General features: G+C 49.1%; 2 protein-coding genes across 10 annotated transcripts in view; one reads left to right on the top strand and one right to left on the bottom strand.

Moving 5' to 3' along the window:
• The window catches only part of SLC29A4 (solute carrier family 29 member 4), a 30,968-nt gene extending 18,374 nt beyond the window's left edge, over positions 1-12,594 (top strand). Inside the window, exons 9-12 of one of the 2 annotated variants that reach the window (XM_034784359.1) lie at positions 415-602; positions 1,138-1,378; positions 2,691-2,768; positions 12,426-12,594. In XM_034784359.1, the coding sequence (XP_034640250.1) occupies positions 415-602; positions 1,138-1,378; positions 2,691-2,768; positions 12,426-12,433 (515 nt within the window). In that variant the 3' untranslated portion in view covers positions 12,434-12,594. Of the gene's footprint in view, positions 1-414; positions 603-1,137; positions 1,379-2,690; positions 5,527-12,425 lie in introns of those variants that run through there. The other variant, XM_034784358.1, reaches the window with a different exon arrangement.
• A 6,707-nt stretch (positions 12,595-19,301) lies between these two features.
• Positions 19,302-110,469, bottom strand: TNRC18 (trinucleotide repeat containing 18). Of its 8 annotated transcripts, XM_034783677.1 has the most exons (31): positions 110,263-110,469; positions 106,553-106,747; positions 104,150-104,481; positions 76,810-76,965; positions 72,241-72,366; positions 69,063-70,856; positions 61,095-61,197; positions 60,129-60,334; positions 59,651-59,797; positions 58,438-58,622; positions 57,265-57,688; positions 55,764-56,714; positions 54,911-55,086; positions 53,401-53,537; positions 52,909-53,037; positions 50,629-50,803; positions 49,206-49,569; positions 45,200-45,472; positions 36,822-37,055; positions 33,165-33,607; positions 31,988-32,152; positions 30,753-30,894; positions 29,722-29,839; positions 29,120-29,195; positions 28,484-28,592; positions 27,269-27,385; positions 26,629-26,793; positions 24,199-25,466; positions 23,136-23,372; positions 22,454-22,528; positions 21,595-21,801 (listed from the first exon to the last, which is right to left on the bottom strand). In XM_034783677.1, exons 3-31 carry the CDS (start codon positions 104,352-104,354, stop codon positions 21,595-21,597), a joined length of 8,907 nt encoding a protein of 2,968 aa, XP_034639568.1. In that variant the 5' UTR covers positions 104,355-104,481; positions 106,553-106,747; positions 110,263-110,469. The 8 variants fall into 8 exon arrangements, with proteins under 8 accessions (XP_034639569.1, XP_034639571.1, XP_034639570.1 ...); XM_034783678.1 differs by lacking the exon at positions 110,263-110,469 and having other exon boundaries at positions 19,302-21,801; positions 106,553-106,946; XM_034783680.1 differs by lacking the exon at positions 110,263-110,469 and having other exon boundaries at positions 19,302-21,801; positions 31,988-32,149; positions 106,553-106,946.
• Between the last annotated feature and the right edge of the window lie 12,658 nt (positions 110,470-123,127).

The following is a 123,127-nucleotide window of genomic DNA, read 5'->3' as shown; positions in this document are numbered from 1 at the left end:
CGGGGGGGGAGTTGGGGCGTGGGCGGGGCTGAGGGCAGGGCCGGGGCCCCGTGGAGTGTCCTCCATTTGGAGGCACAAAATATGGTAACCCTACATTTGAACAGCACCTGTTTACACCAGTCCTGAACCTGGGCCACAGTTCAAGGAATGGAGTCTGGCAAGGGCAAATGGGTTTCCAATGTGGGAGATGGGGTCAGAGTTCTGAGGGCAGAAGCCAGTGTGGTCTTCTGGATTGATACGTCTCTGCCACATGCTGGGAAAGCATCCGTTCATGTGCAGAACTAATCAGTGCCTTTGTGAGCGCCTCTAGACCCGGGCGAAGGCTGGTGGAGGTGAACCTCTCACTGCCGTGCTCTGCAGGGGCCAGAGCGTGGGTTTAGTAATAAGCTGACGAGTTGCTTTGGTGTCCTCCAGACATGATGCTCCATCGCTACGTTGTCTCCAGGGTGATCTGGGCCTACATGCTTTCCATAGCCATGACCTACTTCATCACACTGTGCCTCTTTCCTGGGCTGGAGTCGGAGATCCGCAACTGCACTCTTGGGGAGTGGCTCCCCATCTTAATCATGGCTGTCTTCAACCTCTCGGACTTTGTAGGCAAGGTAGGAGGGGTCCTGGCTAGACTTCCTGTGCAGGCTTCCTTGGGGAGGTGGGTAGCCGTTAAGGTGCCAGATGGGCAGTAGATTATTAAGGAACAGGTCTCGTCTGATGGCCGGTCTACCCTGCTGTGGAAGAGAACTGGGAGACAGTTGCCCAGGTTCAGGCCATGGGCTTGGAGTGGCTCGTGACTTCCTGCAGTGCATATTTTTACACACTTTGTCTTCCCTCTTCTCCCATTAGAAAACCAATCCGATAAAACCGGGTTGTCTGCTGATCTGGTGTGTTATTAAGGATGTGGTTGATGTGTGTTTGGGCTGAGGGTCTGGTCTAAATGGATTGTTACTGAGGATGGGCTAAATTTGGATTTCTTCAGATCCCACATTAGAGACCAGTTTGTTTCCAGTGGCTTTTTTGCTCTGAAACTACCACTGAGTCTAGGCCGGCCTCCTGAACAGCCTCGCGTTTTATTGATCTAGATTCTTACTCCAAAAATCGCTTTACTTTGCAACACAATGTGACTTTCCCTCTGTGTTTTAGATCCTGGCTGCCTTGCCTTATGACTGGAGAGGGACCCACCTTCTCATCTACTCCTGTCTGCGAGTGATTTTCATTCCCCTCTTTATAATGTGCGTGTACCCCAGTGGGAAACCCACCTTCAACCACCCCGCTTGGCCTTGCATCTTCTCCCTCCTCATGGGGATCACCAATGGGTACTTTGGCAGCGTACCCATGATCCTGGCTGCTGGCAAAGTGAGCCCGGAGCAGCGGGAACTGGCAGGTAGGAGGAATAACGTGTTGACACATGCCAGCCGCTCACAGGAGCCGTATAGGGAGGGCAGGGACAGTGCTGGCTGGACCCACAGCGTCACAAGTTCCATTTGTGTTTCCCACGGTTAGAAGGGGACCAGGCTGTACTGCACACCCTTGTCACTGCTCCTGCCTTCGGGCCCATCTGCACTACAGGTGCTGCTGAGTTCTTAGCTGGCTTAACACATGGCCACACACCCCATGGCTCCTAACCAGATAATGTGCTGTGGTTTGCCATTGCTCATGACCCTATAACATGATTGGCACCTGCACCTGCGTTTCAACTTCCCACGTGCACCTGGAAGCAGCAGTTGAGCAGGTGGGAGATTGCCCAGATGTACCCAGAATGCATTGCGGCAGACATTGCTGTGGGATGTGGTAGGTGTGGGCAGGCCAGTGGGGGAAAAGATGCCATGTGCATGGAACCAGGTCCCATTCCGGTTACATGTTCCACAGCTCTCTGTAGTGTGGAGAGACCAGTTGTGCCTGGGTGGGGAGAGAGGAAGAGGTTGGATCACTCCCAAATATTAAACGGGTGCTGGTGGGAAGCAGACCTCGATGGGTGGTCGAGTCCCTCTCCTGTTCCTTGTTATCCCTGCAATAGCCCCCAGGCTCAGAGGGCTGCAGGCCAGAGAGTGCTGCCTCCGCACGAAGCCTGGCTATGCACCGACGTGCCGGCTGCCCTGCATGTCGTTTTGCAAGCCGCGCTGGTGCCGAGCGTGACTTACCCAGTGGTGCCAGCCCAGTATGGGAGTCCTTCCCCAGAAGCCCGATTTCTAAGAGCACCTATGCTTGGGGCTCCCTCTCGGGCTGAACTGGGTCCAGCGGAGGGGCAGGAGGTCAACACGGGGGTGAGGATCCTGCTGTCCCTTTGGGGAGGGTGGCACCATTTTGGCCCCAGTAGAGCTGCCCTCCTGGTGGCTGCCTCCTCACCATGTTGATCCAATTCCTGCTCTAAGGCTCCCCACGCCAGCTCACAGCACTGTGGAGCCAGAGTGCTGCGCCCCTATCCACTGCAGGGCACAAACCAGTGACCGGACGCACCCTCACTCTCCCTTGGCCTGGTAGCATCGCCACTGGCGCTGGGTTGCCAGCAATGTGCTCTGGGGGGTATGTTATGGATTAGAGCTAGAGCGGGGAACCTCTGTCCCAAATCCGGCGGGGCCCAGGAGCATGAGTGGAGACACCTTCTGGCACCCTGTTAGGGTCTGAGCCGTCAGCGCATGTCTGGCAGATGAGGGTTAACCTCCTGGCTTCTCTTCCCCGTTCCCCTTCTCCTACAGGTAACACCATGACTGTGTCCTATATGACCGGATTGACGCTGGGCTCCGCCGTGGCCTACTTTGCCTATAGCCTCACCAGTACGTCTCACAGTACCTGTTTCCACACTGAAACCTACAACAGCTCTTTCACGGCGGGGTACTGAGTGGGCGATGCGGCTGAGGCTGCAGAAGCTCTGTGCCGGGACGGGGTGCAGGAGAAGGGGGCAGGTGGGTTGGGCTGGGGAGGCAAGGAGAATGGGAATGATCTGTCCTGTATTTATTAATCAGTTCCCACCCTCGCCAAAATCTGATCCCTGAAATATTAATCCCCCTTCCAGGCCCCTGGCCTGATGGACTGTAAGGATGGAGCCGATCCTCAGGCCTGCGAGCTGGCTACAGGCAGGGCCAAGAGGTGTTTGCAGTGAGTCGTCACTGGCTTCAGCAATGGCACAGAAGTTTGGGGATGACAGTGGGTGTCGCCCTGAAATGGCCACCCCCGACTTAGCCTTCTCTCTGCTTGCTCTTGTGGGCGAGCTCAGTGCTTCTAGGCTGGCCTCATCTCTCCCCCCACGCCCCACCCCTGCCAGGTCCTCGTGGGGGCTGGATTAGTGGAGCAGAACTTTACAGACACCGGATACCCATTAGGGGATATAGTGGGTCTAGCGCATGCCTGGTGTAACGCCACTGAAGTCCAGGGTGTTAAACCAGGGATAAGCTTGGCTCAGGGATTTCCCAGCCAGCTATGGGTCTAGGCTGAGGTGTTATCCCCTATCGACACTTGGCTGTTCCCAGGTGACAAATTAAAAACAAATGTGAGGGGGCGGGTGAATCGTGGAAGTCCAGCTGATATGTGCCACCGCCATGGAGCCGTTTCTTATGACTAGAGGGGCTCCAGCTCCTTGGGGGATAGAGCAGTGGGGCTTGCCCATCCGCTGCACCCCTTGCCTTAGCATTTCACCCCGCAGGGGAGAGCGGGGAGGAGACTCCTGAGGTGTAGTTTCCCGATTTTGTACAAGGGCGTGGGGTGTCCCCACCCACCCTGACCCAGAGAGCGTGTGCACACAAAGGACAGGGTGCTGAGACTGGTGGGAATGTGATGGCGTTTGTGTCAGACGTTTGTGGTGGTCTTTGGCTCTGAGATAAAATGGACCCCTTGGCTATACCACCTCTGCATATTCCCACCACCATCCTACCGTCCAGCCTCTTGGTCGTCAGACCCGCACGCAGCCGCTTTGCAGCACACTTCACCGCCCAGCACCATCCTGCTGTGTCACGACCATCACAGCTCCCCAGAGCGCTCCTGACACGTGGCAGGTGTAAACCCAAGACTGAGTGTGCGTGCCAGGGAGATGCAAAGAGGAGATGATGGGAAAGTGGGGAGACATTGCAAGGTGAGGGGGCAGTGATAGAGGGGCAGGAGAGAGAGAGAGAGAGCCTGACAGAGGGCAGGAGGAGGGGAAAAGACCTGCAGCAACAGAAAGATGCTGCGTTAGAATGAGACACTGTATTGTAATCACTGGCCAAACCCCCACTGGCCTCGATGGGGTAGGAGTGGGGAAGGAGTGATCAATAGCAGGCACCACAACTGAGCTGCCCGGTGTTTGTTACTGTGGCCCTGGGAGTGTAACGCTGTAGGGGGTGTGCCCCTTCCCAAGAGAATGGGTCCTGAGCGGAGCTGAAAGGAACCTAGGAGCAGCTGCTCTGCTGTCCTCGGGGATTTGTCTACACTAGCAAATGCTGAAGTAGGGGTGGGTGACAAGCAGGCAAAAGCCCCAGTGTCCTCTCCACACTCCAGCTTCCACCACTGCCATCACCTCTGGGGAGGGATTGATGGTTATGCAGTTTGCTAGTGCAGACTGAGCCTTCTCGAAAGTTCAGTTCTTCCTTTTCCAGCCTCCCCAGTGTGATGCTGTACTAGGAATTCCTGCCCGTGGAGACACAGCAGCTCCACCAGTCACCCACCCTGAAAGACCCAAGGGCTTAGCTCTGCCATTCCCCTCTTCGGTCCACCCCCAGAGCAGGGCACGTGCTCAGTGACCATTCCACTCTGGTCCCCGGGACAGTGGCAGGCGTTAAGGAGGGTTGGGTGGAGAATAGAACAATCACTGGAGAGTAGGATGGAGCGGCTTCTTCAGCTCAGCTAGCACAGAGCTCATGTGGGGCCCACATGCCCAAGTCCCACTATTGACACCTCCCCATAAAAGAACATCCCAGTAACTAGAACTGCCTCTCTATTGAATGTGCAGGGCCCTAGAGAGAGGCCCAGAGGTTGTGCCACAATCAAGGCTTGCTTCAGTCCTGCATAAGCCACTAAGGTGACTTGAAATGGGGGTAGGGTTTTTTCCCCTTGTAAATTGCAGCTCCACGTTGCATACTCTTGCAAGTCTCCTGGTCGTTGGCGTTTTCCATAAGCCCCAGCGCCTGGAGTTAGAAATCTCAGCTTTAATTCAAACAATGTACGTTTCCAGCCCTCCTGGTTCTAGAGACAAACCTGAACCCCCAAGTCCCTGAAGGCAAATAAAAAGCACCCAAGTCTTACTATATTTTTAAAAATCTCATGATTTGTAAACCTTTCTCATGAGTTTCAGGAGCCTGAGCCGTGAGTTTTAAACGCTGAGTGGTGCTGCAGATGTGCCCCGTCTCCTCTTTCAGTGACGTATCACTGCGTCCAGGGGGAGCATACTATGTGCCACTGGTTTCTTTTATCTGCGTGATGAGCATGTATTGCACAGAGCCGCAAAGTACAGGCATGACTGTATCAAGTAGAGAGACACTGGCCAGTTTTATGATCTTTGGACTAGATCGTAAAGTACATGATAACAAATACTGAGATGAGCTGCTTGCTCCATAAATTTTATATGTGCACGTAGCTCATTTTGTATTTTAACTATATTTTAGAGGACGTCATATTCTTTTTTTTCCTTTTTTTTTTTGTAATACAGAGCAGCTGTCTAAGCTATTTATGGGGAAATCAATAGATTTTTCCTCAGGGGAATCAAACCAAGCACAGGTGTGTCTGCTTGCACCTGGGTCATCCTGCCAGTTGACTAGAAATACCTGATCAGTTGTCACTGGCAGTGAAACTAACAATTAAACAAAGTCATCCAGGCATGGTGCTGAGCTTTGGCCATCCCCTGCAGTTACAGTGCAAGGGTGGTCACGGGCTGCATTTGCGTCGGTCTGCACCAGGGACCTGCAACCTATGGCACGCAGCTCGCCAGGGTAAGCACCGCGGCAGGCCAGGCCGGTTTGTTTACCTGCTGTGTCCGCAGGTTCGGCCGATCGCGGCTCCCACTGCCCGCGGTTCACTGCTCCAGGCCAATGGGGGCTGCGGGAAGCGACGCGGGCCAAGAGATGTGCTGGCCGCCCTTCCCACAGCCCCCATTGGCCTGAAGCGGCGAACCGTGGCCAGTGGGAGCCGCGATCGGCCGAACCTGCAGACGCGGCAGGTAAACAAATCGGCCTGGCCCGCCAGTGTGCTTACCCTGGCGAGCCGCGTGCCAAAGGTTGCTGATCCCTGGTGTACACTGCGGTTAGACATACCCTGAAGCTGGCCCCTGCCAGCTGACATGGGCTCACGGGCTTGGGCTGTGGGCAGGAGCGGCGCCAGGCACCAGCGCAGCAAGCGCGTGCCTGGGGCGACAAGCCGCGGGAGGCGGCAGTCAGGTAGCCTTCGGCGGCATACCTGCAGGAGGTCCGCCAGCCCGCAGCTTCGGCGGCGGGTACGCCGAAGGCACGGGACTGGCAGATCACCTGCAGAAACGCCACCGAATCCGCGTTACCAGCCTGACTGCCGTGCTTGGGGCGGCAAAAAACATAGAGCCGCCCCTGGCTGTGGGGCTGGTTACTTGCAGTGTAGAGGTTCCAGCTCAGGCTGCACCCCAAGCTCTGGGACCCTGCCACTTTGTAGGTCCCTAGAGACTGGGCTCCAGGCCAAACGTGGATGTCTACACTCCAATTAAACAGCCCCACAGCCCGAGCCCTGCGAGCCCAAATCAGCTGGCATGGGGCAGCTGCAGGATTGCAGTTGCAGTGTAGACATACCCTAAGTGGCCAGGGCCTGCAGTCTCAAAGCCATGTGACTTTAGTCATGGCACAAAGTCTTTTCCTTTGCAGCACAACGCTCCCTGCACCACTTCCGCTATTGGTTCCTTGCCATCCTTCCCTGCTTTCTATGCAGAGTCCCAGAGTGTAAGGCCGGAGGGGATTAACATCATGTTCTTGGGCAGGCGACCTGCTGCATAGCACAGGCCAGAGAATTTCGCCTGCAGTGGAGGGGCCTAGTCCTCCCTTCCGTGTAACCTAGCAACACTTGTCTGCCAGCATCGTGTGCTCACACAGAATCTAGCACTACATTGAAAACATGTCCTCAGCGCTGAGTTGGCTGATGGACGGAAAACGAGCCGTGTCAACCACTCCTACTGCAGTGACGACACTGCCTCCCAGCCAACCGCTCGATGCCTTGTTGGGGTGAGCTGGCGGGGGCATGGTCAGGAGCCAGGCTGCCTTATAATAATATAATATATGGAGATATACCTATCTCATAGAACTGGAAGGGACCTTGAAAGGTCATGAAGTCCAGTTCCCTGCCTTCACTAGGCAGGACCAATTTTTTTTGGCCCAGATCCCTAAATGGTCCCCTCAAGGATTGAACTCACAATCCTGGGTTTAGCAGGCCAATGCTCAAACCACTGAGCTATAGCTGGTGGCAGCCAGGCACTTTAGGCCAACTATCCCTGAGCCAATGAGGGAGGAGGACTGGTTTTTAAAAAGAGCGCTAGTGGCAAAACAGCCACAGACTGTGCTTGCCTTGTTTTAAGAGAGTTTGCTCTGAAGAGTGGATTGATGAGGCCTAGTTTGTCTTCAGAGAGCCTCCCAAACCAAGCCACCTTCCCCACACACTGAGGGAGTTTGGCTCTGGAGCCAGACTTCACAGCTGGGTCTGGAGTGGTTGCTACATAAGGTCACTTTGTAGGCTAGCTCCCGAAAACGGTACAGGAAAGGCCGAGCTGTCAAATGTACTGCCCCAAATAGCTCTAGAGTTGTGTGTCAGCCATTCCAGACTCATTTGCTGTCCTATGTGCTGCGAAGGAAATCAATCCATTTTAAAGAAATAATAAAGTATTTGGCAGAGCTAGTTCAGCTAGTGTAAATTGTCTAGAGGCAGCGACACGGGAAGCGATGCGGCCAAAAAGTACGTGGCTTTGTAGGGAATACGAGCACATGGCTCCATCTCCCTCCTCACCCGCCAACACCCGCCTCTCCGCTGGGCCTGGGCAGGAGAGTGGTGTGCTGTAAAAGAATGTTTGCTCATAGCAGCCTGTGCGCTAGAGCAGGGCAGACAAGTTGAGTGGAGGGACAGGGCACCAAACACACTCCCTCGCACTCCCAATGGCCCAGCTTTGTTGCAGGGACAGCTGGTGAATCAGAGGAGCTGAGAGTTGGAGTCAGGCTAAGTAAGTAGGGAAATGAATTCGCCGGGGCTGGTTTTAAACCGTTCTTCCCAGGAAGGGGCTGATGGAGAGGGAGAGCAGTCTAGCCATCAGAGGATGGTCAGCTCAGAGGCCTTCCCAGCTCTGCCACTGGTCCCCTGGGCAAAACGGAGCTGATGATAGTACGTTCACTGGGGATGGGGTGGGTCATTCACAGAAGTACTTATAAAGCACATTGAGAGCATCAGCTAGATGCTGCTGTAGGGACCCAGAGCACGATTAGCACAGCTTCCCAAGCCAGGGCTGACCAGCCTCGAGCTAGAACAGGGCTAGGCCTCGTCTGCCAGGGCCAGGCAGTTGTTTGGAGCCATTTCTGGGAGATGAACTCAAGTGGGCCGGCATGTGGATGTGCCCCTCTGGTTTCAGATCTCTGTGCAGATGGCTGAGGAAGGGCAGGGCAGGAGAGGAGGCGACACTGCCCCACCCATGGTACTGGCCCCATCATCTGCCCTGAGCCAATACTTGCTGCTGGGGTTCCATGTTGATAGCACGTCAGCGAGAGCGGTGGCCTCCAGCATCCACAGCTCCCCCAGACTCTTGCACCGGCCAAGGCAAGCTCAGTGAGGGCCACGGCCTGCTGGTTGGTGCGTGGGAAGACGTGATGGGACCAGTGTTTGGGAAGGGTTCAGGGTCACGTGGTTGCTTGCCTCAGTGACGAAGCCCTCACCACCAGATTTTATTCAGGATCGGGGGGGGGGGCACCCCAACTACTTAATTCTGCCCCATCCATCCCACCCCTCCTGATTAGGAGCACTTACATGTGCTACCTAATCCTTTCAGAAAGTGCCTAGCTCCCTCCAGTGTGTCCTTGCCCCATGCAGTGGGACCAGGTTTATATCAATGGAGAGAGCGATTTAATATTGTAGCACATCCATGACCACGGCAACACATCTTGGTTGCTGGTCCTGGCCAATCAGCCCTTCGCAGCAACAACAGGGAGCGGAGCCAGATCTCCCTTCTTCCAACCACTGGAGTCAAAGCCGATGCTCCATCAGTCAGCAGCAAGAGCGGGGGCTGTGACACCAAGGCTATAGCTTCATTACAGGGGTGGCCAACCTGTCACTCCGGAGCCACATGCGGCTCGTCAGAAGTTAATATATGGCTCCTTGTATAGGCACTGACTCCGGGGCTGGAGCTACAGGCTCAACCCCAGTGCTCAACCCCTGGCTCTGCCACAGGTCCTGCCCCTCACTCCACCCCTTCCCGCCCCCAAGCCTGCCATGCTCTCACTCCTCCCCCCCCGACCCAGAGCCTCCTGCATGCCACGAAACAGCTGATCAGGAGGTGTGGGGAGGGAGAAGGAGATGCTGATCGGTGGGGCTGCCGGTGGGCAGGAGGTGCTGGAAGGGGCGGGGGGGGGAGCTGATAGGGGGCTGCTGACGTATTACTGTGGCTCTTTGGCAATGTACATTGGTTAAATTCTGGCTCCTGCTCAGTTGGGCCACCTCTGGTTTAAAAGCTCATCCACAGGGCTGTTCAGGGTCACTGGCTGAGACGATTGTGAACGCTGGTGGCAGAGGGAGGCTAGTACTGGCCAATCATGACTTAGTGCTTAGCGGGAACGGGTGCAGAAATATGGCCACACACTCACCCTTTCCCTTCTCATAGTTCTGTTTGCGCCTCTTCTGGTGCACAACTGTGTGGAAGGTCCGATGGGGAGGAGCCCAACTGGCTGGGTTGATGTACACTGATCAGGGAACCTGCAAGCACCGGCTTGGATTGACCTGTGTGGGTAGTTGCTAAGCATAGGTTCAACTGTGATGTATAGGGACCCGAAGGTCTGCACCCCACCGTACACAGAGGCCACAGTTATAGCAGGGTTAATGCCCATCATGGTGCTTTTTTGCAATGCAGAGAAGCCCAGTCCGCATTTTAACTGGGCTCACTGCTAAGAGTGTTACTTAAAGACCTGGACAGAGGACGTATTTGCCGAACATATTTTGCCAAACCCCAGGACCGGTGCTGTGTAAGCTTGAGTGCCAGCTACTGGGCTCTGAGCCGTTAACGTCCACTGTACAGATCTGCTGCCAGCCAGCCCATGCGGCACAACTCCAGGCCATGCCGATGCCAAAGCTGGTTGCCCCCTGTGCTTTCCCAGCTGCCTTTCCCGACCTACCTGGGATTTAATTATGGTGTGACCACAGCACACAAGAGCGCCAGCACAGCGTAGCTGACGCCTATAGCGCACCAAAGAAGAAATCTAGTTATGGGCCTGGCGTGGGCTTTAATGGGTGGCAGGAGGTGACGCACACCTGTGGCGCTGTACCAACAGGCTGGCGCACAGCCTAAACTGCCATGGCAACATGGGCTGCTGATTTGGTGGCCAGGGTGAATGGGGCCAAACTGTGGTGGAGCCACCATACTCTACCCCGGGCCGGGAACGGAGCTAGACCACAGTTTTGAAGACGCACTTGGCCAGGCCTCATGTATTAGAGCCTTATTTGCACACAGCAGGTTCAAGCCTGTGTCAAACTACTTGCGCACACCCCACATTTGGAGACCAATGGCTTGCTGGTTTCCCTTGCCTCTTCCTGGGAAAGGCCATACCCGATGAGCACAGGCGTCCAGCCTCAGCTCTTTGCGTCACTCCAAATGGCGGGACACACACACACATGGCTTGTTGGACATGCGTCCGGGCAGGCTTTGTTCCCGCCTACACTGCAGGTACCGTCACGGCAGCGGAGCGCTTACAACACCATAGCTGTCAGTGGGCCTCGCGCTCACCCTGGCCAGTGCTGGGTCGTTACAGAATGCGATCATGGGTCTAACTAGAGCTGAGTGGGTAGGAGCTAATCGGGCCATCCACCCTCGCCGCCTGCTGCCATTTTCTCAAGCCGATTCACTATTGTAAATTAGTCACTCTGTCCTGTAGCTTGTCCAGCAGCCATTGCTGGTGTGTATATGACATTGAGGGGGGAGGGGTGGTAATCTTGGTTCATTCTGATTGGCCAACCTAGGGAGACGCTATTGTTTGTGGTGTTCCTCCCCCCCACCACCGGGATGAGAATGACTTGGGTCCAGTCCTCACATTTCCCATTCAAAAAGCCACTGCCTTTGACTAGCCTCCAACATTTGATTTAAAGTGGCTGGCCACACAAATGTGCCTGCCAACAAACTCCTTGGCTAGGGTGGCATGGAAAGCAGCTGGAAAACACAGCCTGAGCATGGGCAAAGCCAATGTCAGTTTTGTTTTGTTCTTTTTTAATTGGGGTGACTGGTCACGTCTGGAGAGATTTGCTCAGCGCTTGGCCCATCGATGGAAGGGAGCCTAAACTGTGGTAGAACCTGTCTGGGTCTCTCATGTGATCTTTTCAGTGATGATGGGCTAGGGTGCCCAGATGTCCCGATTTTATAGGGACAGGCCCGATTTTGGGTTCTTTTTCTTATATAGGTTCCTATTACCCCGCACTCCCTGTCCTGATTTTTCACATTTGCTGTCTGGTCACCCTATGATGGGCCCTGGTCAGCTAAAAGAGTCCTCCAGGAAAATCCTAGCGTGCAATTTATGCCTGTCCTCCACACCAACACCCATTATAAAAAAATGCTTTACGACTGGGCTCAGCGGTGCATTTAAAGTCCACGATGCTGCCTGCAAGAGCAGGCTGAAAATTGCAGTCAGCGAGGGGAACTGGACACTCCATTTCCATAGCCGCTCCCCCCAGAAGCGTTGAACATCTCAGTTGGGATAGGTGCTGTTGGGAATTGCAGAAAAGACAAATCAAGTGGCATTGTGTGAAGGAGCCAGTCGTGTGACAAATACAAGCTGATTTACTAGCATGCGGTTTGCGACTAAGCAAACATCGTATGGGCCGGCTGAGCAGGGCCGTTTTATAGCCTGTACCAGCTTATCAAAGCCAAATCACGTGTGTTTGACCGGCAGGGTTTACAGGTACAATATGACTGTTTAGTGGCACGTGCAGCCTCCCATCTAAGCTTGTCCAGTGTGTGTGTGTCCATAAACTTAGGGCTACATTAACTGCAAGCCACACTTGGAGGTTGGCACCTTTCAGTACGTTCTTTTCTGCCCCTGAAAATACCCCCAGGCCAAGCTAGACGGACAATTAAGGGGCTACTCACTGCATAGCAGGATGGAAGCAGCATCATGTCTCAGCCCAGTTGCTGTCAGGTTCCCTTGAACACACAGGGTGGTTTGTGAGGGAGCCTGGCTCGCTCTGGAGTCGGCTCCCCCCTGGGCGTGCGGGTGCGTATGTGCCGGCGTCCTCATCCCAGAGTGCTGCTGAAACATCTTTGTTTGCATCCACAGGGCAGTAGCGCCGTGGGCTGCGGGCCGGGCTAAGCTAAAGACTCTAATGCGCATCTCTCTCAGGAGGGGTTTCAGGCCTCGTCCCGTCTCTGTGTCGCTGTCTTAGTTGTCACTTTGCTGTTGTGTGTTTGCTGATGAATAAACTCTGTTTTTTGTAAAAGGCACCAGAGAGCAGGCCCCGGCTCGCTTCCTTTCTCTGCTGGGGGAGGTCTGGCCAGATGGGACAGTCAGCAGCCAGCCAGCAGCCATTTGCTAGTCACTGGGCCTCAGCGGTATTTAGGTGCCCACCCCCTATTGATTTTAGTGGGAGTTAGGCACCTGAATAGTTTTGCCCCTCTGGGACTAGAGGGCAAAAGCAGGGTGCCGCCCTCGCCCCACCATCCCTTCCAGCACAGTCTGTACAGCCCTTTGGTAGCCCCACAGCCCCAGTCCCAGTCAGTGGACCTGGGGCAGCCGCGGGTCTGTTATTACAGTCCCTCAGTTTCCCACCTGTAAAATGGGGATAATAGCACTGCCCTACCTCACGGGGCTGGGGGGGGTGAGTCAGGGAAGAGATGGGCCTAGACCGCAAGAGTTTCTGCCTCCTGGCCCTGCGTGCATAGCCCTAACTCACACTGCCCTACCCAGGCTTTTAAAGCCCAGTTTAGGAATACATTTTATGCAGCTTAGATCACAAAGTAAAACCGTAACTCACACCCCGCCATTAGACAATTAAACCTGTGAGCCTTTGCTCCCAAAAGAACAGGAGCATTGGATTGTGGGGTCAGGCCCGTCAGTGGGGCAAAGGGAGCAGTCCTTGTCACGACTTGGGAAAAAACCTCCTCACCCATCCGGTGGGATGTCAGGCAAAGGCCCCCTCTGCATGCGCCCACCATGAGGTCTTTCCAAACAATCTGCACAGGGGCAGGAGCTGAGCTGATCGCGCCCTTCCGCCTTGCAGCGTATTCCTGTCAAGAAAGAGGTGGGCTCTGGGCAGAAGCCTCCTGCTTCTTTGCTACATCATAGCTGGGGCCAGCCAGACTTTGCCACCTTGAGGGCTGTTAGCAGCTTGCTAGGAGCCTAAATATGCCTCTAAAAGAGCCTTCCACGGCTAGTGCCACCACAAATGCAGAGCATTCTCCTTGGGCTGGGCTCAGCCTCGAGAGAGGCGGGAAATTGCTTTCCTTTGGCGTTCACCAACAACAAAAGCCATCCACGACGCAGCAGCAGCCCCGCCCTGCCATTCCAGGCACGCGCCTCGGGGACGCCCCAGGTTGTGCTGGCCCATTGAGTCCACGGGATGCCTGGAAGCTGGAGAAAAAGGTAGAGGATGCCCCTAGGAAGTCTCCATCTGAAAATTAGCACCTCAGCTGGCATTCAGCACCAGTGCCGTGGGGCAGCTGCACACCCGCCGCACAACCAGGCCTGGGCAGGAGGTAAATGGTTATTAGGCCGTCTCCTGTCAAAGCCAAGTGCCAAGACACACCCAAACACTAAATAACCAAGTCTCCTTCTGCAGTGCCCAGGCCTGAAGGGGGGAGGTGGGGTCGTGGCGCAAGGAAAATGGGAGCCTTGACCTCACTCTGCTGAGTTCTAACTCAGCACCTTTGTGTAAGCCTGGCCGTGTTGGCTAAGCTCTCGGAGAAAAATGCAACAGGGTGAATTTAAACTGGTCTAGTTAGACCTGCAGGAACCTCATTGCGCTCTAAGAGCAGTCTAGCGTGGTTGAGTTTATACCTCTTCCCCATTTAGTTAAAATAAACCAGATTAGGAGTGTCCACACACGGGCTTTGCACCAGTGTAACTAAATCAATTTAATGGTGCAGTTTTCTCATTGGCTCAAAGCTCAGGCTGCTCACGTGTGGGAAGGCGGCCAGGCAGGGAATAAGATGCAGCGTAGTGCACCGTAGACCCACAGATGGTCTATTGCCTTCGCTAGTTGCTACAATCCAAAGTCGAAATCAATGGGCACTGTGGGTGCATGGCCGTCCTGAAAGGCAGGTGTCTAGCATCGGTCATTCAACATCCAAGGCAGCCCTAATTAGAGGCCCTTTTTAAGTTGTCTCCAGCAGGACCTCGGAGGCCAGTGATGGATTTGTTTGGAAGCTTACATGACCCGAGAGAAAAACCTAGTGCTGTGAGACAAGGGCTTGAGGTTAAACTCCAGGTGGACAGGTTCCTGGCTCAGCTGGGTTAGCTTGTTTGAATCCCGAATCCCCTGAAACGGGAACAGGCGTCTTCGCCAAGCTGCTGGGAATTCCCTGGGACATGGGAGACTGCAAGTGAAACGCCATGGCTTAGCTGAGCTGGCCAGAGCAGCTGGGGTGGGAATCAGGCCTGCTTACATGCTGCAGGCAGCCAACCTTGGAAAGCCACTGCCTCCCTTCTGGCCAGTCTCATTTTACGAGACGTCTCCTGTCCTTGGCTCTGTCCCCCTCTCCAGCCACGCCCTGTCTTGTCTCATTCTAGGCTGCGTGCTCCCAATGGGAGACTCGCCCTATCCATGGGCTGGCTGTTACTTGCAGCTTCTGAGAGACGGCTACATCTGGCTCCTGTTAGGAAGTTACTGTGCTAGTGGTTCTTTTCCAGTGCTGAACTGGGAAAGCCAGGAGACAGTGAGGTGCAGCCACCCTGTGTCATCACAGGTACTGAAAATACATGTGCCTTGGCCAGGAGGTAGTTGGGCTCAGCAGGGGTGCGTGGCTCTCCATCAGCACCGCTGCTTTCCCCAGCTTTCTGGTAGACGAGCATCCAGCACAATCCAACCTTGCAGTTTCTGCAGGAACAGCCCAGGCAGCAGACACCCCAACCCAGAGTGGGGGCAGTGCAGGACTGATGCACATTTTCCCCAATACCCCTTTCACCTTGTTCCCCCTGCCCAGTGCAGAGGCTCCAAGCAAGCCAAATATTAGCTTGGGGGCTCAACGTGTCCAGCTAACTCACTCCTTTCCCCACCTGGGGTCAAGGCAGCCAAGCCTGAAGGTCACTCTCGTTCCCTTTGCTCCAGCCACCATCTCCTTGGCTACAGAGGTGCCCTGGATTACTCCTTTGGCTGAGAACAACCAAGGAAGATGGTTCCATAGAATCATAGGGTTGGAAAGGACCTCAGAAGGTCATCTAGTCCAACCCCCCGCTCAAAGCCAATCCCAAGACAGATTTTTGCCCCAGCTCCGTAAATGGCCCCTTCAAGGATTGAACTCACAACCCTGGGTTTAGCAGGCCAATGCTCAAACCACTGAGCTATCCCTCCCCCCCCCACCAGGAGCCTGGCACTGATGCTCCTGCAGTGGCCCAAACCCCATTCATTGCACTGCTCCTTCGGCTGCATTGCAGGCATCTACCTGCCGCCCCCAAAACCTGCACGTGCTTCCTTTCTGCTCCCCACTCTGGGAGCGATGAGTGCTCCAGACGCAGGGCAGAGCATTCATCAGACTTGTGCTCGGAGCCAGGTTTGTTGGGTGCTGTGTAATTAGACCATTGCACCCCTATGGATGCCCTAGGGAGGGCCACTCAGAGAGGGTGTCAAACTCAATCGCCTAAATCTGGCTGTCACAAATCCACAACGGATCTGTTTGGCTGCTCTCAGCTAACCCAGCGTAAGGGTGTGCCAAAGCTTGACGGCACACTTAATAGACAGCGTGGACTGAACCCAGGACCATGAGCACTAAGACTGCATCTCTCCTAGACACCTGAGCCATTGGCAACTGAAGCAGTAGGATAGCAGCATATGGAGTAACAGCACCGTGTGGGATAGTATCCTAACCATGTCATAGTAGGGGCGGTTCTGCCCTGTGTCCACCCTTGGGCTATGCTGCACCCTTGAAGGTACATTGCCCTCTGGGTATCTCACTTCCTAGTGCAGCTCCTTGATAGGGTGGCTTCTGGGAGCCCAGGGGAACGGGAGGAGGTCAGTGTGGTGTGTCTTACTGCTTCTAGAAAACATTCATTCCAAGTCCCAGAAGCCACTGTCCATTGGCCTATCCTCACTGTTGGAAAGAGCAGAATAGCAGAACACCGCCCCTGTTCTATTGGGACTCACCGGCTGCTGAACAAGGGCTGTGGTGGAAACAGGGCTAGTTCATTAAACTTCCATGTACCACCTTTCACCTCTAGCAATGGTGACAGAACCCAAGAGGCTACCTCGAGGTGCTGCAGGTGGGACCTGATGAACAGTGGCAGGACGACGGGGGGGAGGAACTTGCATTAGGACCATAAGATATTGAAGAAGGATCATTGGTGGAGGTCTGCAACAGAAGGACAACTTTCACTTCATCCCCCAAGCCCCAACAGAGTTGGACACCCTGGTCTGTGCTGAGACACAGGGAGATGACAGGGAAAATCCAGCCCTCCTCTCCAACAAGCTAGTGCTGCAGAACAGTTGCCAAGAGCAACTTCTCATCTTTGAGAATGCTGGGGGTGAAGTAATGGGGGGGGGAAATCCATAGTGTTCTCTCCCCTCCCCCATAAATTACACACACAACACATTGGCAAAGCTGGTTTTCCATGTACAGAAAAAAATATCCAATTTGGCAAGTTGCTACAGATTTCCATGTGCCACTGCTCATGGCAAGGGGGAGAAGCCTGGTAGCTTGCCCAGTAGCATTTGGAGATGCAGAGGAGAGAGGAAGCCAATCGAGAGCCTGGCCTCACCGGTTCTCTATGGTCCTATTTTCACCCAGAGGTGTTTGAGATGGCTGAGTCCAGCGAGAGGGGCCTGATGGTGATGACCCAGCTGGTGGCAGCTGCCTACGGCAAGCAGCCAACACTTGGCATGGGGAGTAAGGGATGGGGATGGAATGCCAACGGCAGAGCAAAAATCCTCCATAGGAGGAGCTAATGGCAAAGGGTCCTGGACAACTATTCCCGTTTACCAGGCAGTAGCTGCCAGAACATGGCCCTGTCCAAGTACATGGGGCCCAGGTTGGGAGCAGCCCAAAGTCCATTGTCTGTTAGAGTGCAGACAGCATGGGTGCCTTCGGGCGCAGCTCAGAAGCTGCGTTAGGAGAGGTGCATACGAGTCTCGAGCTGGCCCAATACAGGTATACACACCAGTCTTTAGGAACCACTTGGTCTATCGGCTGCTCCTTGGTAAATCTCATTGCGTAAGCAAATCCATGGACATGGAGACACTCTGTGTCGAGCCCACACCCCCATCTCCCCAAAGACAATGAGCACAATGTTAGCCATCTTTATGAGAATGCCGTCTCCATCAAGCAAAGCAACCTGTGTTGGTCCCTCAGTAGCTGTTAAAAGCACAGTTCTACGCGGACAAGTGACTCAGTAAAAACGGCACCTTCTCACTCAGCAGACCTGCCCTCCTGCGTGCATTAGAGTCAGCACATAGGACTGACGCCTCAGTTAAGACACATGCTTTACTGATTCAGAGTGTAAACTAACTTCTCGCTGCCTCTTATCTCTGCCGAGCCAACACCGCTCGGAGCCAGCTGTGGATTCTATTCCATATTGAGATGTAGGGAACAGTCAGACTGATGCAGAGTCATTCACACCTGTGCAGAGGAGTGGGCTGGCTGTAACTCTTGGCATGATTTGGCCTGCAGGACCTTTATGAATGGTGTTTATAGGAGAAGGAAAGAGTGCAGCTTGGCTGAGATCCGAGGCTGAGGTTGCAGTTGGAAGAGACCCTCTCTCTGTTCACAAAGACTCAGGAAAGCACTTAAGCATGCGCTTCGTTTTCATTGAAGCCCATGAGACTTAAGCACATATATAAAGGATTTTCCTAAACAGGGATGGATTCAAATATATGTGTGCGCTTCCCTGGAGTGGCACCAAACGGAGCACATGGGACCAAGAAGTCAGAGACAAGCACTCAGGCCGAGGCAATTTTACAGTGACTGTTTGGAGCAGGAGGGCTTTCACTGCATTGCAGAGAGTAGACAACTCCTGTCTCCCCACATGGGGGTGGGGGGGCATAGAGGGGGCACAATCTAATGGGGAGGACACATGACCGCCCCATGTATCTCCCCTGCTCAGTGACACCCCCTCCCCCCGTGCCCAGCCCGGGGCTGCTGCGTTCTGCCCACCCCATGTTACCTGTGAGGGGAGAGGGGCTCTGTCCTTCTCCTGCTGCACCTGCCCCCCCACTCCTGCCGCATGTTCGGCAGCTCTCCCAGGCTCAAGCCGTCTGCTCAGGGTCGCTGCTCTGCGCAGCACAGCAGCTGCCTGAGAGAGCCTGGCTGGGGAGGTGACAGCAGCAACCCGCTCCCTGCCTCGGCTCAGCTGCCGGGAACAGGGGCCAAGCATGCGGGGAAGCGGGGGGCGCTCTTGCTCGCTCTGCCCCTGTCCCGCGCAGCCAGGCGGGGATCATAGAACTGGAAGGGACCTAGAGAGGTCCTCTAGTCCAGTCCCCTGCACTCAAGGCAGGACTAGGTATTATCTAGACCAGCCCTGACAGGTGTTTGTCCAACCTGCTCTTAAAAAATCCCCAATGATGGAGATTCCACCACCTCCCTAATTTATTCCAGTGCTTAGCCACCTTGACAGTCAGGAAGTTTTTCCTAATGTCCAACCTAAACCTCCCTTGCTGCAATTTAAGCCCATTGCTTCTTGTCCTGTCCTCAGAGGTTAGGAAGAACAATTTTTCTCCCTCCTCCTTGTAACAATCTTTTATGTACTTGGTGGCCCGCTGTTGCGACCTCCCCAGCCAGGAGGGGAGGTCTCTCAGGTACCTGCTGCAACAGAGCAGCGACCCTTTGGCCAGTCCCACCCCTTCCACTCACCGCCTGGCCTGGCTGTCATTTGGGGCGGGGGAGAGGGAGGCAGGCACTTGACCTCGCATGCCCCCCCGTACGCGTCGTTGATCCACAGACGATAGGTGACCACGACGACAAAAAAAAACAAACCACACACAACTCTAAAAAACAGGACAAAGAAAGATGCTTCGTTTTTTCCAATAGACTTTTTTCTTTTTTATGAAAAACGGTCACACGGAATTCTCCAACAAACATAATGCCAAAAAAAAAAAAATTAAAAACAAAAACAGAAAACAAACGACAAAAACCTGGCTCTCCTTTCCTCTCGATTGTCTGAAAAATCCTTGTGTTCCATAGAAGGCATTGGGCAGTAAGTGCTTTCTATTTAACATTAGCATAAAATCTCTCTCTCTCTCTCGCTCTCTCTTTAAAATTTGCTCACACAATTTGCTTCTATAAGTACAGTACACTTTGTGTGTGGCTGTTTGTGTGTGCCTGTTCCCAGATCATTTACATTCACAATCCAACTGGAAATAAAAAATAATATTCTAAACGTCAGACTGTGTTCTTCTTTATAATTTCATAATTTTTTCACAGTTTTAAAAAGTTTATATTTTTATATATATATATTTATATTTATAATTAAAAAGTCGAATCCATTTAAAGACTTATAATACAGAAGGGTTTAAAGAGTCTTTTGGTACATTAAAACTGTACAGTTTAGAAACATTAATATCCACCAAGTCTTGGTGAGCCGCGGGCTGGAGCAGAGGTGGCCAGGGTTCAGCACCATTGTGGTTCTTTTAAAGTATGAGGGATCATCTTTTAGGGGGTGCCCCTCTGCTCTTCCCATAGAGGCTGCAAGTCTCTAGTACTCGGATAGTACCATGGCAGATAGCTAAAAATCTGTCCTTGTAAGTATCTCTCCCCTGGAGCTCTGGGTGGGTCACTCTGCTCCCATCCACGCTGGAACAATCTCGGTGCCCTAGAAATATGTAGTGCGAATCGGTTAGCTGCAAAGATCAGTGCATCTCGTGAGATTTCAGTTAAGTGCAAGGACATTGCGCCGTGGCCTTGTTCTGCTCCACTCCCCACGCTCCCTGCATGCTGCCCAGAGAGTGTACTGGTGTTCCGGGTTGCAAATCTGGTTTCCTGAAGCAGCTGCTTGAAGGCAAGTGGCCAAAGCTGAAGGCTCAGGCCTGTGAGAGATCAACGAGATGGGTGGGCCGGCTGCTTGGAGGAGGGAGACTGACTGCTCTCAATGAGCCCCGGGGTGACTGTCCACATGGACCCATTAAGCTGAATGGCCGCTCCCGATGACAGCTTGGTTCTGGCTCCCATGGTGGATATGCAGCATGCGTCTCCTGCACGAACACTCCTGGGGGCAGTTCTCATCTCAGGGAGCTTGAACTGCAGGAGCCTCACACCCAGGGCGAGCGCAGCCCCCCTCAGCTCCATGGGAAAGCTGAGGTGCGGCGCCTGTGTGAAAAAGCAGTGATGGGCTATGGCCTCCTTCGAGCCGCAAGAAGGGGCTTCCTTGTTTGTGAGAAGGTTGCAGCAACTTCCCCATTCATTTCACCTCCTGAAGGGAGATTTTTGTTCGTTACCCTCCTCCCCTGTGCCCTCCCTCATGGATTACAGCCCTCCCCTTTCCCTTCCTCCCTACCCCCCCCATCGCAGACATTTTTTCTTTTTTTGGATGAATCTACTGAGTTAATCAATTTGTTCAATAAGAGATGCTGTTCTCTCCTTCTACCCAACTCCTCGTAACCCAGAAGGGACATTAGTCAACGTCTCTGTGTCCAAGTGACTCCATTCCTCCTTGGCTGTCCACTCGCATTAGCTCTCCATTAGGTCCCAGACAGCAGACTTGGAGGAAGGGAAGCTGATTAAAGGTGCACCTGCTGTTTGAGCTGAGGCGCTTAGAGAGACACTGCTCCTTTCTCTTCCACCTCATACTTTCCAGAAAGTCATGTGCAGTTAACAAGGAAGGAGCTATAAGGAAGGAGGTACAGATACCCTGAAGGCTAGTAGGTGTTCTTCCAGACAAGGTCATCCTCTGAATTTTTCAGGGGGTCAAGCAACACAAAAGAAGCCTCCTCTGTTTTGATGTTATTCTGCTGGTGCAGGGATCTGAGAATCATCGACACTCCAAGAGCAGAAGGGGGAAGGAAGAAGCTGGTTAATTTTGTCTAAATTAAAACCACCCTGTTCATCCAGAAAACGATGGGGTCCAATCTCCAATGCTATCCCAAAGGCATCTTCAGAAAGTCCTATGGTTGCTTCCTCCCCACCCTAACTTTCTCTCTTCTCCTTTTGAAGACCTGTCCATAGTGCGACACAGAAGTCACGAGCAGGAAAGAAATAAATCATGTTGTCCGAACAGCATGTCCTCAGATTCGCCACGCTCCTCTTCCGAAGGGAAATCGGAACTCTCCAGGCAGATGGCACATGTCCCTGAATTCCCTCTTCCTAGACAGTCAGCAGATGACTGGGACACCATCTGTATTGAAAATCATGCCTGTCGTGGGCTCGTATGTCCCTGCTAGATAGTACAGATCCTCACTGTCCTGGTATTTCTTAGTCTTTAGCATCTGCTCGTACTGGTCCAGACCAACCACCAGACACTTATGAGAAATGGTCTGGACATCATTTTCATCCACATGGGAGGACTGGTACAGTGCTCGCTGCATTAGAGGAATGGGTGGGGTGGGGGGGGGGAGATAGAGAGGAAACGAGTTATTAGCGGACACTTCACACCACTTAGAACACACCCCTTCCCTACAGATTAGGTGCCCCAGGTCAGAGAAGGATCTGAGAGCTACACACAGGGACTGAAAATGGTGGGATGCAGAAGGTGACACCTTGAGGTTTATTTGCTACATCCCCATAGTGAGACAGGCCATCAAATGGAACTTTGTGAAGGCTTTTACAGTTTGATATTTTCCCCAGTTTCAATCAAATCTGGTGACTCAGTTGCCATCTTGCATGTTTCTCAGCCTCTCTGTGAACCTCAGGATCAGTCTGGCGACACTTTGCCAGAATTTAAATGAAGTAAAAACAAAGATGAGCCTGAACGACAGGGCTGGTGCCAAACACTACCGAAATCCGGGGATGTTCACATATGGATCTTTGCAGGCTACCTTCCCTCCCTGTAAGATGCTCTGCCAAAACCATAGACTTGGGGCTGACTCTCATCTCAGCATAGAATTGAACCAGATCAGATGGCCTTTACCTCATTAACATTTGTTGCTCCGCTTATAAAATCAGAGCAGTCAGCAACACATCACAAAACCTTCTCCAAGGCCTGACCTTCTGCCATCCGCACCCTCATCTTACCTCCATGAAGTCCTTCCTCTGGTTGGATGCTTGCAGAGTGGTAGATAGGCTCCTCCCAGATTTCTGATCCCAACGCTATGCCGAGAACAGTCAGCCAGGAAAAATGGAGAGGGAGAAAAGTCAAAGCAGGCAAGTTAGTACCTTTCAAAGGCGCCTCCCTCACCAAATAAAGAGGTGCATTCCCACAGCCTACATCTTGACCTTGAGTCATCAGCTTAAACAGAACCCGATCTTTAGAGCGACCAAGCAGCTGCAGCTCCCAGTGATGTCAAGGGGAGCTGTGGGTGCTCGGCACCTCTGAACATCAGGCCCACACAGCCTGCCCGTACACCAAGGGCTTCCTCTCACCCTTCACACACCAGACGGCAGGAATAAATAACTTTGCTCTGTGCACCCTGGGGACAAACAGAAGTTTGATGGACTCATGCGAAAGGCTGCTCGTTGTGTTTCCAAGTTGTGTCTTAGAAGTATAAAAACCACCTCTCCCTCTCAAGTGGCTTTAGAAACCCCAGGCATGTCAACCCACTATTGACTTTCCTTTACTGGTCACAAATGGAACCAAATTATATTTTGCACTTAGTCAAAAACTATGAAAGTCACCCCTCCCCTGCCAGGATGAAGGTGTGAGGGAAGCTTTGCAGCGTGGCCATTAAACAGGGCGGGCAGCGTTTGGTCGACATACCTTGCCTTCGTTGAGCTTTTTTCCAGGGTTGGTTTCTTCTGGGTGGTAAAACCACTTGACCCTGACTACCATGTTGTTCCCCCAGGACTCCCACATACTCTGGATCCGGCCAATGTAGGGTAGGTTGGGCCGGCCAGCTGATAAGAAGACTGCGCAGTCTCCAATCCGGATGATCTCCTTGCCACGGACAATGGCCTTGTAGAACAACTTCCTGGCCTTCCCTTTCATTCCTCGTCTCTGTGAAATTAGGAATGCAGAGCTGAGTGAACAGAATATTAGGTACAAACCCAGTCTCACTCATCCCCCCACTCTGGGATAGCTTGTGCTCCCTGCCTGCATCCCACTATGGATAACTAGAGCACCAACAGTTATGCTCTCTTGTTGGGTCAGCCCAATGGTATGGCAAAGCAACCTGAGGACATCTCGACAGTGAGTGGGTCCAGATAAAACATGTTACCTTGGAAGATATGGTGAGTTGCCCCTTCTAAGCACCCCCTGCTGGCTAACAAAGAGAACAGCACTGATGGGAGGCATTTATCCCTTCCTGTCCAGAGGGCCAGTGACACAGCCGCAAATGTCACAAAAGAAATCGAACGGTTAAAGGGTGAACGGAGACCCCATTAGTGAGAAGGGAGTGGGGAGTATAGAGTGACCAGATTTCAGTGGGGTGTCCGCTCCTCCAGAAACAAACCAACAACGCTAAACCTAAAAGCCTCAACGCACCTAAAGATAGTGTCTCTGTTTATGGTTTCAGTACAGGACAGAGGGGCCAGGCAGTTCCAACAGATGGACTGCAGCTGCTCCGGGAGGGTCTTTCCGGATGTCTGCTGTAAATCTGCCTGAAACGTTTTTGATCTTCTTCCTTTCTGCCTGGAGTAACCCCGGTAACAAACCAGGTTGGGAACGCACCAAACCTCACCACCGGGAGATGCCTTCGCCAGCCAGGAAGAGGGTGGGGATGAAACTGCTGGTTTGGCAGGGGAGGAGGCAGAATAGAAAGGTGACAGGGATTATGAAAACAAAGCCCAAGAGCCAAAAGAACTAACCGGAGTGCTATGCTCACCTGGGTGGGTTTGCCAAACCACTTCCAAAGCTGCCGTGCAGGGAGGAAGGCAGCGATCTTGGGTCTGTTTTCTACCGAAGGCAGCCTCTGCCGTTTGGCAAGCTCCTTGGTGGTGGGCAGATGGATCCCCTCCCGCTTTTTGGGCCTGCTCTTGTTGCTGCTCTGCGGTTGCTTCTGCTGCGGCTGCTGTTGCTGCGGCGGCTGCGGCTTCTGGCCTTGAGGGTGAGAAGACATGCGGGATTTTCCTGCCTGCTTGGTCTGCTTCGGCGTGAGAGCCTGCTGGACTGAGGAGCTCGGCTGGGCATCCGCCGCCTCCTCATCTGAGCTACAAGACGAGTCTTCATCCGTGGTGGAAGAGGAGGAGGAACTGGAGCTTGATGAAGATGAGGTGGATGATGCTGATGACGAGGACGAGGAAGAGGAGGAAGAAGAGCTGCTACTGCTGGAAGAGGAGGAGGAGGAGGAATTAGATGAAGACAGAGGGGTCGAAGCTCTGGAGCTGGTTGAGCTGCTGTCCTGAGCTTCACCTCCGTTCTTCTCGGCTTCCTCTTCGCCCTCGGACTCCGAGCTGCTGCCGCTGCTGTTGCTCTCAGTCTCCTCCGCGGCCGTCGCTGGGGTGGTTTTGACTTCTTGATCCTTGCCTCCAAAAGTCGAAGTCGAAGATTCCCCCTCCGCTGCTTTAGCCCTTGACGATTTCTGCTTGGCTTCACTGCCCAACGCAGCGGGGTAGCCCAGCCCCAGGACACTCTTGCCGTCCCTCCTGCTGGTCAGGTTTGACCCCTCCAGCATCCTCATGGCCTCCTTTGTTTTCTTGGTCTTTGGAGACATCACCCCTTCATGGTCCAACTTGATGAGGATTTCATTGTCCAATTGCTTTCTCTGAGCCTTGGCTGCCAAACCAAACTCCTGCGACTCCTCGGCAGGCCTTCCCTTCTTGGCCTTGGTTTTCCCGGAGGGGTTGTCGTTGGAGCTGAAGGACCCCAGCGCCCCCGGGAGCTCACTGTAGGGTTCCGTTCCAAGCACATTGCTGAATGCAGGAGGCTGAAAAGAAGGCGGAGGTGGGCTATGGAGTTTAGCAGAGATCTTCATTTTGCCGGCTTTATTCCGTTTTTCCTCTGCAGGTGGGGGAGATCCTCCTGCTGGATTCTGCTGGCTTTTCCTTGACCCCTTCACACTTTGCTTGCCGAGGCAGACTGTCTTCTCTGGAGCAGAAGGGAGGTTTGCTGAAGAATCTCCCTGGTCTGTCTCTTCCGGTAGGACTGCTTCTTCTAGAAAGGAACAGAAAGCAGATAGACTGAGAGATGCAAATATCACCCATATGACATTTCCAGTAAGCCAGGATGGACTCCCTCAAGTCACAATAGTTGCTGAATATTCCCTGCACGTAACTCAGGAGCTGAGACCCTGGGTGGGGAGGAGGATTTAAAAATTTCTGCTCTTCCTTCATGGCTTGCTTTTTTACCATATTGTTCACTCCAACCAGCGACCATCTTAGCAAGGCCCTTTTTGAGGACTTAATAAATAATACAAGCCGGTAGGTCTGAGGCTAACACCGATGAACTGCTGACCACTATAAAGAGGGCGCGCTATGAGTTTCCTCTATCACAAAACCAAGCTGAGAAAGCACAATCTAGACCTCTCCGCTCTATGCGATACTTACCGCTGCCCAGATACCGTGCCTTGAAATACAAGGTGAGATGGTGGCTCATTCAGTAGCATAATCGACTTAGCATGAGCCAACCTCGTGACCCTTCTCATGCTAGCCATGTCCTGGGAGCAGTGCTGAGAGGGCAGCCTTAGCCTCTGGAGGCCTCACCTCAGCCACTAGTTGCAGACTGCTCGCTTTCCTAGCTGCAGGCAGACCGCTGCATCCATAGGGTGGTGGAGCAGCTGCAATGTCGAAGCTCCTTTCCCTCCCTCTGCAAGCTCAGCCATTGGAACGGTTCCACCTCCCTACAGGTGCAGCGCTCTCCCTGCAGCTGGGAAAGGGAGCAGCCTCCCAGCGTGTCTGCAATTCATGGCCAAGGCTCATGCCCACAGATGCGCTGCTGAGAAAACGGAGTGGCGTTTCCAAATCTTGTTTGCAGCACTGAATTCAAGAACCCCAGCTGGTAAATAACTAGCTCTCTAACCAACCAAATCCCATGAACAAACTCCTGCAAGAAGGAGAGAAACGCAGTAGCTGCTCAAGACTTTTCCTGAACTTTGGGTCACAGTGCTGGATGGAAGCCGTCTTCTAGGGAAGGATGAGGATTAGGAAGTTTAGCAGCAAAGACCAGATGCAGACCTGCACTAGTGCAGGTTGGGTGTTGGCAGAACCACATAGGCAAAGGGATGCTACTCTAGGAAAAGAAATGCTACATTACCAGATGAAACAGTTGGCACAAGGACTCACTGAATTGCACGTTAAAACAGGGTGAATCAACATACCAGCTTTCAGCTTGATGCTTGGCTTTCTCCCACGACCTTTGCCCTTGGCCACTGGCTCCTCTGACCCGAGCGTGCTGCCCTCTTTTCCTTCCCCAGCATCCTTGCTGGACTTCCGGCTGCGGCGCTTGGTGCTGGGCACCAAGAGGGCAGGGGAGGGCTCCGCACCTGTAACATCAAGTCACACGGATGAGCAATCCTGGTGTATGCCTGCCCGCCAATAAAGCCAAACCGCGCCAAAACGGCAAGTCTGAATTTTCAGCAGCAGCCATTAAAAGGGAGCTTGTTGCTGTCCCCAGATTTTCACTGGCATCACACAATGCCTATGAGGGATGCACATGAAGTGCTATTGGGAAATTGCCACCTACTAACGCCAGGCAGACAGGGATTCACCCCATCACCCCAAAATGGGTTCTCCTTCCAACACCCCAGCCCTAGAAAACTCAGTCCTGATCCGCATAGCTTAGGACACAATCCTGGAACAAAAACAGTCGCGAATTATCCCTGGAATCTTACGGGATAGTTCCCTAGCATGGGAAATCTCCCTTTTGAGCAGGTTTAAAAGGGGGCTGCTCATGGGCAAAAAGACCAGGGCTCTGGGGGAAACCTCATGCAAGAACCCAGTTCAGGAGTCCAGACTTACACTGGATCTTGTAGTCCGGTGGTAGAAGCCGAATATGAGACAGGGGGATCCGGCCAGTGTCCCCATCATCAAATTCCACCGTTATCAGATCCCCATCCTCCTCCAGGTCAAGAGCCCCTGTGGTTTGAGGGGAAAGAGATTAGAAAGAGAGGACTGGGAACACACTCGGCTAGAGAGGAAATGGGCCAGACTCTGGCACTTGGAAGTTATGACGGATGGAGGCAGGGCCAGTTTCAGAACCTGCTACTAAGCCAGACCCATTTGGGGCGAACAACCTGTGATCCAATTACACACCCCACCCTCAAGCGCAAAACTACTCTTTCAACACAGTCATCCCAAGAGCTTAACCACATGATTCCACCCCACAATTCCATTCCATCTCTTCTCACGCCTATTCACTCTTCGTTTGCATTGATGTCCCTTCGTTATGACCTGTCTAATAGCCTCAGATCCATCTCTGACTGGATTTTATCACCACCCTTGGCTATCGTAGGCCACCTCTTATTCATCTTCCTTCCCAGATAAAGAATCACTGTTTCATCCCTCTCTCCTTGTATCAGTCTCCCCAGTCTGTTAGTCATGTGCAATCCCCTCTTATGCTCTCTTCGGCTAGTGCACCTTGCACTCCAAGGGCCACTTTGTCATTTGTGGCCACTTTCCAGGCCAGTCAATATTAAACCACATGACCAGGGCATTGTGGGGAAGCAGGAAGTGCTTTGCAGTCAGCTCACAGCCCTTCCTACTGCTTTCTTTACAGACACTTTTTACGTCTAAGATTTCCGAGGCCGAATGGAGTCAGGCACTCAGAGTACAATTTTCAAAAGTGCCTATGTGACTTAGGCGCCTATGCCCCATTGAAAGTCAGCTGGACTTAGGCTCCTATCTCACTTATGGGCTTTTGAAATTTTTTATCCCCCCTCCTAGGCTTCTGTTGAATTTCAATGTTATTTAAGCACCTAACTCCCTTAGGCCTCTGTGAAAATCCCAGCATAAGTGAACAGTAATATTGGCCCACAAGGCAGCTGTGATGATTACATACCACAATGGGGCTCTTTGCAGAGTCAGGCACTACTCCAAGTAAGGAATCTGGCCTGGCAGGGCTTTCACGACAGGCTTTGGGGCTGCACTGTACTAGTCCACTGATTCTCCTGAAGTTTTGTGCTAAAATACTCCTGGCTTGTGAGTGCAAGAGGGACAGCCATGATATGCTCTTACCTCTGACCACGGTCCCTGGATAGAGGCAGCGATACTGCTGGCTCCAGTAGGCAGCAATTCTCGTTCCTTCAGGCAGGAACCTCACAGAGGTCGGCTTCACGTCAATAATCTGTTTGGGGTGGGACAGCAAGTTACTAACCCGCCTCAGGCCTCCATGATCTTTTGTCCTCCACACTAGTGTTTCAGGAGACTGGCTGTCAATGGACACTGCCAAGACCTCCCCAGGGAGGACTTCCTTCTCCACCAGGATTCAAAGGTGCCTCTGCTGAAGGCTGCAGAGTAGGAGAAGGGCGGCCTCTATAGGAAAGGGTCCCATTCCTCCACGTGATATGCAGGACAGCGCGGAAGACTCAAAGTCCTACAGTCCCTGGCAGGACAGGCCCTGGTGTGTGTTCACCCAATGCCAGCGATGGGAAGCTGAGTCCACAATGCCGGGAAGGGAATTACATTTGCCGAGGCACACAAAGCGATCTGCCTGGCACCTGCTGCATGCTGATGGGGCACCCGGGGCAGGATTGGGGGCACCGTTGCAAGCCGCAACTACCCACCAGCCAAGGAGGGTTTTTCCTTTTGCCTCCCCCATCCCCGATATGAAAATCACATTGCACATGTGGCGAGTAAAATGGCCCAACTTACTGCTTCCTGCAGAAGCTGCTCCAGACAGTAGATGTGGGGACGATTTCCCCTCTCCCCTTCCACCACGACTCGGTATCTGAAAGCACAAGACCCCATGGCATCACAAGGTATCAGAGCTTAACAAGAAGGACCCACTGTGCCCCAATAACCCTTCCCTGGGCTTAGTTCCTTCCCCAATGTCCTGCCTTCTCCAAGCCCTATCATTTTCCACCTCAAAATCCCCAGTTTAGCCAAGGCTGTTTAACAGGAGGCTTGAGGAATTCATTGGTAAACTAGGGTAGCTCATCATGGTAAATTCCTCCTTCCAGCCAAACACAGCTACTGACCCCAGCTTTGCAGCTCTCAAGAAACATCTGCGACTCGTCAGTATCCAGCTTGCTTGGCGCAGAATCAGCTGTGTTGGATCACACCCCAGGTGCTAGAAAGCACTGAGCAGACCCCCCCGCCGGGTCTCTGGTGGAGCTAGGGCTGAAACCCCACTGTGCACGAAGGACAGGGCAGCAATACTGTGTGTACATCTAGCCCAGGGGAGCCCCCAAAGCAGGCACTATCCCCCACTGCCATAGCAGGGTTCATCAGGGAGAGGCTGCCATTTTACTCACATGTCAGGTGAGTGCACGGTCTTCACGTGTCCAGCATAGAGCAGCTTGTCATCCATGGGAATGAGGACACGCAGCCCGTCCTTCAGTTCATCTTTGTCAATGATACAGGAGCGGGGGGCTGCAGGACCACGGAGCAAGACATGGAGTGAGCGGCTCCATTCAACACAACAGAAAGGGGCAGATCCCATGGGACAAGGGTCTGGTAAGAACCAAAATAGGCCATTCCACAGCTTTCAACAACACCCGCCACTCCCACTGGCCTCAGTTAGACTGTCAGCTGTTTGGGGCAAGGGCTGTCTTTCTTTGTACAGCTCCTAGCACAATGGGCCCCTAGGCACTTCGGTGATACAGTAATAATACCAATGGGCCAGCCAAAACCCAGCACCTCGTAGAGATTGGTCTTTACCTAGAAACCTGTAGGGGTGCTTTAAAGGAGTAAGTGGGTGGCTCTTTACTGGCTTATGGTTCCTAACTAGGGGCTAATGCACAGAACAAAACCAGTCATCGCTGGGCTCTAGTCGGGGGAAGGGTAAAGGCAGATAATGCAAACCCCTTTCTTTGAGTTATGATCATATCATTCCCAGGTGAATGCAGCGCAGAGACCCTGCCTGATTCTCCAGGCAGCCCTGCTATTGGGCCGACTTTGCAGCTGCACTGACTGAGGCACAAGGAAGGTCAAGGGACTTGGTTGGGGGCCAAAATACTGGTCAGTGGTTCAAACGGGGATTAGAACTCATAGCCCTCCTGGGACCCAGTCCTTTGTTCCAACTGCTTGTAAGCACAGCCCGCCACAATGACTGATGGCGCGCTCCTGCGACTGCTGGGCAAGGCGGGTCTGGCCTGTGGAGGATTCAGGGCACACAGAATGAGAGCTGTGCTCCTCATCAGAGTGGAGCAGCATCCCCTGTATAACACTGCTCTTTACCCAGCTGGGAAAAGCTCATCCAACTCCCCCATCCATTGCTGCCGAAACACCAGACGTGTTTAGAAAAGCTTCCCCTCTCCCGACAGCGACAGCCTCCGGCTCTCACCTGGGGTAGGCGCCCGCTCTACAAGCATGCTCAGGGGGAGATTCTCGTCCTCCGAGAAGCTACTGTCTTGATTGGGCTCAAAGTCCTCTTCGGCTGCCATGCTTTCCATCAGCTTGCTGACTGCACCGCCCTTCCCTCGGTTCTGGAGGAGGAAACAAAAGAGCACATCAGAAACCTCGGCCACATCTGGTATCGAGCCTCAGGAGCCATTTTAAAAACCCTCCTTCCCCAGCTCTGCAGTTTCCTTTCTAAGTGACCCCCGTTAGACGTGGAAGGGTCCATGCCGAAGGCCAAGATGCAACATCCCTGCCCCAGCCCCGACTCTACGCCCGCCATTCTCCCTCCCGGGGTAAGTAACCTGGCCATTCAGGACACAATGTAATTAGGACGCAGACCGCCTCAGCGTGAACCACTTCAGTCAGCGGGCCCTGCCAATGCCGTACCCAAAGTGACAGTTGCCTTTTGGTAGCTCACGGAGTTCTTTGCTTTGTTTATTTGCCGTGTTTATCCCCCACTGCTGTCGTCAGCTGAATGAGGGCTCCGAGAGCCCTTTCATACATTCTAGCTGCATTTCTTGACCTGCCTGGACATTAAAAGAAATGTTGACGTGCCGGGTCCGTCAGAACACAACCAGGCAGCCGCAGGACTGGCCTGAGATACTTGTGATGAGAAACGGAAAGAAGGGTGTTTCGGCTGCTGTGGCAGAGTTCGACGGGGTCCCTTATAACCTGGAACTGATGAGGAGGGACTCCCTGGGGAAGGTGGCAGTTCAGTCACCACTCCCATTCAGTCTTGAACTCTTGCCCACTGGTCCAGCAACACCCCTCAATGCTGCCCTAACGCGGCCACGTTCTTCCGGGGCACAAGTGGAATTTGGTTGGCGAGCCCACTCAGTCCTGAGCTCCCTGAGCTGTCACCTGGATGTACCTTCCCTCGGGCCCGAGAAAAGTCACTAGATGGTGGTGTTCTACATTCATCTGAGTCTTTAGGCTTCCTGGCAAGAGGAGAACTTGAAAGAAATAAAGTCTGTCTTGTCTGTCGGGGTGTTTCCGTACAACCCTTCCTGCCCCAGTCTCGTTAGCGAGAACACTTTATAGTGCTACCAACGTCCCAGCTCCCAAAAGGGTGTGTCTGTCTGTCTGTCTTCCCCCCTCACAATGCAATATGGCAGGAAGGAAGCAAAGACCCAGCTGTCTTGCTACAACCTGACTTCAATCTGTGGAGTCAACCCTCACCTCTTTCTTCACCTCCTTTGCTTTCACCTTGGCTTTACTCTTCTTGTTGGCGCTCAGGGAGTTGGCCAGGCTGACCCGGGCATCGGAGGGGGAGCTGGAGATGCCAGGGGGAGACATGGAAGAGGAGGAGGAGCAGCAAGGGGCCTCTTTACCCTTCTTCCTCTGCTAAAAGCAAATACAAAACAACCCCCGCCCATAAAAAGGCTTGATCAGTAACGCTCACTAGGCAGTTACAGGGGACAGATGGAGCAAAGGGGAGAGCAGCAGTTCGTATTCAAACAGAGACTCCAGCCACGACGGGGCAGAGCTCAAGTGGGCAGCTTGCCAGACTCTTGAACTGTATTGAGGCTCTCACTGCCTCTCTGGCACTCTGCGTTCAGCATCGACATTCCAGCGAGAGCTTTTCATTACCCCAGCCTGCACCCCCCGCTGACCAATTCTTCCTCCAGAACTGCTGGAAAAGGACCCCACCTGATGTCGTGTCACAACTTGTCTAATTCTTCCAATAAGCCAATCTCCCCAGTAAGCGGTAAATAGGCCAAATTGGAGCCAAAGGAACCTAATGGTTCAGCAAACTGGTTAGCACGTGATTGGGAAGGGAGCACAGCTATTCCCCGAGAACGTGAGGATCTAGGACGTCACTGGGCTAAAGGCAAAGTGCCTCGAAGGCCATGTGATGGGCGAGGGAGGCAGAGGGGACCAGACTGGGGGAGACTTGGGGGCGAGACAGGAGTTTTCCCTCTGACTGCAGTACATGGTTTCCGTGGTGGAGACAGAGCAAATTTTCCAGTCCCCAGTTTTACAATGGGGCAGAAAAAGGATAGCACGGCTAGCCTGGGGGTTACATCCTGCCCCACTGAAGTCAATGGGAGTTTAACCACCACTTCAGCAGGGACAGAACCTCCCCCAGAATCCCTAAACCAAGGTCCGGTATAGTCAGGCAAGAGCAGCTAGCCTGCTCCAACGTTAAACTGTGCAGTAGTGGATAAAGGAAGCTCCTTTAGGGGCAGTGGGGAGGGTATTTCCATGCAGCAGCGACCAGCTGCTGAGATGAGATGGCCATTAAACTCACCTCCTCCAGGTGCCAGGATCAACAGAATTAACCTCCCAGCCCCACTCCCCTGCAAGTCAGTCATGCCCCCGGCTGTGTGCCTCACCCCAGCAAAGCAGCTCCTACCTTGCTCAGCTCTTTTCTTTCCTTCCCTTTGCTCCCCTCCTTTTTGGGACTCAACGGCGCCCCCTTCCCGCAGCGGCTGGGCTTGGAAACAGGGGTGGAGCTCGTTGGTGTGCTGGGCGTTGGCACGGATGAGGAAGCGTTGGCGTCGTGGAGGAAGATGCGCTCACTCCGGCGCCGGTTCCACAGGTCGTCGTCACTCGCCTCCAGCCCGAACTCGAAGCTCAGGTCCTTGGTGGACTTGAATTTTTTCAGCTTCCGGCCTTTCTCTGCCCCCATTTTGGCTTTGTCAGTGCTCCCGGGGCTGGGGTCCATGCTGCTGGGTGCCTGGACGGGGGTGGCACTGCCTTGTTCCATCAGCCCCTTTTTCCCACGCAGTAGCCCAGAGGGAGATTTCTTCCGGATCTTTATCTCACTCTCCGAGTCGGTGTATTCAAACTCCGTTCCTAAATACAAGGAGGTTGAACCATCAATGCACAACTTTGATAAGGGTGGGCTGGGTCTGACCCAGTGTCCTCTGGCTTTGATGCCAGACTTTACACTTGCTCCACAGAGCATGGCCAAAAATCCCCAAGAAAATCCACCCTAGTTCATTGCACAGAGCCACACCAGGAAATAGAAGTGAACTCCCCAGAGGGGACAGGGGGGAAGAGGAGATCTCTCCTTCTCGTCGTTCCCCCGAGAGCGCTGTGAGCAGCGAAGAGTAAGGAACAACCCCCACCGCACCCACCAACGCAGCATCGCTCAGAATTAATGACCATTCCCATCACTTCCCCCTTCCTTACCTCCCAAGAGCCACATCAATCCATGTTTCCCAGCCTGCTGCCTGTGGGGTATGCCTCGCCACCCCTAACTTCTCCCCGCAGTCACAGAAAAGCCTGCACTCATTTTAACAAGTTACAGACAGGGCTCGGTATGAAAGGGTTTGGTGGGCTGACAGAAAACAGAAACTCCTCCTGCGGGGCAAAGGCTGACTCCTTTAATGGCCGGGCTCCTCACACAGACCCACTTGGCTATGTTGGGTTAGGATGAAATGTTTTATTAATTAAAAAAACCCAGCTTCAAGCGATGCTTTCCGATTGGCCAGTGAGAGCAGAGGGGCCCTTCTATTGGCTCCAGTAGTCACTGTAACGTTCAGAAGAGGTAAATGATCTCTTGCACTTAGCAAGTGGAAATCCCCTCCCGCTGTCCTCTTCCCTGTACCACAGCAGAGACCTGAGACAATATCTGGCTGAGGTCCTTTCTGGCCCCCATTACGGCAGTATCCGAGCAGCTCATGCTCTTTGAGGCATTCATCCTCCTGTGACGTAAGGCAGTGCTATTATCCCCATTGTACAGATGGGGAACTGAGGCATGGAGACACTATGGTGACTGGCTCAAGGTCACACAGGAAGGCTGTGGCAGAGCAGGGAATTGACCCCAGGTTTCCTGAGTCCTGAGATAACATCCTAACCTTGAGACTACCGTTTCTCCCCTTCCTGACATTAACAGTTCAACCCTACCTCTAGTCCCCAGTGAAGTGTCATCAATTCCTCCAGTTCTTCTTCTCTGACAAACACACAAACAATGAATGAAGATGCTCCAAGGCATGAAATTGGGATCAAAGTTACCCCATGTTTGTGTGAGTGAGAGAATGTCACATGCACACACTCTCTCTCTCTCCTTCACTAGCTAAAAACCAATGTTTTGCCTCCCCCTCTCCCTCAATGAGACATTCCAAACATGCTTAGGAAGAGGGCAAGGCAAAGTCAGTCAAAGCAGGCACTGGTTGAAACGAAGCATCCATTCATAGTTATGATATTAACCCTCCTTTTTATGAACACAGATTAGACAAGTTCTAGATGCTCTGGGTTTTAAGAGGGACAGGTTACGAGAAGCATCTGTGATAAATTCTTCACGGAGGCTCCTGGAACAAGTTGGCAAAAGCCTAATCTAGCATGGAAATGATGCTAAAATAAGCGGGGCTCCCAGGGAAGACATCATTTTCCATTCTGAAGCATGCCATAAATTCCATTATCATTTAATAAATATTAATAAAGAGTTTATAAATGGAACCTTTATAGATCTGGTTGCCTGAGAAAGATGTCACCCTGGGGTACCTTTGGCAGCACGGTGCATGGGGAGGAAAAGACGAACGTGGAAGACAGAGACTGCAGCAGACAGACAGAGAGACACATGTCCACCAATCTGAGTGCACAACACAGTGTAAGGAGCTTCCGAGTTCCAGTCTGATAACGACTCCCTCTATGGCCTTGGACAAATCACATAACTTCTCTGCCTCGGTTTCCTCATCTATAAAATGGCCTTGTTTCATTTTTCTCTTTTTAGTCCCCCCCCCCTTTCTTGTTTTGTGGCTCTCCCCCCACTACATCCCAGGACAGGAAAGTGACAGGAGAGAGCTCAGGGAGACGGGCAACACACGTTCTCAAGCTAAGCTGGGTGCCGAAAAGCAAAAGAGGAGAGAGGCTTTGGGTGGTGGGACGCAGTCCTATTATTCGTGAGCTGCTCCCATGCTGAGTGCATTCAGAGCTTCCCCGGGAACAGGGAGGAGGTGAATTGGGGCTCAGCACTTTTCCTTGTTCCAATGTCCCCTCTGCCCTGCACCAGCCTTGCACACTCCCTGCGCCCTGAAGGACCCACTATCCAGGCAGCGAAACGCTACCTAGAAGGCCTGCTGCCACCATGGGGCTTCCTTCAGCTGCCTTTGCTGCTTGCCCAGGGAGGTGGCACTTTGGACTCAAAAGTTAGTGGAGTAGCATGTGTGCATCTGAATCCCAGTGATCCCACAGCCACGCTGGAGGCCTTGTCTCTGCGGACCTGCTCTCCGCAACCCCTGGAAGTCAAGAGGCGCCTTTCCATTGACTTCAGTAGACTGAAGATCAGGTGCAGACTGCAGCACACGGCAAAGGTACCATGGCCTGTCCAGCAGGCACAAACTCAGCTCCTTGCCACGCGCACCCTGCAGGAAACCTCACCGACCCATCCTTAATTACAGCCACACGGGCTTCCCCTCCTCTGCCCCCTCGCACTGTCCTACAAAGGGGCAAGGGGCTGTCAGAATGGAACACCATTTCACTCATGTGTTCAGCACAGAGATGGGGGGTAAAGAGGGGGAAGAGGATGACAATCCAACACACCCTGGGGCCCCAACAAAGAGAAGCCAGGCAGTGTCAGTTTAGAAGCCCCAAGGAAAGCCACTGATGCAGGCAACCAGCAGCAAACAACTGGATGCACTTTGCCAGGCAATGTGAGGTTTACTCTTGACCACAGTGGGTTGCTATCCCTCTGTGCTGGTGCTCCCCCTGCAGAGCCATGACGTCTGGGCACACTGGCCCAGCAGCCACCACCAGATGGACTGGAGCCCACCCACCTCTCTAGGGGCCGTGGCCCTGTAAGACAACCCCAGTATCCTCAACATGGGTGCTTCACTATGGGCCTAAAATAGGGGGAGAGAAGCAGGAGTGGGGAGTTGTGTGTGTGTGGGGGGGGGGGGTTCTGCTCCCTCTCTTTAGAAGCCATCACTGAATGAAAACCTTGAACCAATATTTCCATCCATGCTCCTCAGGTCCCCCCACCCGCCCCTTCAGCACAGGTGGGACCCTCCACTCCCATGAGTTCTCTTCATCTTGTACCCAACAGCCCCCTCCCCATGGGACTTACCCATCAGACTCTGCCGCTCTTCTTTCTTCTTCGCTTTTTGCTTGGCCTCCAGCTGGACGATGGAAAGAGGAGGGGGGACAATGGGGCTCGGCATAGCACTAGCAGCAAACCTCGCTAGCAGTCCCAAACCGCTCTCATCCAGAGCCGGGGACGAAAGCCTGTCGTTGCTGTCCATCCCATAGTCCTCGGCTTCCTCCTCTTCCTCTTCCTCCTCTTCTTCCTCGGAGCTAGAATCTAGCACGCAGAAAAAAGGAAGCCCATTACAAATCTAATCAGGTTTCCACTGTCCATCCTTCAGCCCTGGTGCATCAGCTTCCCAGCAAACAGAGCGCCAGGGTTTCTATCACTTGTAAGCCTCTGGCGTCCTCTCTTACGCTGCAGAGCCACCCAAACTGGTCTAGACACCTTAGACCACGGAAAACAAGAAAGTGCTCATAGTCACAGAGCGTATAACTCCTCACCTACTACGACTTGCCTGGTAATACCAGCCTTGTTCAAACAGGTGCACACGGTAGCATGCGGTCAAAAAAAACAAACAGAAAAAAAACCCCACAACTGAACCCATATGGGGCAAAGGAGGGAAAGAGAGACTTAGGCGAAGATTTTCAGATTTTATTACTACTTTTTGCCTCTCCCTCTTCATAATGAAATCCTTTGCTTTGTGACTGCACTGGAATGGCTCTGTAACGGCAACAGAGCTCTCCTTCACTGAAGGGGAATACAAGAAATCAGCACGTGCCCTGGCAGGGAGGGAAGAGACACACAGAGCAAGACAGAGACAAAGACAGAGATGGCAAGACGGAGGCAGGGATGGGGGGGGGGTATCAAGAGCAATGAAAATTGAATGCTTAAGACAAATAATTGCGGATGGAGAGAGGCATAAGGGAAGAGAATGGCAGTTCCTAAGGGGTAATATTTTCAGCAGATTGCTTCGGAGCTGGGGCATGAGCCGTGTTCCACTAACACGTGGCATAAAACTTTCAACATATGCCCCTTCAGGCCCAGCCCAGTAATGCAGGATCAGTTGCAAGTGGGCATGAGTCCAGCTTTAACAGGACAAATCCTTATGCAAACAGATCACCTGGCCTGATACAAGTGGAGGGCATTTTGCTTTGATATTTTACTCGATGGGGGGGGGGAATTAGGGGAGGATTGCACACTCAGAAGCGTGCATCACTCTCTTCCCTGTAGCACATTCTTGCTAGTTAGTCTGTAAAGCAGCTTGAGGGTGATTAGTTACTGAATGTGTGATTCAGCAGGTACTGGTTAGAAAGGAACCTCTCTGTATAGTTAATTGCAACAAAATGGATCTGGTAAACCTATTTAAGAGCTCTAGTTTAAAAGGAGAAATGAACTGGGATCCTCAAGAATGCCCAATTTCCTTCAGTAGTAGGAATGTTATCTGCACCATCAATGTCTAGCTCTCAGTTCCCTATAGGCTAAGGTCTTTGCATTCTGAAAGACTACCAGCCTAGAAATCAAACCAAAATCCCCTTTCAAAGATGAACTGAACAGGAAAACATTTTTCCTTCCACTTGTGCCCTCTAGGATATAAACAAAAATGGTCTCAATGTCCCCCTCCTCCCCAAACTCCCCCCCCCAAAAAAACCAAAAGGTTATTTTCCCCTCCCCCTTGACTTGCCTTTTAACCTTAGAAACAACAAGAATCCAGAAAACAGTTTTGCCTTCCCTGTTTTTACTGGAATCCTGTCACTCACCAGTTGAATGTGCCCGATGAATTTTTCGTAGAGAGCGCATGTGTTAGGAGTTAGAGTTAAATAGCTACTAACAAATCAAAGAATTTTTAGATCACTAAAAATTCCTTCCCCCTTTCAGTTGCTCAGTCTTGTTTCTTGGGGTGTCAAAATCCCACTAGTTCTACAGTCCTCCAGCAAAAACAGGGAAATCCGGACCTGGTATTTCTGACATTAACACCATGCAAGGTAAAGACCAAAAACAATTGGGGGGAGGAGGGGTGAAATAAGAACACTTCCTAGTTTTATTTCTCACTCAGAAACAAGCAGAAAGGGGCACTACTTCTAGTCCTCTGCAGTTCAACTTTTAAATTAAAATGCATCCAGATCAGTGAGACAAAAGTTACCCGCATAAAGAGAGCCAGCAAGTTGACTTGCATTAGAGACACTCCCATTAATATGGTGCAGAAGGACAGTCATAAACCCTGACACTGACCAGCAATCTCAACTCTTCTTCATCAACTGAGACCTGCCCTCCTTGCAAAAGTTCCCACAGACTAAATGCCAGCCTGCAGGTCCCATGATATTTTCATGGGCAATAAAAGAAAAGCAGAGATCACCAAAGATATGTCAACTAGAGATACCCCTTCCCCCCCTCCACACTACACACTGTTTAGTACATTGGCCAATGGCCCATCTACCACAGAAACTCCCATAGTGGAACTTTGCCCTCGCTGTTGTATAGTCACATCACCAACCGTCTAGTACTGTAGGCCCATGCGATGGGGAGATTTCTGTTAAAATGGCTGTAATGCTGATCCCCCCCGTGTCTGTTGGATTTCCTTAAATCAGGGAGACTGGTGTTTGTCCCTGCTTCGTTTCCTAGCCTGCCTACCTTCCTTTTCCCTCTTACACAACCCCTGGGAAGGACAAAGATATAGGATTTCCCTCAAGGGTTTAACATGTTAGATAATTCACAAGCAGAAACTGATGAAAAGTAGTCTCCTGACCCATCTCTAAATCTATAGCACTGAACCAGTGAAGAGGTACTAGCCCAAGAGGTTGGGGAAAAAAATGGAGAAATCTTTCAATATATTCCCAAGAGTCTGTCCTGTCTGATTCATAGCCCATTTCCAGGTGGACTGCACAGTAGCTTGGTTATTGGGGCTGCACCTGTTCTGTTCACACACTTATTTGCCAAGTGGTTATGATGGAGTCAGTCATTCGCGCTATCAGTTTCAGAGTCTTGGCTCTAACAACTCTTCCTGGCGGGAGTGGAGGAGAATATTTCAGCACTGGACATGAAACGCCCACCAATAGCTATCCACTGGTAAGCGTGCCTCACAGGTGCCCGCTATGCCTGATCTGTGGTGGATATGAATCTGGTACACCTTATGAATCTGGAACACAGCTTGAGAGCTCTCGCTCACGCTGTAGCAGCTCATTCTTTTAAGTCTGCACATCCCCACTTCAATCTCCAGTGAGTTGGCTTGGCCGAGATGGCAGCCATCAGACTAGCGTTCTAGCGAAGCCTCCACGTTTAAAACAGGAAGTCAACCAGCTGCACCCAAACTAACAGAATTTAGCAGGATGAATAGCTAGGATGACTCCACCATGTTCTGCTGTACAGATCTGGTTGATGAGGAGGGGAGGGAGAATGCCCACCGCCAGCATGAAATCAAAAAGAAACTAGTCGTTCTGCTGGGCTAGGGGAACACCTTTCATTTAATGCTTAAGCTCCTCTTTCAGCAAGCCCAACAATTCATTTAGCATATGCTAGTCCATAAAATGTCTCAAACAGCTACAGTATTTCAAATGCACTAAAGTAAAACAGATTTAAAAGCCATGACGAAACTGATCATTATCCCTGCTACTGAAAATACAGGATATAACAATAGACCTGGCAATTATTTTAATCTCCTTCAAATATATTTTGTCATACAGTGGAAAGACTATGGCAGATATGTACTCAAAGCATTTTCAAAGATCACCCATATTTTACCCCCAGAGACTCAAGCTTCAGAACAGAAAATACGTTTTAAAATGTTCACAGCCTTCACCAACATCACTTTCCCCTACTCCCACCACTCATACAATTTATTTCTTCGCTACATATCCATCCCTCTCTCACAACCTGCACATTCTCTCACCTCTCACTTTTTCCGTGGACAAGAAAAAATTAAAACTATTTTTAACTACTCTGAGAACTCAAACACTTCAAAGCTAAAAAACAAAGGTTACTTTACGATTAAATACTGAGCATGTCGTCTGGGTATACATGCTGCTATGGTGGCCCACAGCAGCCAAATTAATGTAGCTTGCACATTTAGGCTGTGTTGCTCGCACGCATGAAGTGTGTAAGTGTTCCCATTGAACTTAATAGGTCTACTTAAAGTAAAGCAAGTACATAAGTTGTTGCAGGATCAGGGCCTTAAAACATTTTGGAAAGAAGTGATCTCTGGTCAAAGATAGAAAAAACCATTTTCAAAACATTATACTTTTTCTCAAACATCATTAACCAACCAATACTTTGCAAAGGAAAGAAAAGCATGTACCCAAGACCAAAAAACTCTTTACCTACAATTTTTAAGTATACATACACACACACACACAGATGCATATATATATGCACACATACACACACACAAATTTATGTTTAAATGTTATCAATGGCAAATAAACTAGAGCCACCAAATACTTTATCAACAAAATTTAAACTTTTGTCCCCACAATTTTTTTTTTAAAGAGAATAATTGAAAACTCTCTTTGTTCTTTAGTCTTTCAAAATGACTGAGCTAGCGTGGGGTTTTGTTACTATTTATTTATTATTTATATTAGCCTGGCTTCTTGTTGTTAGGAGAGCAGTAAGTGAATAGGTTTTGTTAATGATGGACAGAAATTGGTTATGTTATTTAGTTTGCAGAGATTGATGTGACAGGATAGATTTGGAAGAGGGTAGAGAGGATGGGCAGAGGAGAAAGGGGAGTAAAACTACACAAAAATTCATTTCACACTGAAAAAAATAGCATGGTTTTGTCATAACGCCGAGCAGGCCTACAGCGTACAAAGCAGGCTAAGTACAGGCAGACTTTAGACAGCTGTTGGGTCCTTCACATTCAGATTGGATTCAACTGTCCTGTTCTGGACATTATTTTTAAAATTTTCCCTCATAAGATTGCACATAGTTTGTCAAACACAATCTCCCATTCTTTTAAGATTTCCACCCCCCCAAGTGTTCTGCTGCTGACTCCAGAAATAATTTGAATCACCAGAAAAATTATCCAATTCCTTAGGGTCAAGTTCAGAGGTAGGTGATTAAATCCCACTAGTTTATTATGGGTTAAAACTTCTCCAGAAGAATAGGAAAAAAGAGAAATGAACTTTTTATAAGGAAAACAAAAATCATAAAGAATGGTGAAATGTGGGTCTTTGGTTCTGGAAAGTTCACCGTGTTACCACCTTGACAGTTTGCAAAGTTCTTACATGGTTACCGAATGATGATTTTCTCACAATGTCAGATTTGCTCACATCAGAATATAGTGACACTGTTTACTCTCCAAGAAAAAAGAATGCCCCCAGGAAAAAAAAACAAAGCTAAAGAAAAACGATGGCTTTCTGTGGTCAACTTTCTACAACCAGGTAAAAACCTTGCAAGCCATCAAGATGGTAATACTGTGAACTTTCCAGAACCAAAGACCCACATTTCACCATTCTTTATGATTTTTGTTTTCCTATTCTTCCCTCTCAGCTGGAGAAGTTTTACCCCATAATAAACCAGTGGGATTTAATCACCTACCTCTGAAGTTGATCCTAAGGAATTGGTATAATTTGTTTTGGTAATGCATTAGTGGGTTCTAGATCATGGCCCCAGGAATTCCTTTAAGACAAGGCCAGTACCATTACAGGAAGTGGTATAGCTTCCTATATTGGGTACACCCTGCCTACTTAGTCCTTCCCTTTGCTTGGGAGAAGGAGATTTCCCATAAGGAAGTTTTACAACTATAAGGCTTTTCTGGAGTCCTCAGCACACATACACACTCAAGCAAAGCTTCCTTGCAAGATTCTTCATAACCGAGAAATCAAAGTGGACATTGATCATCGTCAAATTAAAATAACCCAGAAAATGCAAACATCTAAGTGTTATTAGTAATGGGGTTAACAGCGAAATGTCTCAGGTTTACAGATGACATAAAGAAAAGGTATTTTGCCTACCTACATAACAATGGTCAAGGTTCAGGTTCATGGTTAGTGACCCCTCGCTGAGCAGTGTCTGCCCTACTCCCAGCCAATCACTTTGCTTCTTAGTGCAGCGTGAGAGCAAATGCAAGAGACCGATACAGACATTCAAAGCATCATGGATAGGGGTCAGGGGTGAAGGGATTGGCCAAGCAGCTGCAAGAAGAAAGCGAGCACTTCCAGAAAAGCTGAGGTTATTAATCGTTTTAGTATCAGGGAAAGCCATTAGAAACCCTATTACCCAAATATCCCTTAAAGAAATGCTTCAGAGAAAAGATTCATTTGCAGGAAACCCAGAATCAATAACCCCTCCTCCCTGCCCCACCAAACTTCCCTTCCCCTCCCCATTGTTTTGCATTTTGTCTCCCCACCACTAAATGACACCAGAGAATGGGTTTTTTTGGTTATTAAATGCATTTCCTCCCCACCCTTATTCCAGATTTCCCTGCCCTCTCTGAAATCGGGAGCTTAAACATCTTAAACAGATAAGTTGCTTGAAATATTCCCACGGCCAGTTTGGGTTCTTAAGTCTCTGGACAAGTTATCTATCTATTTTTTTCTGGAACAAGTTGGGTAGATAAACCTCAAGAACTTGGTGTCTAAAAGGGATTGATATCCTCAAAATTTCCAACAGCAGCAGCAGCAGCAGCAAAAAAATAATAATAATAATAAAAAAAAGAAGCGGGTGGGGGAAGGAAAGGACGTAAAACTGAATGGAAGCTAAATCCGATTCTTCATAGAAAACACAGAGCCCGTGCCCTTAAAGGCAATCCACCAACACTGGATCATTTCAGGTTCTCTAAGGAATCAAACGTCTCTTCTCTGAAACATTCGTTCTTTCTTATGGCTTTTCTTTTTGTTAAATGCATCAGCAAGCTCATTTCAGAACCGAATTAATGTTCTCTAGCTTTTACGTTGTGTTCTGATTCTTAAAAATGGGTAACTTGTTTTTGTTGGGAAGGTGGGTCTAGGGGAGAGAAGAGAGGAGAGGTTAGGATAATCAGATCAAAAGCTTAAAAAACCCAAACAAAACCCTAACAATCAGCAGCTCTCTGACACAAACTAACGGCTACAAGGATTTTGCTACACTATGTTCAAATTTACAACAACATTTCCCTTACTTAACAGTACAGATGTGCTATCTTCTTTTGGGAATTGAGCTTCAAAATTCCAGGGCTCATTAAAATGACTTTGCCCCCCGTGATTATTATTTAATGAGTGTGTTCTAAAAGAAAAACCACCTTGTGTCTCTTGAGGAAAAGTTTCGTGGGACCTCTTTTCCCACTTAAGAGCTAATGGTGGGCAGACAATAAGCCAAATATTTTGGAGTTGGGGTGGGGAATCAAAGGAGGAATCAAATTCAGTGCACTAATTTCCACATACTTGAGCATTTGTGGGTTAAAGTACAGGATCTGAAAAATTTATAACCCAGAAAGATTTTTTTTTCCCTAAAAATGTGTTCTGTGTGTGTGTGTGTGTGTGTGTGTGTGCGTGCATGTATATATATATATAAATAAAAGAAAAGAATCTTTGAGTTTTAAATATTGTAGACCATGCACTAAGCCACCCTTTTGAAGCAGAAAGATAAATAATATCAATAAATAAATTAATATTTTAGGATCTGCCTCAAAAGATTCTATTAGGAAAAAAATAGCATGAACAACCTATGCAAAATATAAATGAAATTAAAAGCGGGGCAGTGGTGGGGGAGAGAACAACTTATGTTTGTTTCATCCTGGAAAATGTAGCAAGTGCCAATGCAATCAGGGATATTTGAATAATAGAGAGCGCCCAAGACTATGTTAATTCCAGTTCTACTTGGTGGGAGTGGGGGAAGGGGTAGGCAGAGCGGGATGAAGTGGAAGCGGCATTCTAAATCGCCTAATAAGAGACACAGCAAGAGAGACAAGGTACACAGGTTTAGTTAAAAATGAACTCGATATGTTTAATAAAGCTTGGTATACCAAATCGCAGTACAAACATCACGTCACACACCCACACAACAGAATCCCATTATAAACCAAACCAAACTGCTCCTTCCAAACCTCTACAAGGCCCAGGCCAATAAAAATAATATAAAATTTTTTAAAAAATAATATGGTGGTGGCAGCGGCAGCAAGGAAAAGAGGGAGGGGGGAACGGAAGGGAGGAAGGGAAAGGTGGAGCCTAAAATCCAGTCGATATAAAAGCTCTAAAAGAGCCAGCCAATAATAATATCACAATGATACAAGTATAAAAAAAAAAATAAAAAAAAAATGATAGTGATAAAGCAGCCTACGCTGCCAAGGACAAAGATGGCCGCCCCTACTTTGACCATCAAAGATGGCGGACCTCAGTGTTGCCATCTCTCTCTCTCTCTCACACATACACTCTCTCGCTCTCTCTCTCACTCTGCAAACATGGAAGATAAGTGTTGTTTTTGTTTTGGGTTTGTTATAATCTAGTAACCTTGATCGAATGAGTCCTCCGAAGAGTCACTGAATGAAGATCCAGTCTCCCGAAGCAGCAAGCAAAACTGCTGCTTGCTGCTTGCGGCCTGTTTAGATTTCAGAGTTCTAGTGGTGGGCATGCCCCTCTTGGCTGGCTTGAGACCTCCACCTTGCTTGCTGCTCTGTTTGGCCCCTATGCTGTAGAGACTAGTTGGCCTCGCTTTGGAGCTGGATGGAGACTGCAAAGGCCACTCGTCCTTCAGGGATTCATCATCTTCTTCTGAGTCCGTATCTGCAGTCAAAGTAGTTTTTAAATAACATTAAGTCAATTAACTTTCTTGTGGCTTTTTTTTAATGGTCTTAAATTGTGACAGTTCAGTGCCCATGAAAACGAGAGACTGAAAACGCTTGCCAGAGTGGATCAGATGCTGTGTGGAGCCAATGCAGTGCAAGCTTCCCCTCAATGGCTCGGATGATGCACCTCAATTCTAGCTGCCTATTACAGTCCTAAGCCATCATTACTTTGTGATTTGGTATGCAGGAACCAACATAAAATAATAATAATAATTTTACAAGGCCTCTACACAGACCTTTCAGAAGTCAGCACTCTCTGTCCAGGACAAACTTTATAGGTCTTTCCTTATTTTAAGCTACAAGTCTTGAGCTGTTTTAGATTTAATCTACGAATGGAAAAAACTCATTACATTTGTGAGAACTAGCCTTTGCTCAAAATTTCGTCCAGTTAAGAGTATGCTGTGTGCTGGGCAAAGGGGGTTCTGAAAAGCTCCAACCTTCTTATAGCATTCGGCTTTGATAAATGCCAACGCCCAACTGCACAATGTTGGAAGTTGGGGGAGGGGAATCTTCTTAAATCACAAAGGGATTCGTTAGTGGTATTCTGCTGCTGACACTCTTACTATGGCATCCCTATTCCTTAGCAAAGAAATCTGCAAGAGAAGCACAGATATTCGTCCCCCAAATTGCTCCTGGAACTCCCCACCAATGTAAAAATCCACAACAAAAAAATCTCCAGTGCATACATCCATTCAAAACTGACTGGTGCCAAGAGTCAGACGGGATGCATTAGTCTGTACTACAGGGTGATGAATATACCTAGCCCCGATCCTTATTTGTACATGAATCCAGACCCCATGAAGATATTTTGACATAGCGAACCAGGAAACAATAGGGATGGCACACACCACATCTGCTGATTGGTGGATTGATTGATCAATCATGGTTCAAACTGCATGGTGCAATACTTGGAGCGAGGCCTCCATTGTGAGCTATGTTGGAGTGACACCAAAGGGGGCGGCACTTTTGGAGTTCTTCCTCAGTCTCCCTGATAAACTCTGCTTTGGCTGGATTACTATGTTTTACACAGCTGCCATTTTCCCATGGGCACATAACGCCGAGATGTTGTCCAATATTTCCACACAGTATCTGATGAGTGGAGCAACAAAGTATTTGGTACCCAACGGAGCCAATAAAAGTGGATTTGAACCATTACATCCCTACTCATGAATGCACCATTAATTCCAAAGTGTAATGAACGCTATAGTGGGGACAGTTCCAACTGGTTAGACTCAGCAGCTGTTTTCCAGTCGCAGTCCTGCTCATGCATCATTCTTCATTTTAGGGTGTGGGGAATGTCTAGGGGTCTTGAGTCTTTTTAAGACTCTAGGTAAAAATCAGGAGGTTGGAGCAGGATATGGAAGGGTCTGGCACCATTACCACTTATCCGTCTCTGAGATAAGAAACCTACCCACCTCCCTGGTTATAGGCAGGTCTCTGACACACAGCAAAAGACACTTATGTACACTCATCCTGCCCTCAAATCTGTGTCACACCGAAGTGCAAAAATCTGGTGTGCAGTCCCTTGTTAAGGGGGGGGGGGGGGGGGGCCAAAAAAAAAAAAAATCACACACTTTCCCTGAACATGGGGCTTCTGTGTCACTGCAGCAGAAGAATTCTACGCTCTGAATATAGCCACTGAATGTGGAGCCATTTCACTCAGTGGGTGCTTAATTAATCACCATGTTCCCCACACCAATTTAGAAAGGACACAAATTGACATGCACTGTCATGTGATTCTGTGTGCAATGAAAGTTTAGCAGACAGGAGGAGATACAGGGAAATGCTTCCCTGGAGCGCTGGTTTATAATTCCATGGGAAGGAATTTAGGTACCCAGCACTGGTGCAACTAGATCAGAATATCTGCCTCACCTCTCCAGGCCAAGAGCCAAATTCCCCAGACATAACAATGCCATCTGCCCAAGCTCCTACTTCCATCAACTCATTATGCCTAATTCGGGGGAGCCACTGGGACATTCCTGGCTCAGTAACATATTCCAGGGAAAACAAGCTGCTCAGTGGACAATAGGAGGCTGTAAGAGGCATTGCCTTCTAGAGGCTATAGGAGCTACCCCTTCAAATAAAATGGCCAATTTTATTTAACATGCTTATTTCATTAGAGAACTGTTAGAATCTCCTTCTCCATTAGTGGGATCTCTAGATACTGGTGAACAGGGATATACCTTTGTCATGCACATTCAACCCTACAGGACTTTGGTAGCTGCATAACAGTAAAATAAATTTACTTTCAACCCTTAACAAAAAATGAAGCACACATGATTTTGACCAGCTCCCTAAGAAGTCCCCCAAACCTAGGAGGCCTCTGCCTCCCATCCCACCCAGACTTCTGTCTGAGCCATTAGAGACAGTGTCCTGCCCTAGCTTTCCTTATTTTTGGTGGCATCTTTTCCCCTCTTCCAATGGCACCAGATAGCAAGCAAAGGAAATTGAGATCCTGTTGCTTTCTCAGACACCCTCCCCATGTCCCCTTTTCTCTTGCCCCGTGATGACTATTTTTGCTTCTTATCCAACATAAAAGTGGACAGCAGTCAGACAATTAAGACCAGCAGCAAGACAGTGAAGTCCTTGCCAGGGAATGACCTGAAAGGGGAGGATTTATGAGAGTCTGATGGCTAGGCTGGTTCCACTCTCATAGCTGAGAGCACCCTGTCCCCTTCGGGCAGTAACGTTTGGCATGAGCGTAGAACGTTGTTCACATATGCACAGGGCTAGCCGTAGGTGTATTTATTCCCTAGGCAATTAACAAGTGCTGCCCGCCTCCTCCGAGCAGTTTTCTCACTCATTGTTCCCTTTCTCCCACCAACCCAACCCCATCTTCAGTCTGTGGCCTTTTCTCTTCCAAAGGTGTCCCTAGCTCCTCTTAGTTGTATGCATGAGGAAACTTCCTTCCCAAAGCCAGAATCTTTTGCATCAGCTGCAGCACTACTTCAAAAAGGGGGAGCTGCAGACAACATAATAGATTCTGGGGTACAAATGAGACCTGATGATGCCTGGGGCAGACAGCTAGGCAGGAACACAGAAATGTGTTTAGAGGAGACCAGGGACCAAGTGGCCAGAAGGGACAAGCTTGTTAATGACCACAGAATTCTCAGTGCTATCCCAGCACCATCTTATATATGTTGCCTTTGACAGCTGCCCTACATAACCCCCTAAAAACAAGGTGATAAGTCAACTACTAGTCAACCCCTGGAGCAGAAACCCTGAAGACCGGTCTTGCAGATGAACAGAGAGCACATAACAGCAAAGAAAGCAGGGATACATGGCAGGTGTAGCCCAAAGGGAGAGGAACATTCAGGACATAGACAGTCCATAGCTCCAGAGGCAAATGGTGTATTTCCCTGCTTTATAAAGTCAGCAGAACCCATTATAGGCAGAACAGCCAGCATGAGACGTGCAATATGCTCTCAGTATTCACTGCCTTTGGAACGAACAACACCCTGCCCTCCCCACCACGATGCAAACTCACTCCAAAACAAGCACCAAGAGTCTGCCCGGTCAGCTATACAATCAGCTAAGGAGGAGGTGACTTTTTCACAGGAAAGCAAAATTAGATCCATCTTCAATCGACCTGAGATGCTGTCACTTAAAGGCTAAAAGCTCCCACAAACCCAAGAACCATTCACAATAGAGAGAAACCAGAGGTTACTTACTATAGGAGTAGCTGCTAACTTCCGATATTGCTGGTGAATGGGAAACCTTCAGCTGACCTTTGACCTTTAACCCCACCTCCATCTTCTTCATTTTGGTGGCCATTTTGTTTTTACCTTCCTTGACACTTTTCAGTGCCAGGCTCAGGCTCTTGGCCAGGTTTCTCTTCTCATCCTTGCCCGGCAGGTGCTCGTGGGGAGACAGATATCTGCTGCCGCCTCCACCCGTTTTCTGTTTCCCTCCAGAACAGTCTGCAAACTTGAAGGGGGATTTGAGCTTGTCCTGTTTGGTGAGAGACAGGGCCTTGTCGAGCTTGCTTGCCAGCTGCTCCTGATCTGACGCCACCTTCTTCTTCTTGATCTTCAGCTGCAGAGGAGGGAGAGAGCATGGCCCCATATGAATACCCCCTAGCCTTGACTCTCCCGATGAACCTGATTTCGGTTCATTGGACACTCCAAAACAACAAGGCCTAGTAAGGGACGACTTAACCCCTTTGTTGTCGCAGCCGGCTGTGGCCTCTGCTGTTTCCTTCTCCCTCCGCACAGTCTCCTCACGGTTGACGTTCCAAGGGCATTTCCATGCGGATGTGCCACACACAGGGGGGTATAGAAAGTATGCTTTGCCTTGTGGTACCTAGTACCAGGCATACCAAAATCATGAGGTTTTTAAAAAAATTAAGACAACATTTTGGATTCTTTTTATTTGCCTTCTGAATTTTGAACCGTCAGTGTACACTCAGGGCATGTATCCAAGCTTTATTCGACAGGCACGAGGGCCAAAAACTTACTTATTTTTAAAAATGACAGTTGAGAGTCTTGGGTAATCACTTGACTCCAGGATCGGGGGCTTTAAGAAAAACACCAAATATCATGAGACTCGTGATGCAATCGTGAGAGCTGGCAATGCTGTTCTATTTTAACCATGTCAGTATTGCCTTGCTGCTTCAAAAGATTTTTAATTTAGTCAGTTAAGAGCAGTACTAATTAAAGTAACTGTGCAGGCAGCGATATTATACTGACTAGGTGTAATGGACTTTGCATTCGGCCTTGAGGAAAACATCGCTCCAACAGGAACACAAAGAACCTCTTGACAGTGGTGCATACTCATATTATTTATACAGGAGCACCTACAAGCTTCAGCTGAGATTGGGGACGCCTTTTGCTAGGTCCACATACACGTAGTCTGAGACGGTCTGTGCCACAAAGAGCATTCAATCTACACAGGCAAGACAGGCCAAGGGTGGGAGGGGAAATGGTGGCTCAGGGAGGTGAAGTGATATCCCCAATATCACACAACAAGGCAGTAGCAGAGCTAGGAACAGACCCCCACAAGTCTCCAGAATTCCAAGCCAATGCCCCATCCATGAGATCGTGCTGCCTCTTCCTTTAGAACACAGCTTCCCCCCACCACCACAAAAGTACTGACCTCGTTTGAAAAGCTCACTGCTGCATCATGTTCATCCCAGCTCTGGTTCCTCCCTTTCATTTTCCCACCACTGCTGTCTGCATCCTCGTCCTCCTCAGGGAGAGCCCCTTTGTGCCTCTTCTTCATCCCCTCGCCAGTCTCAGAGTCTTCGGACAGCAGCAAGGACTTGCTCACTCTGCAAGCCAGGTAAAGGATTGGTCACTGAGATCGCCCTTCCCTCCTTGCACACCACTAGCAAACACTGAAGTGTGGTCCGCTCCCCCGTTAAAGGTGCTCATGGGTCACCTGGGGCAATATCCTCAGCTTGGGTAAATCCACTGGCTTCAGTGGAGCTACATCAACTTACACCAGCTGAGAATCCGTCCCATTGTCTGTTTAACAGACGTGCCAGTGAGCTCCCTTTGCATTCTCTGGAATATCAGCACAAGTCAGAGATCCGTATGCCTGTGAAGTGGTGGAACCCACTCACTGGGCTGGATACCGCGCTGGAAAAAAGCTGCAGAGAATCATCTGCTCTGGTTAGGACCAGGAGAAGAAGAATGGATGAGACAACCATGTAGGTCTTTTCCCACCTCTAATTTTTAAGATTCTGTAGATCTAAGGAGTCTCCCATTTCCCAGGACTTGAAAGGTGTCGAACTGGCTGCATCCAGATTGAGAGGTTGGCTCTTGAGCACGTGGGAGATGAGCATTTTAGCAAGGAGTAGACAGCAAAGCGAAGATAAAAACTAACTTACAAAGGGGTGGGAGGGAACCTCTCAGGCAGAGAGACTAACTAGTATACAGAATAGTTAATCCACTTTTCCTAGACTGTCCCTCTCTAAAAGTAACTTGCTGTCTGATTCTTCAATCTCTTTTCAAGCTCTGGGGGAAAGGAGAGGGGAAAGAGTAGGTGAGACAAAGAGGACAGGTCTCACTGCTCCCCATCTGGTTTCAGCAGTTAGCTGATGAATGGAGATGGAGAGGTGAGTCAATGGTTAAAGAGCCACTGCCAAGCCTTCATGAAACTACCCTGTACGCTGTCTGTAGTTCCCCATCATTGCCAATTACCACCTAAAGATTTAGAGGCAAAAAAAAAAAAAAAAAAAAAAAAAAACCCTGCCTCCTTCCTACTATGCCTCCTGATCCAGCCCATGGCTGCCATGTCTGTGAAATCACCGATGCCGCAGAGCACCCTCATTTCCCAGAAGTAGTAAACAGCAGCTTTTCCCTACACCTCACTTCCCCTGCTAACCCCCAACCCAAAACCAAACCAACACCACTTTACAAGATCAGGCTAGCTGAAGCCAGTTGCATGCATGGCTTAGCTTCCAGGGCAAGGCTTCCACACAGTTCCCATGACGACTGGCCCCAATGGAAATGCACGCACAAGAAAACTCCAGACACCTGTGGACATCCCAAGCCTTTCCAACCATCAAAGCCCAGAAGCAAAATACTAAGGAGGCAGATTTTCAAAGGCATGTGAAAGTCGATGGGAGGTAGGCACCTAACACCCCTTTGTGCCCTTGAAAATATCTTCAAGACAACGCAGAGCTTGGGAAGCCAGCTCATGCCAAGGTACCACTGTGAGAGACTCAACCAGCGACAACAGGTGGGGCAGAGAAATATGGTCAATGGGGCTTTGCACAAGGTGTCCAAATAAACCTGGTGGGCTTGCAAAGAGTGGGCACCACAGGAGAGGGTGATGCTGACACCAGGAAAGAGAGCACCCAGGCCAAACCATTTCCCACTGACTAGGGGCCAGGGAAGACAGCAGAAGCCCAGGAGAAAAGCCCCAGGAAGCGAATGCCTCAGAACACAAGTCATTCGGATTCGTGAAAATCATTCTCATCGAACTCATTAGCGTCACTCTAGATGGACATTCATTGGATTGCAGTGGCGCCTGGGTGGCCACAGTGTGCTAGTCACTGTACAGAACGCATACAAAGACACAGCCCTGTCCGCCTGCCCCACTCTTCACTTGGCTCAGCGGTCCACAGAACCCTTCCATTGCCTGCTCACTCTGCGCCATCAGGCGTCTCCTCCCCGAGGGGCACCAGACACACACTACCAACGTGATGCCGTGCCAGCCCTCTTGCTACAGCAACAGGCGCACGCCGCCACAGGGGGCTAGAGACACACTTCTACCACAACGCCACGCAGTGACCCTGCTGCCATAGACGCGCCCTGCCAGAACAACACCATCACGCAGGGACCCCCCGCTGCGTCCGAAATGCCGTCCCCGGGTCGGACGTGGTGCAACAACCCTGACATTCCCATCTTCCCCACGTTCCAGCCTTACTTTCCGCTCTTGCTGTCACTCTTCCCTCTCTCCTTAGGGGGCAACAGAGCGCTTGATCCATGTTTCCTCTTCCTGGGCCTTCCAGGGCCTCTTCTTGCCAAGCTTCTACTTTTCTCGTCATGCTTTTCCCTTTAAAAAAACCACACGCTTGACTGTTAGCCAAGGCAACAGCAAAATAAAACGAAATCCATTACACCACCAAAAGCCAACCCAGAACCGTTGTCTGGCACCAAACTGCTAAGCTGAGCCGTGAAATCCAAGGTTCCCTAACAGGGTCGCCCACCGACCACCAGTACCCGAGACTCCAAGCATGCCCAGTTGCATTCATCAATGGTCGGGTTGCCTTTTTACTAGCCTAGGAGCGCTTTGCAAAGCTTTGGCAGATGCATCATTGGAGGGGAGGTGGGGGAAAGAGAATGTTCTCCTGGGCCCAGAGGCAGAGAAGTTGCCCGGCCAAAAAAAAAAAAAAAAAAAGCAATCTGTGTGACTTACTCGGAGTCTCTGCGCCGCTGCAGTTTTACCAGCTCCCTCTGCTTCTCCTTGTAGCGCCGCTGCAGCTCTGCCAGCCTCATCCTGTAGTCCAGCTCCATAGCGTCCATGTTCTCAATGGCAGACTTGATGGAATACATCTGGGGTGGGAAGGCGAGACAGGCAGAGGTGGTGAGGGGAAGAAGGGATGCAGGTGCCAGCCACAAGATTGAAATGGGTGTGTTATTGCTTCCCAATCCCACGGCTCAGCAAGGGACAAGATGTCCCACTGGTGCAACCATTTAGATAGCTAGTGGCATATTACCTGCAGAAGGGAAGGGATCGACCTCATTTTATCACTGGCAGGAGAGTCATATTTCAAACGGAGGTTGCATACTAACCTTCGAGGGAAGGAGCTTTAACAAGCTAGCAGGCTGGCCAGGTTGCCTCGTAGCAGTGCTCTGTACTATCCTGTGGAGCCCCTGGTGAAATTCCTACTCTCCAGGTGAGTAGGAGCTGCAAGTCCTACAGAGGCAGCTTGGCCAGGCCCTGGGAGCAAGGGGTCACCACTGCTGAGCAGTGAGTCCCTTCCAGCTGATAAAGGGGCAGAACAGACAGGATCTAAACTGAGCCACTTCCCCATCCTCCTTGGTTGGAAAGGTGCTGGATGCAACGTAGGGCCTGGAAGGGGGCTGCCTTCCTCCGCTCCAGGACACAGCTCTAGAGTCATTCCAAACCAGTTGATTTTTTTTTTTTTTTTTTGGTGGTTTAACATAATAATATTAAAATGTTTCAGGGCAGATGAATGAGTGATTTCAGGATAGTGACCCTAAGGCCAAAGCCTGCCAGCTAGGGTGGGATTTGCAGGTCAGGCACGAGTGCGGAGGTTCATACACATTCAGCAATTTCTCACTTGGTGCCGGAGATTTCAGGCTCCTGTTCTACTAGGAGACATTGAGGCACCAATGACAGCCTCTCTATTTTTTTTTTATTATTATTATTAAGTGAGAAGGCCAGAGGGCTGGATAAACCAATGAACTCTTTCTCCTCTATGTCAGATTTAAATACAGCTCAAAACACAACCAACCTTAAAGCACGTAGCTACCTTTTGCTGGAGAAATGTCCTTGGGCGTTCTGCCTCTAACCCTAACCTTCTGGGTGCTAAAGAATCTGCAACTCCATCTCCAGGGAGGGGAAGCCTGCCACCATCTTTGTTTGTCCCCACAGCCAAAGAAACAGCGTAAGAGCTTCTCCTGCTGGCTCTGTATTACAAATACTGTCTCTAAAGCTGTGTCCCTCCCTGCTGAGATCAATGATGCTGACACACAAACAAGGAATGAAATTAAATCACACCACGTTGACTTTTGCTCAGCTACAAACACAGGAGGGCTGGGGGGAAGGTCTAGGTTTGCCAGACTGAGAAGGAGAACGTCAAGAGGGAAATACAACATTACGTGAATGACGAGTGGCGAGAGGAGGAACATTTAGGTAGGTTCACAACGTCATGTCAAGCTCAGCAGGAAAAGCTACTTACGGGTTCATCTTTTTTTTGCATCCAGCTGTACTTTTTGTTGGGGTTCAATTCTCGAGGCAGCCGGATGGTTTTCAGACTCTCCATAAAGGGGGCTGACAGAACCTCCATTAGCACATGGGTGCTGGCAGCTAGCAAGCTCTCCAGCGTCGGTCGGACCAGGCAGTTCTCCGGACCTGCTTAGGAGAAAGTTCAGGATTTAGCATTCAGCGAGGGCAAGTGCACATCTCCCATAGGCATCAAAGAGGCCAACAACCTCTTTGCTGCCTTCAGCTGCCTCACTGCCACCCTGACCTACCCTTGAGGTCTAGCCTGTTACAACCCACTCGCAGGATACTCAGAAACCTTCCAGCTGGTGGGAGGCTCAGTTTCCCCTCCCCCCCAGAAGCTACTGGAGGCCAGATCCCCTCAAGACCCACTGGAATCTCTTTGCAACGAGAGTCGTTTTGAGCTGTACGAGCCCATTATGCAGAAGACTGAATGGCTGCAGAATCCGTTGCTGCCAAGAGGGAGCTCCAAGAGCATATGGGTGAAGTGCACCTTCACTTTTATACCATGTAGTCGCCATACTGTAACCTGTGCAGATACAGGGAAGAACAGTTCAGACACCACCCACATCTGAGCCTCTTGGAGCAGGATTCCCAACTCAGTCTAGAGCATCAACAATAAAGGAAGCTCACGGCAGGAGCATTGTGGAGTTGCTGGCCATGACCCCACAGTTAAGGCGGAGGATAGATATACATCACACACCTACCCAGAGGGGATTTTGTGTATGGAGGCAGCACTAGCTGCTGTGGCAGACCCAGGTCCCCAGCCTCTGCACGGGTAGGAGACACAGCACACTTTCCAAACTCACTTTGAATTTCCTGCTTCCTCTTCTCCAGTTCCAGCTCTGCTATTTCACTCAGCAGAGTGATCCCCTGCAGGAAGGAGTGCTCCAGGGACAGGCCGGGCGACACCTCCAGGTTTACCCGGGCTTGCGTTATGTCATTGCCAGTTGTCAACAAGGAACAAGCCTGAGGCAGCTCTGTGGCAGCCACTAAGGCATTCATGCCGGCCAGTGGGTCGTCTGGCTTGATGTCCAGAGCTGGGATTTGACAGGATATCGCCTCATCTGCGTACGAGGAGATCTCCGACCCCTGCCGCCCCTCATCCGAAGGCAGGCTAGGAAACTCTCCCCGCTGGGGCGAGCCGCTGCTCTGCAGTTCCATGGCTAGAGAAGGCTCCTCTCTCTGGGGTGCCAGGTCCAGCCCAGGCTGCTCGCTATCCGGGTGTGGTACTGAGTCATCGTAGTCCATATGCACAGAACAGGTTTCCGCCCCGCTCCCAGCTTCAGCCCCAGCCTCCGTTTCTGCAGGGCAGGCTGCTACCTGGTACGCTTGTTGACAGTTCTGGAGGGCCTCTTGCTCCTGCTCCAAAGCTCTCAGAGCTTCACCTTGGTGCAACAGGAGGTTGCAACTGTCCACATTCTGTCCTGGGACAGCACTGGAGGCGGCCGCGTTCAGAGCCTCTATGTCCTGCTCGCAGATAGCGCCCTGGCTTTCGTCCAGTTCTACTTCCGTTTTCACTCGGTCTTCCAAGGACTCCTCTTCTGCCATAGCCTGAATAGGCTCTAGCATTTTGGATGGAGACAGGCGGATGGGCTTGACCTCTGGAGAAAGCTCCATGTGCTCAGACCCTTCTGCAGGCAGCGGGACATCAGGAGCCAGGCCGTCCGCGTCAGAGGCTGCGGTGGGCTGAAGGAGGTAGGGATAATGTCGTCCGAAGGAGGCAGGAAGGGACTGGAATGGATATCCCGGTGGAATCTCTGCAAGAGACCCAAAGGAATACAATACACAGTGACTGGTGCCAGTGGGGCTCATCCCCCAGGGTAGGTTCTCGATTACTCAACTTCACCCTTGCCAACCCCTATCCGTTCTCGGTGGCTGTTGCTTGCTGAACTTTCCTTCTGCCCAAGATGTCACCCTCCACCAAGGATGCAAGACCAAAAGATTCACCCAACCCATTCCTGGGGCAAGAGGAGACTTCAGCCTCCACTCCGTCCATGCTGGGCTCCTCTCTACTGTTCCCCCAATAGAGTGCAACCTTGAGGAACTAACCCCTCCCAAGGAAAGACGAGAATGCAAGATACAGGACCACGGCTCCAGGCTTCCCCACAGTGCTGTGTTGCACATCAATCCTAGCACCACACTTACCAAAGTGCGGATTGGTCCTTTCACATTAGCCCTTCCTTTAAAAAGGCCCTTCCCGGTCTTCTCTTGGGGAGGGTTTGAGGCAGGAAAGAGCCAAGGAGAGGAGGAAAGAAAGCGAGCCAGGCACAAACAGAAGGAGGCTCTTCCAAAGCAGGGCTCTCTTACCTGGGAACAAAGTCTGGAAAGGACTGGGAGCCTCTTTTTCCAGTTCCAAGTCTTTCTTCTCCACGTTCTCAGGTACCTCTTCTTTTGGAGGGATGGCAGGGGCAGGGGGCGGAGAGGCAGGGGGCGGGCTGGAAGGGTGGGAGCTTGGGGTGGCAGGATAAGAGTAGGCCGGCTGTGTAGGTGGTTCCTCCATCTTTTTGATAACCTCAGCTTTGAGCACAGATACAGGCGAGGCCCTGGGAGACAGGGGAGGTGGACTCACGGCCTTGCTGTAGGAAGTGGAGGCGCTTGGAGACAGAACAGGTGGCTTTCGGTGCAGCAGCCCTGACGTGGATGAGGAAAGGCCTGATTTCACATTGTCCAGGCTCCGTTTAGTAACCTTCTCTTCCGTGTCTGCTCGCTGCTCATTTACTTTTAACCTCTCCTGTTGCAAAAAACAGAGACGGGCGTCAGGAGAGGAGGTTTCTTAGGGTATCAGGTTAGAATCTACAAAGCAAAAAGGTCCTACAAGACTAAACAAGACCAGAAGCAGGACTTCCTACAAAAGGGAGTCTGCACAGTCAGAGCTGGAGATGCAGGAACAGGACCTGGGAATGGTTCTCTGCAAAAGGCAGGTGGAAGGTCTGGCAGGAGATACCTGTCGGGACCAGAGGTAAATGGTTTAACAGGAAGAGGTTTTTAGGAGAGGCCAGGCAGCAGGTTTGTGGCCTGACTCGTGATTTTTGAACACTTGGGGTTGGCAATACTGGTCCTGGGTCTCAGGAAGGAACTATCCAGTGTATGAAAGCCTTGTTTAGAGCAGAGTCAACACTGGCGCATTTTGTAAGATGACAATCTGAACTTCTGTTGCTGCCAGAAGCAGTACTGACTGGTGAGCCGACCCCCTGGCTTACATGGCCCCAATCCAAAACCCTACATCCAAACACCTCCACCTTCAGGGGTGTTCAAAATCTGAACTTGGCTCTTTAGAACATGTCAAATACCCCCAGAACTTGAGGTTTCCTTAGGGACTGGGAATTACTAAGGAGATCTCTTCCTCTGAATGCTGGGGACACACACACAAAGCAGGCAGGTCGCTGATGTTTGCTCGCCCAAGAACATAGACTTTGAGGTTGGTCCACTTTGAAACAGGGGAGTCCCCCCCCCCTGCTTGCCACAGCCCTTAGAACATACCACCAGCTGTGCATTCCTCTGGAGCTCCATGGCATGGGCAGCTTGCTGCTGCAGGATGTACAACTCATGCTGCCGGAGCAGTTGCTGATGAGACAGCAGCTGCAGCTGGTGAGCGTGCTGGAGGGTGCTTCTTGTAGGAGGGTACATCGCAGGCCAGAGCGGGGGTGTCCGGTCCATCAGTTCAGCTAGAGAACAAGGGAAGACACAAAGGCAATTGCAACCATGTTGTTAAAACGGACAGAACCTGAGTGCATGGAGCAGCTATAGAGGTGGGCTTAATATTCGCTGTAGATTTATGTTGTGCTCCCTCCCCAGATTGCATGGTGATTAATTTAATAGCGCACACAGAAATGCAAGTAACTCCCCCTCTTTAATTCTCCCCTCACACACACGCTCCTGCACCCCACCACATCTAGGCAATACCCAACAAGAGGGTCTTGGCCCTGCCGGAAAGGCCAGCAAACCTCGTCTGTGTCAGACCAGTGGGGCAAAGGAAGTTCCATAGTTGAGCCTCCTACTCTTGAAGGTTCCATGACGCCATCACACTTGCATTTAAATCTAGCAACTGTTCGCTTGAATGCCCCCAGCTGACGCCAACTATAGTCTCTCAGACAGCCAGGCCCCAAGCCTCACAGGGCTTTACAAGAGAAGCTAGTGTTGTAGTTGAAGAACTGGTGTAACATATTTGCAACTGCTGGAATAATTTAGCAAGCAGACAGTTGAATCCCACCCTGGCTGTAGCTTTATAGCCTCTACAGAACGCTGCCAGACGCAGCCACAGAATGGACCATTTTCAGAACTGAGCGACAGGAGACCGTCAAGCTGGGAAAGAAGATGGTCTACAAGGCTTGTACAAAGCTGTCCAAAGAATTAATAGCTGGAGAACTACCTCCATGCTGCCCATCAACGTACCAGTGCCGCGCAGCTTCACCACCAGTGCCCCCCACCTCAACAAAAACACACATCCTGCCCTAGAATTTTATTCTTGAAAAACTTACTACGGGGAGGTGCCAGGGAGCACCTTCTGGACAGACATCTACCGTTTGAGCCTTGAGCGAAGGTTCTAAACTCCAGTATCTCTTACTAGATACTGGACGTGTACACTCATGGTCTGTTACCATGGATAGACCACATCCCTTGTTCTGTCCCCACTGAGCTTTGGGTTATCTTCCTTCAAGACAGGGCCCCTGAATCATCATCTTTGTGTGCTTACCGAAGTGCGGCAGGTGCTCGCTGGGGATCACAACTAGCTGCCCGGACTGAGGATCTCTGGCAAACTGGTAGGCAGAAGGGATAGCACCTCCCATGCTAGGGGGGAAGCCTGGAGTCATGCCTTGATGCAAGGATGGGTGGCCAAGTCCTAGAAGGAGAATCATCAAAGAAACTTAAGTCAGACAATCAACGAGGGCTCCTGTAGACATTCATGCACCGGATATCGACAAATGAGGGGACGGGGAGAGAGAAGGGATATTGGAATATCCAGCTGCCCACAGGGACTCAGACGTATAGCACCTACAGGTGCACTCCATACTGCAGGTTATTTTCAGAGGGGCCTTTTCAAGAAGCATCCCTCTTGAAATCAGGGCGGTGCCACCAATCACCATGGTCAGTCACAGCGACCCTGTTCCTCTTTTATTCTTATGGGTAAGTCAAGAGCTTCACACAACCCTCCCTCTCCCAGAAAGACTCACCATAGGGATGGCCAGCTAGCCACATGGAAGGGCTGCCCGTCCTGGGTAGCCAGGGGTGAGCTGCCAAATGTGAAGCCGGGTCAGCAGACCAGCGCCCTGCGCCAGTCAGGGTTGGGCCCCCCGTAACCATGAGGTTGGAGTTCAAACCGTTTGTGGCACAGCTGGAGGGATGCAGCCGGGCAAAGTCCGCCAGTTCCTTGCTTTCTCTGGTCATTGGGAGGTAAAAACAGAAGAGTTCGAGTCAATCTTTGTGGTGGGCGTGTTGTGTGGCTAAAGAAACAGACTGAGAAGCACGAGGGATGTCAGTTAGCGATGAACCAGAGCACTGGGGAAGGAGGAGGAGGAGAGCGGATCTGCAGATTACTGGAACCCCCAAGAATCAATCTTCAAAGTATGGAAGAGAGACGCAAAGGGAGACCAGTAAGACACACACAGTGCCCAGGGGTCCCTTAGAATAAAGAGGAAGGTTAATAGCAGGTTTAGCCTGCGTTCCCCGCGCTGGTCCTGTTCCTCTGCCAACCTAGAGCTGTCTCTCTCCACCTTGCCTCTCATTTGCAGCAGCCATGGGTTGTGTGCCAAGGTCTGGTGGAGTTTCAGTCCTTGCGCGGCAGTTTGAAAGGATCGTTGTGTGTGCAGATTCGGGCAGCTCTGGACACACACCCAATGCCTGCAGGTTTGGATGCATTCTAAGCCCCAACTCCGCACTCCCAATTCTCAGCCCTCTCAAGGCCTGGTCTTTGTCCTTGGGGTCCTAAAGTCCAATGCTCCCTGCTGAACCAGGGGGGAACTGCACCCTGACTCCGCTCAAATGTGGGTACCTGCCACACTGCTGGTTACATCTGTGACTTCACTCAAGAGGGTACGTGGCCAGGCACTCAAGCACGATTCGCTAGGTGCATCCCCAAGCCCACGTGCTCCGCAAGACGGCCTAGTTCACACCTGAAGGAGCAAAACACAGAACCTCACCTGAGTAGCTTCTCCTGATCTCGCTCCAAACGCCCTGCCAGGAAGTGACTGTCCCTCTGGCGAGTGCGGTCGTCCCCGCAGTCCTCATCTGAGCGGCCATGCCCTAAGACACAAACCATCAGCAGTTAACACTGGTGCTGTCCCTGAAAAGACAAGCAGCTCTCTTCCGGTCTGAGACGTGCCAAGTACTCTCCCCTCCGCACCTGCGTTTCAAGGGCTACTGTCCCCATCTAGTATCTCCAAAGGGTTGCAGCTCTAAGCCCCCAAGTAGTTAATAAAATCAGCTGGAGTGATGGGACTGGGAGCAGGGACTTAAATGTATCTGTTGATCAGAGACATGATCAAGATACACTATCTAAATAGGGAGTCTGGGGCTTGGGGTTATTTTCTCACACTATTCCCATCCCAATCCTGTGTGGTTTGAAATATGTACTTTCAAGCAACTGAATTTAGCGAAGTATGTCCCCTGCGCTCTCCCGCTATAATCGTCTGCCAAGGTAAAAGAGAAGGGAGGTAAGTCCAAGAAGAACCGATTCTTAAAGACAAAGTCCAGACTGCATTTCGTTCTATATGATCTGCACAAAGCCCACAACATCTGCGTGAACTATAGCAGCCATCCTGGGGTCAGGTTCTTTGGCCTGTCCTGTACAGGCGCTCACCCCAGATAATCCTAATGGTCCACTCTGGCCTTACAGTCTATAAAACTATGACCTTACGCACGCACCCACTTTAATAAAAGCACTCTGTGCCCAACAACATGTGCTGTGGGAGAGAGCTAGGACATAGATACTCCAGAAAAGCAATAGCCATCAGAGAAGCAACAGCCTTGATCTGTTAGCATAGAGCTCTCGTCTCTGCACAGAATCCAAGTGACACGAAAGGGACTCTGCCCAGACACAGGGAGGCGTTGCAGCGCTAGGGCCTAGGAGAAGACAGCAAGATCCAATGAGGGACTGGGCCCTTACACGGATACCAAGCGTACCCAGAATTCGAACTGCGAGTGCAAACAAAGAGCTAGGGAAGGGATAACCACCTCCTGCTTCAGGGTGTTCGACAATCTCTGTTAGGGATTAGGACGAGACCTTCCTGGGGAGCAGACTGTCCTGCTCTACTGTGGGAATTCTTGCACCTTCCTCTGACAGAGACAGGAAACTAGACGGACCTCGGGGGTGATCCAGTCTGGCAATTCCTGTGTCCCAAGGGAATTTTCAGCTCAGGTAGCTTATATTTTCTTCACCTTTTTCTAAAGCCTTTGCCTATGCCGCTTATCCCCACCCCCACCCTGCGCTCTCACAAACACACTTCATTGTTACCCTTGCCTAGTACTTTTTGGGGGAGGGCTGGGAGTGGCTAATAAAGCCCATCCCTATTCCCAGTAAATCAGGATGATTTAGTTGGTGTTGGTCCTGCTTTGAGCAGGGGAGTGGACTAGATGACCTCCTGAGGTCTCTTCGAACCCTAATCTTCTATGATGCCTCCTTGTTCCCCTGACCAGACACAGGCAGGTCCCCTTTAGCAGGTCCAGCCTTGGCCTTGGCGAGGCCCCACTCGCGGCAGCGGTCCAAACTCCTAATAGTTGCCTCCCTTGGACCAGGGCGGCTTGCAGCCATGCTGCACTGCCTCATAGAGCCGCACCTTTGTTCATTTGCATCCCTTTCCCAAGGCCCTTCTGGCTGGGACTGGTGCACCAGGAAGCATCTCTTAACATTAAGTCTACCCTGCTGACAAAGATCCTTTCAAGGGAAAGCTGCACTGTGTATTTCAGCAGACCTGGACAGTCTGTGTTTTTTAGCTGTCAAGACTCCAATTCCCTCAGCTTCTACTGTCAGGAAGAATATTGTAGTGAAACAACATCTCCCCCACCTCCTCCCCCCTGCTTGCTTCCAGTGGGCATCAGGTGGAAAGGCGCACGCCCGATTCTCGAGCATCTCAACCAGCCTTCTCAAGGGGCTTTACATGGTGCCAGCATACAGCTCGAAGCCTGGCTGGACACTGCACTTTACGGACACTAGCTTCCACAGGCTGCTGCTTCCTTGAGCCGGCAGATCAAGCTGGATGCCAGTTTCTGGCACCCATTAGCCGACCCTTCCCTAGTTTTAATGGCTTCCATACGCTTCTCAAAGTCCGGTCCTGAGGGGGCGAGGCTGGTATGGAACAGAGGCTAAGGTAGCAGCCTCATGCCCCAGTGAAGAGAGCAGCATCTTCTTTGTTGCCCCTGTGAATGACTTCTCAGAGGACAGAGACAGGCCCCCTCAGAGGTCGAATCCCTCAGGAGCACAGCTTGAGAGCACAGGCCCTGTTGGGACGGGCTGATGGGCAGGGCATTTGGAGCCTCTCTCTGGTGGCATTCTGTGCTGAGCCGCTTCATGCCCTCATGCTTCTCCCTGCTATCCTGGGAGACCCATCTCTCCTCCCCCTGTTCAAACAGGCAGCACCAAGGGGATTGTCTGATGGTCTTTGAAGGCAGAACAGGGGGAAAAGAGAGGAGAGGAGATGGATTTTTCCAGGGACAGCCAGCAACTTAGCTGGCAGCACGAGCCGGGTGAGGGAGTGTACAGCAAACCCAGCTTAAGTGTGGCTTCTGCTCATCTACAACCAAACACTGTGCTGTGATCCAACGCCAGTTGATCTCGGGGTTGGGATTATTTTAAGAGCTTGCTAACGTAGCCAACGTACACACACCCGCAGCCCAATCACCCAGGTTTTTCCATTCAGAGCCCTTTTGATTTATTTAGCTTTAATCAAGGCCTGGCCATCTCTTTGGCAGCTGAAAATGGGCTAGAACACTGGCTAATAGCCTCTCGGGCTGTTTTCCCTCCTTGGCATGTCCCCCCACCAGCCTTTTTATTTGCAGAGCTTATATTTTATTTTATTTTTTGCCATCTATATTATTTCAGATCTACTATTTATAGCTGGGCTTTTATTTTTATTTTTTAAACCAACCCCCACCCCTCCATTCGTTCTTGCTTACAGAATTTCCCCTCCCATAAGGGGACGGTCCCTTTTCTGTACAAACCAGCGATTGTCCCTATCCGTGAATGCCCATTTTGTCCATCTATATGAACATGACGCATGGAGCGCATACAAAATTCAATCACTTATGCACAGAGGAAAAGCCTAGGCCTGTTTCCTTGGCAACCAATGCCCAGTACTAAATACCTGCATTTTACTTGCCAAATACTACAGATTAGCCAACTAAAGCCTGCTTTCTCTTTCTTAAAAGGTCTAAACATTCACGCACCGTCCACTCAGCGCAAGCAAGCTAATGTTATTAGTAGAATCTCTCTTGGCGCACAAGGGGAAAGGAGGGTAGAGAAAGAAAAAGAACGGCCTTGTTTTCTGTATGAAAGCCAATTCCATCACTTAGCAACAGACCCAGAGGCCTGTTAGAATTCAACCTTTGTTTGCAGCCTTTTAGTTTGGCTCCGTAAATTACATTTAACGCAGGCTGGGAGGGTCTGGGTGGCTGAATGGCTTAACAAACAGCCCCCCGTGTTGGCTATGAGGCCTTCTGATGGCTCAAGCCACAGCAGAGGAGAGCGTGGAAAGACCCAAGGGGTCTATGGGAATGGGATGGGGGGGTTACAGGGGAGGAGGCTGCTAACAGAGAGAAAAATGTCTCTCCAGACAAAGATTTGGGCTGGGGTGTGATGGCCGGGGTGATGAATCTCTGCCCCTCTGGAGAATTAAAAAGCTAAGCTGAATGAACGCGTTTGTCTCACTCAGGCTCCCTCAGCACTGCCAATCAATCCCAGCTCAGACAGGAGGTCTGACATGGAGAGTACAGGCGAGGCGGCGGGCTGACAGAGGAGAGGTGCCAATAGGAGGAATGGGGAGAAGCGGTGACAAGGTCAGGGAACCTGGCGTTTCAGGAACACAGGGTGCCCAGGTCTGACTGGCAGGTTTAGAGGTGCTCACAGCTGGGAACTGCTAGGAGGTTACTCCCTCGAGCCTGGAATTTCTGCATCTCCGCCATAAATTCCCAAACTGCAAATCCCATCACTTTCCTCCCTCTGCTCTGGAGTACCGACGCCCTCCCTCAATCAAGACGCATCAGCTCGATAACCCGCACCCCTTCGGCACGCTAAGCTTGGGCGCTGGGCCTTGGTTGTGTTAATGGGCCTGACACAGAGATCAGAACAGGGTCAGTTCAGTTGGCAAAGGAGTAGTGTGGCTTTATAACCTAGATGCTTCCGCCTCTCAACAGAGCAGGAATGGGTTCAAAAAGATGTTAATTCCCACCTTAGCTGAGTTCCCACCTACATATAAGTGAGCCACAACTCTCCCTGCCAGGTTCTTGGACCCATTCCCCTCTGAACCAGGCGTTCTTTCAGCAGAAGTCCTGACAGCCCCACGCTTGTTACCCCTTGTTGTCTGCACTCCCTTGGGTCTGTTTTTGTTGCAATGAGGGCGGGGTGGAGGGTTATTACAATATTTGGAGCATCTCTTTAGAAGTGTATTTTAGTATAAGATGCAGTGCCCAGAGACCCTGGAAACACAAAGTCATTATCCCATCTGACCTCTCTATTCAACTGCAGGAGGATTGACTCCAGTGCTGTTCCCCTGCACTGACTGTGTGTTTACTCTATTGGGAGCATGCATCTCAGAGATGCCTCAATGCTACTCTAAAATGCACTCGGAGAGCAGGATGGTACAGGCAAAGGCATCCACAAACATTGGGGAAACGATAGAGCAGAAAAGAGAGAATCATTATGGAAAATAAGATTCCTAACACAACAATATCCTTGGGAAGCCAGGTAAGGGCAGTCATGGCCACGCTACATGACATTGCATCAGCTTAATTTACATTGTTTTTTAAACTGATTTAGTTAAACTGGTGCAAGCCACTTCTTCACCCCAGTAGACGCTCTGATTTTGGCTTGTGTAGGTTTAGCTTAATCTGTTTTTTTAATACCAGATACAACTAAAATCAAACTGAACTAAAAAAAAAAGGGGGGGGGGACCTGCACCAGCTTAACTAAAGTGATTTGAAAAAGAAAAAGAAGAAAAAAGAAAAAAAAAAAAAGACCCTCACACCTTCATTTAAATCAATTCAAATTTATATGATGAGAAGGGTCTGTGAATGGGTGCGTCCCCCAGCCTCGATCTGGTCCCCTTACTTTGGAAACACAAGTAAATGCCATCATTAGAGCTGCTGAGGGCGATTTCTTTTTCCCTGAAAAAAAATTTGACAAAAGACCCCACTTTTTTGTAAAAAGTTTTCAATAACATTTTTCAGGGGTTCATAAAAAAACTCTTGGATTTCTGGTCTTTGGCAGCTGAAAACTGAAATATTCAGGGCACAAATTATTTGGTTTCACTGAAAATCCTGCCCCCCACCCCACCCCCATCCACACGAGCTGAAATTTGTCTGTTTTCAGTGACTGACAGCCCAAACATGTTCAGTTTGGGGATGAAAAACCTGAACATTTTTGTCAAAAACATATTTCCCAGAGAAATTTCTGTTCTGATGAAAAATTTGTTTTTTTTTGTCAAAAAGATTTCAAATGAAAACTCTAGACCAGCTCTAATCATAGCAGATCATGAAGGGTATGGGCCTGCCAGACACCACTAAATTCAATGGGAAGACTGGTATTGACTTGATCAGGCTTGAGACAAGGCCTTATTTGAGTAGCCTAAATGTTCCTGCTGGTCCATGCCAGAGTCAGACTTGAGCTGCTCTTTGCTTACTGATGGGCCTTTGGGGGTAACAATGGTTATCTTCCCTCTGGGCTCTATCCCATTGCTCCTCCTGTCTGATGTGCACATGAGGCTACTGGCCGTGCCAGTGAAAGCGTGGGGTCTCCAGCACCAGGAAGCTCTCAGTGGTTTTGTCTTATCTGGAGGAAGGTCTTCATCCAGATAAAACTGGGATAATGCTGGTAGGTAGGGAAGCAGTCAGCCAAAGTGGCAGAGAGGATCTTAGCCCCTCCACTAGAGCTGATGTCACTATGGTTTTCAGTCTGGGACTCCTTTTGGAGCCCCAGCTACTTTCTGGATGTTCACGCCGTGGCCGGGAGTGTGAGAGTGCCAATTATCTGTCCGTATCAAGAGCTGCAGCCTTTTATTCTGGGCGTTACGGGAAGCCTCGTGATGGCTACCAGTGCCTTTGCCACGCAGAGTGGATTGCTACAACGTACTCGACAGGGGGCAGCTCCTCAAGGGCATTCAGAGGCTGGGCCCCAAAATGGCTCTCGGTCTAGGGCATCTTTTGCAGAGGGTGAATCACACCTTCCATAAGCTATGCTTGGCCTCAGACTTGTTTTCAGGTGCCATTGGATGGGCTGGTTTCAAGCAGCTAAACCCTAAAAGAGCTGGGGGCTTGTTGCAGAGACCACCTCTCTCCCAGTGCAACATTGCGGGAGGCAAGATCAGCCAATGCACCGGAGCCGACCGCTCACCGGGGTCTTCCATCAGGAGAGCGGCCCGTTCTGTGGAGCAGGTGGCAGCTTGTACACCAACCAATGTGCTCTAACCAATACCAGCGACACCCTCGTTTTGATGGGCACTCAGACTGATCCCAAAGCTTAACCAACTCCCTTCCTGATACCCCTCCAAAACTGAGCCCATTAGCTTCAGGAAGGGATTTGTCATTTGTTTCATGCTGCACACACCAACAGGTGTGCTTCCCAGCCAGATTTGGGTTGCACAGCAGCGGCATCCAGTGGCCAGTTGGACCAATTGCAAGTATGAGTTTTCAGAGGTTCACTCTTAAAACGCCCTGCTTCTATTTAAAACAAGGCCTGAGGTGTGAACTCAGTCAGGCAGCAGCCCCCTCTGGTGATCTCTGCACCTCGGAAAGGTGAAAGGCAGTGAAAATCAAATAGACGGGGTGCTAGATTTAAACGGAAACCTGTTAAAAATGATCAGAGAAAGTGTGTGTGTTTCTGTGCAGTGGGGGGAGGAGGCGGGCACACCACAACCATGATGCGGGACAGAATGAACACAAGAATCCTGGTATAAAAAGAAACTCCACAAGTTAAATGAGGAATCGAATGGCAGGTTTGCAGCCCTCTGGCTTTAAAGCCATGCAGCTCCATGTCTGTCCTTCTGACTAACACCAAATAGCCAACCAAGAGCCCAGCAGATGACTGCATTTAGCTCCCAATCTTGGGAAAATCTATTCTCTATCTGACGCACGGGGGGAGTTACATATGCAAACCCTCCCTGAGCACCCTTAGTCTAGCTGAACAGTTACTTGAATTCAGTCTCGTCTGGCTTGACTAATGCAATGGAGCAATTCGGTCTTAGCACACAATAGCTACGTTCAACGTAGTCTCTACCCCGAGCAAGGGCTGAATTTGGTCCTACTTCATTTAAACCCATTGTAAATCCTAGATTGAATAATGGGTACAAGGTGCACCCATTATTATTGGGGAGTGGCAAGTTCCACTCTAAGGCTCTTTCGAACCGGGTGCAGGTGCCTGCTGGCCTAGGACGGGGAGGTGGGATCCCAAGAATGGGAACCGCTCAAGCAGTCCCTGCACCTCACCCTGCCAAGGCCTTGGAGGCATGAGAGGGGAGGATTCCCAACGCCCCTTCAATCCCCGCAGAGGCTGCTCATAAGGGGAAGTTGGCGAGTCTCCCTGGTAGCAGGAGACTTTTGGCTTGTGGTGCACGGGGAAGCAGACGGAGACTACCGAACTCAGCTCTGCAGTACAGCATGCAGAGGGCAGCTCTCACTACCATGCTGGCTGACCTCCTGATACTGGAGAGGAAAGGCTCCCTGGGCTCTAACCAAGCCCCTGAGCCAACCAGATCCCCCAACCAAGCAGCGTCTAGGTTTTAGCTTCCTCTGCCCCCACCCTATTCTCATTCACCCCCACTCCACAAAGGCAGCCTAGAGAGGGGAGCCCAGATAACCCTGACATCTCAATACATCCTTCCCCTCTGGGAACACCCCAGCATGGCAGAGTTCAGTCCCACGGGAGGGAGCTCAAGGCTCTCAGACAGACCCCAGGGTCCTACCTTTTATGCTGCTCAGGGAGAGGGAGCGATCCCGGTCAGCCAGGCTAGGCCCCACTTTGCTGCCGCTGTTGTCCTTTTGCCGAGCAACCGCCACCGCGATGCCCACAGGCAGGTGCCTGACCTCCACCTCGCCCTGTGACCCAATGCTCTCTCGGCCAAAGGACTTGGCACTTTCTGGTCTCTCCAGGTCTCTCTTCAACTGTTTCCCGGCCTGCTGGGACAGCAGCTGCTGGATCTTGGAGGTGCCCAGCTGGGCCGAGTCCAGCTTCATGTTGCCAAGCCCGCCAAAGGGGCTCTTCTTGCCGTTGCTTTGCCGAGCGGTCGTCTCCTTGGCAAAGCTGCCGCTGTACTTGATGAGGCTTTGCATGGCAGACCCTTCGCTGTGGGAGGTGGGGTGCAGACCGTCAGACGTGCCCCGGGACCCTACCGCTGAAGACCTCTGCAGGCCACTGGGGTCGAGGTACGCCTTCTTGACTTCCTCCTCCACCTGGCTAACGTGGTGGTGCTGGGCGGCCAGCACGGCCATCTGGGTGGTGGCAAAGTTGCCCATTTCAAAGGGCTTCCACTTGTGCTCGGGCGGCTTCAGCTGCCGGTGGTCCAGGTGTTGCCTGGAGGAGTCCAAAGTGCCATATACCTTAGCTGCTTCTTTTGAGCCGGCCCTTTGGAAGCGGTCTCGTTCGCAGGCGCGGTGTTCTGGCTCCGGGCACGGTCTCAGCAAGCCCTTGGCGGCCAGGAACTCCCTGCTTTCCGGAGAGCCCAGCCCGGGCCGGTTCAGAAAGGGTTCCGAAGCCACTTGCCTCTTCAGCGCCATGGAGTTGGCCCTGATCACGGACCCCTTCTCCCTCAGGGCCTCCATCCTTTTGGCATCGCTGTGGCAAGAGAAGTCCTGGGACAAGAGCGTGCGAGAGGCGTCTGTGTGACCCCGCTCCGTGGGCGACTGCAACACACTCACTTTGCCCATGTCCTTGTCCTTCGCTTTGTTGTCCCGGGCCTGGGAGGCAATCTGGATGGGCCCGTTCCTCTCATCGTAGGCCTCGACCGAAGGCACGAAGGTGGGGGCGACGACTTTGTGCTCCCTCCCGGGCTCCTTGGCCGGCGGGAAGATGGTGTACATGCTGGAATGGACAGACTGGGGCGGGAACGCAGAGGATGGCGTCATTTTCCCTGGCTGGGAAGGGTGCGGGGAGGGGCAACTGCAGGAGATGTGCAAAGCGCCTCCCGGGGTCATGGCGGAGTCGCCCCTTTTCAGCCTGTCCGAGTGGGCATGAGCAGAAGGCCTCATGTTCTCGTCATGGCGGTTGGGGTCCTTGGCACAGCGGTCCTGCTCGCTCCCGAGCGCTTTCAGCATGGGGTCCCCACCGCCATTGCAGTTGTTGAGCGAAGAAGTCTGCAGCGGATTCTTGGACTTTGGTTCTCCGCTGCCAGCCCCCCGGTTTGGCATGTGCTCAGCTAGGAATGGGGACAGCCGCTCCCCTGCCTTCACTGGCTTCTCCAAGCCAGTCCCTTTCCGGTCACTGTCGGGTTTGGCTTCCTGAGTGAGATCCACCACGCTGCGAGGCCGGGGCTCCTCTTTCGGCTTGCCATCTTTCTTGGGGAAGTGTAGGGAGAGGTCACTCCGACAGGCCCGCTCCTTTCCGGGGGCATCTTTCAGGCCCTCCTTGGAGCTCTTGTGCAGGTGCCCAAGGTCCTTCTCACGGTGCACGGCGCTTGGTGCGTGGTTGGCCGCTGTCCTCGAGACGGGGGCTTGGGGGTGCAAGGCAGACTGTCCCGCGTGGCCGGATAAGTAAAACCCATCTGCAAAATGAAATGGAACAAGATTACCTTGGTTTCTCGCCACTGCAAACTCCCAACCGCGACTGCTCCCATCACAAGCCCAAAAACTCTAGGCTGTGACTCACGAACATGGGGAAAATAGGGCCAGGCCAATATGGGACGAGCATTTAGATGCACTTGGCAAGGGGGCAGGACAAATCCCAAACCTTTAGTCCTTAGCGTTAGCAGAGAGCCAGGTTTCTAATGGGGTTCCCAGAACACGTCCAAGCCCCACCAAATCCCAACCATCAGACTGAAGGGGAGAAGGATCTTGCCAAGAATCCCCCCTTGATCACAGCACCTCTGTCAAAGACAGGCCCCCAGGTCCTCTGCACAGCAGTGATGCAACGGAGGAACTGGCTGAGCCTTTAGGGGAGGTACACCCGAGCCTCTCTTGTTCTGAAGGGTAGGGCACCATGGGCGCACCAACCCAAGAACCTGCGGCCAAAGAGTGTCTGGCTCATACAGAGCCTGGGCGAAGGGGCTGAGATGGGTTAACTGCACTTGTGAAGGGTTAATGTCGTTCATTTGATTGGTCAAGATTCTTCTGGGGTCTCGAGGTACTTTTCAAAATCAGCCTCTCAGCCTCCTTCCAGGCTCAGGTCTCGGAGCATCACCCAGCCGACAGCTGTGGTTCTGCATTTTAACTCCAGACTGAGCTCAGCTGGGACCCCTCCTGTCGCCCACCATTAGACAGCACAACCCCCTTAACCCTTTGGGGACTGGGACAAAGTTCCAATGGTTTGACGGCTGGCAGGTAGCCTGGTAAGGGGTCACGTGGGACAATCTAGGGCGATGGCTGCCAGGGCTGAGGTCTCTCCCTTCTAGGGAGCAGGGGAAGGGAAGGAATCAGCAGAATCTAAGGGCTGACTCTCTCTGGCTGCTGGGCAGAGGATCTCCGGACACGGAAGAGCATGCTGGTGAAATCGGATGGCCACCATGGGAATCTGCCCTAGTTAGAGCCACCGATGACCGGCCACCCAGGGGAAGCCCCCATAAGCTGTGATTTGCACCGCAACAGCTAACCTCCATTTCCAGCAGTGGTTGTTCCACTGGTGCGCAGAGCATTTGACCTGTCGGTGCTGGTGGTTCGCACTGGTGCAGCTACATTAAAAAACAGGGCAATGCCTCCGCGCAGCCACGGTCTTTAATAAAATCACCACCATCTCCCAGGGAGCACCCCTCCTGTTAACACCTACCAGGCTTGGGCCCCCATGCAGGGAGCTGTAAGGAGGGTGGATGGAGAGGTCTCTCAGAGGATGGAGATGGGGAAGGAGCGGTGAGGATAGAGAGGAAGAGCCCGTGCCAGTTGTACAGAGAGGGACAACAACCCCGGTTCCAAACACACCGATGCAAGCAGACTGACCTTTCTGTGACTCAAAGAGGCTATGCTGACCCAGCTGGGCCAGGAGGGGGCTACTGCTGCGGGAGGGCTCGAGGTGGCTCAGGGGAATGTACGACGGGTAGAGCCCATTGGGCAGATGGGAGAAGCCTGAAAAAACAGAAGAGGAAACATGTTTCAGAACAGCCGGCTCCCTGTGTTGGAACAAACCCCGCAGAGCTACAGATTGTTATGGCTGGCAACACACACACACCCCCAGCACCACGCCAGAAGAGGCGGCTTTGCTTGAACAACCCATTGCGTCATGCCAGGCTGCAGGGTGCTGAGAGTCAGACTCACACTCCAGAGCTCTGGAGCACCATATAGAGCCTCCCACCAGAGGGCGCTGCCTGCTGCCCCGATATTTCCCCTTGAAGTCGGGAACATTCCCCCTTGAAGTCGTGGCTACAGATCACATGGCCTGCACCAGCTGTATCGCCATCCTGCTGGGATGTAAGCACTGCCCCAGTCCGTAGGCAGCTGCAGGGAGCGATCAACGTTGTCAAAATTTGCAACAAAACTCCCCATCGCAGCAATCCCACTGTTGTGGCAGCAATATTGTTGAGAGAATCCATAAAACAACTGATTTAAAGAGCCACAACAGAATCTGAATGGAGACAGACAATAACTGTCGCCTGTGCTCAGAGCAGCATCTGGATGACCTAGTTAATATTTCAAATTATTTAGACGCTATTCATGATCTTTTGCTATGTATATATTTACATAAGGCACACTGATGAATTGGCGCTGTGCACCATTGCCACCTACTGGATGGAATCAGAACTGCTTAATTTTTGTGTTACAGCTTGTTTTTCATTAGTTTCATTTTTGGCTTTCTTTTAACAATTTTTGAGTTCTACGTAGCTGTCAAAAAAATTCGCTTTGTCTTTGTATATACACGTAGTACTGTTTCAAACAGCACTACATTCAAGCACACTAGAGCACCTTTAGCGCACACCAGCAGGGTCTACACAGATCAATGAATGTGCAACACATTACTGTGCTTTAGAAATCACACCCCCGTAGTCCACATTACTGCTCAGTGTAAACAAGATCTTAGAGCCAAGTCTGGGATCAGGAACATCACCTATGTAAACAAACTGCACTGGGAAAGGAGTGAAGTCAACATAAATTGAGTAACTATTTCTGGTATTTTTCTGGTGCGTATTGGATGAACGGCAATTTCATTTATTTTGTACCGGGGGTGTTTATTGGTTAAAAGCCAAAACCCCAAGCCCTGGTTATAACCCCTATATGGCTCACTCCTAATGGAGATCTTTCTTTGGCCCAAGCTCTTTTCGGAGCAGGATGACCGGAGCTTTATCCTAGCTGTCACTGTGATGTTCCAACTGCAGAGCAACGAGACAATTGCTAAATCCCAGGTGGGACAGATTTGCTACAGTTCTATGCATAATTATATAAAAACAGTGCACATAGACCCTTTGCAAGCCATGAAGTGTTCACACAGGAACATTCACACTATGTGTGGACAGCGAAATGTACCTTTTTATTCCATGGGCTGGAGAGAGTTGCATAATTCCTGAGCACTAGTACAATGAGGAGATTTATTCTAGATTAGTGACTAGTATGTTCATCTAGATCACGCCGCCTTGTCAGGAACTAGGGTAAGGAACAAGCCAACCCTGGGAACAAATTACAGCTAACTTAGATGGGACTGAATGTGTCCCCTCTGGCAGGGCCCATGGTTACAGTAAGGGAAGGAGACCCAAACCCATTTCCCTCACGACCTACCGCTTGAGTCTCAATTCCACAGCTGCTGTATGCAAAAAACCAACTGAAGACCGTGGGAGTTCTGCACATGGAGCAGAATCAGTCATTAGAACACGGACATTTTTCAGAGCGCAAGTCAAGTGAAAGTTTGGCAACACATGGGAGCAAATACTCTCCACGCATGCGCTCCGAAGTGGTAAGCTCTCAACTTCACGGCTGACCTAGCTGTCCCCACCAGGCATTTGCCCAGGCCTTTGGGGGCGGGGGAGAGACACAGGATCTAATATTTGGGGGGGGGCGAATCAGCATGGGAATGGTGCCAAGAGTGTGTTGCAGAAGCAGCTGCTCTAAGGGGTTACACGCAGGGCACCATTCCATGACCCACTGTTTCATTTTCTTCACTGCCCACGGTCACCTCTACACAAGGGCCTTATCCAGGCTTCTTTCCTGAAGATCTCCCACTTGATGCAGCTCCACCCATGCAGGACTTTCTAGCAGCCTGTCCACACTGGTGACTTCGCTAGAACTCCCCCTAATGGCAGCCGTGGTAAGAAATTAAGAAAAAAAGCTAGTGTGGAACCTCGGGAACCCGAAGACCTGACACCTGACGTCAAACACAGATCTTGCTGCAACCCTGGAGAGGAATATGATTTAGCTGCTGGGGTGGACAGGATCAAACTGTCTTCCAAGCCCAAGTAAGTGTGTGTGATTGAAGCCTGGTTCTAACAAGGACTGGGGATGTTTTCTGCATTGGCTGTTGAACGTGGCTAGTTTTTTAGCACAGATCTGCCCTATGGGATCACATCAATCCAGATTGCAGAACTGAATGAGGGCAGTGGCCCAGAGAAGGCTACTTCACCTTGATCCCCCTTTCCATGCTGAGGCTGCAAAGGCAGTTTCAAGGGCATAAGCAGAACCTGGAATCAGTTTGCTACTCGCTAGCCACTTGCTGAATTTCCTGAATCACACATATCGATTCCCCCTCCCTCTACGCAAAACAAAACATAACATTTCAGGCTTTCTACGGTCCCCCTCTCTATGGCAGTCACTGCATCCCAACTCCTCCCGCCCAGTTCTCTCAGTTCAATGGCTTTGTCAAGCCAGCTGATTGAAGCACTGGAGGGGTTGGCCAGAGGATTAGGGGGAGGGCAATCGCGTGTGGGTGGAAGGTCACAGGTCAGGTGAAGGCCCCGTTCAGTCACTCCCCCTCCCCAGAGGGATGGAGGTTGTTACTGATGTTTTACACCTGCTGTCACGGTAACTGAAGCAAGGAGCAGAGTGGCTGACAAACCAGCCTCCTGTGCATGTTCAGGACCCAGGAAGCATCACCAGGCTCTGGTGCACTGTAGGAAAAATTCCTACGAGGGGCTCCGGGGCTGGGGGACAAGCCTAGGACTCAGCACTCGGGAGCCCAGAGGGCCAACACCTCACACCAGGTCAGAACAAGAGAGGCGATGGGCGCACAAAGTGGGGATCTACTCGGGAAGGAGTTCAGGTGACCAGAGCAATTCGCAGGCACTAAGATCTCCCCGCTGCCTTGACTTTATAAGGTGAATCCATGCACTGGTGGGAAGACACCATGAACACACACCAGCCAGGGGGTACCTGGCCTAGGCCAGAACACGGGGCTCACACAGCAAAGAGGGGCTGCGATGGGACCCCCGCTCCAAACACTCCGAATGTCGGGGTGCTTGAAGCCGGAACCAGGCTCTGAATTTTGCAGATTGGCCCCTATCTTTATAAGGGACCAAGGCAAAACCCAGATCCAAACAACCTCAATGTGTATGCAAGACACAGATCCCAACTCTGCCACTTCAGCCCCTCTCTAATGTCTCTAGCGCTTCGGGTAACCCTGAGCACAGCCCGTGAGACAGGTGTGCATGACGCTCAGACCAGCAGGCAGGGGGCAGGTGACCCGCCCAAGGCCATAGGCAACCTTGGCACTGGGTTCAGACCCCAGGAGGAGCACCTAGCTCCCAGGCCTGGGAATGCACCACTCAGCCAGGCTCCTCTCTCTCTCACATTTGTGGAGGATCCCACTGAACTGCTGGGCACAGCAAGCCTGGTGATCTGGGAAACATTCCCCTCCTCCTCTTTGCCAGGGATGGAGAAGTCCCAAATCCTGCCCAACCAAGCCAGATCACAGCACTGGGTTACATCAGCAGCAGCCAATGGGGAAAATGGAGAACGAGGACATGGCGAGAGAACTCTTTGGGAAGGGGGATGCATCCATTGTACACCCACGTACACACACACACAGCTTCCCACTGAACCCCCACACCAACCACAAGAGAAGACACAAGGAGGGATCTAGAGGTCGGACGACTGCTTAACACACGTTGCTCCTTTTGCCAGCCGTGGCCTCAGCGAAAGGCACCAGATACCTTGCTGGCCTCTGTACCATATGGCAAGGCCCAAGGGAAGGGCTTTATTGCAACAAGCAACATACAGCTTACCCCAGCCACGGGCTTCTGCATGGGAAGGGGGCAACCCACAGCCATCTCCCCCTGGTGTCAACGGAGCGGAAAGCTTTGCAATCCAGCACAACGTCCTGGGCCAACAGACACCCCAATAGTCCCAACCAGCTCTGCCTTGCTGCTCCTCCAGCTGATCGCTCGGCCCTAGCCCGCGGCAGCAGGGGCACTGCCAGCTTGCACAGGGGCAAAAAGCTATTACTGAGCACCTACGGCCACAAGGTGGCCCAACCCCGTCTCCCAACTAAAGGATGCTCTGAAAGCAACGCTCCCCTCCACCTGGCTAGGAGAGGGGGCCGCCCCAGCCATCAGCCACTGCCATCAGCATTCAGGTTCTCTCTCTCTTTACCTTCATGGGAGTGAGCAGCCCAGAGTTGCACCATCTGTAGGTCGGCGGGGGTGGGTGACCTGAAGGACAGGTCAGAGGGTAAAGGGGTAGGGCTTCCATGGGGCGTGGAGGAGGTCCCTAGTCCGCTGGCCACATACCCACCCAGGAAGGCCTCACCTGAATGGGAGGATGGAGAAGAAAGTCAGGGTTAGGCACCAGCTTTAAAGCAGAGGTTCTTTCCAGCTCGCACCCCTCCCACTGCCATCTGCTATGCCCCAGCGCCCACTCCCCTATTGCCCACTAACAGGCCTAATGAGAAAGCACTGCAAGATGAGCAAGTCCCTGGCTTAGAAGCACGTCCCCACTTGGTTCCCCCTGGCCACAAACCCTCGTGGTCTGTAGCAAGAGGGGATGCCTGGGCCCGTGCAGGGGGAGCAGGGCTGGCAGGCAGCAGCTCCCTAGTTCCCATCCCCAGCTCTCGTGCTGATTCCCTGGGCAAGACTGCTTCCCCTCAGCGTCCCTCGCTGTCACACGGGGGCAATGAAACGGACCTGCCTGGCGGGGGCGTTGCGAGGACGAGCGCTGGTAGGACGTAAACCACGCCAAGAGCGGTTAGCACAGGAACTTGGTGGATGCAGCTGTGTCAGCCCAGCCGAAAACCCCTTCGTCTTTGCTCTGCTTTCTAAACTGTAGGGGGAGGGCTTGGCCCGGGGACTCACCAACGAGAGGGGATGCGACTGATCAAACGATTAAACACAACCAACCACACAAACCACACACACAACGGGGGCAAGGGTTGCTCTTTGCTCTGAGGGACTGGTGCAGCGGGGATGTCGGGGGAGGCAGACATGCCCAGACAGATCTGGTTCAGGTTAAAAGTCCCCAGAAGAAAGTCTTCAGAAAGGATCGCCCAGAACCTACGCAGATCCACAGTGAAGCCATCTCCACCAAGGTGGGTGGTGAAAGATCCAACCTGCCCCTCTGGTCACATATTTCAAACCCGCTGAGAGCGGGGCAGCCTCTGAGTTTTGTCTTGCGGGTTATTTCCGCCAGCAAATGTAGACCCATCCCCGGAACATTCAGCATAGGTGCTAAGTGAAATGATAGCAGAGGAAAAGGAAACATTTGCAAGCCGCCCCCCCCCCCCCGCGCGCTTAGAAGAGGCCAGAGCCTCCCCAGGTAGGTGGCTACAGCATCCAAGCCAGACTATGCACCACACGCCACGTGCGCCCGCCTAAGAGGAACTCCTCCACCCAAGCTCTGATGTGCCCAGCACTTCGAGGAATCCCACACCCGCCGCAGCACAGCTTCCCCCCATCAGACAGAGTCTGCCGTAAGGGCCGGCTAGCAGGGCACGGTCAACCAGCTCCCCGTGATAGGAAATGCTGGTAGATGGGCGAAAGGCAGAACAAGACCTTTAAAAAAAAAAAAGGCACGTACCCAGAGATAAAGCCTAGAGACAGATGTGAGAGAAACTGGACATCAGCGAGGGTCACTCATCCCCCACCACTCTGGGCCATCAAGCCTGTTAGCCCCGCGCTCCGTTCCACACAGGCTTCTTGCTTGTGACCCAAACCACAAGCCACCAGCAAGACACGGCCATGCAAGGCGGAAGCAGCACTCAGGATGCACAAGCCATGGCCCACCAGATCTAGTGCAGGATGGGGCTCCTGGAACCAGCATGCTAGCCTAGATATCCCTGGTCTAGGGGGGGAAAAGGGGGGTTAGAGCCAGCCACAGAGCCAGTGCAGGGAACCCACAGATGGAACAGCTCATGCACGGAGAGAGTGTGGGGAGACACCACCAGAAGCCACAGACTCTTCGCCGGAAGCTTGGTGGCCTCCGAGGCTGTGCAGGAGATTAAGTAACTTTCCCCCTGCTTCGCACGTGTGCACAGATGCCGCCGGTTGGCCAGTTATGGGGTTTCTGCCTCTTATGAAATACTGCTAACGGCCGATGCCGCGCCGGCCTCTTGAGCAGCACTTCTGATGGATGGACGTCGGCAGGAAGTGGAGAGACCAGAGAGAGAAGTGGCGCAGGCCCAAGTCAAGGCCTGCAAGAAGCAGATGTGCCCGTGCCACGAGAGCACCACCGAGGAAAGGATCTGCCCCAAAGCTCCGTCTTCCTGAGGCCGCCGCACCTTCCCCAGCAGCGCCGCCACTGAAGAATTACAGCAACATCCAGAGAGGGACTTGAACTGGCAACTCGCCCTCCAAGAACCCCTAACATCTCGAGAGCAGCAGCTCTATCTGCTAGTGCATTGACAGAGCCCCCAGGGAGTGGAGGCCAAAAAAACCCGTTCTCCTCAAAGATCAAGCACTCCACACTGCGGAGACAAAGCACCAAGGAGTGAATACCGAATTCCACAACAGTTACATCGGAAACCCGCCTCTGGATCACTGTTTCCTCTGGGTCAGAGCCTGCCCTCCTTGTCTCACTCTGAGGTTAGGGCCAACGGCTGTAAAACAGGACAATACTTCCTGCCTGCCCAACCAGCTCCGAAAAATACTGCAACTGATCCGCTGTGCGTGTGTGTTTCTGTCCGTCTGATACTGCCCTCTGCTGGATGAAGCTAGAACAGCTCAACAGTGTGTCCTAGGGCAGGCCCTAAAGCAGATTTGCAGATTAAGCAGCAAGAGACTGGTTTTACAACAAGAGGACCCAAGATTTATCCCTGCTGTCGCTGTAAAGTTTCTGGCTTTCACAACGTGCAGCAGAGAGAGCCAGGATGCTCCACATTGCCAGGGACACGTCCCTTCCCGCTCCCCCAGTGAAGGCTTCCCTCTCCCCTAGATCTCGGTAAACAGCAACTGGCATGCGAGATGGTGACACAAACAGCTCACTGGGCTGGACGGCCAGTCTCCATTTCCCAGCCGAGGAAGAAAGAGAGAGGAATCCCAAGTGCACTAAGTACATAGCCTGCGGGTCCAGGCCGCGAGGTGTACTAAAGGCCAGGGTTCGTTTCAGGCCTACACCACCACCTGGACAATGAGCACTAGAACTGGTTACATGCACTCACCTGCCAGCCTAAGGTCCTGCGCCACTTCCATTTCTGGTCTCACCCTCCGAGTTAGCAAGGGACCAGACATCTCTTATCCCCCGAACCATCAAGGCTACTGGCACTCAGATTTAGCACAGTTTGGATCCAGCTCCCAACACCCCAAGGTTTGGGGCGATGGGGAGGGTTCAGGTACCTGAGAGTTGCGTTCAGACCTATCTCTTGTTATGAGCTAATAGAAAAGGATCCATCCACCTTCTAGAAACTTCCTGCCATTACGTGCCGAAAGATCCTGCATCAAAAGGGATCATAAAGGATTCTAGGATCAACATGCCAGAGTACTGCATGGACCATAAGGTAATGGGGGGATCCTGCATTAGCAGACCCTTTGCTTCCCTGCATTCCAATCTGCCCCCTCAACATTTCCGGAGAGCTGCTCTTCTCTGGGTTTGCAGACTCCAGATTTTCTTTCAGAGAAAATGGTGGTTTCAGTGCACAGTGCAATGGAGGAGCTCAGGCCACCTGGAGCCAACCGAACCAGCTCAGGGGGGCCGCTTGGCATTTCCCCCTCCATCGTCTCTCACGGTGCTAAAAGGCTGGGAAGGGTAATGGAGGAGCAGATGCCGGAGTGCGTCCTCAGAGCATGGAGACATGAATGGGGAAATATACAGCCCTGCAGTTAGCCAGCGTTCAGAGCTGCAGCCAAGGAGAGAATCTGAGGCTCCAGCAAACTGCAGAAAATATAGCATTCATCTATCAGCAAACACACATCCATAATTCATAACCCCCCGTGCATGCAGGGTGCAGAGCCTGCAGCTCTTGGGCCAGGTGGTGATAAGGACAGGGCATTCCTTATATAATCTAGTATAACCCCCTCCCTTCCCAACTTGGGACATGCACCTCAATGAAATACCTTCCCTCTCCCCCCCCCTGGGCAAAGTAGCTCCCACACGTTCACTATTTTTACAGAGTCTAGTGAGGCACAGAGAGAGCCACACATGGTGCCAGCTGCAGCTGTACAAAGGGTATGCGGGCGTGCTTTGATCCAGCCCTGCAACGCCCCTGGCTCTGCTACCCCAGCCCTTACCCCCTCCAGGGCAGAAACTGCAAGTTGTGCCACCATATCGGAGAACTGTGGGGATGCGACAAGCGTCTTCTAGGGACAAGCAGGGGTTTCAGCCAAAGGTCTAGAGAATGACAGCCCCCAGGCTGAGTTCCCTCTAAGCTACACCGCCGCACAGCAGCCTATTAAGCACCACGCAGGCGCTCAGGGCTGCTGCAAGGAGAGATGCCTCTCCCCCAGCCCCAGACCTTCCGCGGCCGGGGAAGAAGCACCTCTCCCCGCCAGCCCCAGCCCAGCCCCGGACCTTCCGTGGCAGAGGGAGAAGCGCCTCTCCCCGCCAGCCCCAGCCCAGCCCCGGACCTGCCGCGGCAGGGGGAGAAGCGCCTCTCCAATTTATCCCCATCTTTCCTGAAACGTGGCTCCCAGAACTGGACGCAATACTCCAGTTGAGGCCTAATCAGTGCAAATGGATTCCTTGGATGGTAATATGGAAGCTTATTGTTACTTCACCGACTGCGAGCCCCCCACCCATCTGACACCCATCTCTGAAGTGTCACACCCACCCCAATGTGTCCTTTTCCTCCCAAGCACTTGGGTAACCCACTTGTCTGTTTCTGTCCTCAGGAACAGCCAGGTGAGTAGGGTTGAGCTGGGAGTAGAAAGGAAGCAGCAAGCTTATTTCTGACCCCGGCAGGCTCGCATGGGACAAAAACACGTTACACACATCGCCTGAAATCCGGCCTCCCAACTGGCGGCCCAGCAGCAGAGCCAATAACACCTCACATAAAGAATTTGCAGAGACAGCAAGACCCCCAGCGACAGAGACTCTAGAAATGGGCAGCTGAGTAATTAGCATGTCCATAGATCACTTTACCGAAAAGCAGATTCTTCGGGCAGATTACCGAATAGAAACCATTTCCCCTTCCCTGTCTCCACTCTGGGATACACTGGCGTGCCGCACCACAGAGCTCAAAACAGCCGTTACTTCACACTCCCCCGGTAATGGCTCCGAACAGCTGAGAGACAGATTGCAGGACAGTGTAAATCTTTGCCACCTCCTCCTTTGTCTCTCGGGTCAGTTCTAGTTATGATTTAGGTACCGAGGATGTTTGACTCCGTGCCAGACGCAAGGCAACAGGGATACCCGGGTGCCAGCATATTCAAGGCTGAACTAAAGCCCATCTCATCAGCTCAATGCTAGGGACTGCTCCTGTAACCTTTGCACTTTGGTACCAGTCTGCTTCCACATGGCTATTCTAATAGCTCCTGCCATAGCCCTTCCTTAGAAGCGCCACCAAGTTCACCAGCCAAAGTCCCCCCTAGAGTCTTGCTTCATCCAACACTGCCTTATTATCAGCCCATGTCCCACAGCTAACGATGGCTTCAAAGAGTTAATTTGTGGCATTGATCCTGCATATCCCCTGGAGCGTAGTGACGGTTTCAATCAGAGCCCCTCGACACAGAGCCAGGAGACCAATTTAACTCAATGTTTCAACTTCCGGGGGGCTCTGGAGACTGCCGAGATCTTCCCGACATAAACGAACTGCGCGGCTGAGCAGGAGGTCTCACGTTCTTAGCCTTTGGTGCTTCAAGCTTTTGTCCCTTTGCCACCATATTGCCACCTGCTGAACTGGTGCAAGTTAACAGCCCCGCATGGACTCCTGCCTTGAATACACTGGGGAGTCTGGACCCGGGCCATTTAAAAATTCATCTTGCTCAGTACGGACTATTGTTTTCACCTGCCATGGTGTGGAAACAGCAAATCCCTTAGTCAATGGGTGGAGAGGTGGCTTTGTTACCCAGCATGCTCTGCAAGTACTTCTGCATCAATTATCCCTTCTTACAACACTCTCCCTCGGTGATCCACCACAGATACCCCCGAGCCTCGTAAGCCCAAAGTCTAGGGCAAGGCAGAGGGGGATTCCATAGACAACAAAATCAGGTTTTTGCTACATAAAAGCTCCAGCCTTCTCACCCCACAACCGACACAGCTAATGAGACTCCCGTGATATTTTGCTGGTTCCCGGGTAGGAGGGGAAGCAAGACACACCCATTGACATTGAGGAGGAGAGGAAGAATGATCAGGTAGGTAGGAATGCTAGCCCATGACCTGGGTTCAGTTCCCCACCTGTGACATGGGGATAACAGTGCTACAGCACGGCCCTACCTCTCTGGGCTGCTGAGAGGATAGATACCTTATAGACTGGGAGGTGGTCAGAGACTGACAATGGAGGCCATATAAGTACCATAGCTAGAAGTCTGCTGTGCACTAGCACGGCACCTCCCTTTTGAGGCTCTTGATGTGGCTACGTATGGTAACAAACCTGTGGCCACCGAGGACTACAGAGTCGTCACTACAGACACCACGGCATGGCGGTGAAAACACGAAGAGAACCCAGATCCTCATGGCCTCAATGAGAATCGCCATTCACCACTAGCAGAATGGTGCCTCCGATAACCGGCTGAGCAGTGTCTGATTCCCTCCCGTCAAGGCAGTGATGTGTGCACACACACAAGCGCATTAGCCAGTTTGTTAGAGTGTTATGCCCATTTTACAGATACAGAAACGGAACACAAGCGGTTAAGGGTCTGATTTCCACAAGTGCAGAGCACCCCCAGATGAAGAAGTCAGGCCTTGCCCAAGGTCCCATAGGGAAGCCCATGGCAGAATTGGGACAACAACCCAGCTCTCCCAAGGCCTGGGCTTTACCCAGCAGACTACTGCTCCCCTAAAAGGAAAGATTCTGTTTGTGTAAAGAAGGGAAACTAACAAGCAAGAAGTTAGCTGTGAGGCCTGGGCCAAGAAGAGGGTCCTTGGGGGGGAACGTGAGGACAGGAGCGGGAGGAGAAAAAGCAGCCAAGCCAGGCATCAACATGCGCTTCTCAGGCAGGATGGAACTGGGACCTCACATTCCATGGCCTTGGTGAAGGCCGGATTGAGCAACGGGAAATTTAAAACAGCTGAACCAGCCTTCCTGCAAGCTGCCGAAGGCTTTTGTACCTTCCAACTCACCACCACTTCCCCATTCTTCAGTTCTCCATTCTGCCCGCAGCCAGCCGTTTGGACACAGGTCAAGGAAAGAGAGGACTGGGGCAGGCTCGGGGCGGGTCTGTCAGCGCCGGCCTCTGCACTGAGACCTTGCAAGCTAGAAACACTCAGCAGCCTCTTCTTGCTCGGTGGCCCATTTACCTGAGTTGCCAGTAAATCTGTTTGGTATTGGATGGCTTTCCCTGAGCCTCTCTGGATTTACAGCACTCTCAGTCTGACTTCTATCTTGCTCCTCCCTTTCTGTAGGGAAGCAAGAGTTTTAACTAATGTCCCATGGCTCATCCCCGGACCTAGCCTTCCTGCCTCGGTTTCCCCAGTTTACTCCACACGCAGTGGGAGCTGCTCACACCAGCTTGAGCCAATTCCCTAGACTCTCTTTGGCCCAAAAAGAGGAATAATTCTAAGGCTAGCAATCTGGATTGCTGATGGGTACCCTGCCCCCCTTTGGGGAGCTGTGAAATAGACAGCAAAGGCTCCAATTTAGTATGACAGAATTTCCCGGCTGCCATCCCCCAACTCTCTTTCCAAACCACAAAGTGGCTGACAAAGCCAGCATCTGAAAGATGCTTTGTTGCTTTGATTGATCAGATTCCTTTTGCCTATGATGCTCATGTAGCCAACAACGGCATCACCCTTAGCGGCTAACAGCCAATCCCATGGAGGCACGTTCAGGGGCAGCAGAGGAGGGAGAGAGAACCAGGCCACTGATTAATGCCCATTGTTGACAGGGGCACAAGACTTATGCCAACCGACAGAGCCCAGTGATTGTAAAGTGGCTGCTCCTACAAAACACTCCCTTTCCCCATGGCAAACCATCAGCAGCTTGAACTATTTCTCTTTATCCCTGCAGCTTTGCTAGTCTAAAGACCCTGACAAAGCCTGTTTGCTAGCCAGGGCACTCTCAGCAAAGCCTGCTGTGGATGACTGCAATAGAAATCTTATTCCGGGATCAGAGAGTTTACTTTCACCTAGTTCCTCTTCAGCTTTAAAAATTCACCCCTTTGGCTGCAGAATCTCAGCTTTTTGGGGGTGGGGGGAGCGGGCGGGGGGAGTGTCTAGTCCTTATGGTTGTGAAGAAAACGTTGAATATTAAACGTGGTTAAGTGAGGTCTCCTGAGGGTCATGGTCGTCCTTGAAAAGAAAAACCACAGATACAAACAAGCTTGAGCTTCAACTTTGTCTCCTTTGTTTACCAGGGGCCACACACTGTCTGGAACTCTATGCAGCATGGAGGCATCTAGTGGCCAAATTGTATACTGCACTGAGTGTGCAAACAGCCTGAAACAATAGCTCAAAGAGGTGTGAACCACCCACATTCATCTCAGTTGGGTGTTAATTCTAAAATATAAAGATGACAATGTCAGTGTCAACAATTGGCTTATCTCATTGCTGATGATTTTGCTAAAATTATCTAGTTAGGACTTGTCTATTCATGCAAATCAATCCCATACAAAGTAGGGGATAAATTTAAAGCTGATGAACTATTCCTGATTAACTCCATGTGTTGATGTTCTTATTCTGGAATAACACCAGGTGTAGACAGGCTCTAAAAGCATTTAGCTCACAATCTCAATTCATCTACAAAATCTTCCCAAGTGCCCAATGCCCCAACTGTCTCCTATCTCAGAGCTCAAACTTCCAGCTTCTCCCCTGACAACGTCACAGTTTAGTTTAAATAGCCCGGGGGCTACTGAGCTGACTGCATCCTTCACTCTCGTATTTAATTCAACAAGAACTTCTATTTTTAAATTAATCCTAACTGTCCTAGAATTTCCACCAGAGTGCTGCAGAATCGAGGGGCCTTGCCTTGAATTTAGGTTCAGCCCGCCACAGCCTTGCTCTGAAAAACCACAAGGGGGTGCCCAAGGACACACACCAATAGCAAGCAAGATTTCTTTACATTAGATCCATCCTTATATAGGACTTCAAATGCAAAAACCCCAAACACCAAATAACATTTATTCCCTCCTTATGCGCCAAAGGTTCCATGTGCTAAGAGATGCATCCAGCGCAAACAATAAAAAATAAATTAAAGTCACAACCACTACACCAGATGTCACTGATTACAGAGAACGCTGCTGGAACATTGAACCAGCTAATCGTTGTTCAAATGCATTCCTTTTCTTTCATACATGCCATGATTCTCAAAGATTTGGTGGGACTGTTGGGCCTGGAAGGGAAAGCCTTTATGTGCTGAATGTTCTTCTTTGCTGAACATCCTTCTAGCCAAGTGCATAGTGAGGGATGGAATTTTTAAAGATTCACTTAAGGACACATGGAATATATAACTAGTGACAACTCTCTGCAAAAAGCAACAGACGAAGTGGGCATTCACCCACGAAAGCTTATGCTCCAATACATCTGTTAGTCTTAAAGGTGCCACAGGACTCTCTGTTGCTTTTTACAGATCCAGACTAACACGGCTACCCCTCTGATACTTAACTCTCTGCAAGTATCTGGAGAACAGAAACCTTCCAAGGGAGAAGGGAATTTTGAGAATGGCCCTAGAGCTAATGGAATAAAATTAAGGCAATTCACATTTTAGTCTGAATATTGTTGCTCCGATTCCTGACACTAGTGTCACCCTTCTGCCAAGCAGTAGCATATGTCCGAGGCTTTGCAGGTTGGCTTCCCAACTGGATAAGAAATCAAGGAAGTGGAGCCTGATTATATTCTAAGTGTAACTTGTTTTATTTATATATACACAAAAATACACCAGTCCTGAAACAGAGGTGGTCAAACAGCATGCAGGGCAATCTCTTCTCCCAGGAATTTCAGCCTAGCACCAATGCCAAAGTTCTCAGAGAGCAAATCAGCCTCAAGAATCGACTCTAATCAGAGCTGAAGGCGAAGAGCAAAACTCTTCTGCTGGTCTCACTGCTCCATGCCATGGGCCACTGCATCTACACAGGACTTTGCATAACAAAATGTAACACTACAATCACATGTCTTCCCAAGACTGAACATATTTTTGCTCAGACACACCGGGGGGAAAAAAAATACACCTTAGAAAACTATGTGTAACACCTATTGATACCTGCCAGAACAATATATTCAAGGAGAATCCTGCACTAGCAGCAAGATTTAGACAGAAGGGACCTAACTGATCTTTTCCATCTCTCTTAATCTGAATTTCTGTGATCTATTATTTGTATCCTCTGGTGCCTTCTTCCCTCTGCTGAGGCTGCAGTAACAATCAGCCACCAAACCCTATTTGCAGAGCTAAGCAGTCTCTGATGGTGATCCTCTCTCTCAAATGTGATGGGGCTTTACACCCGGGCCAGCTGGCCCACAGTGGGGTGTAGGCTAGTGTCCAAATACTGCTTATACGTGGGCTGGAAACCCATCCACTTTGCAATGAGGCCACAGGTAAACCAAACAGCTATGCATGGGATTTAACTTTTGAGATGATTCTTCAGCAGATCCCCTTTAAAGATACTGGCCATGTGCCTCAGAGAATACAATGCTTCATTATTATTTGTATTACATAGAGCCTAGGAGACCTAGGCTCCCACTGTGCTTGGCGCTGTACAGACAGAACAAAAAGCGAGTGCCTGCCTCAAGAACCTTTAATACCTAGCTTGGTACAGTGCTTTTCATCAGTAGATCTCACAGTGTTTTAAAATGTCACTGTCACTATCCCCATGTTACAAGATAAGTGAGGTTTTTACTCACGAAAGCTTATGCCCAAATAAATCTGTTAGTCTTTAAGGTGCCACCAGACTCCTTGTTGTTTTTATAGATACAGACTAACACGGCTACCCCCTGATACAAGATAGGGAAACTGAAGCACAGAGCAAAGAGGTGACTTGCCTGAGGTCACCCAGCAGGCTCAGATGGGAACAGAACCCTGGTCTCCTGAGCCCACACCAATGCTCTACCCACTAGCCCATGCTGCCATACAAGTACCCAGACAGGTAGAGAGCTCCTACTTATGCTGACACTACTATCTGTATGTCTGCAGCATCACCAAAAAATTAACACTTTTTTAAAACCTGCCTGTTACTTCCTGCTCACCCCAGAGCAAAGCCCGCCTTTTCTCTACACCCTCAGAGGGCCCCAAGATTGTAGAATCCAGGCTTGCAGTTGACAACAGGTTTGAGGAAGAGTCACAGCTTCTGGGTGCCCAAGCCCTAGGAGGTTCACTGCACATCCCCACAGTCAGGTTTTGGGGGCAGCCCCAGGAATCTATTGTGATGCAGGTTCACCTACCATTTCCCCAGCAGAGCAGTGCCCCCTGCAGCTGCTTCCGAATAGCTTCGCTGCATGGAGAAGGAGTGATTGGGGAGGGGGAACACGTGGCCGACACTGGGAAAATGCATCTTGTAAGAAAACAAGTTAACAAATATGGATCTTAACCATGGCAAGGGCCTGAGGGTTAACCAGGACCAGTTTCTGTCCACACTAAGGGCCAAGTGCTATTTGACCTTACACTAGTTAACATATTTTCTAGCACAATTCATTTTCCCAGCAGAGAAAAGCTGTGCATGGGAACGCATTCGTCCCCAGCCTTTGCCATGCCATCTACTGGTGGCAGTGGGCGATTTGGCCCACAGTTTATTATAATCATCATTCATGCTAATCAATAATCACCAAGCATGTTTATTATAGTAGTGCCTAAGGACCAGACAAGAACAGCGCCTCACTGCGCTGTTCAAACACATAGTCCCTGCCCCGATGAGCTTACAATTTAAATGGACCAGACAGACAGAGGGCGGGGGAAGGGGTAGAGCACACCAGCAGGGTGAACAAGGTGATCAACAAATGGCACGTTCGTTCCATGATTTTTTTTTTTTTTTTTAAATCAAAATTGCAAAGAGATTGGAAGGAAAGCCCGTGGCACCGAATTCATTTGATTGTTCAGAGCCCTGTCCACCCACTTAGTGTGCAGCTGAAGCAGGCTAACCCTGCGCCCAAACTATGTGACAATGTCCCTTTAATTAAAAAGGGAGCACCGCCTTAGCTGCCTTTTCTCAGCGAAGGCTACAAACATTTGGGGCGTGTTTATTATGGGATGGCACAGGTGTGGGTCCCAAGATCACCTGTGCCAAGTTTCTGGCAGCAACAATTAAGTCAGCCTTCCGAGACCGACTCCAGCCTTCCCAGAGTCATTAGCCATGCCCTGAGGGGAATACAGTCTATTTTCAGACATGATGACTTAAGACCAGGTCACCAGCAGGTTAAATTAAACTATGCCGCATTATCTTCCTCCCCTCCCATTGAGAAATTAAATACTCCTGCCTGATGGGCACTAGCCAACCCTGAGTACTCACAACAGGGTGCCTGAAAGGAAAAACCGGAGGAGGCAGCTGAACTCGGAAAGGTAAATACCATCTGCCCTCTCTTCCCTTTCTGCCGCAGTTCTTTGAACAGGGCCATATCTGCAGTGAATTATGGGAGAGCTCTCCCCTTTTCTTGCTTTGTAATATATTCCTGAGTAATCGTATCACTCTGCTCTGTGTTGCATCCCTCAAGCTTTCATCTGTCATTGTCTAGTCAGGCCCTGATCCTGCAAACTTGATGTGCTCAGGGGATGCTGCATTTGAGAGGCTTCTTTTCACTGAAGAGTTAACTTGGGCATTGCCCCCTACCCCACTCCCATCCACACACAAAATCCTCTCTCTCAAATGTGATGGGGCTTTACACCCGGGGCCAGCTGGCCCACACTGGGGTGTAGGCTAGAGTCCAAATGCTGCTTATACGTGGGCTGGAAACCCATCCACTTTGCAATGAGGCCACAGGCTACACCAGTGGCTCTCAGCCAGCGGTACATGTACCCCGGGGGTACGCAGAGGTCTTCCAGGGGGTGCATGAACTCATCTAGATATTTGCCTAGTTTTACAACAAGCTACAAATAAAAGCACTAGCGAAGTCAGTACAAACTAAATTTCATACAGACACTGACTTGCCTGCACTGCTCTATAGACTATACACTGAAATTTAAGTACAATATTGATATTCCAATTGATTGATTTTATTAGGTGGTAAAAATGAGAATGTGAGCAAGTTTCCAGTACTAGTGGGCTGTGCCACTTTTGTATTTTTATGTCTGATTTTGTAAGCAAGTAGTTTTTAAATGAGGTGAAAATTGGGGGTATGCAAGACAAATCAGATTCCTGAAAAGGGGTACAGTAGTCTGGAAAGGTTGAGAGCCACTGGGCTATGCCATTCAAGTGATTGATTTTCAGTGCCTTCCCACAATCCTCCCCACCCCATCCCCCCAGAAGAACAGACAAGTTCTCCCACAATTCACTGAGAAAGAATCAGAGAATGTCTCAGCTTACTACAGAGCTAGGAACCATGGGATATGCCTCCATGAGACACACCCGAGTGGGTACAGCACCAGTGTAAACGCAGCTGAGTGGGAGCAAACAGAACTTTGCAATGTGGTTGTTCAGACCTGGGCTAGGCCAGCCTGAGCTCCAATCTGCAGTTACCTCTGCACTGAGGACACACTCCAAAGGGACACCACAGAGGTGCAGGGTCCACCAGTCCTTTGACTGGAAGCTCTTAGGGGAAAGGACTGTATCTTCAGACCCATCTGCGAGACACCTAGCTCACGGGCTCTGAGTATATAGATAGTATCTAAACCCACAGCAGTGAAAATATCAACATGGCCCAGGATGGGAGATACTTTTTGCATCTTCTCCATTGAGTTTTCCTGTCCTCCTGTAGGCAAGGAACTTTCACTATGTGAACTAGCCTGCTTACTGGGGTTGCAACGAAACATACCAACAGCAACTGTCACCAGAAGGTGGCATCTCCTCCTCCCCCTAGCAGGTTTTAGGTATCCATTATTGTACATAGCCAAAACAACAAACACCCAACCCTCATCATTAAAATTAGGTTATAAGGTGGCAGCTGGATCTGGATTTGTGTTGACTCCAAGGACCTTGCCAAAAGAACAACAAAAAAGGAGAAGCCAGACAGAGCTGGCATGAGCAGCTATGACTCAAAGTTACAGTAGACGTGGCTTTCTCAACTGCTTATTTTTAAACCTGGTGTCTAAGCTTTCAGAGGAATAGTATCTAGCTCGGATATTGGGCTTTTCAACGGCAGATGTCAAAGCACTTCACAAGGGAAATCAGCATCATTTTACATATGGGGAAACTGAGGGACAGGGAAAGAAAGACCTTAAAAACCTCTCCTTCCTTAGAAGTTTTTAAGGTCAGGCTTGACAAAGCCCTGGCTGGGATGATTTAAGTGGGGATTGGTCCTGCTTTGAGCAGGGGGTTGGACTAGATGACCTCCCTTCCAACCCTGATAGTCTATGATTCTATGAAAGAGGCTTGGCCAAGGTCACAGAGCCAGTCAGGGCAGAGCTCGGAACAGAACCCAAATGTCTCCTGAGTCCTCATCTCCCAATATCCAAAATTCCCCTGTTATCAGAAATCCCCTTCCTAATGAGCTGCCAGTTTGACTCCTTAGTATATTTGGTGTTAACTGCGATTCTCAGGACCTTAAATGGGGGTGGGGTGGGGAGTCTTATATTTAAGCTGTGAAACTTGCAATTTCCTTATGGCAGAGAAGACATAGAACGTGGCTGTAAGGAACCTCTACAAAGACTTAGAGTCAATGGGGCTACTCACAGTGCATAAAGTCCAGCATGTGCATCAGTCTTTGCAGAATCAGGGCCCCAAAGCCCATTGAAATCAATGGGAGTCTTTGGATCTGGCACACAAAGGACCACCCCCCTCCCCGCCGTCCCATTGAGCGCCTCAGACCATAGACAGACACCAGTGGCACACCCTTCAGAATTCAGAGGGAATAGCAAAACTGAACAAGAGGGCTGCAGAAGAGAAGACCTCTGCAAAGCTTCTCATAGGTGGAAGCTGCTCCAACCTTCTTAAGAGCTTTTAAATTCATTTCGACTTCTGCAAGCCATTTCTCTCCTGTAGCAATGGCACCGAGTGCTCAGACCATAAACTAATGACTCAGGGAAAGCCTAGTTCTGAAACCAACCACACCAGGCTGAAGCATTCCATGCGAGGGGAGGAGGAGGATGGCCAAGTGGTTAAGGCCCTAAGATGGAGTCAGGAGATCCAGGTTCCATTCTCTACATGACCACAGACTTCCCATACGAGATGGAGCAAGCCACCCCGTGCCTCAGTTTCCCACCTGTAATTAGGAACAGGAATACCTCCCTACATCACACTAACGACCGTGAGGCGCTCAGACACTGTGGCAATAAAGGGCTCACGAGTAGTTTTAATACCATCCTACCCCAAAAAAGCTGGAACCATAGGTTTGTGTAGCAAGCAGGACTGGCTCTAGGCATCAGCAAACCAAGCACATGCTTGGGGCGGCACAATTTCAGGGGCAGCATTCCAGGAGGGGTTTTTTTTGCTTGGGGCAGCAAAAAACCTAGAGCCGGCCCTGGTAGCAAGAGGGGGTGGAAGAATATTAATGGCTACATGCAGTGGGGCAGCACAGCCCGTCCCCTACTGAGCTGGGCTAACTAAACTCCCCTACAGACAATGGCACAACCTGGACTCGTTAAAGCCAAGTGTCTGAATCGCTTTTTCCCCCCCTAAACTAGCCTAACTCCAGTGTCACTTCAAATGGGACACAGTTACACGGACTATCACTACCCCTTCAAGAGCATCCAGATAAGGAGTTTATACTGGTTTAATGAGCTAGATTTCTACGTTGATTTAAACTGGTTGTCTACACTATAGAATCATCTCAGATGAAAAGGGATTAAGGTATCTATAGAATCATAGACTATCAAAGTTGGAAGGGACCTCAGGAGGTCATCTAGTCCAACCCCTTGCTCAAAGCAGGGCCAATCCCCAGACAGATTTTTGTCCCAGATCCTTAAATGGCCCCCTCAAGGATTGAACTCACAACCCTGGATTTAACAGACAAGGCCAAGATTCCACCGTCTCCCAGCTCTGTACTGTCCCCTTCAAAACATCTGAATAAGGCCAAATACCACATGCCTTACTCATGTGAGGAGTCCCCTCAACTTCATAATTTCATTGGGACAGCTCACACGAGCAAGGCGTGTGGTATTTGGCCTCTAGCTCATGCACAATTCTCCTTCTTCATGCTTTTTATCTCCTCTCATCTCGGCTTCCCTCACTTCCTCCTTTACAGTCTTCCTAAATTCCAACACTTACAATCACAGAAGCCAGAGAGAACAGAAGCCACCCAGTGTACGTTCTTCTGCCGACGTTCCCTACGTTGCTTTGTCCTCTTCATATAGGACATCTGCAACTGAAGTGGCTTCCACCACTTCTCCTGTGAGACTAGTCAACAACCTATGGACTTGGCTACATTAGGGATTTCTGTGCCAATATAGGATACAAACTCCAGTGTAAATTCTCTGTACAGATGTAAAGCCTGACCTTACGCTGAGGTGTTTTACCCTGATCCTGATACATACAGAGATCTATATCGGGGACTGATATTGTCCCTAATTTAGGCAAACCAGAATAGACCGTGACATCTTTAAGATCTCTTCCCTGGTATTTGCCCTAAATAATTCTCCTCTTAATCTCAACCCACTTATTCTTTGAACCATTCTGAACATTCCTCTGTCCTTGGGCCTTTACCCCTCACAAATACTAAAGTTGCAATCCCCACAGATGGGTTTTTTTCAGCTAAGCTATTCAGACTTGAGTCCTCTAATCTTTCCTCCTTAGTCAAGCTGCCCATCCCATTTGTCCTTTTTTGTTCCAGGGATGGAGGTGCACAGACAGCCACATGCAATTCTCAATGCTGTCTCACCAGGGTGGTTTCAAGAGGCACTACTCACCTCTCTGGTCTGTGCTGGATGCCTCTCTATTTACGGTTCACTAGCATCCCATGTCTCTTGCAGCATTACGCCTTTCCACGTCTCTTGCTTCCACTGATTCTGTGTTTTGGATGGTTCTCTCTCTCCCCAGATTGAGTACCATGAGTTTTTCGACAGGTTGACTCTCACCATATTACCTTCTGCCCATGGGCCAAAACACGCCATCCATTTGTAAGCAGAAAGCCCCACTAACAACAATGGCATGACCAGACCCCACAATTCTAGCCCTTTTCATTCCCTCCCTAATCCTGTCTTCAGTGGGGTTCACAACACCTTCCAGTGAGTGCCATCAGCTCTCCCTGTCCTCTCAAACTCCACCACCCCATCCTTCCTTTTCTCATCACTCTGGGCAACAGAACCTTTCCTCCTGCTACCAGAACCATCTGCAATTGTATCCCTACTTCTCTTTACACCTTGTTTCTACCACCTGCTCTGACATTCCAAACCATGCCTTTAATGAAATAAACACACTATACGCTCCATCTCCATTAGTCCTCATGCTCAACCATTCTGCTTGAAACGTCACCCCATATCAAGGATACCCCCTAAAAAGTAGCCCTTTGCTAACATCTCCCTGCCGTTAGAAAGATGGCATAACTGGAAACGGCCATCTTTTTACTACTGGCAAAAAAATCAAAACAAGCGCTTTCTAGTTGCTGATCAAAGGAGATAAAAGTATAAGCAAATATTATGGTTGTGTGCCTTAATTCTTGGTAAATTATGCAAATACATATTCAAATTAAAACACAGCCCATGGGCTCTTGACAAATTGCCAGCGCGGCCCCTGATGTTGCAAAGTTCAGCCACCCAGCAACAGATGCTACTTGTGTGGTGTATTGTCATCTACGGGATGTCACTTATACTTGTACATATAGGCATGAAGCGTTTGTCAAAATGATACAAGAGATGATTTTATTATTCTCAGAACTGACTGGGAAAAGACAGAGTTTTCTTGTGCCAGACAAGATGGAGGCAGTTCAGTTATGTGGAGAGATTTAGAGAAGAAAATAAGGTAAAACGAACTTTAACAATGGCTGGGGGGTGGGGGGGAGAGAGTATACAATGCTTGTACCAACACGAATGTCATTGTGAGGAGGAGATGAGGAAGATCTGTCCAAAAATGTTACAGAGAGGGCTCATCTGATGAAAGTAGGAATTTCCGATCCCACACAAACCCAGAACATACATTAAAAGAAGCAGAAGAATCACTGCTTTGTGCTACTAATCTCATTATGGAGAAGGCTCTGCTGTAGCAGTGGGATAGTGAAGGGAAACCCCTGAGTGTAACACAGGATTGAAATGACGTGTGGTGTGTATAGCTACTGGAGCATAAAAAAGGAGAAAAAGTGTTTTGGTATTTCACCGAAACCAAGAAACCCGGGGGGACCTGGGGGGGGAGGGGGGGCTGAGAATACTTCCCCCCCCCATACACACACACACACACGTTTATGCACTTGAATAGAATAGAACTTGATTTGTCCTAATATTGTCCATATGATGTATATTGACATAACAGATCTGGATATGAAAGAGAATTACATAATGGTCACACACTCAGTGCATGGAGGGAGTGCCATGTGTTATTGCTTTCTAGTTATTTCACACACACTCTCTCACACACACCTATGTTATTGCCCTGATTGTGACTTGCACTAAGGGTAAATCTTCACAAAAAAAAAAAAAAAAAAAAATGGTGTTTTTAACACAGGTTAGCTAACCCAATTTAGCTAATGCGGGTTAAACTAGCAGCAAAGACCTGGCAACTCAGTTAACTTAGGTGAGTTCAACCACAGGCTCCCCTACAGACTTTAACCTGAATTAAAAGCTGAGTTGTCAGGTCTTTGCTGCTGTTTTAACCTGACTGAGCGAACTGGAGTTAAGAACACTCTTTTTTGCAGTGAAGATATATGCAAAGCAAAGTTAACCTCACCTGCCAAGCATGTCCATCATTTAAATGATTTTCATAATTAAAATCAATTAGAACCAAATATATTAAAAGTGTATTCAAAACTAAGGGGAATTCAGCTTAAAGACCAATGATAAGAGGCTGAACAGAACATAGTGGGGAGGAGAAAAGCAGTAGTACACAGGAGGCAAGATTCAATATATAACCGTCAAGAATAAAAATAATCTAACATTTAATAACATACCAGGATAGAAAGGATGGCTAGATATACAGAACTGGGACCATTTTTGAAGTTATCAGGCATACAGATCTAGAAAGGAGGTCCAAATCTCCTTAAAATTCTCCCTCAGTCATTTCTCTAAGGCAACCATATCTCTTCCAGACTTGCCACATCACTCATTTCATTGTACCAGTCCCACAATCTTCAGCTGGTTTGTCAATTTCCAATTCCCTTAAAATGATTCTTTTGGCCACTGCTGATGCTTGTAATAAAAATTGTTTCCAAGGTCACCTACATCTTTTATCAACATTTCAACTCTTGCCACATTAAAACACTCAAATTCTTCAGGTCCCTGGCAATGTCCGTTTAGAATCATCCTTCACCTCCCGATTTTTTCTCAATGCGCCCCTGATTTAGAGTGATACCAAAATGATCACCTTTTGCTTCCCATAATCATCATCTAAAACAGCTGGAAGGGAAAACAGAAGTATACTGCATACACAATAGCTGATCATTTGTGACACTAAGGAAAGAGAGCCAAACTTTCACTGCTACACCACTCCTGGGAGCTTGTCTACATTAGGGATTTTTTCACCACTTACTCTCCCAGTGCACTTGTGACGTACTAGTGCAAAAAGGGAGTTTGTACTGGTGGAAAATCTGGAGACTGGAGAAAAATCACCTGGAGTCTTGATCCCACAATTACTAGGTGCAGAAAATCTCATGCCCACACAGATCCAGCCACAGCACCAGAGGGCTAGAGTTTACAAAAGGGCAGTTCTGATACACTTAAAAAGAAATATTAAATGTTGCATTGAAATCCACACAACAAAAATCTCCCCTAATTCTGCCTCAACAACGGGAAAAAAGAGAAAATGGTGAGAATGAGAATGATGGGCTGGATGATCTTAGGGAGATCTCTGCAAATGTTGCTGCACTGAGCAGTATTCCTGCAATTCTAGACTTGCCTGAATTTCTTTAAAGGGCCCCCCACCCCTATTGGTAAGATGCAGCAATCACTATGCAAACAGAGGACAGGCTGCTCTGCCAACCCACCTCTTCAGAAAACTATTTTCAGACAAATCATAGCAGAAAAGATTCTCTCTCTCTCTGCTCCTATCTCATTCATCTCAGTGAGGTCTACAGTGACCAGATGTCCCAATTTTATAGGGATAGTCCCGATATTTGGATCTTTTTCTTATATAGGCTCCTATTACCCCCCACCCCCCTGTCCTGATTTTTCACATTTGCTGTCTGGTCACCCTAGTGAGGTGTGAACTTTAAAATCTAATTGGGACTCCTTAAATGTTACCATCATTAAGGGCAGACATTTGCCCCCACATACACTCCCTGCATCCTCCCCTCTTTTGTTAAAAAGATACATGCAAAAACTGAATTCAAGTTTTACAATTAAAATAAAAGCAAAAACGCAAAGGTTCTTACAGTAATATTAACTCAGCACGCTCACACATCTCTTATATTTTAGGGTATACATTGTATGACAGTGCTAGGTTAAGCCATGCATTTAAACCAGACACTGGTACAACCAATACATGGTTTTGATCATGTATGTTAGATTGAGCTAGCTAACACCTCCTAAAACATGCTACTTGTACTTCAGCACCTGCTAAACTAGGCCAGTCAAAATGTGGAGAGTGGAGCACCCAGGTTGTAACCGGACAAGTTTAGCATTTGCTTAAGGACAACTTGCCTTGTCTAGAGCTAGGTGTTAGATCACGTTAGCTAAATCTACCATCACACCTTTAATCCTACTCCAGCCCACACCAGAAAGTGCCACACGCTGTGTTAACATTGTTGCAGGAACCTTAAATTAATTTCCTTAAATAACCACTATTATAATATAATTATAACCCAACAAACAAGAACGTTGCTGCAGTCTTTAGGAAGGAGATGAAATTTAGAATTTCCCTTTTCAAACAACTGCTCTGCTCACCAACGTTGCTATATTAGAAAAGATAAATAACAAGCAAGCTTCATCTCCATCTTCCCTCCAACAAGTTCCATTCCCCTACCAGCTGAAGGGTTGGAAAGGAATAGGTCTGTTGTGAACTAGAGCAATGAGGGCTAGTCTATAGTAGTTTCCCACTCTTCCTCTGCTAGAATTTCCTACGGCCGCTACTAGGTATTCAACTCCAGTGGTAGTTGCAATGATGGATGCTCTAATGTTGACAGGGATCAGGTGGTCACCAGCAATGCCTGGAGTTGGTGTGAACAGGTTTAGATGACACAATGACATACATGCTGGTGCCCTTTCTATGCAGATTGTCTAGAACAGGTCAATAACTGTACATCTATAGTTTAAAAAGACTGTCGCGCCTACAGGAGGGGTCCACACTAGCATTCTGTATTGGTGTTAGTTACACCAGTTCAAGTCTCTCTCATGTAGTCATGGCTTCACAATGACTGTCCCTAGGGTCCCTGCACTGGAAGAAGTGCTGCACCCATGGGACAGTCCCGGAAATGAAGACTAGCGCAGGAACAGAGAAGCCAGTTCTTCTTATAACATTCTCTGGCTTTGCAAGCTTTGAAGTGATCTCAATTTAAGTTAGTGGGAAAATTGGTAGTGGAGGGAAGGAAGGGAAGGGAATCTCAATCCATTCCCGTCCTTTTTAGGTACAAAACAATTACTCTTCTTGCCCCGTAATTTACCAATGTATGCTCTAAATATTTCTAAAAAAACCTACGAGGGGACAAAAGTAATACATGGCCTAACTACCATATTCACAACTTCCCCTTGGGGTGAATAGACACAGAACTGTCATTGTTCCTCTATCAACCTTCAGCAATTTGTTGCCAAGAAGTTGGTAACCCAGACAGCATGTGTGTGTTTGGAGGGAGAGGGGGGATGTTCCTAGCATAGACTTCATTGCCAAGAATTTTCCACTTGTGCTGCTACTGCAGCAGATCATAGAATATCAGGATTGGATGGGACCTCAGGAGGTCATCTAATCCAACCCCCTGCTCAAAGCAGGACCAATCCCCAGACAGATTTTTGCCCCAGAGCCCTAAATGGCCCCCCTCAAGGACTGAACTCACAACCCTGGGTTTAGCAGCGAAGGCTGCACATGACTGGTTCAAGCATGAACCCTGTTCAGAGCCGATCTAGATCATGGTGGTCTGCAGCCCTGTTTGCACAAGTGCCTCTCTCCACCACTGCTACTGGGGGGACTGCACTGGTGGTAAGTTTATGTCAAAAATGCCTAGTTTAGACAAGGGAGGGGCATGCGAGGGAGAAATACAACCTCTGGCAGGTCTCTAGTCAGCTAACATTCCTTCTTGTTTTACATTACAAGCCGGCACTCCACAGCACCAGACCCACCACGCTACCCAGAGGGGAAGTGTGATTTCAAGGACCATTGAACACAATGAAATTTTCCCCATTGAACACCATGAAATTTTCCCAGAATGTATCATAATTATAAAAATACCTTAGTGCTGAACCACTAAGCTGATCAGTTGAATTTACAGCACTGGATAACTTTAGAGTCCACATCCCAACCCCAGCTTGTGCCAGGCTGGTGTAGAGGTTACAGGTTATTGTTTCTTACCATTGGTCTAGCACTAAACAGCGTGATAGGCAATTTACAGGCAGAGAAGACGGCAGGCCAGGTCTGTATTAAGAGCATTTGGCCAGTACGGCTGTACCAGATGCTACACCAGCAAAGCACTCCTCATGTGGATGCAGCTTATATCAGCAAAACTGCACTTTTGCCAGTATAACTGACGTTACGTGGGGCTTTTGCTGGCACGGCTCTGTCCGATGAGAGGTTTGTTGTTGTTTTTTTACCCACACTCCTAACCAATGTAGCTATGCTGGCAAAAATTACCAATTTTATGCAGGCCCAAGTCTCATACTCAGTAAATACGCGCAACAGACTTTCTTGCCAATCACTGCAATGGAGTATATAGGATCAGTTTCCGATCCATTTTAAAATTCTCACACTTCCTATCTCCGGACACAGATACTTAACGTGGAAATATAAAAGCATCTCTTCCCTCAATCTGGGCCCTTTTTCTTTGGCTGGCAAGCTTGCAAGTTTTATTTAATATTGAACTTGTCTTGCCATTAAGCTTTAAGTCCCTTTTTGTGGATTAAGGAAGCCTTAGTGGAACACACTGGAAAATCGAGTTCCTCAGAGCAGAATGTAGCAATACCTACAAAGAGCACTCACCGGATTATACAAAATAATCATCCGAACGCTGGGGGGAAAGCAGGGGGTTTGTTTGGTTTTTCAGGGAGTTTGGTACATTTTAGTATAGTCGGGTGCTGGGCAAGTTTCTCTCACCCATCTCTGCTACTTGACATCAACATGGTCCTGCATCGGCCCGTACTGTTCAGTCTCAGGCTTTTCCTATGCCGAGATTGCCAATAGTAACACACTAACTCTGGGTTTTGTGCTGGAACTAAAATTGCTTTGTGGATTAAGCCAAGACCACTAAACTCATTTCACTTGTGACCCAAGGCAAAAACCAGTAATAACCCACCAGATTTTGAACCCAGGTCTCCAGAGATGAAAAGCTAGCGTATTAATGGACTCTGCAGTCTGGCATCATTGATTACAATTACCTTCTCTTTTATTTAAAGGACACCTCCTCTTCTTGCCAAACTCCTTTGCTGCTGTGGATGAGATCCCATTGCATAACCTCACCTTCCTAACTCTTTTCATGGACATTTAGCAGGACCCTTAGGAAGGCGTCACGCTACCTCCTGGCTGGCATGTACATCCTGTCCCCTGCCACCCAAAAACACATGAACGACCTGCCTATCTCCAACAAGCCAAAAATCAAAGAAATGTAGAACCCCTAGGAACTGCTTGCTGCCAGCCCCAGCTCTGAGATGGCAGAGAAGCCAGTTCTACCTTCTCATTGCCCCTAGTAAGTATCCCCTCCCCATAACGGCAACAACCCACACTGTACTGCATCAGACAGTAGACTTCTGTCCCCACTTCCCCCCCCAAAAAAAATCTTCAATGGATCAGGATTATTGGCAAGTTCACATGAAAAATACATACATAGGAGAAGAGACAGCTGCCTGCAAGTCTCTTAGCTGAACCAGAGCGCAGGGTCCTTCAGCTCGGGGTTTTCTAGCAAAGAAAGGCTACTCGGCAAAGAATTTTTAAATCAATGGGCTAAAAGAACTAGATCCAGAAGCATGGTAAATCATGCTATTTTTAAAGGGCTGAATTTAATTTAAGATGACTTGGGGAGGGATTCAACAGTCACTTTCTTTAGCCCTGCATTATTCATTGACTGATTTTCAGATGCTCTGTTAAAATGCTACCCCTCCCTCATTCAACAACTTAAAATGACAGCCTAAAAAAAAGGCTCTAAATAGCAGGAAGCAATCATCATTTCAAATGAAATTGTTAAAGCCGTAAAAAAATCCCTGTCTACCAACTGCCACAGTATAATGGAAGTTTAAACTGTTAATTGTACATATCTTTTTAATGCAATTTAGCCTGTCTGGGAATTACCACTCCCTACTGTAGCCAACCTGGGTGAGAGAGCTTTGTTAATAGTAGAGTAATACAGACTCCTTGTTGTTTTACAGGGTAGAGAGTTGGTGAGGGAGTGCAGGGAAACGAATTGTGGAAGGCTGATGGGGGAGTTATCTTGGAAGTGGCTTAGATGTAAAATCCGAATTTGTGGAAAAGAGAAGATTAAATTCCTTGAAATAAGGACCAGATCTCCTCACTGGTTTACCAGCCCCGGGGAAGTTCTACCTGAACCCCCTTTCAAAGGACAGTGTTTGCACCTCAGAGCCACAAGATTAATAGAAGCTTCTGGGATCAGCCAGAGGAAAAAGGGGGTAAACATCAAGCAATTATTTCATGAGATAGCCCAAGCAAGCAAGGGGGGGGGGGGGGAGAACATGCTTCTATTAATACAAGTTGGAAAGATAATTGTAATCATCCTCCCTAGCAAAGAATTACATGTCTGTGCGGCTTTTAAAAATAAAAGAAACTTAAAACTGGTACACTAGGCTCAACCTGTTTGTCTAGGCAGGGAGATCAATTTTAGAGAGATTACATTTTGCCTTAGCAGGAGGTGGTGGGAAATGAGGTGTTTGCCCATGTGCTTCGTTTTATTGCTCTTCATTTTACACCTCTTGTTTTAGCACCTGGAAAATTGGCACTGCCACCTATTCTAAAACCAATAAATCTTTCCCTCGATGCAGGCTGCTTCCTTCTTTGCAGATGTTGGCAATCGGGTTTGTAAATTTCAAAGTCATTCATTCCATGAGGCGGTGGAGAAAAGCAGGTTTATTATTGCAAAACTTGTCCCCTACCAACGCCTAAAGTAAACTCAGAGTCACCTTTCCACACCCAGAAAAAAAGAAATTTAATTGAAGAAATATTTGAGTGTTGGACTGCAAGCAACCGCCTTTCAGTCCACAAACACAGGCTACACAACACGAAGTAGCTGAAAAGGCAACATATTTTTAAATGTGCAATGAAAGAAAAATAAACAGTTGGCTGGCACATGTGCAGTCCGATTCCCAGCTATATTGACTTATAAGAATTTAAACCAAAAAAAAAACCCTATCTAAAAAAGGCAGGCACTTGAGAGTAGGTTTTATGTATTAATAAGAAACAGCCCCAAAGCACTTTAGAAATTGCATCCATCAGGCTGGTAAAAGATTGATTCTTTAAAAGAGCGTAAACCGTAAAACCCCCCTCCTCACCACAGTTTTCTATCTCCAGTTTTAAAAATAAAAAACACTTCCAGTTACTTGGCTTTTAACGGAGTCTCGCACACAACCACAAAAATGCAGCCTCAGTTAATGTGCAAAAGTTGGACATTCTGCTAGCCTCGGGGATTCATAATGCGGTGTGTGTGTGTGTGTGTTATTTCTGACTGCCTCCCCTTCCCCCACTCCCCTCCCCTCTGCGGACCCCTCTCCCTCCAAGGAGTAAGGGGAGGTCTAGGAGCAGGGAATTTCTGAGAACACTAAAACTTTTCATCTGCCTTGAATCACCCCCAAAGCCACCGACTACCGCTGTAGCTCAAAACCCGGACAATAAATGACTGGGGGAGGGGGAAAGAGAGGAAGGCTCGGTCTGACATTCTTAGCTTGCATTCCTTGTACACACACACACACACACACCCTCCGCCATGCAATCAAAGAAATAAGGCTGCTAAAATTAAACAATGTTGGCTTCATGTGGTATATTGGGGGTATTTATAGGCGATGCATTAAAAAAAGAGCAAGCCACCACACAGCTCGGACCACTTTCTCTTCTTTTCCTCCCAGGCAGTTTCCTTGATTTTTAAAATCCAGCTGGTGTCTATTAAACAATTTACTTTGGAGGTTGTTGAGTCCCCCTGCTTCCCCCCACAAAAAAAAAAAAATCCTGCCCTACTTAACGAACTTCCCAGGACGCCATGAAGACGCTGGGGAATGAAAGCAGAGGGGAGCTCTCAAACGCTAACACAAACAGACTTTAGCAAAACAAAGCCTGTTCCAGCCTGTAACTGCCCTGCTTAGAAACTGGGGGTGGAAACTCGTCCTGTCTCCCACCCCTACGTTAGCACCTCTTGTCCTTCAGCTGAAAAGCACGTTTTGTTTGGGTTTTTTAAACAAGATTCTCTCACTCACTGAAATGATCATCTACAAGAAAACCACCCCGAGAGCGAGCTCGTCTTGAAATTAAGATTCAGACTTGTTTTTTAATCCTGTTCCCGGCAGGAGATTTAAATCCGATGCTAAAAAAAATGTAATGAATTGTTACATGTTGGGGCTACGGGGGGGTATTTAGACTAGAAACCTGGTAATCCTTTGGTTTAAACAAAAATCCGGACTAGGAAGAAGCGAAGATTTCTCCCCTGTCCCAGTTTTATATAAAAATCGTTTTTTTGGGAAAGTGTAATCGAGCAAGTTAAAAAAAATAAAGGGGGGAGGCAGGACTCGAGGAAGGTGGGAGAAATCTTGGGGTTATGTTTAAAGCAAAAAAACCCACGAGACAAATCTCAAAGGTATCAATACAAAATTGTATCAGCCGGGAGAAGGTTTTAGAAGTTTCTTCGAGGGGAGAGAAAGTAAAAAGCCCCCCAGACACTGAAATGCCTCCCTAGACTTCCCACCGCACGCGCCAGCCTTCCTCCTTCTCGGGAAAAGGAAACATTTTGGGAAGAGAAAAAAATGGGATCGGATCTATTTCGTCCCGCGCCAGGGTGAGCGAGTGTCCCCGAACCGGGACCCACCCTTTCCCGGGGCTCTGCAAGGGGCTGGGGGCTTTTCCTTTCCAGCTCAGACTCGGAGATTTAAATCACACACCGCCGGAGGGGCCGCAAAGCGCCTTACCCGGGTGGGAATGGATGTTGATGCCCGATGCGAGGTATTTTCCAGGTGCCAGAGGGGCCGGGAGCCCCGCAGCCATGTGGCCGGCGGATGGAGCGATGCGCCCGGCTGCGCTGGCGGGTCCGACTCGGTGACTCTCCATGGCCAGCCCGGACAGCAGAGGAGGGGGAAAAGATCGGGGAAGCCCAAAATCTCTGCCATCCATCATCCACTCGCGGACTCCGAGTTGACTTTATCTCCCCCCCTCCTCCCCCCGTTCAGATGTTTTTTAAAACTAAGGTGTGAAATCGTCCCATGGCGCGGTGGGGTGCTGGGGTCCTGGCGAGGCGAGCGCCCTGCAGGGGAGAGACAGACACAAACACGGGGGGGGAAGGTTACCGTCCCTCCGGTGAATTCACCCTCACATCCAAACCTCACACACGCGATCAGTCATTTTGTTTGCAAACGGAGGCTAAATGATTTATACACAAGTCACCCAAAAGTTGAGATGATTTCCCCCCCTCCTCCAAACAACCGATATAAATAATTTTTTTAAAAAAATCCTCGCCTCGAAGGAGGGAAAGGAGAGGGCTTGACAGAGAGAGGACCTCAATGTTTCTTGGGAGAATCCGATATTTTTGTTGCAATAACAGCAGAGAGAATTCAGTTTAATTAAAAGAACCTTCCCCTCTGCCCCCCCTCCCAGCCAAAACCAAGGGGGAGATCACCAAGCCCTGCTAGATCGGGTTAGAATAATTTTTGACAAATAATAAAAACCTAACTCAGGCATTCCAGACTCTCCTGCCCCCCGAATCTGGTTGAAACTAGCCACCGCAGTATATATTCTTCTCCACAATCACCAACTTTAGGTTACAAAACCGCGAAACCTCCCCTTCCCATGGATTAAAATGTCCCACTACACATTTACCCATTATCTTATCCTGAAAGTATTTAATATTTAACTTTTTAGCCCTTGCGGACGGCAGTAGGGACACGCAGTTGGGGATTTTTAAATTATGATTATTATTATTTGGTTTTTAAATTGGTGTTCCTTAATCCACTTTGTGTGAAAGTGGATTTATTACTGAACACACGATTAAAAAAAAAACAACGATATAATTTTAATTCTGAGATTACCTAGAGATGGGACTGCATCTTGGCACAGTCTTGGAAGAAACAGTATTATCCTGAGTTTCATTTTCAGTTACTGGTTTACTAAGGAATACTCTTACATATTTTCTAAACCGCGACTTGTTTGCCAATGAAATTAGTTAGTAAAAAAAATGCTTAATTCGAGAACCCTCTTTTGCTTGGTAAATACGCCTCACCTTTCAGTTAAAATGTTAAGAGATCTAGAATTTACTGAGGGAAAAGGGGCGGTAGAGGGAAGCAGAATATTTTAAATCTGTTTCCCCCCTCAAATATTTATTTTCAATACCATGCAATCATTCCCTTATATATATGTGTGTGTGTGTTTTAAAGGGTACTCAAGCTGTCTAGTGAGCATTGGTTCCCAGATCAAGTGAAGAAATCTCATGTATTCCATGTTTTCTCTCGAGAGCAAATACTCAGAATTATCTGAAATAAATCGAAATGATTTCCACCCCTCTTTAACCTACACAGAATTTAAAGAGGGAATGCACTGTCCAGAACACTCAAAAGCCATTTAACATGAGTTTTCTTTCCAGCTTTGTTTCTTATTTTAGCCTGGTTTTAGTTACACTTTATTAAGTAGTGGCTCTTCCCCTCCTCTGGTTACCAGATGAAACATTTACTTTAAAAAAAAAAAAAAACCATAATACTGGACATCCTTAGCGACATGCTTTCCATTTTAAGCAGGGGTTGTTGCTGCATTTTTTTAAAGCCCTCCTCTTAATGGTCTGTTTTACGGTGGAATGAAATATGGCAAAATGGACAAGTTTAGCTGACCCTTTTTGATTCTAGCTTTTTTTTTTTTTTTTTTTTTTGGAGGGGGGTTAATTTATCTGCCTTCATTCAATGTTTCAATTTCAAAACCTCCTTACTTTTCCTTCCTCTTAAACGCAGTTAAAATGGCTGCATTCCTGCTTTTAATTAAAAACAGCCCATAACCATAACATGTCTCTCTCTTACCTCCTTCCCAAGCTTGTATCAGCAAAGGAGAAGTTGGGGAGTCGCTTTGGAAACCTTATTTTTATTTTCGCTTTTTGGTTGGTTTTTTGGTTTTTGTTTTGTTTTTTTGGCGTGTGTGTGTGTGTCGGGGGAGGCGGTGGAGAAAGGAGGGGGGCTTTTAAGTAATGAAATTGGGGTGAAATCAAAGCAAACTAGCCTACGGGAAGGTTTTTGGAGGATGACGGGGGAGCGGATCCCATAAGAAAGCTATTCACCAAAAATGCAAACAAAACCTAGTTAACTTGCTGCAAAAAAAATAAATTCGGAGAATTCTACCTTTCCAGCCCCGAAGAATCCGCCTTTCTCCTCTATGCAACTCTCTTCTTTGGCATTCTTTAGCTCTTTGCCTTTGCTTTCCTCCCGACTCCGAAATTAGATCCAAGCTAGAACTGTACTTTTTGCCCGTCTTGCCTTTTTTTGGTATAAAAATGTCCTTTTAGTCCATAAGTCGGTCTCACCCTCTCCTCCACCCTGAAAGAAAAAGGAGCACAGGCACCGATCTCTCTGCTTTCCTTTAAAATCCAGCTTTCCTGCTCCAGAGGTCTCTGCTTCTTAATAAAATCCAGGTAGCGCTGGTTTAGAGAATTCAGAATCTCCATATACAGCCCGCGATTGGAAAAGGTACATTACACAAACCCCCTTTCAAGTTCCTCTCTCTGGATCTTAAAAAAAAAAAAAAAAAAAAAAAAAAACCCTCTTTAGCAATGAAACAAGCATTGTTCCTCCCGTCCCACCCCTCTCCAAGCTGGCCAGCCAAAATTTCATAGTAAGTCTCCCATTGGCTGCTCGCACTGCCACTCACCCTCATGTAAACACTTTGGCCCTCAGCCATTCCTATAAAACCAATTATGGACCAAGGACTCGACCGGTTTCTAGGCTCCCCTAACAGGGCTGAATGATCAAAACGGGTGGTGAGAATTTTTGGAGGCCGTTTCAAGGCTACCCCCCCCCGCCCCCTTCCCCAGTCTGGGCTGACTGATCAAAATAGAAGGTGATTGTCCCTGCAGCTCGGCGCTTTTCATTTCGCTCTATTTAGTGAAAATGCTGCATTTAGCGAAAGTCCCCTATTTTCAGGGATCGGGGGGGCCGCGGGGGTGCGGTTCCGATTGAAAAATAAGCTAGCAGCATCCAGGGCAAATAATTCAGGATGGGGGGGAGGATAAACTCTCCCCCCTCCCTTCTGCAGTTGCTAGCTAGGGCTTTACTCAGATCTACTGGGAAATATTTCCCAGCTTGGGTTTTTTTTTTTAAACACACACACACACACACACACTTTATCATTTCAAATAGAGCTTTAATGGATTCCAGAGAGAACGTTGTTCTTAACGGGACGGGGGGGGGGATAGAGCCGGAGGTTGGGGCTGTTTGCTCCAAGGATCAGTGCGGGTGGGTGGCTATTGGGTCGGGGAAGAAACTAAAGATCCTTCACTAGACCGTAATCGAAGGCAGCTACGCTTTAATATGTTCGAGAGGCCGGTGAGTGTGTGTATAACCTTTTCAACAGAGGTTCCTATAGAAACATAGGTGATAAGAGCCAACGGCAGCCCGGCTGGTTAAAATAATCCCAGAATAAATGCACGTTAGAGGAGAGTCAATAGTCCCTTTCTATAGCTCCTTTAAAGGCAAACAACCCCCCCCCCCAAAAAAAAAAATCCGATCTGAAAACACGATTAAAGAGCAATGATCTGTGGTCAAAAATCCCCACTGACATTTCATTTCATTTGCATTTCACTGCAGGGCTCCTACGAGACCCTTCTCCCTCCCCATTTTAATAAGCATTCTTGGCTCCGTTTTTTCCACCTCGTGTTGAGTTTCAAAGACGATATTTCCCTCCCCATGCGAAATCTGCTTAGGTGGGAGAAGCCCGGCGCGGCAGAGAAGCGATGCCTTAGCTGGAGCGGGGAGAGGAGAGAGAAACCGAACGACTCTGTTTTTGATAGTACAATGCCTCTTTCAGCATAATCCGTTTGCACACTGCGTTGTTGGTCTGTTGGTGTTTTCCCCGCCTGGGAAGATGAACATACCTTGTTTTAGGGAGACACACACACACGGCCCCATGTAAACGGAGACCGTCTCAAAATTCAGCCGCCTTCCTCACGAAAAAGCATGTAAACTATTTTTAACAGCAAACGAGACATGCCTCCTTTTAACCTTCAGAGGCGATCTGGAAGGCTCTGATACTGTAATGGTTAACCAATGCTCCGCATTAGCGAGAGACATTGTAAACAGTTTGTTTTGTTACCCCGGTTTGGGATTAATTGCTCTATGGTTTGGTTTGGGTTTATTTTTTGTTAAAGCCTTAGATTTAACAGTTCAGGCGTTTAAAATCAGTGGAATCACCTCTTCTCTTCTAACCAAGCAGTCCTGAAATTCGTCAAGCAGTTAGAAACTCTCCTCCCCCTCCCCCAACTTGGGTATTTAAAGGGGGAGGGGAAATCGAATTTAATTCCAGTATAAATAATAAAAAAAAAAAGTCGAGTCCTGTAGGATAGTTTCAAGTTGCCCATAGTCAAACCGTAGCGAGTTGGTTTCTAGGCTGCCCTCTTTTGGAAGCAGAAGAGCAGGGGAAGAGAGGCGAGGAAAGGAAGGGGGGGAAAAAAACCCCAAACCTAAAATAGTAATGAGCCAAGAGGAAAAAAAAGCAATTCTGTATGTTAAAGTAAAGAAGATCTCGTCCAAATATCACCCCGGCGCCTTCTGAAACCCCAGTGAAAGGACGGCAATTTCAGCAGGACTCATCAACAGTGGATTGATCCCAAATTAGCCAGAGGATCAACAAGAAGAAAGGGGGTGGGGGGAGGCCGGGCGAGCAGAGAGAGCGGCCTGGTGGGAGGGGGAAGAGGAGGCTATTGCAAAGAAAATTAATGCAAGTCCGTGGCTTATGGCTGCCTGAACAGAATGCTGAGAGATTTTGAATGGTCATCGGAGCAGCACTGAGTGACAGCTTCCCTCTGAGTTTACGGTTTTGTTTTTTTTAAATAGCGCTTTATTCCTCGAAACGCTTGCAAATTCTATATGCAATTAAAAAAAAAAATCCACCGCTAATAAATACCCTAACGAGCAAGGCAGGAACCCTCCAACCCATTCTCTTTGGACTTCTCAACTCCTGGATTCGGAATGGTTCATTTTTGTTCTCCTTTAGCAGACCAAAGGGGGAAAAAAATAAAAATGACAATCGCTTTTATGTGGCTTTAAACGCATATTGTATAAATGTTTAATGTTTTCACACCCGGATCCTACAAGACGCTGTAATTGTGATGGTGGGGTATGTATGCAATAAATCATTTAGTTGCTAATAAAAAATTCTGCCTATTTGTCCTTAGTTTGCCAATGGCGCTTGCATTTTTCAAGTGTGTTTCTCATCAGTTGGGAAGGGAATCTGCATTTCATTAAAGCTGCAATTTCTCTGTTGATCAATCTTTCTCTCCCCCTCACTCCCCGCTTTGTCAGCCACCCCCCCCCCCAAAAAAAAAGCTTTAAGCAAGAAAAATGTACTAGGTCAACTCTCAATGCAAGGAGCTATTTTTAATAGCATTTTATGTAATCAAATGGTTACCCAGAGATGTTGTTATGGAGGGAAAAATGCAAAGCAAATCCCATAACACGGGCTGCCTTCCGCTGTAAACAATACTGGGTGGGTTATTTTTCCTTCCCCCCGCGGAAAAAAAATTAAATAAGAGCTAGTTTTCCATCGCCAACTGCAATCTTATCCTGTAGCAAATATTTAATTGCCTTGATCTTTGCCACTGATAGTGAAATCATGGATTTCTCCCTCCCCCCCTTTGGTGCAGTCGGACTGATAGATACCAGCTGGGTGGGAGCCATCTTGTAGGCTGGGTGGAGTACCAGGGGAGAAAACACATTCTTTAAAAGCCTGGTATCCTCGCCTCTGAAACTTTTCTTCCCCCCCCACCTCCCCAATATAAGAGACCGTCGGCTATCAGCCGCCTGCCAGGTTAGTAATTAACCCCTTTAAATAAAGTTACCTTTCCAGAAAGCTGCCGGTCTCAGCTCGGGGAGAAGATTCCAAACACTTTCCTAAATAGCTCTGTTTTAAAACCCTGCTTTTACGAGTAACCTTTTGTTTTCCTCTACTGTCGTGTGTGTCTGTAACTGGTTTTCCTGCCTAAAGATTTAAACCCAAGACTCCAAAAATCCATGATTCGAATCAGGCGGAGGGAGGGAGGGAGACAGCCATTTTCTCTGCTTCCCCCCCCCCTTTCGGTTTCTTTCAAACCAGAAAAATGTTTGGGTTTCTACTACTTTCAGATCTATATAACCCACCAAACCCAACATTTCCCCTCTTCTCCCACCTCTCTTCGGTTTTGAGTTATGTTAGTCAACTTTTTTTTTTCCCTGAACGGAGTGTACAGAAACTCAACGGAGCTTATCTGGTCCATTTCTTTTCACGTAGCAGCAGTCATGGGCTCTTTTCTCTGCCAAAGGCACATATGCCCTTCAAACCAGCCGACCTGCTCTGTATTTGTATTTGCAAAATACACTGAACTGAATTAAAGCGCATTAGGGATTTCCCACCCCTTCATTGTTCTAGGCGGCGTTAATTAGATTAGACTTTCTTTTGTTTTGCTATTGTTTGTTCTATACCGTTGAAATCTTGGGTTGCTTTTTGAGGCACTGTACAACAATAAACACACCATTATTCCCAGCTGGGTTGACAAAATACTTTTCCTTATCAAAGGACACTCCAACCTTGAAGCAGTCTTTACACTGTTTTCCCACAAAAGCCAAACCCGTTTGCCTTCAGAGGCACCTCCTTTGTCTTCTTTTCCCTCTCCAGATCCTGGGATATGATACTGATCTCTAGCTGCCTGGTTGGAGCTATTTTAATCAGCTTTTATGAAAGAATTCCTAGCAGAAACCTAATCGCTTACCCCAGTTGTAAATACAAATTAGAAGACCAGCGTTGGTTTTAATACTATCCTTTGTAGTTTATCTAGAGGTGGGACAGAGTACGTGTATGTATCTTGTGTGTATATTTAAATACGCGACTACACTTCTATTCACAGTCCCTTTAGAACACAATAGTGGTTGGTTTCATGTGGAAAAGAACCCCTTCCCCGAGTTTTTTCTAATCTGGGGTTTATTTATGGCGCTCAAACCAGTGGGATATGAGCAATGTGCCAGCCTGGATCTTCAGAAACTTTTCTTTGAGAGTTTTATAACTATTTACTCCTTCTTATTTTAGCGATTCATAGTCAGAAGAAGCCTTTGAAATCTACCAACTAGTAGCACCTCCTTCGTGTAGAAACGTTACAGTATATAAAAGGCTTAAGCGAAGCACTTGTCCGCTGCTTTAAAAAAAATGATAAAGCTTTCATCTATAAGATCAAAGGCTCTCCCCCCTTGGTTTTTTGCTTGTAAGGTTGAGAATTTGAACCCGAGCGCTAGTTACAAGGATTTTAGTTCTTATAGAATTTTCTCCCCCTATGTGGTCCTGGTTATTTGCTCAAAAATATATGGCGCTGGGTTAGTTGTCTTTGTTTGTTTCCTTCTGAAATTTGAGTCTAATTTTTTTTTAAACTGGGTTTGGTTCATTTTCGCTCGGCGCCTTTGGTAAATGATCGACATTTATTCTTCGGAATTGCTAATTAACTGGGACCTCGATAGGTTTTGCTATAAAGACTGGTGTCTGAATAAGAGGAAGTAATTTTCCCCTGTCCCCCTCAACTAAAGCCTTCCATGAAAGCATGTAACTCAGCAAAAAAAACCCTCATGTTTCTAGCAAGTCTAACAGTCATTCCTGAGCCAAATTTAGATTGGCTAGTAAGCAGATCTCAGCAGTAAATACTTGCAGATAGAAGAATTTAATCGTACAGTTGTGCCTAGCGTCAGATAGATATGACGCTATATATATATAAAGATAATGGATATCTTGTGTAATTCCCTTTTTTCTGTACAATGTTTTTTGGAGTCCAGTGTCTAGCTGGCTTGTGAACACAGTTCTGCGTTTAGACTGCAAAGAAATGAAATGTACTCTCTGAAATTTCCAGCCATAAATTTTCTGTTCGCTAATGGGTCTCTTCTCTTTCCCCTCCTCCCCCCAAATTACAGTGTAGCAGTAGGGCCTCTGAAGGGTTACCCCGGCCGCTGGCCTGTTTGAGATCTCCCCCCGACCCCTACCCCTTCTCCAGCCTCGTTTACTTTAAATCAGCCCCCAAGTTGGGGCAGAGGAGGGGAGAACACGGTTTCCCAAGATAAGGGGACACTGCATGACTGAGTCGGCTAGTCCCTGACAGGATGAGTTTGATTTGCCAGGAGAGCAGTTGTTCACAAATGTATTTCTCTCGTTTACCCCTGGCAGACTTTAGCAGAACACGTGGCAAAAAAAGAAAAAAAAATCCTGGAGAAAAAAGATAAATGTAAGATGGGGAGGGGAAAGGAACTTTTACCTGCCACATGATTTCTCAAGTAGCACCTAATGGGGGGAGGGCCTTGGCTTTCACATACAAAAAACTGGAAAACGGTTCGTCTGTTTACACGGGATTCGGTGTCTGGGTGAATACACTTCCACCACCTCCACCTTCTGTCTGCTCCTCCGCTGGACCGCGCAGCGGCCGGCAACGGGGCCAGTGTTAATAGGACTCAATCGCTTACCTGGGGGGTGGGGGGGGGGAGAGAGACTAGATCTGCAATAGCTGCCCCGTATCTGATTAGAAATTCCGGAGTGTGTCTGGGAAATCTCCTGTGGCGGGAGCTGTCTAGGGAGGACAGCGTGTGTCGGTCAGAAAACCCAGGGACGCGTGGTTAGGCAGAGATACACTTCGCTCGCTTACGTTGCAGAACGGCCAGGTGCTGCCCCCAAACCTCGGCGGGTTTCGAACACCTACTTCCACACACGGCTGGAAATCAAGTCGGGCTGCCCGGGTTCTGGGAACGGGAGAACTGTGTCCCAGATAATACCACCGGGCTCATTCACTTACAATTCGTAGGAAACTTAATTGCCAGCCGAGGAGATCACCCTGGCTAGACTATTCACACGGGCCCTCGTTCTCCCTAGCTGTCCCAGGATAGTTTTTGAACATGGCCAAGGCAGCCCTAACAGCGGGGGGTGTGGTTCGGTTGTAGGAGGAGGCAGACCTATTTCAGGATAACCCAGTTTTTTAAAAACTTCCGAGGCCTCCTTAGACTCTGAAATCCGCAGAAGCTAACCTCGCTGGCATTTCTTTTACCCCTTCCCGGCTAGATCTTTCTACCTCTGCCCTGTCCCCATCCAGATCCTCTTTTCCTCCGAGATCTCCACCTTTTGCTGGGAACAGAACGTACCGTCACCGCATCTGCCATCAGCTGCATGGATTTATCTAGCAACGAGTCCCTCGTCTTCCTCTAACCGAGTCTCTGCAATCCCATTTCCAGAAGTGTCGGATGCTGTGTTTGCATTTCACGACGCATTTTTAACGGGCTTTCTCCACCTTTCCAGGGTGGTTTGAACTGCCACGCTATATTTAAAGTGTAGAGTCGGTGACTTTCTATAGAAAACCCGACACAAATACAGAGGGCGCATAGCCTAGCTTTAGCGAGGGGGTAGGTTATCTTGTCCCGGCTTTGACCGTGGCTCAAAAATGGTTATTCCTGAAAAGATGAAGCGATTGCCCAAGCCTCGGGCTGTCAAGACCAGTAGGGAGAGGGGTGGAGGAAGAGTGCTGGAACTGGGCTCCCGTGGAAGCTCCCCTAATGCACCGGTTGATTACACAACTTATAAACAAACTATACACAATGGAAACAAAAGGCCTAAGAGGCATGACAAATATACACCACGCGGAGCCTGGCCCGTGGATAGAAGCCGACTTTAAGCAACAGAATGGCGGCTTTCAGACAGGGCAATTACCTGTAACTGCAGCATGCAGGGAAGTGTCTTACCTTTCAGCCCCTTTAGAAGGGAAGGAGAGCGGTGCCTGCCCTCCTCAAGGAAACAAAAAACCCAGATGGGGAATTAAAATCTACCCCCCCACCTTGTAGAAATTAATCCAGCAAAGCGATTGTTCCCGACTTCCCTCCCATAACAAATCATCCCAAAAGGTGTGAACTAAAGCCGCAAAGTTGATGCTGATTCGAAAAGGGAGCGAGAATGTTAAAGCCCTTCCGGAAATGTATTAATCGGTGTAATTTGGGAGATGGGAGACGTGTCCCTACCGCTGATCGCCCTTCGGATTTCTGTTGTTGGGCAGCTGGCTTGCACAGAAGCACAACGTTTAAACCCCAGCCAAGCTCGCTTCACCCGCAGGGCCCCCCAACACACACACAAGAGATCCTAGGAGAGGCCACTTCCTAATTTGTAAGAAGAAACCCGCTAACCACCCTGCTGACAACGGGTGAAAAATTTATAGCAAAACTTAAAATGCACGCCAGTGAGGCAGGGGTGGGTGTGCAGGTAGTTAACGAGACACTTTGGAAATCTGTCGGCTTTATGTCTTTTTAATAGGAAAGTATTCCCGCTATATTAAGATTAATGGCAAAGGGCTCTTTTTTCTTCATAAATACTGGCTGATTAAACCCAGCACCTTTTCCCTCTTGGCCCCGCGTGGCTACCGCGTTAGGCGAGGCTGAACAAGCTGTATGTATTAGAAGGAAAAGCTGGTGATGAGCACAGATGGAAAGGTAGCAAGAAAAATAAATACAAATGCATTAAGAAACCCTAAAATAATAATAACTAAAAACTAAACTATTCAAGGCGATGGGAACCTCACAAAACAGTAGGACGAGTTCCCTTTTAGGGAATCTTCCTGACCAAAGTGATCAATTAGAAAAAGGAAAGGGGGTAACTTGAAAGAGGCTGGTGTCATATTTAAAATTCCCTCTAGACTCTTTATTCTGAATTCAAGGTGCAACAATGCCTCTGTTAAGCGATGTTATACAGCATCCATATCAGCACAAGGTCCTGTTGATGGGAACCTTTTGGCAGGATTCAAGGAGCATTAATGCTCTGCAGAGCATAACAAGCTTGCCTTTAAAAGTGTTGGTTTATGGCTTAGATCAACCGTTCCAGGTTCCTTCATCAACATCTAACAATTCTATCAACATGGCCAGTTTGCAAATCTGAGTTTGCTTTTAATATTTGCTTTAAAATATCCCTCTCCCCCGCCGCCACACACACGCAGGTGTTCCCTAGGGCACCCGTAGAAATACCTTTACTATTTGTAATATGTATGTTAGTTTAAATCCTAACTTGTCAAACTAATTTTTAATGGCTTTGGTTGGAACACTGAAAATAGATTTTTAAGGACATAAAACGTGTTAAACAGTTTTACTTTTAGTGCTGCTTAATATACAAAGAACACTGTGTCATAGGTGCTGGAACTAGGAGTGCTGACTTGAAGTAGCAATAACAACCCAAATACATGGTTCCTGCCTTCATCGCTCCCCAATAAAAGAGAATGTTCCAGCACTGTGTATAGACACATTCATCCACACCCAGTGTTCTTTATAGTAATACTAATCATACATGATGGCTGAGCTCTACCATTATCTCGGAGTTCATGCTGGCTGAGATGTGAGAACTCACCAGTTATACATGTACCATGGGAGGGGACACTTTATGTCATTCTCTCTAGTGATGAGAAAGGTCAGAAGTGAGCTCACCGATCCAGGTGTCTTTTTATAGGTACCTGTGTTTACATAGAGAATAAAGGGCACTTTCATGGGCAGATACTGTGTTTTTATTGAAAGTTGCTGGGGCCATAATCCATGGCCACACAATCTCTGCCCAACAGATAAAGTATCAGCCTTCTAATAAGCACACTTTATGTGTATGTCAGGGTTGTTCTTTAAATCTATAATCCCCCAACTACATTTACACTGGATATCAAGTTTAAAAACTGTACCCAGACAGGTTTCAAAGTAGCAGCCGTGTTAGTCTGTATCCGCAAAAAGGAGTACTTGTGGCACCTTAGAGACTAACAAATTTATTTCAGCATAAGCTTTTGTGGGCTACAGTCTACTTCTTCAGATGCAGACAATCACTACACTCTCCAGTGATCTCTCTCTCTCACACACACACACACAAATTTAAAAACCCCTCCATATCACTTAGGGGTGAAAACTTTTCACAAAGTGATCGCTCCATATCTGACCTCTCAGTCCTCATCCTCAAACGAACCTGGACAACACCTTCAAAAGACAAGCCTGGGAGCTTAAATTCATAATTATGCTAGACAGACTCTAAAATTCATGGATTTAAAGACACTGGATTTATGGCTTATTACAAACAATCTGTAACCCACTAACCCCTTTTTTTTTTTTGGCAGAGGTGTTAACTGGCCACTTCACCTTGAATGGTCTCTTGCACTATGTGTTAACTACTCATGATAAACAATCTCTTCTACCTTGTGCTGTGACATTCTGATCACCTTCTGAGCCCTGAAGAAGCTTGAAAGCTTGTCTCTTTCACCAACACAAGCTGGTCCAATAAAAGATACTACCTCGCTCACCATGGCCCAGTCATTTAGGTCACCCTGCCTTTTCTGATCTGTTCTGTGGGTGTTTGATTGGGCACTTTTGAAGATATGCTGCTGACGTTTAGAATTTCCAATTTGGGTTAAACATTTGAACTTGAGTCTGGCATCATCTTCTGAAACAATATAGTGTTTTGTTACAGTGGAAGATATCACAGTGTAAAATACAAGGGGTAAAAAGCCTGTAATTGAGAAGCCGCTTTTCCTACACAGTACACATACGAGGCAGACAGTATATCTCATATGTTATTTTCCAAACAAAAATAAAATGTTCACCTAATGTCAGAAAAAATATAGAATATTAGCCAACTGTGAATTCCAAGACTAAAATTACTGCTTGGATTCTTAGGATATTGACATAGCTCATCTATTTTTAAAACCAGTCTAATACAAGGAGAATGCAATTACGCCTTTCACTGGGAAACACTTTCTTTTAGCAGAGAAATGTAAAACATTTTCTATCCAAATTTTCAGTCTCTATAGAACTCAGGGTTATGATAGGGCTCAAAATGATAGTTTAATACAATTGTATGTCCAGGCAAATGGGAATTCTCACTTCTGAATGGCAAGATTTTTATGTCATCACAGTGAATTAGATATTTTTTCTTGAACTGCCTGTCAGTTAAGCCAAGAGTATGTATGTTCCTGGGGGAGGAGGGGTATGTGAGTGAGAGAGACCACAAGTGTTACATAAAGATTTTATATAAAATATATCTAGTTTGCTTTAAACCCTTTTTTCCCATCTCCAACCCCACAACAGCTGCAGGTATTTTAATATGCATACAAAACTGATTTTAAAATGGAAAACAAAATATTCACAACTGCTTTTGCCATTTGGATAGTGGGGAACCTTAGCAGGGCATGTTAAAGGAGACATTAAGAGCTGTGCCTGGGAGATCATACAGCATTTAATCAGCAGGAAACACAGAGAAAGAAGTTTATAAGTTAGCTGCACGGTTCTGTGTCTTTGCTCTGTCCTTCTTAAAATTCACTTCTCCTATCTGGTGCTATTTAAACAAACCAAAGACTCTACGAACTGGAAAATCCAGATTTGCAACATCACCCTGAGAAAGCAGCCTTCCTAAATAAAAAATATATATACACAGACACACAGTTTCTGCCCAAGGTTAAATTCCAGCCTGCACATTTTTAGAGCAAATCAAAGATAGTATTTCTCAAAATAAAGAGCTTTGTGGAAGGCTTGTGGAAGTAAATAAACGCCTGTTTACCTGAAAATGTACTCTCTGAAGCCTGATCAGTAACCTTGGGGCACTTGAATTTTGGTCCCTTAAAACACACACCCTCCCTCAGTTTGGCCAAGGCTGCCATGTAAACCCAAAGCCTAGAGCAAAAGCTTGAAAGAAAGGGTTAAACCAGAACGGTCCATGGAACAGTTCACATATGGTCATAAATCAAACATATTGGAAGTGCCTGGGGGAGTGGGTGAATTCAAGTCACCAGTTTGAACATCCTTTTGGTGCACACACTACATGTTTTGCTTTTGTGCCAGAGAGAAAATCCAAGAAGGGTCAGCTCTAGGCACCTACAGACCACAGCACTGCATCTAAACTGGGCTTCAGAACAGCCCAATGGCTACCTTCTTGGCAGAGCAAAGCCAATTAGATAATATCCATATGAATAAGCAAGTCCCTGACCCTGAGACTCCTTGGATAAGGGCTGACTAACAAACTGGTGACTGGAGTTCAGTGTGATAGGGAGCAAGTGTGGCCTAGTGGTTCCAGCAGGAAACTCCTGCATTCTGGCCCCCAGCTCTGCCACGGAGTTGCCGTGTGACCTGGTGTAACTTACCCTCCATGGGGACAAACAGGCCTATGTTGCCTTCAATGCTACTACTCTGGGTAAAAACCATTGCGCTCTGTAGTGTTTGAAAGATCAAGCGCTTTGTGCCTCAGTTTCCCCATCTTAAAACAGGACTAATACTGCCTACCTTCCCAGGAGCATTGTGATTATTTATTTAATACTTGTAAATGTACTTTGAAATCTCTAGATAAAAGGCACTATATAAGCACAGAGTATTAATAATATAAAATAACTTAAGCTTTTAACAGCTGCTAATGGCCGTTAAAACAAAGCATCTATAGCTTTATTTTTAATAGAATCGGAATTTCCATTACTCGGTGTATTTCAAAGCCTGCACACACAATATAAATTTACTAGCTCTGGGCCTGTCATGACAAGGTGTAATCAATAAATCATGCACCAGTGGAGGCTATTCTGTATGTCAAGTCGGATTTCTACATTTGGGTGTCCAGGCTATGTAGGTGCCTTTCCAGCTCCTTGGCACAGCTTTAAGAGTCGTTATGCTGGGCTTGTAGAAATTCCAAGAAAATCAAATTCTGTATCTGCCAAAGGAAAGGAACAAGGGGCTCAGTAGAAAACTCTCGCTTGTAAGGAAACTTTGTCCGAAGGGGGAAAAGCAAGTATGCTATCCTGGCTTGAAAACCGCATGTTACATGCTGATCATGCCAACTGACCAGTCTGAAAAATCCAAGCCACTAACAGATTACCATGAATGTTTGTCTGGAGCATGGCACATCCAGATAGGTTCAGTAGTGAATGGACGAGTTTTATGACCCGAACAATCCTAATCAAAGCAGATGCTTTTCTGCTTCTTTCTAGGCTGCTCCAGAAGTAATTTCTATACCAGTCACCTTAGTTGAGATTTCAGTAGTTTTCCTATAAATCCCTTAAACAGCTCATCTCTACACTTCATATTTTAAAAGACAGGGAGGCAAGCACAACTCCTATTCTGGCTCTAGGTGGTCTGCTGCAGAGGGTTGCTTTCCTGTTTCTATATTTATAGTTCCCTTTTGCATACATTGTTCCAAAATTTATTTGCCTTCCTTTAACTTTTTGCCAAATGTTCCTGAACAACTGCCATCATTAAGGGGTCTCCTCCCCCCCCCCCCCACTATGTACTGTAGAAGGCAGTTGAAACTGCATGATAAGATCATGCTGAAGGGATGGAGGTGATGTGCAGGATGGAAAAGGCCAGTAAGCCGATAGCACCCCCTACTGAATAGCCACCAACAGCCCCTTCAGCCTAACTCCATGCTTTTGAAAACAGAGAGTGTTAAGGGATAACCTGGCTGGAGGGATGCTCCAGCTTCTCCACACAGCCCATACCCCCAGACCCTTGATGTGGCAAATTGCAATGTTGATTACTGCAGATGGGGCCCAGGCAGTGGCCACATGGCATTTCTGGGGTGTATCTACAGTCACCAAGAGTCTAGTGATAACCAGATGCCCGGGGCAGCCTCGATTATTCAGCCATCCTGGGGAAATCTCTGAGTAACTTTAACTAATCAAGATTTTAGATAACAGAGAGACCTGGCACTTCACAGATGTCAGGGGATGGGTCTCTGTTGTGGAGAAGAGGGATCTGGGGCTCAAATCATCCCGGCTGAACAAAAGATACAGTCTTTCAAAGAAGATACCTCAAAATAGACCACCAAGCGGGCCTTGTGATTATTGGTGACACATCGCAGGCATATTGCCATCAGAAAGAGGGTACCACAGTAGTAAAAATAGCTATTAGAAAAGTTTCAAATAAGTATCTCCCAGCCACTATATTGCAAAACAAATCTTCATTGAGGCATGTGGTAGTTCCTGGTTGGGGGAGCTCCCCTGGGGTTGGATAATTGCTTCTCTGTTGGGGAGGGGTGCTCACTGCATCCAGTATCCAACATGTGCAAGAGAGACCAACCTGAAATTTCAGCTAACCCCCACTTATAATCTGTGCCTTGAAAAATGCGGGCACGCTGCAGCTGCTCATTGCAAGAAAGACCCTCTTCTCACCTCGTAACACGTCATGTCCTCCCTGCTCAAAGCTGCTTTTGACTAATGCTTCCTCCTCTCTATGAATCAGAACTACACTGGGAGCCTTGGCCCAGTGAATTCTACCACTGAAATTGTCACCACGGCTGTATAAACAAACAAGGCACACTGTCTACGCCCTTCAGTCTGTATTGTTCCAGCACCGTTTCCCCATGACAATGCTTTATTTATTTTCCCTCTCTTTTCATACAGTATCCAGCTCATTTGTTAGCCCTGGCTAACGGTCTTTTTTTCACTTAAGTTAAACTAGTTGCGTTGCCAGTCCAGCCGTCAGTGGGCAAAGAAGGCAGCCGTGCTTGCAATACAATAAGAATAGTAACTAATAATGCCATTCCCTAAGTGGCACTGCTGCTTAGGAGAACATGCAGACACCTGCCCCGGTTCATGGCATAGTGCATCTCTTACTGACAATTCATCTGCAGGTCTACGAATCTGGATGGAAGGAGGTGACCCTATTCAGAGGCTTTCTTGAAATGCAGGGGAAACTCTCTAGAAAAATAGACTATCAGGCATAATTTCCATTTCCATGGGAGCCTCCATCTCCTCTGATCCTTCAAGGGACATATAGGTAGTTCTTTCTGCAACAGCTTGTGCTGGCTTGCAAAGGGTTCTTGCATTAAATGACGAGGGAGGGAGCGGGAGAGAGCGGGGAACAAACTATTTCATTGTCTTCTTGAGGGCTTTTGGAGTTTGCAGGAAGATGCTCTGTTTCACCCCTTCCTCCTCCCCCCCCCCCCCGCTTCTTAGCTTTTTATTATTCTCCTGCATTTGCTTTTATGCAGGAACCCAAAAAAAAGCATAATTTCCCATGGCTAATTCTTTGAAATAATTCTCTCTTCTTTTTCATCTCTCCAATCCTCTTCTGCACATGTGTCAGAGTCTAAACACAAACTCAGAGCGAGAAAATCCTATGGCTAGAGATCAGTCTCGAATGCCTACCTTCCCTGCCCTTCCCCCCCCCCTTCCTTTTATCTCAGGCATATACATTTTCTGCGCAGAACAAAGTTAAAGCCAGAGTCCCCATCCAATGTACTGCAACGTTTGTTTCACTCTTGATTTTTTAAAATCGCGTCCTCATGATAAATAGAACAACAATCACCTAGGAGTCTAATTCAAGCAAATGGGCATTACGGCCACCAGCTGCACAGATAACTATTAAATCCTGGATACCTGCACAGATTTTTTTTTCTCTCTTTTAATATTTCCTGTTTTAAGTATTGGGAAGGATTATCTAAAACCTCATGTTTCAAGGCTTAAACCAGTCTCTAGCTCTTATGAGTTAGGGGGCGGTTTCCACGGGGGAAAGATTATCCCACACCTGCCCATGATGGGGTTTCTTGCACCTCCCTCTGAAGCATCTGCTGCTAGCCACTTTACTATTTGCAGGACTGGGACAGGTGTGTCTAGGTAGGGTTGCCAATTTTGGCTGGACATATTCCTGGAGGTTGCATCGCATGACATTATCTTTAATTAATTTTTAATTCCTGGATGGTTGGCAACCGTAGGTCTAGGCCTTCCCAAAACTAACGGTCTCCTCAACTAATGGGAAGGAACCACTAAGCCCAGATTGCAGTTGAATACGTGAGATAATGGAAGAAAAACATGAATGGGAGTGAGGTCAAAGGTTGAGAATGAGGGAGCCAGAGTGGCACACAGCAGAGAACCCCAGACAGTGTCCACTGCCCCTCAAAGGCATCCCAGAAGTCAGTGGACAACGCTTAGAGGAACTCTGCCCAGAGGCGTGACTTGTTAAGGGACTGGAGAGAGGCCCCTCGGCCGCAGAGCAATGCCCCTATCCAGCTTCCTCCTCCGGCTATGATGGATGGACATCTTGGCACTGGCCTCTGCAGGAAACAGGCTACTGGACTAGATCCACGGGTCTGATCCAGTCTGGCAGTTCTGTGTTTAATAGCATGAAGTCCCTGTCTGGAGTTAATATTTATCAGCTGGTGTTTTCCCTTTTTGATTGTTAGTGATTGCCATCCATAACATCAATCATTGTTATTGATTGGCTTCAATCCAGACATTTGCATTTATAAACTATGATCAGAGTTGCAAGGTTTGATTAGCATAGACCATAAGGTGGGGGTTGGAGAACAGTTCAGCAAGCCCGAGTCTCTGCTTAGCAATGCTTTTCAGACACCAGCATTTGTCTTTTAATTATTATTTCCTTAAAGACAAGGAGAGCAGCTATAGACAAAAAGGCCCTTCTTGTAGTGAGCTGGAATTTGATGTCATAACAACTGTTTTTGTACCATGCCTGTTAGAAGAAAGAGCTCCACGGGAGGGGGAAGGAAAGATTTAATTATAGAGCTGCATTGTGATTTTGCACACATAGCTGGCGGTTGTAATCAGGTTACAAGTGTATCTGATTTTCTGTTTTATTTTTTTCTTTCTTTCCTTTTTTTTTTTTTTTTTTTTTTTTTTTTAATAATTTTTTTGTTTTTTTTTGTTGCTTTGATAAGCTAGTTTTTTTTTGGTTTCTTTGAAGGGTGTTTTTGTTAAGTGAACAATATTTTCGAAA

Source organism: Trachemys scripta, chromosome 10 (assembly GCF_013100865.1).
Source record: "Trachemys scripta elegans isolate TJP31775 chromosome 10, CAS_Tse_1.0, whole genome shotgun sequence".
NCBI classification, from domain to species: domain Eukaryota; kingdom Metazoa; phylum Chordata; order Testudines; family Emydidae; genus Trachemys; species Trachemys scripta.
Note: the sequence above shows the minus strand (reverse complement) of the source record. Positions and strands in the feature narration are given on the sequence as shown.

Coding starts and splice junctions, on each gene's coding strand:
- TNRC18 (XM_034783677.1), bottom strand. CDS start 104,354: ATGATGGATGGCAGAGATTTTGGGCTTCCCCGATCTTTTCCCCCTCCT. Junction 59,798..60,128: donor GCTAGCTGGCCATCCCTATG/GTGAGTCTTTCT, acceptor TTCTCCTTCTAG/GACTTGGCCACCCATCCTTG. Junction 22,529..23,135: donor AAAAGCTCAACGAAGGCAAG/GTATGTCGACCA, acceptor TTCTCGGCATAG/CGTTGGGATCAGAAATCTGG.